Source organism: Vulpes lagopus, chromosome 2, assembly GCF_018345385.1.
Source record: "Vulpes lagopus strain Blue_001 chromosome 2, ASM1834538v1, whole genome shotgun sequence".
Lineage (NCBI taxonomy): Eukaryota > Metazoa > Chordata > Mammalia > Carnivora > Canidae > Vulpes > Vulpes lagopus.
The window spans coordinates 167,741,519-167,885,697 of record NC_054825.1 but is presented as its reverse complement, the minus strand read 5'-3'; the positions used below and the strand labels follow the sequence as shown (position 1 = coordinate 167,885,697).

Here is a 144,179-nt window from a genome sequence, read left to right as displayed (position 1 = left end):
TTTTCCTTCTGAGGCTGTCATTTATTTCCCTTAACCTTTCCTCATGATCTTTTGTTTTTCTCATTTTTCCTCAGCTTCCTTCCTTGCCATCAACTTGTCTTCTATGTCACTCACTCGTTCTTCTACTTCATTAACCTTCATCGTTAGGACCTCCAGTTTGGATTGCATCTCATTTGATTGATTTTTAGTTTCAGCCTGATTAGATCTAAATTCTGCAGTCATGAGGTCTCTTGAATCCTTTATGCTTTTTCCCAGAGCCACCAGGCTTTATAATTGTGCTTCTGAATTGGCTTTCTGACATCAAATTGTAATCCAAATTCTGTAATTCTGTGGCAGAGTACTATTTCTGATTCTTTCTTTTGTGGTGAGTTCTTCCTTCTAGTCATTTTGTTCAGTGCAGAGTGGCTAAAAACAAGTTGTACTGGAAAAATGAAGGAAAAGGGGAAGAAATAAAGGGGGGGGAACAAACAAACAAAAACAAAAAAACAGGAGGGGTATCCCCTGATTCTATATACTGTAAGTCCCTCGACTTCCCCTGGAGCTTTCCAGTGCTGTGTGGTCACGAACTTGCTCTTCCCCTGTCCTTCCAGCTGGTCTTCTGGCGGAGGGGCCTGCTGTGCTGATTCTCAGGTGTGTGCACGTGGGGGAGCTGTCCCACCCCATGCCAGGTGCATGGTTCAGTGGGAGATGTTTATCCTGTGTGGCTTCTGCTCCCTGGCAGCCCCGCTCCATCCCAGGCACAGGGTGACACCAGGAGGAACAACAACAGTGGCCGCAGACAGCTCTCCAGCCCTGGAGTCAGCTCCAGCAGTAACTAACGCAGTCTCCCAATCTGCAGGGGCCTGGATGCTCTGGTGGGCGGGGGGCGCTGACCTGCAGAGCTCAGGGCGCCCGGCAGCAGGAGCATCCTCGCTGTCCTGTGTCCTCCTGGCCTCTGCCTGTCCCAGGGGAGCGCCAGATCTTGGGCTGTGTGCCCAGGCGCCTTGGGTTCCGGGGCCTGCGCTGCTGGAATTGCACTCCCGGGGAGCCCCAGCACTTTACTGAGCTCACCCTGCAGTGTGTGGTGCACTCTCCCCTGGGGGTGCACTGCCTCTGTTAGTGACCCTGGGGACCTGGGGGTTCCACTGCCCCTTCTGGGATCCTACCCTAGTTCCCTGCAAGCACCTTTCCGTCCAGGAAGATTGGTACACTCCTGCTTCTCCGGGACTGGGGTTTCCTGTCCTGGATGCTCTTGCCACCTGGCCTTAGCCCAGCAACTCGTGGGGACTCCTCCCCCTTGGATGCTTGTTTGTTTGTTTATTTGTTTATTTATTTATTTCTGTCTTTCTACCTTGATAGAAGCACGAACTCTTCTCACTGTAGCATTCCAGCTGTTCTCTCTTTAAATCTCAGGCCAAATTCATAGGTTTTCAGGATGATTTGAGAGTTATCTAGGTAAGTTGGTGGGGACACATGACTTGGGGACCCTGCTCCTCCACCATTTTGCCCTGCCCTTCGCGTATATCTTTTTGAATTAGTGTTTTCATATTCTTTGGGTAAATACCCAGTAGTGGAATTACTGGATCATATGGCAATTCTATTTTTAATTTTTTGAGGAAACTCCATACTGCTTTCCACAATGGTTGCATCAGTGTGCATTCTCACCAACAGTGTATAAGCGTCCCTTTTCCTCCACATCCTCATCAACATGTGTTGTTTCTTGTATTTTTTATTTTAGCCATCTGACAGGTGTGAAGTGATATCTCATTGTGGTTTTGATTTGCATAGCTCTGATGATGAGTGATGTTGAGCATCTTTTCATGTGTTTGTCGTTCATCTGTATTTCTTCTTTGGAGAAATGTCTGTTCATGTCTTCTGCCCATTTTTAATTGGTTATTTGGTTTTTTGATGTTGAGGTGTATAAATTCCTTATGTACTTTGAATACTAACCCTTTATTGGGTATGTCATTTGCAAACATCTTCTCCCATTCAGTAGGTTGTCTCTTAGTTGTTTTTGATGATTTCTTCTGCTGTGCAGAAACTTTTAATTTTGATATAGTCCAAATAGTCTACTTTTGCTTTTGTGTCCCTTGCTTCAGGAGACATATCTAGAAAAATGTTGCTATGACTGATGTCAGATTATGCTCTCTTCTGGGATTTTAATGGTTTCAGATCTCACGATTATATATTTAATCCCTTTTGAGGTTTTTTTTTTTTGTGTGTGTGTGTGTGGTGTAAAAAAGTGGTCTAGTTTCATTGTTTTGCGTGTAGCTGTCTGGTTTTCCCAAGGCTGTTTTTTTTAAAGACTTTATTTATTCACGAGAGACAGAGAGAGAAAGAGAGGCAGAGACACAGGAAGAGAGAGAAACAGGCTCCATGCAGGGAGCTCAATGTGGAACTGAATCCCGGGATTCCAGGATCATGCCCTGGGCCAAAGGGAAGCCCTCAACAACTGAGCCACCCAGGCATCCCCTAAGGCCATTTGTTGAAGAGACTTTTCCCTATTGCATATTCTCGCCTCCTTTGTCAGAGATTAATTGACCATATAATCATGGTTGTATTATGAGGCTCTCTGGTCTCTTCCTTTAATTTATGTGTCTCTTTTTGTGCCAGTACCACAGTGTTTTTTTTTTTAATTTTTAAAATTTAAATTTAATTTGCCAATGTATAGTATAACACCCAGTGCTTATAGTGTTTTGATTACTACAGCTTTTTTTTTTATGATAGTCACACACACACACAGAGAGAGAGGCAGAGACACAGGCAGAGGGAAAAGCAGGCTCCATACAAGGAGCCTGATGTGGGACTCCATCCCAGGTCTCCAGGATCACACCCTGGGCTGAAGGCAGTGCTAAACCGCTGAGCCACCTGGGCTGCCCTATATATAACATGCATAAAACAGTCTATATTAAGTTGATGGTTGCTTAAGTTTGAATCCATTCCTTACTCCATACCCTCCCCCATTTTAGGTATATGGTGTCATACCTTACATCCTTTTATTTTGTGAATCCCTTCACTGATATAGATAAACTTAATTTTACTGCTTTTGTGCTTTCCACTTTTCTTACTCCTGCTTATTGTCTTTTCTTTCCACTCAAAAAGTCTCCTTTAGTATTTCTTGTAGGGCTGGTTTAGTTGTCATGAATTCCTTTGACTTTTTACTTTTTCTTTCTGAACGACAGCCTTGCTGGATAGAATATTTTTGGTTGAAGGTTTATTTTCTTTCAGTATTTTAATGTATTCTTTGAATACATTACACCACTCTCTTCTAGGCTGCAAAGTTTCTGCTGAAAACCAGCTGACCACCTTCTTGGGTTTCCCTTGTATGTAACTGTTTTCTCTTGCTGCTTTAAAAATTATCTATTACTACTTTAAAAAAAAAGATTTTATTTATTTATCATGAAAGGCACACAGAGAGAGGTAGAGACACAGGCAGAGAGAGAAGCAGGCTCCCTGCAGGGAGCCCAATGTGGGACTTGATCCCAGGACCCTGGGATCACGCCCTGAGCTGAAGGCAGATGCTCAACCACTGAACCACCCAGGCATCTCAGCTTTTTTTTTTTTTAAACAAGGTTTTATTTTCTCCTTTGAGATTATAATGAACAAGGTCATACCACAAGTAAAGTCAGAAGTAGGGCACAGAATGCTCACAAGGCTGGTTTGGTTATCTGAGATCATTAAAAATGAATGACTCCTAACAACATATACAAAAAATAAGAAATATAAAATACAAATTTCCCTTTAAAAATACTTTTAAGAAAAAAAGCAGGGCCTTGGAAGTTTTGCTTCTTTTCTCCTCCTTTGTTGCAGATTCCTGCTGTGGCTTTGGTGGGTGGTGGAGCGAGGGTGTCATCTGTAGGTGGTGCTGCCCATGTGGGGTATGGGCAGATGGAACTCCCCACTTGAAGGAGACTATGTTTAGATTCTGAGATGGGAAGTGCAAGGTAAATAGTTCATGTAGCCTTTGTTGTTGTTAGATTTAAGTTTTCCTTTTTTGCTGTCCAGTCATCCTCATAGGTCTTCTGTTTCTTGGTGTCCACATTGCCATCCTCATCATCTTCACCTGCCTGTGTGTTCAAAGCTGCCTAAGCCTCCCCATCTTCCTCTCCATTCTCTTCCTCACCATCACCTTCCTCTTCCTCCTCTTCTTCCCCTCCCATTTTACCTCTTCTTCATCTACCTTGTCGGCCTCCTGCTCTCCATCTTTCTCATGAGCTTTCCTATTAGCAGGTGTGCCTCATCCATTCTCTGCCTCCTCCACAACTCCCTTCTCCTGTAAGTCCTTGGTGGTGATCTCAGAGCTGGTGTCCATGGGTCTCTAACATGACCTGGCACACCAGTGATCATCAGATGCAGTCGATTAAAAAGAAAGCAAGAGTTGGAGGATTCTGGTGGTAAGTCTACCATAGTCTGTGGTGGTGGAGGAGGTCTACCGTTGAGCTGGTTAGGGCAAACCCCGAGCTGAACACAGAAACAATGCCAAGATGGCTTTTCAGAGCAGCCAGTGGGGCTATGAAATAACTTTGAATCCCTTTGCAAACATATCTTTCCATATTTCCTCCTCTCTGAATTTACCACATTCCTGAATTTTATTGGCTGTATCCTTGTTTTCCATTATCTTCCACTTAAGCACAAAATATCACTTATTTTCCTTCTTTTTAAATTTTTATTAAAGGAACACACTCTATGTATATTTCTATGGCTCGCTGCTCATCATATATTAGGCTCAGTAATTTTCACTCCTGTGTTCTATTCTAATGTAAAGGTACTTCACACCTAATTATCATCCTACTTTTTTTTTTTTTAAAGAGGGTGTTCAAAATTTTTTTAGTTTTAATTTATTTATGATAGACATAGAGAGAGAGAGAGAGAGAGAGAGAGAGAGAGATAGGCAGAGGGAGAAGCAGGCTCCATGCCGGGAGCCCGACGTGGGACTCGATCCCGGGACTCCAGGATCGCGCCCTGGGCCAAAGGCAGGCGCCAAACCACTGAGCCACCCAGGGATCCCCTCCGTCCTACTTTTGATAGACATGTTTCATTTCCAGATTTGTTACTGCAATGATGTTAGTGAAACTAATGTAACAGTGTTTGATAACACGGAAAGCATTTCAAGGATTTTTAGCTGTGATAAAACCATTTAGGAGGAAGCAAAAGAGAGACTTCTGGAGGAGAAACAACAACAAAAAGGTCAGAAAAAAAAAACATTTTCACCCCAGGGACATTTAGGAGTTTCCTCTGAAATTGTAATAGAAAAGGAATTTTATCTTCTTCCCTAATACTACATCCATTATCTCTTCATCTGTTTTTATCTACCATTTCAGATCTGGAGAAATAGTGTCAGAAATGTCAGAAGAAATACAAATATTTAAGTTCAAATTGGGCACAGAGCAATCAGGCACTGTTCAGGAAATGGTAGTCTGTTTTTTTTTTTTTTTGTATACTCAGAATATAACAAAATATTAAAAAAAAATCACTTTTTGAATAAGACAAGTAGTGCTCTGATGGACTAATTATACAGTCTCAAACAGGTTCTCTGCCTTGTATGACCTATGAACTAGGACCTCTGAATCCCTAATTCTGGGCTCTGCTCTAATCTACATGCTTCCACCAGTTGGAAATTATTTCCTTACTCTAGGGTTTTCAAAATTCTCTAAGTACTCTTGATATTACAGAAGATTGGAAACCTACAGCAGCCACTCCATGACTGGATGTTACTTGGATTTCTTCTTTCTTCTAAAATGTTGATTGCTTTCTTTCCCATAAAACAGCATTGACTCGTTATAAAATCACGAGGCAGATAAATTGCAAAAATTTTTCTGCATCTTAAATTTGATGCTCCAAGAAGATGTAATAACACTACTCTATTTTATAGATAATGAAACTATGTAAATAATGAAACTCACTATCCGAACACAGTCACAATTATTGGGGCACATATAGTGCTTGGCAGCCAGATAATCAAACTAACACATACTAAGCCAGATAACACTGCACTGTTTTGTTTTTATTTCAGGTGGCCGGTGATCCAGTTTTATAATCACCATAGTATGCACACAAAAGAAAAGTCTATCCAAAAAAAATCTCACAAATATTAAGCCATCCTTGGTGACTAATATTAACACAGAATGTCACATATCTCATCTTCCAGTCCAAAGAGGCCTTTGCATACGATCACAATATCAGTTCACGACCACGTATTGTTGCTTTTCAACAGTGGCATATCATCCCTAACACAAACCGCCTTACGCCTAAGGGAACAAAGATTCACAGTAGCACGAACTGTCCCATGGATATAAACAATTTGAGGTCCCAGTCACCGAATGGGACCCACGAACTCACCCGGAGGAAGACGCACCCATCTATTCAACTGGCAGACCCTGCTCCAGTCTCTCGTAAACTAGGGAAGCTCAGGGTTGTTCCCGTGGACCTTACTTGAGATGTTCCCGTGCACCGAAGCCTAAATCCCCGGTCACACCCCTGTCACCTTTCCCATCTTCACCTTCTCTGGAGTCCAGAATGTGTTCCTCAGCCTTCCTCGAGAACCATTCATCAAAGACCACAACCATTTGTCAAAGATATAAAAGACAACTGAGCCGCGGCGCTCGCCGAGCCTGGACCAGCTCCCCGCAGCAGAGGCTAGAACTCCGGATTGATTTTGGCAAAAGCGCCTTTGCTACACGTAGCGGAGTCGCACGACTACTGAGGGTCCAGGATCTCCTCTGCTGGGGATTTGCCCGCCGCGGACTACATTTCCCAGAAGTCTCCGGGCACAGGTCTTTCTTCCGGGCGGGGCGAGCTTGCCCGCGGAGAGCTCTTTGGAGGGCCAGGTTCCCAGCCTCCGAAGACTTTCCGGCTTATTTCCCATAAGTCTGTGGGGCCATTTCCGGCGTCCTGAAGGTGCTTGGGCTCTGCGCGGTGAGTTTCTCGCGTCGGAGGAAGTAATCAGCGCCGGGTGAGAACCCGCAGCGAGCGTAGGGGTGACCCCCCCGGAGGCGCCCGAGGTGAGGAGGCCCGGGTCGCCGACAGGGCGTGTCGCGTTCGGAGCCTCCAGCCTGTGTGTGCGCGAGCGGCTGAGAAGGATGGTGTGTGACAGATGGCGTGGCAGGGCCGGCGTGTGCCTCCGTGATGGTGTGTGCGACTGGGAATGGGTGACGGGGTGACGGGGTGCTTTGGCTGTGTGCTGGTTCCCTCTAGACTTTCTTCGGGCCTGCCAAAGTTTAATGACCTCAGGAGAAGGAGTCCTACACTAAGCGCTGGAGTGAACGTTTCACACAAGAAGGCATAGGCCCCGCCCCGTCTTGGGATGAGCAGTGCACGTCTGGAAGTGTCCTCGTGACATGCTGCGAGGAAGACGTGATGGGGAGGTCCCAGAGGTAAGATTCCCACAAGGGCGCGTCCAGGAGCTCCTTGGGAGCCAGCTACGTGTTTCATAAGCACTGCAACCAGACCTCTGTCCCCAACAATTGCTGTCAACTCAAAGACAGATTCCAGCCTTCCTTTCAGTTCCATTTGGTTTTGTGTGGTTGAAGGCAGACATGGCTCTAGACGGCGTTGTGGTTTTTTCTTTTTTTAAAAACAATTTTTTAAAATTTTAAATTTTTTTTAGTTAGGTGTGTGCTCCAAGAAATGCTGGTGTCTCATGATTCTTTTTTTCCCCCTGCTGCTGCCGGGTTTCTAAGAAGGACCCTGAGGAGGAAGGAAGAATTGTATTATTTTGAAATCAAGGTTAAGGTGAGTTTGTGTTTCTTCTTTATTCACACACTTATATTTGTTTTTAGATCATGAGAATATCTGCTTTCCCTGGCCTGCAGTGTCACTGGTAGTGTCCATCCTGGGTTTTCCTTGTGGTCAGTGACCCCCCCACACACACACCCCCAGGCGCTGCTGTGTCCCTTTTCTTAGTGACACCCTATTGTCCTTATTCTCAATAGCTAGCTGTTCAGAGGGCAAATCATTTAAATCCTTCAGTGCATTCCTCCTTTCTAAGTATGCTGATGGTGTAGAAATAACACCTCCTAGAGATTAGTGTCAGAGTTTTATTTTAGACTATGATTACTTGAGATTGGTATTTAGGTGGTATCATGTGCAAACTATTTTGTCTTCTCCACAGCCATGATTTTTTAATCAAGGCAAGGTAGAAGGAGTATTTCAGTTAATAAATGATAATATTTTAAGGCTTTTAGGGATTGGGCTTTGAGCATAAGGGTTTGCAGTTTGCACCAACAAGGACAGAGAGTTTCAGATAATCTTTAGGTAGAAATCTGAAACAGGGGCACCTGGGTGGCTCAGTGGTTAAGCATCTACCTTTGGGATCAAGTCCCTCATCAGGCTCCCTGCAGGGAGCCTGTTGCTCCCTCTGCCTATGTCTTTGCCTCTCTCTGTGAGTCTCTCATGAATAAATAAATAAAATCTTTAAAAAAATATATAATTTGAAACATTGCTAAACATGAGTTATTTCAGGTCCAATTTTGTGAGTGTTGTAGAAGTGGTACTGTGTTATGGTTAAGGGTAAGGCTCTGGATCAGAGCATCTATATTCAAATCCTGGCTCTGTTACTAGTGGTGTGAGCTTAGGTGACTCAGGTTCTCTGTGTCACATCTACAAAATTAAGACAAAATAATGCCTACCTAATGGGGGTTATAGAAATCGTAAAATGAGTCAGAGTATTTAAAGCTCCTTAGAACAGAGTCTGCCCCATGATACAGACTTAGAGAATATTAAGATTTGCTGTTATGTGGTGATTCTTGATTTTCACATCAGCTTTTTATGATTGAAATTTGAAGAGAAATACAAAGATGATTGTGATGGGTGCTTGCAGGTTTAAAAGTGACCAGATGCTCTAGTGGTCTAGTATAGGGAATCTTAACCTGTGGTCTTATTCCATTTATGAGCTGCCAGGTGATTGCAGACTCCTTGAAATTGAGGCATAATTTATGTAAATATTTGTAAATTTATTTATTTGTTTATTTTAAGATTTTATTTATTTATGAGAGACACAGAGAGGGAGAGAGAGGCAGAGACACAGGCAGAGGGAGAAGCAGGCTCCATGCAAGGAGCCCGACGTGGGACTCGATCCTTGGTCTCCAGGATCACACCCTGGGCTGAAGGTGGTGCTAAACCGCTGAGCCAGCCTGGCTATCCCTGTAAATTTATTTTTTTAAGTGGGCAAAATTTCTATAATTTCATGAGATTGTCAAGTGTACATGACCCAGAAAAGATCTAACTCCATTGGTTTGGAATTAAGATTTAATAGCTGGGATGGAGCTTTTACAAAATTAGGGTCCAGTGATAGAGAAACAGTTAAGTTAATTGCAGTATATCCTGTAATGGAATAATGTGTACCTAATAAAAATTGAGTTTATAATGAATCAAAAGAAGGAAAAATGAAAATAGTAAAATATTAAGTAATAGTTGTAGTTTTGAACAAAAGTCCTCAAGAATATTATGGGTTATATAAAGAATCCCATTCAGTAGGAGAAGGTTTTTTTTTTTTTTTTTTTTTTTCATGGTAAAGACTGCTTTACTGGTGGCAGTTAGTATTAAGTAAATAAATATTGAATTTATCGATTACTGGTCCATAGAGAGCTGAATGAAACAACCAACTGCCTGCTGAGATGAATTGAAGTTAATCCTGCGTCTTGGGAAAAGAAGCCACAGCTAGCTGATACATGGCATATGCTGTTCCACCAACTGTAAGCATCATAGTGGCTCTATACAGGAGGGCATCAGCTGCTCCACCCTTTAGATGCACTGGAATTCCATTATCCTCCTGAAATAGCTTTTGTTTCTCTGGCACTTTATTGACTGCGTGAAGCAGTACTTATGGTCCTCTGGGCAATCTGGCGAAGAGCCAGCAGATTCCGCAGCATCTTGGCTCAGTTACTACCCACCCAACTGCGGAGAAGGTTTTGAAAGACATTTTCAAGGATTATATCCAAAATTTTTCTTAATGGACTATTAAGTGTAGCTACACTTGTTGAGCATCCTTTCTGTACCAAATATTTTTCTATTTATGTACATATATTTCCTTTCTCAGACTTTGAAGGTAACTTATATAATTGATATTCATTACTGAGGAATCTTGATAGTGAAAGTGTCTCAGTGTAGTGGTGAGCCATTAGCTATAGGATGTTCAACAGCTGGTAGGTGTACTTTGTTTCTGACCCACTGATTTTCAGTGTTGGATCTGTTTTTTCAGTTTTCTTCATGATTGAAATATGTTCCTTCCCTATTATTCAATTTTGTACATTTGGAAATATCTTTATATTTCTTATGGAATTAATACAGGCTGTGTGGCAAAAAATTTAACAATCCAGAAAACATATAGAGAAGGAAGTTAAAATTACATTCTCTAGAGTTAATCATTCTTAATATTTTGGTGTGTTTCTGTTTAAATTTTTTTCCCTGTGAGCCTATGTCTCTGGTTTTGTTTCTGCAGAATAAGAATTGGTGATACAGTTGAGTTAAAGACTCTCTAGCTCTTATTTTGAAGGAGAAGTCCAATCCAGATGTGGGTTTTATTTTAATCTTGAATACATAGAAAGAAGAGAGAAGTGTCAGTGATTTCTTTTTTAAAAATCTGAAGTATTCACAACTTTTAAGAATATAGAAACACCATTTTAAGAATTAGTTATAAGAGCCACAAAGACATTCAAAATTAGATTATTTTAAAGGTTACTTCCATAGAAAATAGTGATAATTTCCAATGTGTATATTCTGTCTTGTGAAAATCTATTTACAAATAATATTTCCAAGGACAGATACTAATATCAGAAGGTAGAATAAGAAGGTTATAGTTATCAATATTCAGATAAGCCACCAATTTGCACAGAACAAGATCAAGCCTCTGGTTAATGTTCTGTTCTTGACACCTAATTGGGTTGTATTTTCTGAGCCATCTTTATGATGCTGAGTCCTATCTGCAGCTACTGGGAGGAGAGGATAACTCCTGTATATCTTTCTGAGAACCTCTTTAAAAAAAATTTTTTAAAGTAATCTCTACATCCAGTGTGGGGCTCAAAAAGTCACAATCCTGGGATCAAAAGTCACATGCCTCTCCAACTGAGCCAGCCCGGCACCTCTATTGTATACCAATATTTTATCTGGATTTGCTTACATAATCTTCAGTGCAGCCATCTGTCATAGTTGATGTTCCGATTCTTCTTTTGTGGGCAGGGACATAGAAGTGTTGAGAAATTGGTCACCATCATGCCTGGATTCACGTCCTGAAAGTCCAACACAAGAGCTTTATCTTAATTTCAGATACACTTCCCACATTGTGTATCCTTTACAAATCTGCCCACCTCACTAAGAAATTGATTATGTGTGTTTTTCTTCATCAATTAATATGGTCTGATAACCATCATACTAATGAGAACATAGCAGGTTACAATCAAGCAAACCATTTACTTACTGTTATGTAGTTGCTAATTCTTTGTTGTCATAAATGATTTTTGGTTGATTATTTTTTAAAGATTTATTTATTTATTTGAGAGAGAGAACGCATGAGGAGGGGGGAGAGGGAGAGAGAACTCAAGCAGACTCTTGATATACTCTTGCTGAGTATAGAGCCTGAGGCAAGGCTCGACCCCAGGACCATGAGATCACAACCTGAGCTCAAAGAAAGAGTCATATGATTTAACCAACTGCACCACTCAGGTGTGCCCATGCATAAATATTTGCATGTATATGTTTATACTTCTCTAGGCTGTTTTAAGGATACATTTCCATCAGGGAATTTTGGGTAAAAATTTGCCCCAAATTTAAGAGCCTGACATAGTACTTGGAAGGTAATAAAATAATTGAGAAACATGGTTGTTACCTTTAAGACAAGGAAGGCCAAATAAAATACATAGGAGTAACTAAGGCTAACAGCAACAGAGGCCAATAAGCAATCAGGCTGCCTGTCTTAGGAACTTGTTGGAAGGGAATTATGGCAGAACTATTGGGTCATGACCAGCTTTGTGGAGGCATATGGAATTTGTTCTGAGTTTTATACTGTACGATTTTTATCCTACTAATGCTAGTTGCTAGGTGAGACTAACAGGATCAGGTGATTCATCAGTTATCAGGAGAGTATCCTGTCTAAAAAGACATATCAGATACAAAATAAACCCATATGTTAGAAGGTGTGAAGAGAAGCAGGATTGCAATCTCATCCATATATCCATGACATTTCTTGGGGGAATTTCAGCCATTTCTTTTTCCCTAGGCAGGACATAACTATTTAGAAATTATATAGTAGTATAATGAATGGCCATGATTACAAAAACTGTGCAGAGTACTTAAACAAAAAGAGTATTATGACCACAATAAAAAGAAAAACTTTATTGTCTATGGATATATAACTTTCTAAGCCATTTTTTCCACTATTGACATCTGATTATTGGTCTTTTCTATATTGATAAACACATATAATTTATAAATATCATACTGTACATTCTGTAAGCTATTTTTTTTATTGATGATATATCTTGATTATTTTCCCCAACTTAGCATGGTTTTATAGCATTCCACTGCATGGATGTTCTGAGTGCATTAAGAGATCAGCTTTTTGGGCTTAGGCAATTGTACATCCTGTCCACTCCTATGTCTTGACTAACTCTCTTCAGCCCTGAGCCCATGAAGAATGTTCTGGCTTGGATCATGTGGCTGTTTCTTAGTCCTGAGAGATGGGAATGGTGGGAGGAAGATCCAGTCTGGGCAGGACTTAGTAGTCTAACCTCTGGCCCATATCAGCATTCCCCAGAAGCAGGCACTGCCAGAACCCTTCCTACTGAAGAACATTTGGGTTTTATTTATTTTATTATTATTATTTTTAACATTTGGGTTTCAGGTGAGAGTTTAGATACCACAAATGCTTGTGGGGGTGTGGAGTAAAAGCAGAAATGGAAGAGATGGAAGCTTATATTAGCTTAAGTCAGGATGGGATGGATCATTTAAGCACACCCGGTCTAAAGCTTTTTTTTTTTTTTTTCCCTCCCCAGCTCTGGCTTTTCTGGATTCTCTGCTTCACCAATAGAGGAACCCCATGGATTATTAACTAGTTCTTGCAATTCTAGAACCATGACTGATGTAAGTTGGTATTTCTCTGTCCTTGAAATATTGTGGTTTTTAGGTCATATGAATCTTTAATTGTCCTAAAGCTTTCTACAGAACAGAACCCCAATCCTAACCCTACTTCTCAGTTCCTATTTCAGTAAAGGATAATGCCAAATAGCCCAATCAGTGTCATCATATTTATGGTACACATTATCTAACATCTGTGTGCCAGTCTTCTATCAAAAGCAGTGAAGGGATAGAAGTCTTTTGAGGGAAATACTTGAGCTTCCATCAAAGAATAACTCAAAGAAATACAGTTAACAATGAACACATTTTTACTTGTGTATAAGGAAAACCAATAGCAGATTTAGCAGATTGATGTCATCTATCAGCACAGAATTTCTGTAAGGGAAGGAGAAAAGAGAGAATGGGAAGACTGTAGACATTTTGAAAACAACAGTTACTCCTTTTTCAGGTTAAGGTGCTGATTGCCAGGCATCTAAGAAGGAAGCCAGTCAGGATACAATGCCCTTAGACAGTCGGGTGGTCACCCAAGAGAACATTTTCAGTTGCTTCTCTGAAAGCAGAGAAAGAGCTGTCTTCTTTCCCTTCTCTGAAAGAGCTTTGGTATTTACCTAGTGATGAGGGTCTCATTTGACCACACAGGCAAACTTGGCACTTCACAGATCTGAGTTTCCCAGAGAGATGATGAAATTTGGGGTTTCTTGGTCTTGGCCCCAGTTTCAGTAAGGCTTTGCAAGGCTCTTTCTAGGGAAAGTGGTTCCCTAATTGATGAACACTGGCATCAGAGTCCATTTGGTTATTGACCAGGATGCGCAGATCTTGCGTGGCATCTGTGTCATATATGATGTGCCCTTTTGGTGTCCTCCAGCTTGGGAATGAGGATGGTGTTGGGTGAGTGGTGGTTGGTGGTAAGCAAGAAGGTGATCCAGATTTCTAAATACTAGATGATGAGAGATTCCTAGAATTAAGATCTTTAGAAGTTTTGTTCAGCCTAAATGTATAAATATAATAGAGATATTAATTTCACATCTATATGATGAACTGAACTGCAGCTAATAAAGACATCTTATGTATTCATCAATATAAGAAAAAAGGCTTATGATGTAATCTAACAGTTATTTACTTGAGGCTTAACGATTATCCTTAATTTAATGGAAATTTTCTAAAATAGAGATTTCATAGTACATTTAGAAAAAAGAGTTTTCTTATTTGTTTTTTGTATTCCTTAAAGGGAAAAGCTAAAGAGCAGTTCATGTTAATAAAGAATTTGCGAAGCAGGCACATAGCGGGTTGTGTGTATGTATACATATTCACCTCACCCCTCTTCAACACACACTATTTTTATTAAATGGAAGAGAAACTGGGATTATTTTATATATTATCAGGTCTAGTTATTTCACAATATCCAAGTTTTTCTGCTGTAACAGGATTTTTCTAGAATATGTAGATACTTTGCTTTGGTCATATTAATTTCTTTACTTTTCCCTACCTCTATATATCATAGGCTTCCAACCTGCTTGATTGTTATATTTTCCTCTTCTTGCAGTTTATCCTTCACAATCCTTTTTTTCCCCTCTTGGAAATATTTTCTTCAATTCTTAAATCTCTTCAATTTCACAAGTAATATATGGGTTTTTGGTTTTAGGGCTTGGTGACTTTCAGGGATGTGGCCATCGACTTCTCTCAGGAGGAGTGGGAGTGCCTGGACCCTGCTCAGAGGGACTTGTACGTGGATGTGATGTTGGAGAACTATAGTAACTTGGTCTCATTGGGTAAGGTCATCTGCCTGAAATACTTTAGAATCTTTTCTCTGCACCATTGGCTTTTGCTATGGGAATTATAAGGCTGTCTTGAAGAAACCAAGTGAATGTCTTCTCCCTGTTCTCAAAGGGATGTTTTGATATTTGTTGGGTTAGAAATGGGGTTCATTGAGTTCCTTCCTCTTCCCATACCTTCACACTTTCCTTTGGTTTTTCCTGCAGTGACCTCTCTTCTTTGTTACCAAGGAGCTGGATTTGCATTATGGGGTATTAATTCATAACCATTGTCAAAGAAACCAGGAGTCATACTGTATTTAACTTTAGCATGTCTATAGATGATCTGTGTCCTTGCTACTCAAGGTGTGACTATTTTGTTTGAGGAACCATAGGAAGACCAGAGCAGAGTGAGCGAAGGAGAGATACCAAGGAGTTAGTGAAGGAGATAGGCAAGGCCCAGATGATAGGCAGTTTTGTTGGTTTGAGGAAGGAATGTGGATTGTGTTCTCAGTGATTAGAAGCTTTGGTTTATGTGGGGTTTTAGCTTTTTTTTTTTTTTTTTTTTTAAGATTTTATTTATTTATTCCTGAGAGACACAGAGAGAGAAGCAAAGACATAGACAGAGGGAGAAGTAGGCTCCTCACAGGGAGCCTGCTGTGGGACTCAACCCCCAGACCCAGGATCATGCCCTGAGCCAAAGGCAGATGCTCAACTGCTGAGCCACTCAGGCATCCCAGCTTTTTTTATTGGTATGTATTATATACCTAACATCAGCTTCTTCTGGGGCTTGTTAGGTCCTACCTAGACCTGCTGAACAGAATCTGAATTTATACAGGATCCCCAGGTGATTTTTTTTTTATTGGAGTTCAGTTTGCCAACATATATATAACACCCAGTGCTCATCCCGCCAAGTGCCCCCATCAGTGTCCATCACTCAGTCACCCAAATCCCCTGCCCACCTCCCCCTCCACCACCGCTTGTTCGTTTCCCAGTTAGGTGTCTCTCATATTTTGTCACCCTCATTGATATGTTCACTCATTTTCTCTCCTTTCCCTTTATTCCCTTTCATTAATTTTTATGTTCCCTAAATAAATGAGACCATATAATGCTTGTTCTTCTCCGATTGACCTATCTCAGCATAATACCCTCCAGTTCCATCCACGTCAAAGCAAATGGTGGGTACAGGTGATTTTATACACATTGAAGAAGCACTGCTCATTGTTATTTTTTTTGACCCACATGCAAGGAGTATAGTTAGAAACAGGGTCCTGATGTACTCGGACTTTCAAAAGAGCCTTCTACTTTATAGAGAGGAGGATTGGCTAAACAGATTTATTTCATAATAAGTGAACACATTCCTTTCAACATAGTTGAGGTTGAAAGTTGCAATCTATGAACTTTGCATTTTACAGTTAAATTTGACACTGAATTAAATCCTAAAAATGTCTCATGAAACTTCTTTTCTTGTTAGCAAAATAACAGTAGTAACTATAATAATATTCATACTTCACACTGTGCTTACTATAAACCAGGCTCTGTTCTAAGAAGAACAAATACTTTAGCATTTTAACTTTCACAACATCCCCATGAGGCAGGTAATGTTTTTATTCCCTTTTTATAGATGAGAACCTACAGTGTGGGTCACGCAGCTAGTGGGAGGAAGTAGCAGCAATTGAGCCTGTAAGGAAGTCTGGCTCATGAGTCTGTGTTCTGAACCACTGCTTTCTGTTTGCTCCAGAGAGATGGAGCCTGAATGAATCTGAAACAAGATCATTTTCCTACTGATGTGATCTCATGTTTTTCATTTCTGTCATCCTTCTCTTCTGTGAAGTCTTTATCAATATTATTTTTAGTTTTTACTGCAAATTTAACATGTTTTGATCTCATCATTTAAAAAAGGTCTATACCGTTTAGCATTTCTTTTCTTGTAAGCAGACACTCCCATTTCTCAGTTGGATGTGACATTATGGGAGCAAGGACAAGAGTCCTGGATGGTTGTGAGGAGAGGGCCAAGAAGTTGGAACCCAGGAAGTCAAAGGCAGGAAGGAACTATCATTGCAGGGAACCAACCTCATGGGTCACACAGGAGGAAGAGAATAGCTGGGATAGTGTTTCGAAAGCTCCCTACAAAGGACCAAGGCCTGTGGAGGAAAGAAATTGAGATCCCACTTTGGGCTACCAAACGAACTTCCATTTGATCTCATTTCTTACTCTTTGTTTTTCTTCTCGTATTTCCCTCCCATTTCAGCAAGGAAGGCTTTTGTTTCTGGTGCAACCATTCTACTTATATGTTTGATCAGCTGCTTTCTAGCCCTTTTGCATTTCTGCATGTGTATGAATGAATGCATTCACTCATAAGTTCTGCAAATATTTTGACTGCTTTCTCCTAGCTAGGCATTGAACTGGGCACTACCAATACAGTCATGAATAAGATTGATAACTTGCCCATTCTCAAATAGAGTTTTATGTAGTCAGGAAGAAACCAAATATAAGTAAATAAATAGGTAAATAATGTTATGTAATGAAACGTGGTCAGGGAGGTAAAGATCACAAGAAAATAGAAAATGATAGAAATTGACAGGGCTAATTTTGATAAGATAGTCAGGGAAAGCTTTCTTGAAAACATGAAGGAAGACTGGGATCAAATTATATGAATATCTGGGGGAGGAATATATCAGTCACAGTGAACAGTAAATGCAAAGGCTCTGTGTTTGCAAAGAAACTGTCGGAGGAATTGTAAGAAGGCCAGGGCAGAGTTAGTAAAGGAGAGTAAAGAAATTAGGTTGGTGAGATAGGCGAGGACCTGATAATACAGTTTTGTTGTTTTTGTTTTGGAGGTTTGATTATGTAGCCTTTCAGTCTGAAACAGTCCATACATCTTTCCTTAACCTGCATTCCTGGTGGTTTTTGAAGACTATAGGCCAGTTATTTTGTAGAGTGTCCTTCAGTTTGTGTTTGTACTTTTCTTTATGATTAGATTTAGATTATGCACCTGTGGCAGCAGGATCACAAAATTGATGCTGTGTTCTTACATTCTGTCAGGTAATACAAATGGTTTGTCATTACTGATAATACCTAGAGCACTTGATTAGGTTAGTGTCTGCTGGCTTCCTCCCTGTAAAATTAATAATTTTTCCTTTAATGTGTATTTTGTGAAGAAGACTTGGAGACTTTTAAATATGGTCCTCTTCAAATTTTCAATGTATTCATATATTGGATCTTTAGTTGGTGGTTTGTGATCTGTTCTTTTTGTTATTCATTTTGAAGTTAAAAATATTTGAACTTGTCCCAGATTTGATCTGTGAGAACCTCTAATGAGGCTTCTATGTCCTTTGGCATGTCTCTATCACTGATGGAGCATCTCCTTATTTTCTGACACAAAACATGTTGTGGGGGCAGCCCAGGTGACTCAGTGGTTTAGCCCGCCTTCCGCCCAGGGCATGATTCTGGAGACCCAGGATAGAGTCCCACATTGGGCTCTCTGCATGGAGCCTGCTTCTCCCTCTGCCTGTGTCTCTGCGTCTTTCTCTCTCTCTCTGTGTGTCTCTCATAAATGAATAAAATCTCTAAAAAAAAAAAAAAAAAACATGTTGTGTCAGGCTCATCTTCTACTTCCCTGCTACAGTCCTAACGTCAACCATTTCTTCAAGGTGCTCTGGTTCCTTCTTGTGGAGAATGGTAGTTAGAAGCCAAAATCTGTGTATTAGGGTTACTCATTGCTTCTGGGAGATGGCTGGCCCCTCCCAGGTCTCTGAGTGGTCAGAGATAGGGAATATACTTATATACATACATTTGTACACACACATTTACATCTGTATATTAAAAACCATGAGATGACACCCACCTCCCCTCCAGCAACCCTTTTATTTCCTCTAATTAAGCATCTCTTATGGGTGCCTCCCTCTGTTTTTATTTTTCTTCCCTTCCCCTATGTTTATTTTTTTGTATCTTAAATTCCACACATGAGTGAAATCATATGATATTTGTTCTTCTCTATTTCACTTAGCATAATACTCTCTAGTTCCATCCATGTCATTGCAAGCATGGCAAGATTTCATTCTTTTTTTTTTAAGATTTTATTTATTTATTCATGAGAGACACAGAGAGAGAGAGAGAGAGAGATAGGCAGAGAAATAGGCTGAGGGAAAAGCAGGCTCCCTGCAAGGATCCCGATGCATGACTTGATCCCAGATCCCGGGATCACACCCTGGGCCAAAGGCAACCACTCAACTGCTGAGCCACCCAGGCATCCCAAGATTTCATTCTTTTTGATGGCTGAGTAATGTTCCATTTCTTAAACACACACACACACACACACCGCATATTCTTTATTTATTCATATGTCAATGGACATCTAGGCTCTTTCCATATTTTGGCTGCTGTGGACATTGCTGCTATAAACATTGGGGTCCATGTGCCCCTTCAAATCACTATGTTTGTTTTCTTTGGATAAATACCTAATAGTGCAATCGCTGGGTCATACGGTAGTGCTATTTTTAACTTTTTGGGGAACTTCCAAAATCTTTGTAGTTTTGGAAAATATAATTTTCATAAGTTTATTATTTGTATTAACAGACAATGGTTTACTATTTTCAAGTGAATTAATATCTTTAATTTCTCAGTTTTAATTTCTAATATGGTAAGTATCAAAAAGTATAAATCACACAAACAAAAGCTCTTTGAGTCCTCAACAATTTTTTTAACATTTAAAAAGAAGTTAAACCTATATTCATTTACTAACATTGTTAAGCCTTACTTACCAAGTAATTGTAATACAAATTCTTGATGGCAATTCAGATTGGTTGAACTAAATTCAACGTTACTGAACTATTTGTTGATGTTAAACTGTACAAAAGTGCATTTCTTTTAGTTTGTATTTGACCATCTTAGAGTAGTTGTAACATTGGGTTGGTCAGTTTAAATATCTTGGCTTCCTTTTGAGTGTATACATAATCCTTATACCCAAATGTTGATGTATATAAAGCAATAAGATACTGTTAAGTTAAACAGTAGTTACTGCGGTTTGTCTGTGACCAACTGGTCATGACTAAAATCACTCCCCACAAACACATCCACAGTACTTCCCTACTCTTTAGTAAATCAACTAAAATATTATAAAATCACATTAGACAAGTACACTTATACATGAACAAGCAAAGAATTCAATAATTTTTAAGAATATAAAGGATTCTAAAAAAAAAAGAATATAAGGGATTCTGAGGCAAGTAATTTTGAAAACTACTGTCCCAGATGATGAGTCTTTCAATATATGGTCTTTGTGAGGCCTCAGATGGATGCCTCTTTCCACTTGGGCTGTGTTAGCACTCCAACCGCCTTGTGGAGAGGCACCATATGGATACATAAATTAATATCATGTTACAGATCCATGGGGGGTAATCCCTGCATAGACTTCTGGGACTGTGTTGAATGCTCTTTTATTATTAAACCTTGAATTGCAAATTCCAGCTGCCTCAGCATCCCTAAACTCAGATCCCAGTGTCTTTGACCAGTGAGACCACTGTACTCTATTTAGAGAGCATTTTACTGTATCTTGTTTTGAAGGATACAGCCAGCCATAAAGGGTCAATATGAAGTTTTTATAATCTTCTCTAAAAGTTTCTCAGCCCTGTGTCTAGTATCCTGTTTTATAGCTTTTGGTTGTTTGCAATATGAGAGTTAAGTCTAATACCAGATTTTTCTTTATAACTGAGACTGGAAATCTCTCCCCTTCATTTTGAAGAATATTTTTTGCTTTATATAAAACTCTAGGTTGAAAGCTTTCTTCTTTCAGCCATTAAAGGTTCCATTCCAGGGGTGCCTGGGTGGCTCAGTTGGTTAAGCATCTGCCTTTGGCTTGGGTCATGATCTCAGAGTCCTGGGATCGAGCTTCACATCAGGCTCCCTGCTCAGTAGGAGCCTGCTTCTCCCTCTCTTGCTCCTGTTGCCTGTGTGCTCTCTGTGTCAAAAAAATAAATAAATCTTTAAAAAAAAAAAAAGGATATTGTCTTGTAGCTTCTATTATTACAGATGTGAAATCAGTCATAATTCATAGTTGTTACTCTAACTGTAATGCTCCTGCTTGCATCTTTTACTTTATCTTCAGTTTTCAACTGTTTGCTTCTGTTCTCAGTTGTTGCTTTTCTTTGTATTTATCCTGCTCAAAGTAGGTTGATTATTCATACATTTTATACATTTTGAGAACATTTCAACAATCTTTTCAAGTACTTACTTGGTTTTGTCCTTTTTCTGGAATGCTGTTCCCTGATGGGTTGTTTGATATTGTTGCACAGATCTGACACTGTTCTCTTTTCCCCCCTTCTTTTTTCTCTGTGCTTCAGTTTTATAGTTTTACAGTTTTAGAGTTTCCATTTCTTTGCTGAAATTTCCCATCTGTTCACTGTCCATCTTTTCTTCCAGAATCTATAAAATTTAATTGAATGGTCTTGCCTGCTGATTCTAATTTTTGTGTCATCTGTTCCTTGTCTCTTTTCTGTTTTTTTTTTTTTGGGGGGGGTGTTATTATATGTTGTACTTTGCCCTTTCCTCGACTACCTCATAATTGTTTATTGTGTGCTATACATTTTGAAGAATACTAAAGAATGGATGGTTCCCTGCCCCTAGAAGTATATGCTCCTTTCTGAGTTATTTAGGGTGAGGAGCTGATAACTCAGATCCCACGGAGCATGGAGCTGAGCTGGGACTGGTCATAGCTTTCATTAGTGTCACTTTATTTCTGGTTTCAAATTAGATTTAAAAATCTTTCTTTGCCATAAACTTCCCAAGTGATCATTGACACATCTATCTCTTTGATTGTATCAGGATTTGAGCTAAGCAGAGATTGTGTTACAGTTTTAGTTAGTTTTGTTTCATATGTTTCATTTCCAGTAGAGCCTTGGAACTTAGTAACTGCTTGGTTTGCAGAATTTTGTTTGCTTTCTAGCCCAACACCAGTTACTCAGAAAAATTTCTGTGAAGGAGCATTATGTAGCTTAATGTTTTGTTTTTTAAGTATAGTTGACTTATAATAATAGTTTTAGGTGTGCCTGGTTTTGTTTTTGAGTTTGGGGATATTCTAGATTCTAGTTTATCATGCCAGCCTACACAGTCATTAAAAGTTTAGCTGAACTACACCTGGACACATAAGGGCTTGATTGAGGAAGGGCACATTTGGTTTAGGAGGTCATTCACATGGGAAGATGAGGAACTTGTTAAAATGATCTTTGTGGAATCTCCCAGAAAACTATCAGATCAGAATATTAAGATCATAAAAGCTGAAAAGTCAAAGCTGAGATTGTTGTTCAACAGGGTAGAGATGTGATACTTAGCAGTTAGTTCACTAAGTCTCCCAGCCCACTTATGGGTATTATTTCCCATTTGTTTTGCATTTCTACTATTAAGGGTACCCCGCCCCTGCTCCCACCCTGCCACCCAGTAAAGGAAATAAAATATGTGGTTTTCTTGTTTTGTTTTGTTTTGTTTTTTCCAGATTTGGAGTCAACATATGAGACCAAAAATACAAATTCAGAAAAAGACATTTTTGAAATAAATTTTTCCCAATGGGAGGTGAAGGAAAGAAGTAAAACTCTTGGCCTTGAGGCATCCATTTTCAAAAATAACTCTAAGTGCAAAAGCAGATTTGAGGGACTACAGGAACATCAAGAGGGATACTTTGGTCAAATGATAATTAGCTATGGAAAAATGCCCACTTACAGAAAAATTAAATATTTTAGTGCACATCAAAGAATTCATAATAGAGAGAAACGTTATGTTTGTAAGGAATGTGGGAAGGCTTGTAGTCATGGCTCAAAACTTGTTCAACATGAGAGAACTCATACGGCTGAAAAACATTTTGAATGTAAAGAATGTGGGAAAGACTTTTTTAGTGCCTATCAACTCACTGTGCATCAGAGATTTCATACTGGTGAGAAACCCTATGAATGTAAGGAATGTGGGAAGACCTTTAGTTGGGGATCTAGTCTTGTTAAACATGAAAGAATCCATACTGGGGAGAAACCCTACAAATGTAAAGAATGTGGGAAGGCCTTCAGTCGTGGCTATCACCTCACTCAACATCAGAAAATTCATATTGGTGTGAAATCATACAAATGTAAGGAATGTGGGAAGGCCTTTTTTTGGGGTTCAAGCCTTGCTAAACATGAGATAATTCATACAGGTGAGAAACCTTATAAATGTAAAGAATGTGGGAAGGCCTTCAGTCGTGGCTATCAACTCACTCAGCATCAGAAGATCCATACTGGTAAGAAGCCTTATGAATGTAAAGTATGTGGAAAGGCTTTTTGTTGGGGCTATCAGCTTACTCGACATCAGATATTTCATACTGGCAAGAAACCCTATGAATGTAAGGAATGTGGAAAGACCTTTAATTGTGGCTCAAGTCTTGTTCAACATGAGAGAATCCATACTGGTGAGAAACCCTACGAATGTAAAGAATGTGGGAAGGCCTTCAGTCGTGGCTATCACCTCACTCAGCATCAGAAAATCCATACTGGTGAGAAACCTTTTGAATGTAAAGAATGTGGGAAGGCCTTTAGTTGGGGTTCAAGCCTTGTTAAACATGAGAGAGTCCATACTGGTGAGAAATCTTATGAATGTAAAGAATGTGGGAAGGCCTTTGGTAGTGGCTATCAACTTACTCGACATCAGATATTTCATACTGGAGAGAAACCCTATGAATGTAAGGAATGTGGGAAGACCTTTAATTGTGGCTCAAGTCTTGTTCAACATGAGAGAATCCATACTGGTGAGAAACCCTACGAATGTAAAGAATGTGGGAAGGCCTTCAGTCGTGGCTATCACCTCACTCAACATCAGAAAATCCATACTGGTGAGAAACCTTTTAAATGTAAAGAATGTGGGAAGGCCTTTAGTTGGGGTTCAAGCCTTGTTAAACATGAGAGAATCCATACTGATGGGAAATCCTATGAACGTAAAGAATGTGGGAAGGCCTTTGGTAGTGGCTATCAACTTAGTGTTCATCAGAGATTTCATACTGGTGAGAACCCTTATCATTGTACGGAGTTTGGGAAGACCTTTGTTAATGGCTCAGACCTTGTTCAACATAAGAGAACTCATAGTAATGATAAACCTTATGAACATAAAGGTTGCAAGGAAGCCTTTATATGGACAACTTACTCAAATGAGACAGTTGATACTGGTGATACTTTATGATTAAAGAGATATGAAAGAACATTTTTTTTACGTGTATGGACAACTTATCATGAGGTGAATCTTAATCTTGAGAAAGCTATGAATGTAGGGAATGTGCAAAAGCCTTACCTGTGTGTGGACTATTTACTTGATATTAGAAAATTCATACTAGTGAGAAACACTTTGAATATAAGGAATATGAAAAAGCCTTTATAATTTTATATAGTCTTATTGAATATTGGTTTATACTGATGTGAAACCATTTAAATATAAGTAATGTGTGAAGATCTTTATTCATGGCACAGAACTCTGGTAAACATTGGGGAATTTATACTTGCTAGAAACACTTTAAGTAATATAGGAAGAACCTAAACCCAATTCAGTTTTTGCCGTGCACATTAGAGAACTCATACTGCTGTGAAACTGAATATAAGGAATGTGGGAAGGCTCACAGATGTGATAAATATCTTAGGGTACATCATAGAATGCATCCAAATGAGTGGCCCTTTAAACTGGGATATAGGGCGCCTGGGTGGCTCACTGTTTGAGTGTCTTCCTTTGGCTCAGGTCATGATCCCAGGGTCCTGGGATTGAGTCCTGCATCAGGCTCCCTGCAGGGAGCCTGCTTCTTCCTCTGCCTATGTCTCTGCCTCTCTCTGTGCCTCTGATGAATGAATACACAAAATCTTAAAAAAAAAAAAAAAACCTGAGATGTAGGAAGGCCTTTATATAAATACTACTAAAACTATTGTTTAGGGACTAGTGCCAGTCCACAAAATTGTTAACAGTCCATCATGAGATGGATGTGAAAAATAAGAGTATATGTTGGAAACTTACAGAAATTTCATATTGCCATAACATTATCACTGTATTTTGTAATAAAAGTACCAATTCGCTCATGAATTATTAGAAGTTAAAAAGTTTACCCTTTCCCAGAAATAATTTGAGAGACAACAGTCACGATTTTAAAAACATGGGACAAGTCACAATATAATTTATTTAGAATAAGAAATACTTCATTTGTCACCTTTTTGATTAGAATAGCAGAATATTCACACTATAGGAAGATTTGACTAACATATGAGTTACAACTTTGTTATGTCTGTAAAAGCATAATTTATAACAAATGTGTTCATTTAATGAAGGTATAGAAGCCTTCCAACACTATTCAATCTTTGTTAAACTTAAGCAAATTTATTCTAGAGAATAACCTTATCAAGGTATCAAATACAGGGAATCTCTCTTATATGGCACAAACCGTACTTACTATCCTCACCATTTCCACCTCTTTACTACTCATGGGATGTTGGGGAAAATGCTTATCTCCTCTGGGCATCATCTTTAAAATGTTGGTGATGGTAACTGTTGCAGAGATTGCATGGATTTAGTATGCATCAGATCCTTGGAAGAGTATCTCAAATGTAGCCTATAGTCAATACATGTTTGCTGTTGTTCTTATTATTCTCAGCCTTAGTATTACTACTAGTAAATTCTTATGAAAAGAATGCTCTTTGGTGTAATGAATTGGGAAAAGCTTCCGTAACCACCCATCCATTTCTCATTGGTGTAATGAATTTAGGAAAGCTTCTATAACCATTCATCCATTTGAATTTAGGTAGTTCATTATGGGTAAAATATAGAAAACAAAAAACTTGAGAGGATTTTTTTGAGAGGATTTTAATTCAAAGTTTATACTTTAAGCTGCATTAAAAAATGAAGGCTGAAAAGAAATGTGGATTTAGTAAGTGGTAAGATGTTGGGAATACACCTATTGAAAAACTAGGTAAAGGTGTGAAGCAATTTGCCTGTAATGAATTCAAGCAGAGAAGTAGCTAGTGATTAAAATTCTCTGCTCACATTTTGAGATAAATTACAAATTGAAAAGAAACAAAAAGTTGTCCAGTTGGAATTCTTTCCCCAAATTTTATTATGACAAATTTCAGACTCAGAAATTTAAAGAACAGTGTAATAATAAACATTCATATACTCTATTAACATTTGGTCATACTTGCTTTCTCTCTATGTATGTATGTATGTATGTATGATGTGTATGTACACCCACATACTTTCATCTTATGTTGTAGAAGTGATACTTCATTCATCTTGAATATATTAGCATGCATCTTTTAAGAATTAGAACAGCCTTAAGTACCATGATCTCACAAGAAAATTATCTGTAATTCTGTAATATTCTTTCACATTCACTTCCTATGTCTCAGTACTCCCAAGGTATCCTATGCTATTTATTTTCTAGCCAGCATTTTTCTATATTCATGCATTGCATTGGTTATTATGTCTCTAGATTTTAATCTTGAAAAGACTTAACTGTTAAGGAAAGCTGTTTTATAGAGTGCCATGCATTCTAGATTTGTTTCTTCCCTCAAGGTGAGATTTAATTTGTATGTCTATCCTTTGTATCTATCATAAAGGCAAGTTAGAGTCAGAAGCTTAAACATTTTTGGCCAGAATACACTATAGTTGGTGATACACATTTCATATTGCAACACACCAAGAACACATAATACCCAGTTTTCTTGCTATTGGTAAATTTGGTCATTTGATTAAGACAGTGACTGCTAGAGCTCTCCATTAGCTAGTTAAGGTTGATGAACCTTTCAACTACTTTTGAGAATGTAGTCATATCATATGTATAAGTTCTGAATTAAAGAGATAACTGAAATGATTATAGATTGTTCAAAAAAAGAATGATAATTGTGTATCAGAGGTTGTAGAATGTGTCTGAAGCTCTATTGAGTGGAAAATACCTTTTAATGTGTTTGGAGGAAACCAAGATACATCTGGTCAGATGGAAGACCAGAACTATGCCTTGTTTCCCGCAGTATCCTACATGGTCCCTGTCATACCAAAGTAAGCTAGAAAAATGACAAATCCTAAATCAATACACAGAAGCAACTTATACAACTAAAATTGTCACAGAACTTCTGCAATTATGTCTTGAAAGTTACCAGTACTGAATAGTGCTTGAGAAACAGTGGGATTCTCTGGTTAAAGAAGCTTATGAAGCAGAACCTACAAAATCCCCTCTCAAGGAAAATCAAAAGCACCTTGTCAACTTATCAGAAAACTAAAGAATGTTCTAGGGAATAAAATTGTTTAACTTTGTGGTACCGGTGTATCTCAAACTTTATCATGGAAATACTGATTCCCATTACCTATTTCCATCTTAGGGATATGAAACTGCATTGGGAAATGCTGCCATAACTAGGAGACCATAAAGCTGGACATTTCAATCTCTAAGTCTGCTTGTTAGTTATGATGGAATGGCACTTAGCATCATGCTCTCAAATGATTGCCTTCTAATGTTTTGTTTTATTCATGAGTAAATCTTTGTTGTATCTAAGTTGAAAGGGCTCCTGGGTTATAAAATGTCATTTTATGATCTCTTCCTGCAATTGTATAGTATTTAATTTGTTAATATGATAATTTATGTTGACAGGTTGTTGGATTTTTTCTTCCATTTCTGGATATATACCCAGGTTAATTATTGGTATATGTATGTATTCTGATGCACTGCTAGATTTCATTTGCTACTATTTAGAATTTTTACATCTCATGAATGAAATTATATAAAAGTTTTATTTTTGAAGTATTTTTGTGTTTTTGTATTGCACCTTTAAAACTATATGACTATATTGGGCTGTTTTGAATTGGAGATCTTTCATCACTTTTCTAGTTGCATCTGTTGATTTTCTTGTCTTTAAAATTCTACTTTGGATACAACTAATTCAGAGTGCCTAGCATAATTATTTTAAGGAGCCTTTGCAGCCCAGCCCTGTAGTACCAGCCAAGATACACATAAAAGGGAATATTCTGACATAGCCCTTCATTGAAAATCCTTCATTATGTGTTCTTGGGAATACTTTGTTGGGAAATCAGAGCTCCTTATGAGACTGCTATGACCATACTCGTGCAGGTCTTTCTCCAAATACTGGAAGTGGAGTCGCTTGGATTTGGTCATGCGTGGTATACCTGTGTTCAAGTTTAGTTAAGTTTAATTTTTCTTTCTTTTTTTTTTTTTAATTTTTTATTTATTTATGATAGTCACAGAGAGAGAGAGAGAGGGGCAGAGACACAGGCGGAGGGAGAAGCAGGCTCCATGCACTGGGAGCCCGATGTGGGATTCGATCCTGGGTCTCCAGGATCGCGCCCTGGGCCAAAGGCAGGCGCCAAACCACTGCGCCACCCAGGGATCCCAAGTTTAATTTTTCTAAATAGGTTTCCAAAAATACCTGGCAGTCCCACCAACAGTGTATGAATGTTATGCTTTTCTATATCCTTGACAATATTTAGCATCCTCAGCTTTAAAAAAATATTTGCCACTCTGGTAGGTACCTTGTTTTACATTTCCATTTTTCTGATTATTTATTAGCTATTTAGATATTTTTGCAATATCTATTTCTTCCTCCTGATACTGGATATATTGGGTATCTCTGGTTTCACAAAGCATCTGTAAAACTTGTAAGCTTTTAACACCTACACAGTGACTGTGTGTGTGTGTTCATCTCCCACCAGACATGAGCTGGTTGATGGCTGTGATGAAATCAGTTTTATCTCTGCATCTGTAGCTCCCAATAGGAACCATGACCCTTAGTTATTTTATGTAGTTAGGATACACTCAGCAAAAATTGAAATAGCAAACTAGCCAAAGCAATAAGGAAGTATATTGAGTCATATAACGGGGGAAAGGAGGTTCCAGAGATTTTTGATTCATCAGCAAAATTAAATATTTAGAGACTCAAATTCTCTTCTGTTTTTTTTTTTTTTTTTTTTTTTTTTTTTTGCTATGTATTCCTCAGTGTTGGCTGGGGTACGAAGATGGCTGACAGATTTCAAGACGTCATATACAGGTGTGACAATATTCAGGGAAAGAGTAGGCGTGATCATTTTCTGCGACTCTTAGGAGCAAGGAACATGTCCCATTAGTTAACAGTATGCTCTTTACTCTAATTGTTAACTTGGGTCATAGGTAATTTCTGAAATAATAACTGATGTACTTTACATTAATCAGAGACTCCTGAAGGTATTATTTAAATAAATGTAGCAGGTGCATAAATTTTATTACCTTTTTATGCGTGAATGAAGAAAGAACCAGTGATCCTTTAAGAAAACAAAAAGTTTTGCAACAAAAACTTTTACATGTATACATTTCACAAAACAGATGACAATTTAAATGTATATATTAAGACCATTATGCTTAATTACAGACTAATCAGAGGTTAGTGTTTACTTCAAAAAGAAAAAAATTCTGAAGTATTAAATTCAGTATTATTTGTAAGAACATTTACTAGGAATTTTTTATCTTTTTTTTTTTTTTTTTTGTAGCTATGATGGACAGGGAAAATATTAAGAGTTTAGCCTTGTAAAAATTTTTGTTCTCCCAGAATCAGAGAAACCTATTCTTTTAATTCCTGGAATTCTGTTAGCTTCAAGGATGAGAAGGCCAAAATTAACAATGTGGAAATGAAACAAAGGCATGATTAGAATTGGGGGGAATGTATTTACTAAGCTCATTTTTATATCACAAGCATAGTACAAAACTCAAATGAATGTTAATATCTCCCCTTTTCTCAAGCTATTCAATGACTCCTTAGGGACAACTATGTTTTTCATCATCTTCTGTGTTCTTAGGCAGATAGTCTGTGAATTAGCAGAATTTGTCTCAGAGTTGAGATTCAAAACTTGAGAATATTCCATCAATGCCTCATAATTCAGTGACATCCATATACAATTATTATGGGTTTTACCAATAAAAATTTTGATTCAGTTTACTTTTATGCTATTCCAGAGTGTTTACTATGGAGAAGAGGGTCTGCATTATCATTGGCCATAGTATTTTAATATGATCCATCCTAAACTGGTTGCCTTCTATGCCTGGTGCTCAAGAGATGTGGTCTCTTCTATCACCACCTCTTTGGGGATTTTTTTTTTTTTCGTTTCTCTCCTATATTGAATTTTTAATTTTATGTTCATTTAGTTGGTGGAAAACTTCTAATTGTTTTCTTAGAAGGGGTGATTTTGAAATAATTCATGTGGTTGAAAAAATTACCCTTCTGTTTCTAGTGTCTCCTTATCTGGACCATATTGTATTAAATTTATGCCTAAGTATAAGTGATTGATTTTTTTTTTAATTTTTAAAGATGTTATTTGTTTTAGAGAGACAGCAAGAGCAGGGAGGAGGGGCAGAGGGAGAAGAAGAAGGAGAGAAAGAGTCTTTTTTTTTTTTTTTTTTTTTTTTTTTTGAGAAAGAGTCTTAAGCAGACTCCATGCTCAGTATGGAGCCTGAAGCCCAATGCAGGGCTTCATCTTAAGACCCTGAGATCATGACCTGCACCAAAACCAAGAGTCAGATTCTTTTTTTTTTTTTTTTCTTTATGATAGTCACACACACAGAGAGAGAGAGAGGCAGAGACACAGGCAGAGGGAGAAGCAGTCTCCATGCACCGGGAGCCTGACGTGGGATTCGATCCCGGGTCTCCAGGATCGCGCCCTGGGCCAAAGGCAGGCGCCAAACCGCTGCGCCACCCAGGGATCCCCAAAGTCAGATTCTTAACTGACTCCACCACCCAGGCACCTCAAAGTGATTGCTTTTAAAAGATCAACCCTTGAGGTAAATGCTTAGGGAGGAAGACGGAGAGAAAAAATCTTAAGCAGGCTTCATTCCTGTCATGGAGCCTGACATGGGTCTGATCTCACACCTGAGATCATGACCTGAACCAAAATCAAAGAGTAAGATGCTTAACTGACTGAGCCTCCTAGGTGCCCCCATAATTAACCAATTTAAAGCTAACAATAAAACTCTGCGTGTGTGGTAATAATGTTGCCATTATAACAATGAGGAAAAATAGAGCTTATGAACATTAAGCAACTTGCCCAAGGCACACCAATTTCCAAGTGGGATGATATGGATTTGAACTGTATTGTTTTTCAGGGCCTTTATGGCTGAATCAGTCTTTATTATAGAAATATTAAAGAAGGAATGATCTTAAGGATGAAGAAACTTGAATTTCATATTTTTATCAACTAGTTAGAATTAGCCAGTGTCTAATATCAATGTGCCTTTAAAGATACTGTGTTAAGGGGCAGCCCGGGTGACTCAGTGGGTTAGCGCTGCCTTTGGGCCAGGGCCTGATTCTGGAGACCTGGGATCGAGTCCCACGTCTGGCACCCTGCATGGAGCCTGCTTCTCCCTCTGCTTGTGTCTCTGCCTGCCTCTCTCTCTCTCTCCCTCTGTGTGTGTGTGTGTGTCTCTCATGAATAATAAAAAATTTTTTTTAAAAAAATACTGTGTTAAGGGGATCCCTGGGTGGCTCAGCGGTTTAGCGCCTGCCTTTGACCCAGGGCCTGGTCCTGGAGTCCCAGGATCCCACATCAGGCTCCCTGCATGGGGCCTGCTTCTCCCTCTGCCTGAATCTCTGTCTCTCTCTCTCTCTCTCTCTCTCTCTCTCTCTCTCATGAATAAATAAAATCTTTTAAAAATAAAAATACTGTATTAAACATATAAACATTTATCTACACATTTATATTTTATGGCACATCTGTATCTTTACAAAGTTGGGGAGACCTGTTTTTGTATGTAACACATTTCTTATTTCTTGAGATCTTGTATCAGTCATTATACCTCTACATATATATTATTAACACCTGTCCAGATTTCCAGTTGTTGGAATAGAATATTCTATTTGCATATTCATAAATGTTGATTATTCTCAAACCTTGCTAATAAAAATAATCGTATGGAAAGTATAGTTTTTCACTTTAGTTTAACCATTAGTATGAAGTACGTTCTTTTAAATTGGTTGCATTTGGGACACTTGGGTGGCTCAGTAGTTGAGCATCTGCCCTTGGCTCAGGGTGTGATACTGGGGTCTTGGGATCGAGTCCTGCATCAGGTTCCTCACAGGGAGTCTGCTTCTTCCTATGTCTATATCTCTGCCTCTCTGTGTGTGTCTCATGAATAAATAAATAAAATCTTTTTAAAAAATTGCTTGCACTCAAGACCATGCTTATTTTTAAAAAGGGCATAAAATACCCTTTTAGAAAGCTGTATATGAATTATCTTACACCAAATTATTTTGGAATTAGTGCATAAAATTTTGGTACAATGGATATTATTTTTGTAAAGATTTGCTAGTTTTTAGGCCAATATGGAATATTTAATAACACTATTATATGTCATATAAATTTAGGTATATTTTCATGTACACATTTTTTAAATTAAATCTATTTATATTCTTAGCTCAATCTTTTTCACATCAGTGTGTTCATCTGTGTATTGATATATAAAAACTGCTTATTAGGGTGCCTGGTTGGCTCTGTCAGTAAAGCACATGACTCTTGGTCTTAGGGTTGTGAGTTTGAGCCCCATGTTGGGTGTAGAGATTACTTAAAAATGAAATCTTTAAAAAACTGCTTATTAATTCAGTCCAAATATATTTTGTTTCTTACATGTGGAAAAAAGATTTTCTCCTTAATTTGCTTTTAACTTTGTTCAAGGGGGTGTTGAAACAGGAGTGTTATTTTCACAGACAAATCTGTTAACTATTTATTTCATGATTTCACTGGGATGTCATGCTCTCAACATTAAGAATTGTAATAGCCTTAATTTCTATTTAAAAATACCTTGGTAGTCTATGTTTTCTTCATTATGTTTCTTGTGATAAAATATGTAACATAATGTTTACCATTTTGACAGTTTTTAAGTGCATAATTCAGTAGCACTAGTACATTTACACTGTGCAAGCACTATCACTCTCCATCTCCAGAACTTTTCACCATCCCAAACCAAAACTCTGTACTTATTAAATATATAATTCCCCATTGCTACAGCCTCTGCTCCCTCAAACTCCTGGTAACTACTACTCTACTTTCTGTCTCTATGGATTTGATTATTCTAGGTACCTTATATAAGTGGAATCATGTAATATTGTCATTTTATGTCTGGATTATTTCACTTAGTGTAATGTTTTCAAGGTTCATCCATGTTGTAGCATTTATCAAATTTTCCTTAAGGCTGAATAATATTCTACTATATGAAGTAGATATATATAGTGTATATCTATATGATAGATAACACATTTTGTTTAACCATCTATTGTGGCTATTTTTTTTCTACCTTTGGCTTTTGTGGTATAATGTGAACACTGGAGTACAAATACCTGTTGAAATCCCTGCTTTCAGTTTTTTGGGTATATACGTAGAATTGTTGGATTAAATGGTAAGTCTATATTTTAAATGTTGAGGAATCACTATACTGTTTTCCACAGCAACTGTGCCATTTTACATTTCTACTAGTTGCACAAAGATTGCAGTTTCTCCGCATCTTCAACCAACATTTGTTCTCTCTTTCTTTTTGTAAAATAGCCATCCTACTATGTTTGAAGTGGTATCTATTTGTGGTTTTGATTTGCCTAATTTCCCTAATAATATTGATCATCTTTTCATGTGCTTATTGGCCATTTGCATATATTCAGAGAAATGTTCAATTCATTTGTTCATATTTTTAAAAAAGATTATTTGAGAGAGAGAGAGAGAGAGAGGGCAGGGAGGGGAAGAGGGAGAAGAGAGAGTCTCAAGCAGACTCTGGGCTGAGCACAGAGCCTGACATGGGGTCCAATCTCACAACCCTGAGATCACTACCTGAGCTAAAACCACGAGTCAGATGTTCAACCAACTGTACCATCCAAGTGCTCATATCTGCTCATTTTTTCATTGGGTTGTTTCTTGTTTTGTTGCTGAGTTGTAGGAATTTTTTTAATATATTCTGGATATTAATCTCTTGTCACATAGATAATTTGAAATATTTCCTCCATTTCTGAGGGCCACATTTTCACTTTGTTTATAGTGGCTGCTGATGTACAAAGTTTTTTTAATTTTGATAAAGTCCAACTCATCTATTCTTTGTTTCCTGTGCTTTAGTGTTATATGTGAGAAATCGCTATGAAATCGAGTTTCATATGTTTTCTCCCATGTTTTCTTCTAAGAGTTCTATAAGCTCTTCCCTTTAGGTCTTTGATCCATTTTGACTTAATTTTTGTTTATTATCTGATTTAAGGACTTCATTCTTTTGCATGTGGATATTCAGTTTTGTCAGCACCATTTGTTGAAGAAATTATTCTTTCCCCATCAAATGGTCTTGGCCTCCTTGTCAAAATCAATTGACAATATACTGTATGAGTTTAGTTATGGTCTCTCAATTTTATTCTATTGATTTGTGTATCTATCCCTTATGTCAGTAACAGTTTTGATTATGATAGCTTTGTAATAAGTTGTGAAATCAGGATATTTGAATTCTCTAACTTGGTCAAGTTTTTTTTTTTTTCGGTCAAGTTTTTAAAATAACCCATATGCACTACAGCATGTATTCAGTGTATGTTAAGTGCATGGCTTTTATAATATGCTCATAAGATCAGTATATTCATCATGCAGTTTTTATCTATTTGAAGTATCATTTACTGAGAGATGTGTTAAAATCTCCTATTATGTGTATTTGAATTTGTCTGTTGCTCCTTGTAGCTTCTCACATCAATTTCATCTCCCAGTCAGTTCATTTTGTAACATCTCAGGTAGCCTCAGCATTATTGATTTTCAGTTTCTGTTTTCACTTTTGCACCAATGCAGATTTATTTAATATTTGTAGATACTCAGCTATATAAGCATTTGATAGAATATCATTCAACAGGGGATCCCTGGGTGGCGCAGTGGTTTGGCACTTGCCTTTGGCCCAGGGCGCGATCCTGGAGACCCGGGATCGAGTCCCACATCGGGCTCCCGCTGCATGGAGCCTGTTTATCCCTCTGCCTGTGTCTCTGCCTCTCTGTCTGTCTGTGACTATCATAAATAAATAAAAAAGTTTAAAAAATAATAAAAATAAATAAACCATATAAAAAAAAAGAATATCATTCAACATTTGAGATAGTTTTCCTCTTTTACTGAGCATTTCTAGTAATTTGTAGGATTTTTCACTATCTGCTCCAAACAGAAGTCTTATTATTTTATGAAGTCTTGCCAGATTCTGTTTGTTTTCAGTGTCTACCTACCTCAGTCCCCTTTACTATTATTTCATAGCTCTTACTTGTATTGCATTATAAGTATCCTATTAACTGGTCTACCTTTAACTCAACAGGCAGATCTTTGAAGGGACATATATTTCAAATTCATCTCTATGTCCTCAGTAGAAGGGCTATCTGTAGGTTAAAATAAGGTTCTTGGTCTATCATTCTGATGGGAAATTAAATCATAAAGTGTCAGAGGTCATGACTGGAACTTATACAAATTTAGTAAATAGTAGGCTGGTGGAAGAAAGACTTGAAATAATTTGTTTCTGGGCTACAAAAGAGAAAGGTCAATCACATGTCTACAGGGATAATTTGGATCTGAGAATTCATAGGAGTACTTACTTATTCCAGGTCTCAGGGCAAAAACTTTGATTCTTGGGGCACCTGGGTGGCTCAATGTTTGAGCATCTGCCTTCAGCTCAGCTTGTGATCCCGTGGTCCTGGGATTGGGTCCTGCATCGGCCTCCCTGCAGGGAACCTGCTTCTCCCTTTGCCTATGTATGTCTCTGCCTCTCTCTCTGTGTTTCATGAATAAATAAAATGTTTAAAAAAACCAAAAACACTTTCATTCTTATAGTGCCAAGGACATAAATTGTGTATTTGGTTCTTTCTGTCAGGAATTAAGCTCAGGACAGATTAAGGATAGATATCCTAGCCTAGACCTTAATTCCCAGACTCCTCTCTGTAGGCCTAGTTTCAATTCTACCCTTTTTTAAAAAAAGAGATTTTATTTATTTATTCATGAGAGACACAGAGAGAGGCAGAGTCATAGGCAGAGGGAGAAACAGGTTCCTGCAGGGAGCCTGATGTGGGACTCAATCTCTGAATCCCAGTATCATGCCCTGAGCCAAAGGCAGATGCTCAACCACTGTGCCACCCTGAGCCAAGGGCCGATGCTCAACCACTGAGCCACCCAGGCGTCCCTCAATTCTACCCTTTGTGAGCAAAATTGTAATCCCCCCTCTGCAAACTTTGAATGGATCAATATATGGCATTTAATAGGCTGGAGTTCTGTCTCCACTCTTGAGAGAACCTAGGGTTCCCACGGTTTGAGGTAGCACTTTAGATTTATTAAATCCAAGCTTAAGAATGGAATTACTGTAAATTGGCTATTTAGGAAACGCAAAACATGACTGTTCATTCATGGATTGTAGCCCCTCTTTCTCTACCTGACTCAAAGCAGTTTTCTATGTCAACTTCCCAAGGTTAGGCATGGGGGAACCATCAGTTTAAAAGCCAAGTATATCAGGCTTTGATAATTCCACTATCATAAGCTAATGCTCACTGCTTATGTTTCCCAAGTTTAGAAGCATTTATTTTACTTAAGCTCCTGTCTTACAATATTCTATAAATTAACTTGGCTCCTCTTCCCCAAGGGATGGTCTCAATAGCCTCTCATGCCTTTTCTTCCAAAGCTCATGTAGTCTTTCAAAATGTCATTTGGCACTATTTGAATTCTGCTAGAAAAGCAAAAAACATACCCTAGAGGGGAAATATATCTCCACCTTGCACTCTGAATTTTTGATGAGGTGATGAATACTTACATGGGAATGTTCATATAAAATCTGTTTTTGATTGAGATGAGATAGGAACATGTGATAACTGTTCTTAGTTTACAATAATCTGGGTGAATCAGTAAAGTTTATGTTGGCTGTAAGACCCAGAATGACTGGTTCAACCAGGAAAATTTTTCTGTCACATGAAATTCTGGAGGTGGCAGTCTAAGCCTGGTGTTGTGGCTCTGCTCCAAAGTCCTCCACGTCATCTTATTCAAATCCAGGCAGCAGAATGGAGGAGGCATGGAAGAGGGAACAAAGGGTGATAACAAGGTGTGTTTAAGGTAGGTTCCCTCAGGGCAGCCCCGGTGTTGCAGCGGTTTAGTGCCGCCTGCAGCCCTGGGCGTGATCCTGGAGACCCTGGATTGAGTCCCACGTCAGGCTCTCTGCATGCCTGCTTCTCCCTCTGCCTGTGTCTGCCTCTCATTCTCTCTGTCTCTATGAATAAATAAATAAAATCTTAAAAAAAGGTAGGTTCCCTCAAACTGCCTCATAATTTCAGTTATCTCCAGTTGGCCATAATAGAAGATCCATGGACAAATAAGGTGGGAGAATCCTCATCCTTAGTGGTATACACAAGCAAATAAATAAGTGATTATTCTTTTTGTTTGTTTGTTTTTTATTCTTTTATTATGGGAGAAAAGGAGATCAATGGTGTGGGGGTAATTATCAGACTTGGCCCTAATTCAAATACCAACTATGGAATCGGACTTCCTGGATACCAGTATTGAACAAAAGATGGAGTAGGCTAGAATTAAATAATTGAAATGAGGGATTACTGGTACACTTGCAGTATTTGAGAATCTTTCTGGAATTTGTGGTCTCTCACATCCCATCAAGTCCTGCTGATTCTACTTAATATATGAAAAATATTTAGCTTTTTTCTACCATAATAGCTGTAGTGAATCTTCCTTATGTCCAATCTGCATTATTGTAATACCTAGTAATATTGGACAGATACTTTGTTGTCATTTTTTTATGCTCATCTCATTCCCAAACGTCTAATATATTTTATATGGCCATAAAATTGAACTTTCTAAGACACAAAGCTAGTGTGACTGAGAAATTGATTTAAATTTCATCTCATTCTAATTAGTTAAATATAAAAACAAAAGCAGTATAAAAAATTTTACCATTACTGGCAACTTTATTGTTTTGGTAAGACTACATTTCACTTCATTGCATTGCATAGATGTAATATAGTGTTCATTTCACATGTATATGTTGTTTCTAGTGTTACACATAAACACATCACTGATCTCGCTGATGTCAAGCAATTGATGTGTTTATTTGGATATTTTATGAAGACATGATTTACAGTGATATGAAGGAAATAATTGGTAATTAGATATAAGTACTTATTTAGTTATGATTAAATTATTATTCTAGGTTAGATAAGTATGTACAGATTTTAAAACTTAAAATGAAAGCTTACTAATGATGCATAGTCAAGTAGAGACCTGTACTATGGCCAGAAGAGTAAAAAATAAGAGACTGGACGAAGTACTATAAATTTCACAACAAATGCCAGTTGCAATTTGCTATGAACAAAGCAAACAAAACCTGTTCGATAATGTAAAAAAAATTAAGTAAATAAAGTAGAGAATATTGTGAGACATTTGCAGCAAATACATACATTTGATGAAAGTTTTTCTTTTGATAACCAAAAAGGAATGGATAAAATTAGTTGCCTGAAATCAGAATTAAATGGAAAACCAAAATTTTAAATAACGTTGAAACACAATCTGAACTTATAACTGTATATCTATAAAATGGCTCTGTGTCTTACATATACAATCAAATTTTAGGTGGAAGTACAGGAAGACAAATTATTGTAGTTATGGAAGTTTTGTTAGGATATTATGAAAAAGACTAAAAATATACATATTTTTAAAGATTTTATTTATTTATTCATGAGAAACACAAAGAGAGGCAGAGACATAGGCAGAGGGAGAAGCAGGCTTTTGGGACTTGATTCCAGGACCCTGGAAATATTTTATTGAACCAAAGGCATATGCTCAACCACTGAGCCACCCAAGTGTCCCTAAAAATATTTTATAAAAAGTAAAAAGAACTTGAAGCCACCAGTCAGCTACCCATAAAAGATCTTTCTAACAATATCAAAAATTCAAAATTAATAAAGCTACATGTATTCTCCTCTAGCTTTAGATGAGTTGTACGATATGAAATATTGCCTAGTTAATACTCTGGGTAAATTTTGCCTCAAAAGACTTCCAAATCAAATAGAAATGTTGTCAACTTGCAGCCTACAAAATCAGATTCATAGCATAGATATTTATTTTTTAAGAAAGATTTTATTTATTCATGAAAGACACACAGAGAGAGGCAGAGACCCAGGCAGAGGGAGGAGCAGGCTCCCTGCAAGGAGCCCTATGTGGGACTCAATCCCAGATCCCGGGATCATGCCCTGAGCTGAAGGTAGATGCTCAACTGCTGAGCCACCCAGGTGTCCCCATAGCATAGATTATTTAAAAATATTTTATATATGTAAAAAAAGAATTTCCACTAGATATGAAAAAATAATTTCTCTTATAATTAACCAGTTATATGAGGTTAAAAATGTGAATTCCTTGGAATTTTAAAGAGCTTGGTGTCTCCCTAATTGAGTGTTCCACAGTATGAGAAGTATGATGATTTAATATATGCATGTAAATATTATGAATCATTGTCACTTTATGGAACTGTTGAAACAGAAAACAATGAATTTGTTTATCTTATGTTCTTTGCCAGTGCTCATTGGTTGAATGGTTGATGTTTTACAAAGATTTACTGTATTTTGAACTCCAAGGTTTTCCTTAAAAAAAAATACTTGGTAAATATTTCATAATCGGGACCCCCCAAAATGACAGTGTGATTTTTTCACCAGTATCACACTGCATATGAACACAAAAATCTGAAACTCCAAGGAAAGGAAACCTGTTTTTGTGACCTAGCTAAAAAGGTAGGAATATTTCTTGAAATTGATACTTTTCACAAGTGAATAATAATTTTACTTATTTTTTTATCGTGAATCAATATATGAACGATTTTCACTGGACTCAAAAGCATTGCCAAAATATACAATGAAGAAACAGGAAATCTTAGTAAAGAAACAAACTATAAAAAAAAGCACCAAATGAAGATAATAGAACTGAAAAGTACAGTATCAAACATTTGATAGATAAGCTTAACAGCATAATTGAGCTGACAAGAAAAAGAATAAACTTGAAGATAGAGCAATAGATATTATCCATATGAAAAAGAGTAAAAACGTTGAAGATAACAGCCAGTGACCTGTGGGATAATATCAAAAGATTTAACATGAGTACTTGGAATCCCAGAAGAAGCAAGGGCAGAAAATAAATCTGGATGTGGACAAAAGTTTCTGAAATTTGGGGAAAAGCATGTGTGTACATATTTCAGAGACTCAGAGAACTCCAAAAAGAGTAACATAAACCATACTTAGACCAGCATACTCAAATAGATGAAAACCAAAGATAATGAAAAATCTTGAAAGCATGCAGAGATAAATGATACATACAGGGGAAAAATAAGTCAAATGACTTCTCATCACAACCTACAGAGGACAGAAGTCAGTGATACAATATATTTTTTTAAAAAAACTACACAACAAACTCCATAATTCTATAGCAAGAAAGACAATCCTTTAAGAACAAAGATATTCAGTAAAGGTAACTGAAAATTCACTACTAGTAGATATGCACTCCAAGAAATGCTAAATTGTTCTTCAAGCTGAAGGAAGATGATACCAGATGGAAATTTAGACCATTGGGAATTGGAAGTGGGAAATCATGAAGAGCATGGGAAAGGGTAAATATAAAATGAGTTTTGGCAGGTTTTTTAAAAAATTTCTTTAAAATAATAGCCTGTTTAAATTTCTCAGTTGGAGTGCCAATGTGACTTTACAGGAATTACTAATTGCAAAGAAAAAATGTACCAATACAATGGAGAGAACTTGTGGTCAATATATGAGTGAAGAGATCAAACAATGTTTCACTTGTATCACTTGTATTTGATATTTTATATCAAATACACTTATCTATGAAGCAGTCTTGTAAAAAATGTTTAATCTGAAACTTAATCAAACCTCTAGACATAAGCTTCAGTTCACAATAAATACAAGGGATAGAGGAACAAGTTAAGCCCACTTTGAGAAAAAGAAGGACAAATATGGAATTATATTATATAGCTTACTTCTTTTGAGTCTTCAAAAAATGTAAGGAGGTGGAGAGTAAATTCTTGATCAATTCTTACTGGACCCAATAAGCCATAGTCATATAAAATATATGAGCTTGGTTTGGTTTTTGGTGTTTTAAAAAGCCAGCACTCCTAGAATACATTGTTTAACCAATCAGAGAAATTTGTAAATGGGCTGAATATTATAGAACAATATAAGGTTATTATTAGTGCTTTTTAGGTAATAATGGTTTAATCATCATCTAGAATATTATCCTTAATTTTTATTTTATTTTTTTATCCTTAATTTTTTAAAAAGATTTTATTTATTTATTCATGAGAGACACAGAGAGAAAGGCAGAGATATAGGCAGGGGGAGAAGCAGGCTCCCTGCAGGGAGCCTGTTGTAGGACCTGATCCCAGGACCCTGGGGCCACAACCTGACCCAAAGGCAGATGCTCAACCACTGAGCCACCCAGGTGCCCTATCCTTAATTCTAAGAGTTGTATGTTGGCTTTTTATTAGAGGTGAAGTGATATCTAAAACGTTCACTGAAAAAACACAGCAAAATGACATATGTAAATATACTCAATATGTAATAAGAAGGGACACCTGGGTGGCTCAACGGTTGGGGTGCCTGCCTTTGGCTCAGGTCATGATCCCGGGATCCAGGATTGAGTCCCACATCAGACTCCCTGCAAGGTGTCTGGTTCTCCCTCTGCCTGTATCTCTGCCTCTCTCTCTGTGTCATGAATAAATAAATAAATCTTTGAAAAAAACAATATGTAATGAGAATGATATATGGTATATGTGCATCTGTATATATACATGTTCATATTTATGTGAGAGATATACATTGAATTTAGGTGGAGGCAAACAAATTTCACTATGACACTATTGTACCTTTTACATAAATTTGAAAACTTTCAAAAACTTGAAGAAAAACTTTTCCAAGTCAACCTAGGTCTTTGGCTACCAAATTGTTCTTTTTTAATTTCTTTCCATTGTAGGGCATGTGGATTGTGTGTTATCTGTATTGTAGAACTTATTGTAAGAAAGTTTCTTCAAACTACTCTCCAATTTTTCAACAGCTGAACTCTCAATATTCAATAAAGGCACAGGGTTTCTTATTATTAGTCTTCAGGATGTTGAGCTTTGAATAAAAAAAGTCTTAATATATTCTATGGAATTTTGTCCAGAATGAATTATCTGAAGAAAATATGGATGAACCTTGATACATTAAAAAAAATGCTTATAGTGTCTTCTTTCTACATGAATTTATGTATAGCATTAATAGTGATTATCGGGGATCTGTGGGTGGCTCAGCAGTTTAGCGCCTGCCTTCGGCCCAGGGCATGATCCTGGAGACCCAGATCGAGTCCCGCGTCGGGCTCCCTGCATAGAGCCTGCTTCTCCCTCTGCCTGTGTCTCTGCCTCTCTCTGTGTGTGTCTCTCATGAATAAATAAATAAATAAAACCTTTTAAAAAATAGTGATTATCATTAAAAACCACAATACTTACTAAGCAAATATTATGTGCAAAATGCCCCTCTAAGTATTTAAATTTTATCTTAAATAATTTTATCTTTACCATAACATCATTAGGTGGTAGAACAGTGATAATGGTAAAAGATGTGCCAAAGCTAAGTGCTTTTTTATTATTACATCAAGAGTTTCTCACTATTATGAAATCTTTGATGTTGAGTAAGTTGATAGCAACGAGTAAAGGCCTTTCCACATTCCTTACATTTGTGTGGTTTCACACCAGTATGAATTCTCTGATGTTGAGTAAGTCGATCACTACGATTAAAGGCTTTGCCACATTCTTTACATTCATAAGGTTTTTCACCAGTATGAATTCTCTTATGTTGAGAAAGACCTGAGATAGAACGAAAGGCCTTCTTACATTCTTTACATATATATGGTTTTAAACCTGTATGAATTGTCTGATGATAAACCAGTTGAGAATTAAGTCTAAAGGTTTTCCCACATTCCTTACATTCAAAGGGTTTGTCCCCTGCATGAATTGACTGATGTGTTTTAAGGTCTCCAACACGACTGAAGGCTTTCCCACATTGTTTACATTCATATGGTTTCAAATCAGTATGAATTATCTGATGTTGAATAAGGTATGAATGAAGCTTAAATGTCTTCCCACATTCTTTGCATTCATGTGGCTTCTCACCAGTATGAATTCTTTGATGTTGTGTAAGTTGAGAGCCTCTGCAAAAGGCCTTCCCGCATTCCTTACAATCATAGAGTTTCTCACTACTATGAATTCTCTTATGTTTAAGGAGGCTTGAGCCCCTACTAAAGGCCTTTCCACATTCCTTACATTCATGAGGTTTCTCGCCAGTATGACTTCTTTGATGTTCAATAAGTAGATAGCTGCGAACGAAGGCCTTTCCACATTGTTTACATCTATATGGTTTCTCACCAGAATGAATTTTCTTATGTTGATAAAGACTTGAACGATGACCAAAGGCCTTCCCACATTCCTTGCATATATAGGGTTTCACACCATGATGAATTTTCTGATGTAGGCACATATGTCGATACAATCTAAAAGTTTCCCCACATTCCTTACATTTATAGGGTTTCAAACCAATATGAATTTTCTGATGTTCAGTAAGGTGAGAATAACGTCTAAAAGACTTCCCACATTGCCTACATTCATAGGGTTTTACACCAGTATGAATGATCTGATGTTGAATAAGCTGTGAATAAAACCTAAAGGCCTTCTCACATCCATTACATTCATAGGGTTTCAAATCAGTGTGAATTTTTTTATGTCTAATAAAATGCTGGAGAACTATAAAGGCCTTTCCACATTCCTTACATTCATAGGGTCTCACACCATTATGGTCTCTCAAATGTTCAGTAAGGCATGAATATTTTCTAAAGCCCTTCCTACATTCCTTACATTCATAGGATTTCTCACTAGTGTGAATTCTCTGATGTAGAGGAAGAGATATATGTTTTATAAGTGTCATTTGACTATAACATCCTATGTTAGGCCCCTGTTCTCTCCCAAATTCAATTCTGCACTGTGGGTCATTTCTGAGAATAAACCTCATGAGGTTGAAGGTTTTACTCCTTTTCATTGTCTCCCGATGGTATGAATTTACTTCATAACTGCTTTCTCCTGAAGATAACTTGTTGGTTTCAGTTGCAAAATCAATGTCTGAAAGAAAACAAGAAAATAAACAAATGCTATTTTCCTGTACAGGGGATGAGTAGGGGGCCTTCTAGAGTAAAAATAGTGATAAATTGAGAAGTATGTGCACAACAAGTAAAAAGGTCATAAAATCCTGAGAAGCTGTCATGAAAATTTTAAAAGGCAAGAAGGCCTCAGAAAATTATGAAAGTTCATATTGAGAACTATAAAGTGTGAGTAGGCAAAGAGAAAAAGTCAGTAGTTCTCATATTAGTTGGATCAAAATTATAGAGGGAGCTTCTTATATACACTACCTTTTACATATCCACTTGAGACTGAGTGAATCAGAATTTAGAAGAGTAGGTTCTAGTCATCTACATTTCTAACATTATCAGATGGCTCTATGTAATTTTTTCAATGTTTTTTTAAAAATCTTAGAATAAAACCCTAAGTACATAACCATGAATAAAAAGGATCTATGTTATTTACACAAATTTATCTCAAGCCTTTGGCATCTTTTGTTCCCTATATATTATCCCAGTGCATTTCTTCAGCTACTAAAACATGCCATAACCTTTCCCATTTCCTGGGGCTTCATACAGGTGCTCCACCTTTCAGAAATCCTCTTATATAGATCCTTTAAATTACTATCTTCAGGTGTTGTAGATTAGAAATCACTTATTCAGAAAGGCTGCCTCTGCTAACTCTAAGTATATTCATATCCTTTATTCTGTGTTCCAACAGCTAATTTTTGCCTTCAAAATTCTTTTCTCTATTACATATTTATTTTCTCATTTGTTTTACCACTTACTTTCTTATTCTAAAACTCAAAACTTCTTCCAACTTCTACTACAAAACAAGTTCTTACCACAAGGTAAATACTAATTGTAGGATAAAATACCAAATTTTAAAAATTAATTTGGATAAAAGTAAAGGTAAATAAGAATGAAAATTAAGTTTAAATCATTAAGCTGAGTAAAATATCCATTTAGTTTCTGAAAATTATGCAACAGTTATCAACCATGTCTCCCTGACTAATCTTTCATACCTTATTACAGTAAAATATGCTTTCCTCTATCATTTACCTTACAGGTGAGAAATATGCTCACCCAAACTAGCTCAGTCAAAAATATAAATGGGAACATTTGATATGTGATCATTCTCCAATTGCTTATCATCTTAAATTGATAACACATCTTTATCACTATTGTTCCATCTTTCCTGTGCCTAGTCATGATTGTTTTTCTGCTTTATCTCAAGATAACCAGATGGTGTATTACCTTCATTAGTAGAATTTTAATATTATTCATTCATCCTACGGATGCCTACTGTTTTGTTTCTCTAATGACTTTCCCAAATTCTCCCTTCCATTTCTTTATAGCCAAAGCCAATCCCTCTTGAATTTTACAGAAATGTATTTCAGGAGGGAGAGAGAACATGAGAGACTCCTAACTCTGGGAAACGAACAAGGGGTGGTGGAAAGGGAGGTGGGTGGGGGATGAGGGTGACTGGGTGACAGGCACTGAGGGGGGCACTTGATGGCATGAGCACTGGGTGTTATGCTATATGTTAGCAAATTGAACTCCGATAAAAAATAACTAACTAACTAACTAAATAAATAAATAAAATAAATGTATTTCAGGGATTGCAATAGTTAATATTATTTTAAAAGGCTTATGAAAGTCTAAGAAATTAAACTTGAGGATGTTGAGTAAAAATAAAGTAACTAAATGCAATGGGAGTAGACTTTGGGAAACCAAATGCCTGGGACTCTGCAGCAAAGGTTATGTTGAATGTTAGCTAAAAATTGGCCTGTAGAGCAGCAGCCTGAAGAACTCCATAATGTGCTAAATGGGTCAAGTATGAGTTGAAGGCAAGTGGGATTCTTCTATGAAGTACAATATGTTCAAAAATTTGAAGTAAAGCAATATCTCTGAACCAATGAGAAACGAGTAGCAATCTCAAAAAGCCAAAACACTTTCTATTGATAAATAAAAATCAACAACTACTGTTTGAGAATGATAAATACAAATTGAAGCCACAGTACTTCTTGAAAACAATAATAAAATTATGATAGATTAGAATCTATGGCCTTTAACTGTAGTGCTACAAACTCATAGACTAAAAAAGGCTTATATCTAATGAAAAATTAAAGAATTAAAATAAATGAATTAATTATTAAATCCAAATTAAGAAGAGAAAAAAATTAGAAAAAGAATGATAAAGTCTACTGAAAGAAAACAGAAAAGGGAAATCAATATAATAAAAACAAATTTTAAATAAAATTGAACAATTAACACCTAGACTACCTATTCAAGGAACAAAAGATAGGAGGAAAATCTAAACACAATGCCAGTAGGGAAACAGTCATCAATTAGGAAATAGAGAATGTTTAAGAAACCTGTACAAGGCAACAATGCAAATAAATTTGAGATGTACATGAAATGATTTTTTTTGAAAACATAATTTATATAAACTGATCTCAGTTAAGTTTACTAGCTTCTAACAAAATATGAAAAGGAAAAAAATAATAACTTTTCAGTGAAGAAAAGTGACAGAAACCACTTTATTCAAGTTTTTAAGGTTAGCACCCCACTGGTAAATCATGTTGATCTCACATGCCCCTAACATGTAATAAGAAGGGTACTTCTCTGGTATTCTTCCCCCAAATACATAGTCTCAGTTTAATAATAAGAAAACACCAAACTCACCAAAATTTGGAGGCACTCTACTAAATACCTGACCAAACAGTATCTTCAAAAGTATCAAGGTCAAGAAAGAGAAGGAAAAACTGAGAAACTGTCACATTTAGAAGAAAGTGAGGACACAGGATGACTAAAAATAATGTAATATCCTGGATTGGATCCTAAAACAGAAAAAAGACATTAGTGCATAAACTAGTGAAATCTAAATAAAATATTTAAGGTATTGTAAAATGTTACTTTGATAGTTTTCACAAATGTACCATGGTTATGTAAGATGTTATCATTATGGGAATGATATATTGGAACTCTTTGTACCACATTTGTAACTTCTGTGAATCTAAAATTATTTCAAAATAAAAGTAAGACAATCACAGAAACAGATTCCAGAAGAAATGGAAAATCTAAACAAACCAATTTCCACAGAATAATTTAAAAATTGTGTATTTATCCCAACAAAGAGATGATTACAATTAGCTTCTCTGTTGTCCAAGTTTCAGTCTCTGTAAACTATTTCCAACTGATGTTAATGAGGGTGCCTTGGAGAAACAGCTAATTCCTAGTCCAGGGCAGGGAAGATACAAGGTGAATCTAAGATTTATTGTACTAAAGTGCAAAGAAGCTTTCAAAGATAGAATTAATAACTTGTGCTTTTAGTTATACATCATTAAAAGGGATTAAATTTGCCCTCCTACCTTAAAAACTAGAAAACCAAACAAAATGTATGAAACGGCATCTTTCAAATATTGGAAAATAGATAGTACAGGGTAGAAATCTCCTGAGGGAAGGGAAACAAATGAAGTGTGCCCCACAAGTACCATTGCTGACCATCTAAAGAGAATTTCTAGAACAGAGCACAGGGAGGGGAAACTAAAATAGTGCAACTGTATCCCTGAGTTGAAAATACAGAGTAGGGAATTAAGGGAAAGAATGAGATGCAGACTGCTGGGGATTTACCCCAAAGATACAGATGCAATGAAACGCCGGGACACCTGCACCCCGATGTTTCTAGCAGCAATGTCCACAATGGCCCAACTATGGAAGGAGCCTCAGTGTCCATTGAAAGATGAATGGATAAAGAAGATGTGGTTTATGTATACAATGGAATATTACTCAGCCATTAGAAATGACAAATACCCACCATTTGCTTCAACGTGGATGGAACTGGAGGGTATTATGCTGAGTGAAATAAGTCAATCGGAGAAGGACAAACATTATATGGTCTCATTAATTTGGGGAATATAAAAAATAGTGAAAGGGAATAAAGGGAGAAAAAATGAGTGGGAAATATCAGAAAGGGAGACAGAACATGAAAGACTCCTCTAACTCTGGGAAACGAACTAGGGGTGGTGGAAGGAGAGGTGGGCGGGGGGGGGTGTGACTGGGTGACGGGCACTGAGGTGGGCACTTGACGGGATGAGCACTGGGTGTTATTCTATATGTTGGCAAATTGAACACCAATAAAAAATACATTTATAAAAAAAGAACGAGATGCAGAATTTGCAATGTAGGGTACTAGAGGGGAGGGAGCTGCACAGAGAGATCTCTAGAGAACTGTGGCTATATGTGAATCTGGACATCTGTGTGAAGAATGAGAACAAAGAATGTGCTACTGGGTATGAGTAGACAAAACAACCCCTGGAAGTCACAAAGGGCAGGGGATAAATTCTTGTTTCCACCAACCAGAGTGGAAAGACTCCATAATACATGAAGCATCAGAGTCCCCAGAAGGATAGTGCCCCAGTAGTGTGGCCAAATTAGCCCTAGATTAAAACCTGTTCTGTTCTAACAAAGCTAAGCCAACCATGAAAGGATCAACAGATTTCAAATTATATAACTACATCCCAAAACGAAGCCTCAAAATATGTAAAAGAATATTAGAATATTAGAAATCCAGCATCCCAACACAATGAACTTCAGAATGTCTGGCATCCAATAAAAAATTAGCAGGCATGTAAAATAGCAGGAAAATATGACTCTTACGAGGAGAAAATTAATCAAAATAAGCACACCAAGGAATGATACAGATAATATAATCAGTCGATAAGGATACTGAAAGAGCTATTATAAATGTACTTCATATTTTTAAAATTATAGTTACTTTTCTATTTATCTCTTAATTTTCTATATTCTTTGTTAGACTCTATACAAAAAGAGGTCATGAGGAAAATTTTCCCAAATTCTTACATGTTCAAACTGTTGCACATAGTTATACTTTAATTACAAACCATATGGGCCTGAATCTTCTAGTTTATGGGAAGACACCTAATGATGGATTCAGTTCCTTTAGGGCTTATGAGAATTTTCATGATTTTTTTTCTTGAGTGGAATTTTTTGTTGATTAAAAATTTCTAATTTATTTCATTTGATTTCTCAACGTGTTTGGCAAAATGTTTTTCAAAATATATTTTCAAGACTTCATGGTTTGTAATGTGATGCCTTTTTTCCTTTCATAGATATTTTTCTTAATTCATGTTGATAGAGTTGCACTATTTTTATTAATTCTTTGAGATAACCAAGTTTATAGTTGTGACTTGCTCTTTTATATATTTGGGGTTTTTTTCATTAATTTCTTTTTTTTCTTTATTATTTCCTTTCTTCTACTTTATTTAAGCCTGCTGTGCTCTTCTTTTCATGGTATATCAAATGGATGATCAGCTTATTAATTTTCAATACTTCTTCTAGAATCAAGAGACTCATTGGGAGAGGAAGCTTGAAATCAAAACAGGTAAACAAGAGCCATGAATTGGCCCTGAGGATCTACCACTTTGCCCCTGCCAGAAGCTTACTGATTCTGAGTACAGCTAGCAGCAAAGGCAAAGTAATTAAAAAAAAAAAAAAAAAGGTAGCCGAGAATTACCAAAACTGAAAACCAGCACTGACCCAGCTCAATCCCTGATTGTATTATAGTGACCAGTCTGCCACCGTATTGATTTATAGAGGAAAATGTAAATACTCTGGTGGGAGTATCATCTGGATACCATTCAGTTCTTTTTTAAAATAGGTATTTTATTATTTTATTTATTAGAGAGAGAGAAAGCATGCAGAGGGAGGAACAGGGAGAGATGGACAAGGAGACTTTGTTCCAAGCACAGAGCCCAATGCAGGGCTCAATCCCATAACCCTGAAATTACGACCTGAGCAGAAACCAAGAATCAGGTGCCCAACCAACTGGGCGACCCAGGTGCCCCCCCATTCAATTCTTTTGTACACGTGTCCAGCATACAATAACAATTATTCATTATCTTGAATAAGAATTACCATATAATGAATAACAAGATATAAGAATACACACATACGCACAGATGAAAAAACAGTAATGAAAAGAAAGTAAATAATGAATTTCAACAGATGGTTTGATGTTATAGGACAAATTGAATTTCTAGAACTGAAAAAGATAACATATGATATGAAAAACCCATCTTTAAGAGCAGACTTATTGTAGCAGAATACAGGATAAGTGAGCTGAAATACAGATCAACAGAAAGTAATGGAGATAAAAGGAGATATATACATGATAGAACTGTGAGATACACTCAAAAGATCTAACATTGGTATAACTGGAGTCCCAGAAGAGAGAAAGAATGGTCAAATATTTTCCAAAAACTGAACAAAGACTTTCATTTCTCAGTAGAATCTATAAAATCACTGCAAGCCAACATTTCCATGCCATAAGTATAAAAATAACACTAAAAATATAATGTACTTGATTCATTTTACACTGTAAAAATTACCAAGGTTCTTTTGTAGCAAGGAGAAAACCAGAACACTGTGTTACCCATTTTCCATGTAGGTGGATCAGCAATTAAAACAGAATATTTGTAGATATTCTGACCATATACATAATATGAAATTTCTTTCCTTTGCCATTGGTTATGCAGAAAAAGTTCTGGGATTCAAACCTTTATTTATTTAGAAAAAGAAGGAGGGGATCCCTCGGTGGCTCAGCGGTTTGGCGCCTGCCTTCAGCCCAAGGCGTGATCCTAGAGACCCGGGATCGAGTCCCACATCAGGCTTCCTGCATGGAACCTGCTTCTCCCTCTGCCTGTGTCTGCCTCTCTCTCTCTCAATCTCTCTCTCTCTCTCTCTCTCTCTCTCTCTGTGTGTCTCTCATGAATAAATAAATAAAATCTTTAAAAAAAAAAGAAAAAGAAGGAATTGCAGGATGGGACAGAGGGAGGTAGGAAAGTAAATGAAAGAAAGATTCAGATGCTGAATAGAAATGCTGTTTCTATCTCACAAAGGTTAAAGTAGACCTTTGAGAATATGGAGATTATGAATATGGAGAAATTCATCTGGTTTCTGGACATAGAGCATCAATAGAGCATAGTGGATAAAGCCTCTATTTCAGATAGCAGATTCTACATCACTTCAGGCAGATGTCCTTACCCAGTGAGACCAAGTTAGTATAATTCTCCAACATCACATCTCTGTACAAATCCCTCTGATCGGAATTTAGGCATTCCCACTCCTCCTGAGAAAAGTCTATGGCAACATCACTGAATGTCAATGGCACCTGAAACAACAAACCCATGTATTATTCATAACAGTAAAGAAAAAAATGTTCAAGATGAAATGATTGAATTGCAGTAAGGGGGCAATATAGAAAAACAAATAGACTGAAGTTATGAGATCATAACATGATTAGACAAGAATAAATACATTAACTTCCGAAGTAGCATGCCAACAGTCTAGAATTCTGTTGGAGTGCACACAATTTCTTTAAAAATAAAGGACAACTTAAATACCTAAATGTATGAAAATGAATAAAGTAAAAAGACTTTCACAGTTAAATGAAACAGTGTATATAAGCACATTACCTACTATGTACCTAAATCACATACTATTAGTAAATGCAAGTTTTTATATCTTTTCTCTTCAAGGAACAGGTAAGAATTGTTCATTTTCCCTCAAAATGAATTATAAAATCTCTTCCAGCTAAGATGAGTAACATGGATTAGACTTACCTTCCCATGTGAAATAACCAAAAACATGAACTAATTGTATTAAACAGTGGTTTTCGAGACAGAAAATATTGGGCAGTGATCCCTGAGAGACAAGTAACAAATGAAGTGAGCCTTATGATTGCCATGGCTTACTGCTAGGAGACAGTATTACTACACAATTACTAGAATGGCTAAAATTTAATAGACTCACCATTGTAAGTGTTGCTGGAGTTGTGAAAAAAAATGGAGCTCACACACTGATGGTGGGAATGTAAAGTGATAAATCACTTTGAAAAATAGTTTATTAATTTTGTAAAAAGTTAAACATTCCACTCCTAGTGTTTACTCAAAAGAAATGAAAGCATATGTCTACACAAAGATTTGTGCATGAAGGTCCATAGCAGCTTTACTTGTAATAGCCAAAAAGTGAAAAGAACTCAAATATCCATCAACAGAGGAATGGATAGACAAATTTTTATATATGCTGAGAACAGAATACTAATCAGCAATTAAATAGAATGCACTACTAATAAATGCAACAATATGGATGAATCTCAAAATAAATATGCTTAATGAAATAAGATTAAAAAGGGCATATTATGTATGATTCTATTTATATAAAATATTAGAAAATCTAAACCAACTTATAATGGCAGAAAGCAGAACAGTAGATGCCTGCGCATGAAGGGCAATGTTGGGGGCAGGTAGGAAGGGGCAATTATAAAGGGGCATGAGAAAAATTTTGGAATGATGGATATGCTTATTATCTTGGCCATAGTAATAGTTTCACAGGTATATACACAAGTCAAATTTATCAAATTCTATACTTTAAATATGAGTAATTCATTGTCAGTTGTATTTCAATAAACCTTTACAAAGACAAAATATTTAATTTTATGTTAATTATACTTCAAAAAGCTGATAAACTTTCTATCTTAGGAAATAGAGTTTGTGTAAAATTAAGTAATTTTATCAAGATACATGTCTGATTATGCATAAACATTTCCTTTATTCTCACAAATTAATGTTTTCATTTAGTCCCTAAGACATCAGATTTAATCTGTTTTAAAGTACTAAAGTAGTATTAATATTATTAAAGTAATATTAAATTTTAAAGTATTATACTATTATGATACTTAGGTTGAACACAAATCTTAACCTCTTCCTCACTGTTCAGTATCATCTACCACTTGTAGTTCTAGATGATCTTCCTTTCTACAATCTGTTACTGAACTCCTGTTCCTAGTTAGAATATAGGATATAGGATTATCAGAACAACTGATTTACTCAAGACCAGCAATTTCTCTTTCAATACAAAATAGACCTTACTACCTTATTAAATTCTCAGTGATTCCCATAGCCAGGGCTCTGATGTCTGTCTGTCTCTCTCAGCATGCACCAATACCATCTGGACCCAAATCTAAAAGCTTTTTAAATCTCATCTCACACGTGAGCCTGAGACCATAACCCAATTCTCCTTTGTCTTCCTGGAAAACTAAGGAGAAAGTTTTCCCTCTTGTGGCCAAATAGGTCAATTTCCTTTTCTTTCTTTCTTTCTTCTTTCTTTCTTTTCTTTCTTTCTTTCTTTCTTTCTTTCTTTCTTTCTTTCTTTCTTTCTTTCTTTCTTTCTTTTTCTTTCTTTCTTTCTTTCTTTCTTTCTTTCTTTCTTTCTTTCCTTTCTTTCTTTCTTTCTTTCTTTCTTTCTTTCTTTCTTTCTTTCTTTCTTTCTTTCTTTCTTTCTTTCTTTCTTTTTTTTGTGGGAGGAAGCAAAGGGAGAGAGAGACTCTTAAGCAGACTCCATGTCCAGCATGGAGCCCAACATGGGGCTCAATCTCACAACCCTGAGATCGTGACCTAAGCTGAAGTCAAGAGTTGGACACAACCAACTGAGCCACCCAGGTGCTCTAGGACCCTTCTTTCTTTTTTTTTTTAAATTTTTTTAAATTTTTATTTATTTATGATAGTCACAGAGAGAGAGAGAGGCAGAGACACAGGCAGAGGGAGAAGCAGGCTCCATGCACCGAGAGCCCGATGTGGGATTCGATCCTGGGTCTCCAGGATCGCGCCCTGGGCCAAAGGCAGGCGCCAAACCGCTGTGCCACCCAGGGATCCCTAGGACCCTTATTTCTATACCATAAACTACAAACCTGACAAGGTTAGCTCAAATATTTCCTTCAAGGTACTTCACTCTTGAACTGTGCCAGCACTGCTTTTTGACAGAAGGCTGAACACATAAAAGATGAATGGATTTTTTTAATGAATAATTTCAAATAAGTTATAAAGAAAGGGAGCAAATGAGGATGCCATCCTTTTCTGTAAGGGTAGAAACCATGAATCAGAGATACAGCTTTCATAGTTAGGAGGCATGGGGATAAAGAATGAAAGTTCACATGACTTAAAAATCATAGTATTTCAGGAGGGAGACACACAACCACTTACCCAGGCCATGGTTTTCAAACTGCTGATCTTCCTCAGGTTCTCTCTATTAGAGAAGCCAATTTCAAAGATGCCAGAGCTGGGAGAGGAAAAAGAGGCCTTGAGGTCTGGTGTATCTCAGAACACTAAAAATTATTTAAGGTAATATAGCTTTTCTTCTTTCTTCTTTATTCCTGCTTCCCACTGTCCTTGCTCACTCTCCACCCTCCCAAACACATGAACACGTGTCAGGGGATATAGAAATCCAGACAAACCCAGGGCCTTCCCTGTACCTACAGATATAAGCCATGCAAGAGTATATAAGAGCACAGGCACTCTTGCAGCAAAGCTAGATTCAGACACCCACACTGCCTTAATTCTCATAATTATCAAGCCAACTAAACCCAGCCTGGGTTGTTCAGTAATATTGAACAGATCCTCATCTAGGCCTATCTTTCAGGGTAAAGACCAAGCCACACAACGCAAACTACAACAATCTTCATTTGTCTGGGATGGACCTGGACATGAAATCTTTTACACCAGATAAAAGACAGAAGCAGTAGAAACCAACCTAAAACCTTGACCACTGTATAGCTATCTGCCCATGTGAAGCCTTTCCCCTAAGGTAGAGCTATGACTTTCAAGATTCTCTGGGCTAACCAACCTGGATTTCCCTACATCCCCAGTACCTACTAGAGAAGAGTGAATTCATGCTTACTGAAGCCATATAGCAATACATAGATTTTGGCAGCCCTCTATGTTTTGATAGTCTATACATATTAACATTTAATTCTGCAGTGCAGTTATTACCTCAGTTCAACAGATGAAAATATAAAAGTTCAAAGAATCTTGAAGACATTTTAAAAGAATTTTAAAGACATTTCTCCATATCACAAATAATAAGTAGAAGTGATGTGTTTTGAATCACATTTCTATACTTATAAGGCCAACTTATTTTTCCAACTATTGCCTTTGAACCCAGATTTTTTGTTTCCTTATGTGAAACCTAAGAATAGGTAATTAAGACATCACCTATCAAAAGATTTACTAAAGAGATGTTTTCAAGCAATAAGGTACTATCATTTATAGGTATTCATTTTTCAGACTTTAAGGGTTGATGATGCACCACATATAATATGGTTGAAGGGAAAAGAGCATTGTTATGATGTCCTGTAGACTTGTGAGAACCTAGTGAGGTTGAGACAGAATTCCGCATAAGAATTTAACCATGAAAGGTCATTTCTGAGTCTCTCTCCAAAGGAGATAACTGTAAAATGTGCCAGTTAAATTTTTTTTTAAACTGGAGAGAAATTTAAAGGTACGAAATCTAAAGGTACATAAATGGGTGGCTAATTAAATAAACTATAGTGCATTCATACAGTGGAAAATGAAGTAGACTTTGTAAATGATTGTGCATTCCATTGGTTCACAATGGGGAAACGTTCAGCAATGTCTGAAGACATATTTGGTTGTCAAAATGTGGGAAGGGGTACCATTGTTTCTTTTTTTAAAAGATTTTATTAAAAAAAAAGATTTTATTTATTTATTTGAGAGAGAGAGAGAGAGAGAGAGAGTAGGCAGAGGGAGAGGGAGAAGCAGACTCCCCGCTGAGTAGGGAGTCTGATGTAGGGCTCAATCCCAGGACTCCTGGATCATGACCTGAGCTGAAGGCAGATGCTTAATCAACTGAGCCACCCATGTGCCCCCAGTGCCATTGTATGTATTAGATAGAGAACCAGGGATCCTGCTAAGCATCCTATAATGCACAGGAAAGCCCCTCACAACCAAGAATTATCTAGCTAAAATTATCAACAGAACTGAGGCTGAAAAAGCCTGAAGTAAACTCACTAAAGCAAGATAACATAATCCAGAATCTGTATATTATCCACAGTGCCACCATACAATAACAATTATTAAACATGCAAATAAACAGGAAAAAGTTTACTAATAATCAAGAGAAAAAATCTCTGTAGAAACAGACCCAGAGATAACCTACACAGTGGAGCTAGTAGACAAGGATTTGAAAATATTATGATTAAGATGCCAAAAAAATAGAGGAAAAGTTGGATTGAAAATGGGCTCAGTTGGTAAAGTATGCAACTACTGATCTCATAGTTTTGAGTTAAAGCCCCAGGTTGGGTGTAGAGCTTACTTAAAAAGGGATGCAGGGCCACCTGGTTGGTTCAGTCAGAATGCAAAAGGAAGTATATCAATAGAGATTTAGAATCCTAAAGATTCACATGAACATTTTATAATTATAAAAATATAGTAGTGAAAATTAAGAATGCATTTGGTAGTCAGTGTAAACTCGAATGAACAATAATCTTATGCAGAGAGAAAAAAGAACAGAAAATTAAAGAAATACAGGAAAGTCAAAACATGAAATTGAACACCTAAAAAATAGGACAGAAAATTTATTTGAAGAAATAATGTACAAAAACATCACAAATCTCCATGAAATGTTTTGATGCATAAATTAAAAAATTCATCAAACCAAACCAGATAAAGTAAGGAAATCCATACCTAGGCACAGCATGGTCAAACTGTTGAAAAACAGAGTTTAAAAACATATCTTAATAGCATGTAGTTTTAAAAAAGATAACAGTTAAAAGAAAACAACAATAAGAAAGAGTTCATTTCTCAACAGAAACTATAGTGGCCTGATGAATGGAATTTTATCTTTAAAGTGTTGAAATAAAAAAAAATGACAACTGTGAAGTTTATACCCAGAGAAAATATCTTTCAGAAATGAAGGAAAGATCCTTTCCTAACAAAAGCTTAGAGAATTTCTTATTAACAAGAAATACTAAAGGACAACAGTCAGGCTAAAGGCAAATAATCCCGGGTGGAAGCATGGATGTGCAAAAAGCTATGGCATATTAAATATATGACTAATATAACTAAACAGATGGATTGTTTAAAGCAACAAAAATAATATTGCTTGTGGGGCTTGTAATACAGGAAGAAGAAATGACAATACTACCATAAATGGAGTTAGACTATTAAAATGTTTTTATATTATTTGATATGTAGTAAAAGCCCTAATTTAAGGGAGATTGTCTTAAAGATGCATTCTATAATAGCTCAATTAACTATTAAAAGAATTATACAAATATGTACAACCAGAAAATCCTAATAGAGATAAAATGAAATAATAAAAATACATGATTAATACAAAAGAAGACAGGTAAAGAGGAATAAAGAAATAAAAACGGAATAAGACAAAAAATATATTGCAAGATGACAGACTTAAGCCAAACTATGTCAGTAATTCTAGTAAAATGTAAATGTACCAAATATAGCAATTAAAATATAAGATCTTCAGATTAAAGAGAAAAACAGGATCAATTATGCTACCTATAAGAAATATACTTTAAATGTAAAGACACAAATATATTAGACAATAATTAGAAAAACACTAGTATTGGTATATTAATAACAGATACAATAAATATATGTCATACAATTTAAGAAGAATATGGTAGTCCTACATTTCTTATAACATAGCTTTAAAATATAGAAAGCAAAGGTCAACAGAATTAAAGGATAGACAAAGTTATAATTGAAGTTTGAGAGTTTAATACTCTCTATTGGTAACCAATAACAGGAAGAGAAAAAAAATCCAGAGGGCCATAGAAGTTTGAACAGAATTAATCAAATTGACCTAATTGAACATGCTTCTAAATTAAAGACTACACATTCTTTTCAAATGCTCAGAATATATTTATCAGAATGTTCTGAGCGATAAAACAAGCATCTATAAATTTCAAATGAATAATATCAAAAAAGATTGTATATATTTTTAAGCCTTTGGAATTAGAACTTAAAAACAGGTATTTCTCAGATGTTTCCAAATATAAAAAGTTCATCTTTAAATACGTATAGGTCAAAAACAAAATCATAAACTGGAAACCAGAAAATATTTTGAGCTGAATGTCATGAAAGTATAACATAAAAAAACTTGTGAGATGTGCTCCAACCAATGCTTACAAAGACATTTTTTAGCTTTAAGTATGTTGTTCTGTTTTTTATAAATGCCACTCATTGTTTAATCTCCATCATAGTTGTTAGGTGTACTACAGATATATTGGCACAGCAAGTATATTGGTAGTGAAATGATGGAAATCCTTTGTCAAATTACGTCAATGCTAAATAAATCTGGAATTTATTTTCTCCCAGTGGAGAGCATGAGCATTTGTAATAACTGTTCTCTTAGTTTTTTTCTTTCTATTCTTTGATCTCCTTCATCCAAACATAAATGTATGTATTATTTAAGTAGAAAGGTTAAAAATCAATGATTTATCTTTGGAAGCTAGAAAAGGAAAAGCAAATTTAGCCTATAGAAACTAGAGCATACTAAAAGAAACCAGTGACAAAACCTCACATATACAACAAAGAAAAATCAATAAAGCCAAAAACTACCTCACTGAAGAGATAAAGTTGATAAGCCTCTTACAAGTCAAGAAAATAAGTGTCAATATCAGGAATATGGAAGGAGATATCACTACATATATTACAGACATTAAACTGGTAACAATTTCATGAACAACTCTATTGTTGAAAATATATATGAAATTTTAAAATGCCTTGAAAATATAATTTAACTGAACTAATATAAGAAATGAAAAATCTGAATATTGTTATACTTACTAAAGAAATAAAATCTTTACTAAGGACCTTCTCATAAAAATGTCAGCCTGAGAGGCTTCAGTGGCAAATTCTCCCAAACATTTAAGGAATTTAAAATACCAGTCAAACACAGTATCTTCTAGAAAACAGGAAAAAATGGACCATGTCGTGAGGCATAACTATGGTATCAAAACCTGACAGGGACATTAATTACAAGAAAGGAAAATTACAGTACATCTCTCATGAACATAGATGTAAGCATATCAAACCAAATATTAGCAAGGATATTAAACCAAATAAGGAATCACAGGGTGGCTCAGTGGTTTAGTGCCTGCCTTTGGCCTAGGGCATGATCCTGGGGTCCCGGGATCAGATCCCGCATCGGGCTCCTTGCATGGAGCCTGCTTCTCTCTCTGTGTGTGTCTCTCATGAATGATTAAATACAATCTGTTAAAAAAAAAACAAATATTACCAGTGATATAGAGGGCAAGAGAGATTTAGTCTAGGAATATAAAAGTAACTTAATTTTCAAAAAAAAGTCAATCAACATAACCTTCCAACTTTAAATAATAAAGGAGAAAGCCATTTGTACATGTCATTATGTGCAGAAACTTTGATAATATTCAACCACTGTTCATAATAAAAATTCTTAGCAAACTAGGAAAAGAAGGGTACTTCTTTAATTTAATAAAGGGTATCTATAGAATTAAACTACAACTATCATGATATGAGAGGTGGAATATGGATCACTGTCCTGAGTTCAGGAACAAGGCAAACTGGTCCATTATTACTAGTTGTACTAAATTTTGTACTGTAAGACCTATCCAATGCCATATGGAGGGGAAAAAGTAAAATGAAAGGTATGAAGATTGGAAAAAAAGAAGTAAAATCATTTTTATTTGCAGATAATATGATTTTATACATAAAAATTTCAGTTCTACAAACTATTAGATTAAATGAATTTATTAGCAAGATTGTTGAATAAAAGGCCAAATTATAAAACAATTAATTGTATTAAAACAAAGTTATTGGAAAAGTAAAATTTAAAATCCCAACAGTTTATAAAAAACCTATAAAGTACAATACTTTGGAATAAATCTAACAAAAGAAGTAACAAGACTTTTAAACTGAAAACAACAAAACATTAAGGGACTGAAGAAGAATTAAATACATGGAAACATAGTCTGTGTTCATGCATTAGAAGACCCAATTTTAAATATCAATTCTCTCTAAGTATCTATTGATTTGATGCATCTCCAACAATGTCAGGAGGGTTTTTTTAAAGAAAATTATGAAATTGTTCTACAGTTATGAAAATGCAAAGAACCTAGAACAGTCAGGGCAATTCTGAAGAACAGAGTTGTCAAAATCATATTAGATATCAAGACATGATATAAAGCTACTGTAATTAAAACAGGGATACTGACACAGGATTGAAAAATAGACCAATAGAATAGAGAGTGCAGAAAGAGACTTGCACATATACAGTCACACTTTTCACAAATAAAGTCTGACTGCAATTTAGAGCAAAAAGGATAGTCTTTTTCTTTTTTTTTTTTTCTTTTTTTTTTTTAAGGATAGTCTTTTTCAACAAAAGGTGCCTGAGCAATTGGGGGTCTGTGTGCAAAACGTAATTTTGACATTGATCCCACTAAATACAGATATAAATCCAAGATGGATCATATGCCTGAATTTGAAAACTAACACAATAAATTTTCTGGAAGAAGAAACTGGAAGACATCATGATCATGGATATGAAAAAATTTCTTTTTTTGGTTTAATTTTTATTTTCACTTATTTTAGACTTAGAGAAAAGTTGCAAGATGAGTACAGAGTTCTTTTTGCCCCTCACCCAATGTTAACATCTTACATAGGACAATTATCAAACCAGGAAATTAACATTATTACAATACTACGGATGGCATATCTTTTTTTTTTTTTGATGGCATATCTTATTCAAATATCACCAGTTTTTCACACTAACGTCCTTTTCTTTTCCAGGATCCTATAAATGATCACACATTGCATTTAGCTGTTATTTCTCCTTAGTCTCTTCCAATCTCCACAGTCTTCTTATGGTAAGTAATAGTTTTCAACTGCTGTTATAAAAAACTACCACAAATTTAACTTAAAAACAACACATATTTATCATCTCACAATTTCTTTGAACCCAGAGTCTGCACACGGTTTAGTTGGATGCTCTCCTTAGGCTGAGCTCTCATAAACTGTAAACAAGGTGTTGGCTGGGTGTTTACATTTAGAGGTTCAACTGGGGAAGAATCTACTTCAGAGTTCATTCAGATTGTTGGCAGAATTCATTTCCTTGCAGCTATGGGGCTGAGGGCCCCTTTTGCTGGCTGTCCACTAGTGGACAACCTCAGGTCCTAGAGGCCACCTGCAGTTTCTGGCAACACCGGCTTCTCCAGCATTGCCACTTACTTCATCGAGCCCATGAAGAGAGTCTCTAGCTCTAGTCCACTATAATGGAGTATTACATGACATAACATAACCACAACAGTGACTTGCCATTTCTTTTCTTTTCTCTTACCATAAAAGCTAACCTTATCACAGGAGTGACATCCCCCTTACCTTTGCTATTTTCTATTGGTTAAAGCAAGTAACAGGTTCTGCTTGTACTCCAGGCATGAGGATTATGCAGTGGCACAGACAGGAGCGGGCAGCAATCAGGTGGTCACTCTAAAGTCTGTCCACCACAACTAATCTTCATGACCTTTTCATTTTGGAGGAGTACCAATCATTTTCTTTTTGTCAAATATCCTTCCACTTGGTTTTTCTAATATTTTGTAATTGGAATGAGTTTGTGCATTTTTGGCAGTATCACAGCGGTCTCGTGTCCTTCTCTTCACATAAGAAAGGGTTCATGACACTAATGCCTTATTACTGGTGATGTTAACCTTGATGGCTTTATTCAACTGCTTCTGCTGGGTTTCTCTACTGTAAAGTTATGACCTTTCCCTTTGTTGTTAAAAAGCATCTTGGGTAGTGGGAAATATTTTTGACACTCTGCAAATCCTTTTTCTCCCCAAATTTTCACCCACTAATTTTAGCATCTATCAATTGATTGCGTCTGAAACAACTATTACCGTGGTGTTTGCCTAAATGGTCATTTCCTATGTTCCTCTTTCCTTCTACACTTAACCAGAATTCTATCATAAGGAAGAGCTGTCCCTTGTTCCCCAGGAAAAGATGTTTAAAACAGAACAAATATGCAATAACCATACAAGAAAAATACTGGTAAATAGCTCTGTTAAAATCGGGGACTTCTGTTCTTTTTATCATGAAGAAAGTAAGAAAGCTAATGAAATATTTTTTTCTTTCTCTGTTTCTCTCTTTCCATATACACACACACATACACACACACAGAGGCATATGTATATGTTTATATATACTCGCAAAGGACTTGTATTCAAAACATACACAAAATTCCTACAAATCAATAGGAAAATGACTAAGAAAGATTAAAAATAGACAAAAGACTTGAAGAGACACTTCATAAAAGTATATCAAAATGGGCAGTATCATACAAAAAGATGCTTATATCATTACTTATCAGACAAATGCAAATTAAAATCACAATGAGATACTACTACACACACATCAGAATGACTAAAATTAAAACTATTAACAATAGCAAGTGATGGCCAGCTTGAGAAGTAACTGTATCCTGCAGTGGAGTGCAAATTAAGTCAACCACTTCCACCCCTAAGTAAATATCCAGGAAAAACAAAAACATATGCCCACAAAAGAACTTGTACAAGAGTGTTCATAGATGGTTTATTCATAATAGTCAAATATGAGAAACAACCCATCATCATGAGAATGAATAAAGTGTGGTGTGGTCACACAAGGGAGTTCTCATAATGTGATCATATTCTGGCAGGGCTGCTAGAGACAGAATGATATCTCCTCTTATGAACTCCCAAAGCAGGTCACCTGGATTTCTCTAGTAGCATCTCACATCTTCTTCTTTTATTTTTTTAAAGAATTTATTTATGAGAGACACACAGAGAGAGAGGCAGAGGAAGAAGCAGACCCCCTGTGGGGAGCCTGATGCAGGACTCAATCTAGGACCCCAGAATCACCACCTGAGCCAAAGGCAGACCCTCAAGCTGAGCCACCCAGGTTCCCCTTACATCTTCTATCTTACTTATTACTATTCTGATTTCATTTCCTTACTGGATAACAAGTCATTTGAGGAGAGCGACTATATCTTTCTGTCATTGTATTACACTGAGTACAAGTATATTGACATATTGTAAATATCTGGTATTTTACTTGAATTTCAAAACTAGAAATTTATCCTTAGGGACTGATTGTAAAAGGACATAAATATCCATGCACAATGATGTTCATTATAGACTAATTCTAGTTGGTAGTCAAAAATTAGAAACATAATAGCTAACAGTAGACAACAGGTTAAATAAATTATGGAGAGAAGGACTTGGGGGCTCTGAGAAGGGTGATCCATCTGCATGGCCTCACACACAATTCACGGATTTGCCACTATTAGGCAGGACATTTCAGCAGAAGGAAAAGAAAGGGGCTCATATCTTTACAATTCAAGTGTATTTAATAAATAATGTGGAAACACAAACTCACCTGAACTTTAATTTTTAGATGTCTAACAAAAATTCTTTCCTCTCAGTATCCCCCTCCCCCCTATTTTTAGAGACAGGTAGCACTGGGAAAAGACAAGGAAATTATGAAACATCAGGGTTTTCTTGGATAGCACAGCAACTTGGAAAACACCCTGCATGACTACACACTCTCACCTAGTCCCAAACACACACAGCCAGAACAGTAGAAACGATACTGGAATAGTGTTGACCTTGCAGTATAAGAGAGGCCAGGATCACTGACGTCTAGGGAGAAATCGGTCTCTAATTCACAGCAGGTTGCTGGGGCCAGAGTTCTGGAAATGCTGTGGTTACGAAACATGCAGCTGACGTTTAGCAGTTTCCAAGGGGGAACCTTCCAGGAGGGGCTCCTACTCTTGGGACCTCACCAGGTCTTCCCAGAAGCCTGCCGTGGGGCCAATTCCAGCTTCAAAATATCTCATCTCAAGATCAAGTCTGTGTCATCTTGCTGTGATTCTCCATTCTTCCATTCTAAGGCTCAGAATCTGGCTTCCCTCTTTTATCTGCGGCCGGCCCCAAGTGGCTGTGCGGAGACAGGGCAGAGGATCCGCGGAGCCTGGAGCCACAGTTCCAGTGACAACCCACACGGCCACGACCGTCGGTCACCCATCAGCCACGAAGTTAAATAAACACAATCAAGTATCTGTCACTGACACACAAGCGCGGACGCCGTCACGGAGACACTGTCACAGTGTCACACACACATAAACACACACACGCAGGCACACACGTCTCTTGTAAGCACACAAATCCCTGCTGCTCACGCAGACACAGGCCTGAGACTCCGGGGCTCCACACGCCCTGTCAGTTCCGACTGTCCTCGCCTGGAGAGCCTCTCACCCCCTCCAAGGGTTCCCATCCGGCTCTGGTCAGAAACTGTGGCTGCCTCCGCTGAATTTTACCTTTGGATAGGTCCTACTCACCACGTAGGGACCACGGCTGCTCCGACACCGGAAGAGGAGCCAAGGGCCGAGGGGGATGCGAGCCCGGTGGCTTCTGGGAAATGCAGTCCCGCCGGCCGGGAGCGGGAGGTGCGGGCGCCTGTGCTCGGAGTGCGCAGGCGCAGGCGTTTGCCGGCCGCTGGCGGGTGGGATGAGTCGACCTGTGGAGGATCGATCTTGATCTCCTGTGGTCCTGCGTGGGTGGGAGACAAGTGGAACTTGAGTCCAGGCTGTAGAAAACCGAGCAGGGGGGATCCCTGGGTGGCGCCGCGGTTTGGCGCCTGCCTTTGGCCCAGGGCGCGATCCTGGAGACCCGGGATCGAATCCCACGTCAGGCTCCCGGTGCATGGAGCCTGCTTCTCCCTCTGCCTGTGTCTCTGCCTCTCTCTCTCTGTGACTATCATAAATAAATAAAAATTAAAAAAAAAAAAAAAAAACGAGCAGGGGCAGCGGACTCCAGAAGCCTCGACCCTGCTTGCGGGGAAGTGGAGGTAGCGGGCTACTGGGGATGGTGGTACGGTAGGTGCGAGCTCTGTGAAGGACCGGGAGTAGGACCTATTATCCAAAGGTGAAATTCAGCGGAGGCGGCTGTCGTGATCCCAGGGTCCTCGGATGAAACCAACCATCGCACCCCCTGTTCAGCGAGGAGACCATTTCTCCTTCTCCCTCGGCCCCTCCTCCCGCTCATACTCGCTCTCTTCTCTCCCTCTCAAATAAATAAATAAAACCTTAAAATAATAATAATGAAACAAATGCATACTTGACCTTGCTGTGCTCCCGGCTCTACTCCGGGCGCTGCTGCTACCCTGGGGTCCTACTTGAGCCGAAGGCAGTTGCTTCACCAAACGAGCCACGCCGTTGCCCCTATACGTTTGTTTGTTTGTATGTATGTGTGTATGTTTGTATTATTCATTGAAGTTCAATTTGCCAACATATAGCATAACATCCACAATGATTTGGCAGGTGTGGATGTGTTTGGGTTTTCATTCTCTGTGACACTGTAGAACCCGTTGTGTGTCTGTGTGTGTGTCTGTGTGTGTGTGGTTGTGTTTCTGGTTGCGGTTTGTTTCAGAATTTGTTCTTTGAATATGAAAGTGGCTTGTATTTCAGATTTTGAGGTTATATAAAATCTACTAAGCCCTCTTCCTCCTCGCACCTACATCCCCATCACTCCTCATGCCCAGTAAGTTGTCTTTCCATTAACACTGAGTCTGAGTGACTTTTATCCAAGACACATCCTGGCAGGGCTGACTCATTCATGAGTCACAGTAGCAAAATGCTTAGCCCACAATACTTTTGGGGGCACACAAAAAGTCATGTATGTATGTTTATATGTATTTATTGTTATTTTTTATTTTATTTTTTAAGTCTTTTCAAAGTCAGACTTAAAAACGAACTTTCAGGTCGAAGCAAATGTTTGTTAAAGAAACAATATATTAATTTATTAGTAGTAGTATACCTGAACAGTCATAAAATATATTGTTTTCTCTTTTTTTATGGAAGAAGGACCCATGAAAGTCATAATGCAGCTCAGCATCTTAGCCAAATCAAATCAGATTTCTATCCATCCTAATACCTCTTCCAACTCCACACTGGGACTTGGGAATACAGCACCCCAACCTCCAACTTTAGGTGCAACTGCCTGTGAACTCTGAGCTCTCATGAGAGCCCGTCCATGGGTCCAGTAGGGAGTGCAGCATTTCCTTCCCCAGCTGTGAGCACCTTGAAAATGAAAAAATTTTTATTTCATTTTTATCTATTCATAGACACACACACACAGAGAGGCAGAGACACAGGCAGAGGAAGAAGCAGGCTCCATGCAGGGAGCCCGATGTGGGCACTCGATCCGGAGTCTCCAGGATCACACCCCAGGCTGCAGGCGGCGCCAAACCGCTGCGCCACCGGGGCTGCCCTGAAGATGAAATGTGAATGTGTGTTTCAGGCTCCTAAGGAAATTTTCCTTCCCAGACTTTCGGAATAAACAGCAAGTGTGAGTGCCATGATGTGATAAATATGAGAGGTTATATACAACTTATAAATTATTGAACATTACATCTGAAACTAACAATGTAATATATGTTGGCTAACTGAATTTAAATTTAAAAAGTTTTACTGAGGGGGGCACTTGACAGGATGAGCACTGGGTGTTATGCTATATGTTGGCAAATTGAACTCCCATAAAAAATATACTAAATAAATAAAAAAATAAAGTAAAAAATTTGAGTGCCTTTGTGACTATACATAGAATTATATAATATGCATTTTTGGAGGTCTTTGTGACTTTAGTTATAAGACTGTGTCTATCTGTAAGACTTAAAATTTATGTGGTATTTTGAAAGATATACTTTTCTTATATGTGCATTCTGTACATACTGTGAATGTGAATCCGTCTGTAAACAGGCTTGTGTGAGAAGCTGCATGAAATGTGTGATTTCAATTATATAAATATAAAACCCTGTGATATTAAGACTGTGTTCATTTGTAAGTGACCATAAACCTACTTACTCTTTTCAACAATGAAATAAAGAAAGGAATATGACATCTTTTTGGAGCAAGAACTTTAAGATTTGAGTAAAAGAGGATTTGTCATTTATATGTCAAATCATTTGGATATTTTATGTTTACATATTTTTTAAGGGGAAGAATACAAATCAGCATATCTTTCATGAAAGAAGGAATTCATAGTCCCATGTTCTGTATGCAGAAGGTTGCAGCTTTTGTGTCTACCTTCTGTCCCGAGGTAAGCTCCATTCTCCTAAGCTGTGAAGGAATTTTTATAGATAAGTTTGAAAAGCCCTGGACTAAAGACATAATTTACACATAGAGAAGCAATTTGGCTTAGGGCAGATAATTAGGAGTAGGACTAGGGAGTCATGACTGGAATTCTGTGTCAAGCATTGTTATTTCTATTTGCTGAAGAGTAAACTGGTTCAGAGAAGACAACTGTTTAAGATCATTCAGTTTGTCCATCAGAGAACTACTTGCCATATTTCAAATTATAGGTAATCAAAACATTGTTACTAGTAATCTAGTGAAAGATATATAAATAGAACACACTATATAAGGGAAAAATGATACAAATGATTGCTGACTTGTCATTAAAAAATGGAAAGACTGAAGACAATGGAGCAATATAATTAAAGGGCCAAAAGAAAAGAAATGAGAAAGAATAACCCCAAATTATTCATCCAGTAAAAATATCCATCAGTAATGAAAAGCAAAATGAAGATACTTTTGGATTAAAAAAAGAGAGAGAGAGAATTTATGATCAGAAGACCTTAACTACAGGGAATGCTAAAGGAATTTCTGCAGGCTGAAGGGAAAGATATCAAAGGAAAACAGACTGTTAGGAAGAAAAGAAGTGTACACAAAATAGTAAATATATGGGGTACCTTATTTCTCAGTGTCTTTAAAACTAACATTTTGTTGTGTGATTTAAGGCATATATAAATGTAACATATGTAATAAGTTCAATATAAAGCATAAAAGTAAATGGAACATTATAGATACAGCTGAGATGGACTAAGCCCACTACAGCCTATCTCCCCAATGGATTAAAACTAAAAACTCTGTACAAAATACAAAGAGCAACTACCTGAGGCCTTTGAAAAGCAAATAATATCAGGCAGATTAAGGAGAGAAATAAAAACTTGAAGATCGATTCATATGGCATGGTGAATTTCCTTTTATTATTCATTTTCCCTCTTCTTTTGTCTCCTGGCTTTGAACTGATGGTTGGCCAAACTGGGAAATAGCCTGGGAACAGAGAGGCAAAAATACTGAGAGAAATTTATCTTCTGACCAGAGCACTAGAAAAGAGGGCACTTGTGACTCTGAGAGGATTGGAGGGGAGCCCCCTTTTATTGTTTCCCCTCCCTCCCATTTCTTGGTGCCTTCTCAAGGACAGCACCAGAGGTGGAACTGCACTGATGTCAGTGCATATGAAATCCCAAGTTAAAACCCATTTCTCCAAATGCAGGAACTGAGAAAACAGCTTTTGTTATGTAGAGTGTGGGGAGGAATGGTCATTATATATCTAACTTACTTCTTTCATCACTGTAACCCAAGGGTGGCCTGGTTAGTACAGAAGTATGTGATAGAGTGGGAGGCTAAAACTATGAGAGAATCTCATCTTTTGCGTCAAAAAAAAAAAAACTTGGAAAGAGGGCCCTTAGGGTCTAAAGTGGGAGAGAAGATTCAGAAGAGGTCATCGCTAAAGAAGGAGATACACTGGTTCTGTGAATGAACTGATAGAATTTTCAGGCTCACCCCTAAGCTGCACATTCACAACATACATATCCAAAGAAATATAGAAAAGACATTGTTCAGCATTCAACTAATTTCTGGGGTGCCTGGGTGGTTTAGTCAGTCAATATGATTTCTACTCAGGTCATGCTCTCAGGGTCCTGGGTTCAAGACAGTGTCAGGCTCAGCACTCAGCAGAGAATCTGCTTATCCCACTTCCCCTCCTTCTGCAGCTCCCTCTGCTCATCTTCTCTCTGTCTCTCTCTCAAATAAATAAAATCTTAAAAACCTCAACTAATTTCTGAATGGCTCAATGAATGATAGACCCAAACAATATATCCAAGGATTTAGAAATAACACATACAAAAAATGAAGTATAATTTGTGATTTGAATCTAACCCAGTTGATTGCCTGCTAAAACAAACAAACAAAAAAAATCAACATACTCCAGAGATTGTAATAGGAACCACGGTTTCATACTGTTATATTAAAAATGTCCAGTATACAATCCAGAATTACTTGATACACAGAACCCAGAAATATCTGATCACCTTCAAGAGAAAAGATGCCAACCCCTAAATACTTCAGATATTTGAAATCCAAGGCAAAGATTATTTTGTTACAATAAAGCAGATATTATAACCATTCTCCATGAAGTATAGGTAAACACTCTTGAAATGAATGGAAATATAAACGGTCTCGAGAGAAGTAGAAACTATAAAAACAACCAAATTTTATTTTATTTGTTTTTTTAAATATTTTATTTATTTATTCATGAGAGGCAGAGAGAGAGAGAGAGGCAGAGACAGGCAGAGGGAGAAGCAGGCTCCATGCAGGGAGCCCGACATGGGACTTGATCCCAGAACTCCAGGACCACACCCTGGGCCAAAGGCAGGTGCCAAACCATTGAGCCACCCAGGGATCCCCAAATTGAAATTTTAGAACTTCAAAACTGCAATAACTTAAATTTAAAGATTCAACCAAGGGGTATAAAAGCAGAGTACAGAAGAAAAAGGCAGCTCAATAAACTTTAAAAGTGATCAGTAGGAAATATCCAGTCTGAAGTAGGGAAAGAAAAATGAGAAAAGACTCCACTAGCACCTGGGTGGCTCATTTGGTTAAGTGTCTGCCTTCAGCTCAAGTCATGATCCCAGGATCCTGGGATTGAGCCCTGGATCAGGCTTGCTGCTCAGCAGGGAGTCTGCTTCTCCCTTTCCCACTGCCCCTCCCTCCAGCTTGTACTCTCTCTTTCTCAAATAAATAAAATATTTTAAGAAAATAGAAAAACTCCACTGAGCCTCAGCAATCTTTGGGCCACTATCAAAAAGCCTAGTATTTGTGTCATGTCATTGGAATTCCAGAAGGAGAGAAGAAAGAGGAATAAGAAATTTTGGAGAAATAATAGTTGAAAACTCCAATTTGGTAAAAGACATGCATTTTTCAGATTAAAAAACCTCAATAAAACCCAAACATGTTGGAATGCCTGGGTGGCTCAATGGTTGAGCATCTGCCTTTGTTTGGTTCAGATCATGATCCTGGGGTCCTGGGATTGAGTCCCATATCAGGCTCCCCTTAGGAAGCCTGCTTCTCCCTCTGCCTGTGTCTCTGCCTCTCTCTGTGTGTCTCTCATGAATAAATAAATAAAATCTTTATTATTTTTTATTTTTTAAAAGATTTTATTTATTTATTCATCAGAGACACAGAGAGAGAAACAGAGACACAGAGACAGAGAGAAGCAGGCTCCATGCAAGAAGCCTGATATGGGACTTGATCCCAGAACTCTGGGATGACGCCCTGAGCCAAAGGCAGATGCTCAACTGCTGAGCCACCCAGGCGTCCCTAAATAAAATCTTTAAAAAAAAAAAGTGTTAAAAAACAAAGAAAATTACCAGACTTAACATAGTTAAACTATAAAAGACCAAGTAAAAATTTTAAATGCTTAAAAGTGTGTAGAAAAAAATTACGCTTTAAAAACCTTTGGAAAAATAAAAATAAAAAAATAAAACCTTTGGACAACAATGTTTCACATCACTGCATATTTCTGATTAGAAACCATGTATGTGAGAGGACAATGAAACAACATCTTAAATGTGCAGAAAGAGATGAATTGTCAATCCAGGAAAACAACTAAAAAATGAAGACAAAAATAGACATTTTCAGATGAAAACTAAGAGAATTTATCACAGCAGACCTACTCTAAAAGAAAGGTTGAGAAATGATCACAGATGAAAAATCTCAGGAAGAAAAGCAGAGCAATAGAAATGCTAAATATTTAACTATATATAATACAGTATTTCCCCTTTATTCCCCTTTTAAGTTCTTTAACATATGCATGATGGTTGAATAAAAGATCATAATGTTGTCTGGTATGATTTTTCAATGTATATAGATATAATACATATGACCATTATAACATAAAGGGGGATGACGAAAGGACCTAGATAGTTGTAAGGCTTCTGTGTTTTTATTGTTTGTTTGTTTTTTTTGTTTTTGTCTTAGTGCCAGGAATTTAAGCAGAGACCCAAGGTAAAATCAATTGATCTACACAGTAGTAAATATAAAGTAAAGCAATGATCTTGGCTTGAGCTATCTGGTTCAGTGGTCTGGCAAAATGTCACACACAAGCTTGGTTGCTGCAAACAATGGTTTTCTCACTGTCACTTGTAGCATTGTAGAATCATACTAGAGGGAATGGAAAAAGTGAGCACCACTTCTTACCATGTTCTCCCTCACCCTCCTGGTCTCCCTTGGCCTCTGTGTTGGATCCTGCAGAGATCACTCACCAATCAGGCCAGGAAAGACCCAGCAGGGAGAGGCCAATCTGTCCTCCAACTATGGCCACACTTGCCTCCACAGCAATATCTGTGGCTATAGCGTGGGCCCCTGTGCAGGAATCTGGCTCTGGCAATGGCAGCTGGAGAGGGTAATAGGACCTGTGGCTGGATGAAGGCAGTTGAGTGAATGAATGAATGGGTGAGCAGCAGGGGTCACTTGCAAAGAGACCAAGAATGATAAGTTAAACACTCATTCAGGCAGATGCTTTTGACATCTAACTCCCAAACCTGTCTGCTGCATGAGGGAGCCATCTCTCTTGGGTGAGAAGTCAGTGGGGTGGGAGGCTATATTCTCACTAAGTCTTTGCAGGAGCCAGGGCTTCTAGGCACAAGGCTCCAGATTTTTCCTTCTCTCAACTACCCCCTCTACTCTCACTCTCACTTCTTGTGCTCCTCCTGCGCCTCCTCCTCTCCTCTCCCTCTTCTTCTCCTCCACCCCCCTCCTTTGCTGCCTTGCTGTCTTTTGATGTGTGTTGACTGTGTCATTCTCATAGTCTTAGCTGCCAGAGTCAGATGACTTCCTTTTTCTGTGCTTCTTTTTCTTCTTTTCCTTCTTTTTCTAGAATCCCTCATGGGGTCAAGCTTCTCAAACTCTGCTGACTTTGCCTCTTCCTCTCTTCCTCATTAGATATCAGAGAATATCTGGTCCCTCCTGGTTGCATAAAATAATCCTTTTTATTTTTTACAGCCACACTTCTTGCAGGTAGTGTTCAGGAGAGCCTTGAGGGTGATCTGCCCAGTGTAATCCTGGAAGGACTGCCCCCACCTCTCTTCTTGCTTAGTGATAACATTGCTGGGGCTCAGGTTTTTTCTAGTCCCTTGATTGAGGATATCCTCTCATTTTTCATCCCTTGATAAATAAGCTTCACCCACACTTTGTCTCCAACATCTGCTATCTCAGAAGGCTTTTCCGTGTGACAGGATGACATGTGAGTTTGATGGCCCAGAGCTTGCTTTTGACAGTGTGGGATTTTTTTTTTTTTTTAATTTATGACAGTCACACACAGAGAGAGAGAGAGAGGCAGAGACACAGGCAGAGGGAGAAGCAGGCTCCATGCACCGGGAGCCCGATGTGGGATTCGATCCCGGGTCTCCAGGATCGCGCCCTGGGCCAAAGGCAGGCGCCAAACTGGTGCACCACCCAGGGATCCCCAGTGTGGGATTTTGATAAAGGCTCCATAGTCTGTCACCATAGCAACCTGTCCTTGGAAAATAGTGTAGAGAGCAGGCAAGTTCTCAATAGTCTTGGGTCTTCCTGAATTTATCCTTAATGTTCTATGGCTTCTATTTATCTTCTGCTAAAGGTAATTCAACCTTTCCTTTAAGGTTCCGGGTCAACTCCAGGTCTCCTAAGACTTCTGTGATTTTTGTCAATTCATAAAATATTAACTTGAAAAGTTACATACATGTATTTATCTGTACATATATATACATACATACATATGTATATAAAGTTTCCCAGAGCAACACTAAAACAAATAGAAAATAAAAAACCAAACCAAAATAGTAAAGCTAAAAAGACATATAAATAAAAATGAAACACTCAATGGGAATCCCTGGGTGGCTCAGCGGTTTAGCGCCTGCCTTTGGCCCAGGGCGCGATCCTGGAGTCCCGGGATCTAGTCCCATGTCGGGCTCCTGGCATGGAGCCTGCTTCTCCCTCTCCCTCTGCCTGTGTCTAGGCCTCTCTTTCTCTATGTCTATCATAAATAAATAAAATCTTTTAAAAAAATGAAACACTCAAAAGTATAGAAACAATTCAAAAGAAGACAGAAAATGTGAAACATAGGAACAGAAAAAAGCAAACAAAATAATAAAATGGTAACCTAAATCAAACCATATCAATAATTAAATGTAAACTCTAAACACACTGAATAAAGACAATGTTTATCATACTGTTTACAAAAACGTGACCCAACTATATACTATCTTCAGGAAAATCACTTTAAATATAATGATATAGAGAGATTGAAAATCAAATGATAAAAAACATGCACATAAAGACATGAATCAGAAAATAGCTGAAGCAAGTGTTGCCATGAATGTGGAAAAGTGGAACTTGGGCAGCCCGAGTGGCTCAGTGGCTTAGCGCACCTTCGGTCCCAGGTGTGGTCCTAGAGACCCGGGATCAAGTCCCATGTCAGGCTCCCTGCATGGTATGGAGCCTGCTTCTCCCTCTGCCTGTGTCTGTGCCTCTCTCTCTCTCTCTCTCTCTCTCTCTCTCTCTCTCTGTCTCATAAATAAATAAATATTTTTTTAAAGTGGAACTCTTGTGCATATAGAAATGGAAAATGGTACTGCTTCTGTGGAAAATGGGATGGCAATTCCTCAAAACTTAAACATAAACTTACAATTTGATCAATCAATTCCACTTCTGGGTATATAAACAAAAGAACTGAAAGCAGGGACTCAAACAGATATTTGTACACCAATGTTCATAGCAACATTATTCACAGCAGCCTATAAAGGTGGAAATAACCCCAAATGTCCATCAACGGATGAATGGATAAACAAATTGTGGTAAATACATACAATAGAATATTATTCAGCCTTTAAAAGGAATGAAATTCTGACACATGCTAAAATATAGATGAATCTTGAAGTCCTTATGCTAAATGAACTAGGCCAGACACAAAAGGACAGATGTTGTACGATGCCACTTATATGAGGTACTTAGAATAGTCAAATCAGTAGAGAATGCATAACAGTGTTTACCATGAGCTAGGGGGAGGGAGGATGGAAAGTTACTGTTGTTGTTGTTCTTAATATTTTATTTATTCATGAGAGATGCAGAGAGAGAGGCAGAGACACAAGCAGAGGGAGAAGCAGGCTTCCTGCAGGGAGCCAATGTGAGACTGGATCCCAGGACCCCGGGATCACAACCTGAGCCAAAGGCAGATGCTCAACCACTGAGCCACCTAGGTGCCCCGGAAAATTATTGTTTAATGAGTATAGGGTTTTTTTAAAATTTTTATTTATTTATGATAGTCACAGAGAGAGAGAGAGAGAGAGAGGCAGAGACACAGGCGGAGGAAGAAGCAGGCTCCATGCACCGGGAGCCCAATGTGGGATTCGATCCCGGGTCTCCAGGATCGCGCCCTGGGCCAAAGGCAGGCGCCAAACCTCTGCGCCACCCAGGGATCCCGAGTATAGGTTTTTTATGAGATGATAAAAAAGTTGAAGATCTATAGTAGTGCTGGTTGCACAACAGTGTGAATACACTTAAAACTATTGAATGGATGAATAGTAGGAACACTTGGGTGGCTCAGTTGGTTAAATGTCTGACTCTTAATTTCAGCCACGTTGGGCTCTGCACTGACTGTGGAGCCTGCTTAATATTCTCCTTCTCCCTCTCCCTCTTACCCATCCTGATCTCTTTCAAAAATAAAAAAAGTAAATAGTAAATTTTATGCTATATATATTTTACCACAATAAAAATATAAATGATGTGATTACATTAATATCAGACAATCTAGACTATAGAATGAGGAAAATTAGTAGGGATAAAGTTGGATATTATACAATTATAGAGTATCCACTAAGAAGACCTTACAATCCCAAATATGTTTTATTTAACAAAATAGCTACAAGATATATGAAGCAAAACTGATCAAAATTGAAAGGAGAAATAGATAAGTACATAATTAGAAACTGAAAGTAAAAGTAACACTAGCATTTTTAAAAATGAAATATTCCTAAAAGGCAGTCTCTTCAACAAATGGTGATGGGAAAATTGGACAGTCACATGTAGAAGAATGAAACTGGACCATTTTCTTACACTATACACAAAAAGAAACTAAAAATGGATGAAAGACCTAAATGTTACATAGGAATCTATCAAAATCCTAGAGGATTTTGACCTTTATGACCATGGCTGTAGCAACTTCTTGCTAGATATGACCCCAGAGGCAAGGGAAACAAAGCAAAAATGAACTATTGAGACTTCATCAGAATAAAAAGCTTTTGCACAGCAAAGGAAACAATCAACAAAACTAAAAGGCAACGTACAGAATAGGAGAAGACATTTGCAAATGGCATATCTAAAAAAGGGCTAGTATCCAAAATCTATAAAGAACTTATCAAACTCAACACCCAAAAAACAAATAATCCAGTCAAGAAATGGGCAGAAGACATGAACAGACATTTCTCCAAAGAAGACATACAAATGGCTAACAGACACATGAAAAAATGCTCAACATTACTCATCATCAGGGAAATACAAATCAAAACTACAATGAGAAGCCACCTCACACATGTCAGAATGGCTAAAATTAACAACACAGGAAACAACAGCTGTTGAAGAGGATGCAGAGAAAGGGGAACTCTCCTACACTGTTGGTGGGAATGCCAACTGCTGCAGCCACTATATAAAACAGTATGGAGGTTCCTCAAAGTTAAAAACAGAACTACCCTATGACCCAGCAATTACGCTACTAGGTATTTATCCAAAGGATACAAAAATTGTGAATTGAAAGGGTACATGCACCCCAATATCTATAGCAGCAATGTCCACAATAGCCAAAATATAGAAAAAGCCCAGATGTCCATTGACAGATGAATGGATAAAGAAGATGTGGTATACATGTATAATGGAATATTAGCCATAAAAAGAATGAAATCTTACCATTTGCCATGATGTCGATGGATCTAGAAGGTATTGTGCTAAGCAAGATAAATCAGTCAGAGAAAGACTATGATTCCACTCATAAGTAGAATTTAAAAAACAAAACAGATGAAAAAAAGGGAATGGAAGGAAAAAATAATACAAAAAAAAAGAGAGGGAGACAAACCATAAAAGACTCTTAACATAGGAAACAAATTGAAGGTTGTGGGAGGGGAGGTGGATGGTGGGATGGAGTAGGTGGATGATGGGCATTAAGGAGAGTACTTGATGTAATGAGCACCGGGTGTTAAATGGAACTGAAGAATCATTAAATTCTACCCCTGACACTAATACTCTGTATGTTACCTAAGTTGAATTTAAATAAAAATTTTAAATGAAATATTCATATGTAATTATGTAGCTACTCTGCCCATAAGGGGGGAGCATAACTCCTCATTTTCTCATTTTGGGGTACACAGTGACTTCCCTTCCAAGCAGTGCAATATGGAATGGGAGAAAGAAGAGAAACTTTATAATGGAGAAACCTGACAAACCCTACCTCATCTGGATGATCAAGGTCAACATCAATAGTCACAAATCATATTGATCGTGCATCTTTACTATGATGTGATAATGAGGCATTTTCTTCTGTGATAGGCTGAAATAAAAAAAACCTGCCAACCAAGACAAGGATATCCTTCAGAAATGAAAGAGAAATGACTTTCCCTCACAAGTGAAAACTGAAGAACTTCATCACCAGTAGAACTGCCTTACAAAATGATAAAAAGAGTTCTTCAAGCTGAAATAAAATGATGCTAACTAGTAACATACGAAAACATATGACAATATACAACATACTGGTAAAGGTAAATGTACAGTCAAATTAAGAATATTCTAATACTTTAGCATGGTGGTGTGTTAACCACTTAACTATTGTATAAAGATTAAAAAACAACATAAAAATAAGTGTAGCTACTATAATTTGTTAATACAAAATGCAAGAAGAGCTAAATTGTGACATTAAAACACAAAAGTGGGGGGGTGGTTTTGAGTTTTTGGATGTGATCAAAGCTAAGTTGTTATCAGCCTAAAATAGACTGTTCTAAGATGTTTTATGTAAGCCTGCTAATAACCACAAAGCAAAAGTCTATAGTTGGTTCTCAGAAGATAAATGGAAAGGAATCAGAACATACCACTATAGAAAATCACCAATTCTCTAAATAATGTAGCAAGAAAGGAATGGCACACTACAAAATATCCAGAAAAAAAAATAAAATGGCATAGTAAGTCCTTATTCTATCAATAATTATCTGAATTATATAATCAGAAAGCTTAGAGAGGCCAAATGGATTTTTTAAATGACCAAGCAATATGCTGTGTAGGAGACTCACTTTAGCTTTAAGAACACATGTAGGATCAAAATGAATGGCTGGAAAAAGATATTCCATTCAAGTGGAATCCAAAAGAGCAGGGATAGCTATACTTATATGAGACAAAATAGACTTTAAGCCAAAATGGGAACAAGAGATAAACAAGGTCTTTATATAATGAAAAAGGGGCCAATTAAAGAAGATATCAGAATTATATACAGACCAAACATTGGAGCACTATACTATACTATAACTATACTAGGCAAATACAGATCTAGAGAGAGAAATAGGTAACAATGCAATAATAGTAGGGGATGTCAATACCCCACTTTCAACAATAGATAGATTATCCTGACAGAATATCAACAAAGAAATGTTGGACTTGGAGTCATATTTTAGACCAAATGGACTTAACATAAATATATAGAACATTCAATTTAACCATAGTAGAATACACATTCTTCTCGGGAGTCATATTTTAGACCAAATGGACTTAACATAAATATATAGAACATTCAATTTAACCATAGTAGAATACACATTCTTCTCGGGCACACATAGAACATTCTCCAATAGGTCAGATGATAGATCACAAAATAAGTCTTTGCAAGTTCAGTAAGAGTGAAATCATATCAAGTGTCTCTTCTGACCACAATAGTATGAAACTAGAGATCAGTAACAGGTGGAAATCTGGGAGATCTTTTTTTTTTAAGATTTTATTTATTCATGAGAGACACAGAGAGAGAGAGAGAGAGAGGCCGAGACACAGACAGAGGAGAAGCAGGCTCCATGCAGGAAGCCTGATGTGGGACTCGATCCTGGGACTCCAGGATCACACCCTGGGCCGAAGGCAGGTGCCAAACTGCTGAGCCACCCAGGGATCCCCAGAAAGCTGGAAGATCTAAAAATATGTAGAAATTAAACAGCATACTCTTGAACAACCAATGGGTCAGAGAAGAAATAAATCAAAAGGGAAATCAAAATACATATTGAAATAAGTGAAAGTAGAAACACAACATACCAAACCTATGGGATGCTACTAAAGCAGTTCAAAGAGGGAAACTTATAGAAACAAACCTCTAGATTAGGAAAATATAAAAGATCTCACACAACCTAACTTCACACCTGTAGGAACTAGAAAAAGAACAAACTAAGCCCAAAGTTAGAAAAACAGAGGAGAAAACAGACTAGAGCATAAATAAGTGAAATAGAGACCAAAACAAGAGAAAATATCAAACTAAGGGCTATTTTTTTAAAAAAGATAAGATTGACAAATCTCTAGCTACATTAAAAAAGTACTGATACAAAGTCTCAAAGGAAAGAGGACATATTATAACTGATACCACAGAAATTCATAGAATCATAAGTAAGAATATGACCAATTATATGCAAACAAATTAGATAACCCAAGAAGAAAAGGAAAAATTTCTAGAAACATACAACCTACCAAGACCAAATAAGAAAGAAATAGAAAATCTGGGCAAACCAATATTGAATAAGGAAAAACAACAACAACAACAACAACAACAACAACAACAACAACAACACCTCCTCCCCAAATCCAACATAGCTCAGGACTAAATGGTTTCACTAGTAAAGTATACCAAACTTTTAATGAAAAATTAACACCAATCCTTCTTAAAGCCAGATAGGGACACTACAGTCTCAGGAAACTGCAGACAAATGCTATTAATGATTATGGATGTAAAAAATCTCAACAAAATATCAGCAGACCAAATTCAACAGCACTTTATAAAAATCATACACCACCACTAAGTGGGATTTATCCCTGAGATGCATGGATAGCTCAACACATGCCAATCAATAAATGTGATATACCACAGTTGCAGAATGAAAGATAAAAATCACATGATAATCTGAACAGAGGATCAAAAAGTGTTAGAAAAAATACAACACCCTTTCACGATAAAAGCTCTCAACAAATCACATGTAGATGAAATGTACTTTGACAGAATAGAGGCCATATACATCAAATCCTCATACTCAATGGTGAAAGGTTGTAAGCCTTTCTTCTAGGATCAGGAATAAAATAGTGTACCCACTCTCATCATTCCTATTCAACACAATGCAGGAAGTCCTAGCAGAACAATAAGGCAAGATAAAGAAATAAAAGACACCAACTCAGAGAGGACGAAGTAAAATGATCTTTGTTTGCAGATGATATGATCTTATATATACAGAAAATCTGAAGACCCCTCTCAATCAGTGAATTCAGTAAAGCAGCATGGTAAAGAATCAACATATAGATATCAATTGGGTTTCTATACACTAACAATGGGATATATAAAAAAGAAAGAGAGAAAACTATTCCATTAATAACAGTATCAAGGGATCCCTGGGTGGCGCAGCGGTTTGGCACCTGCCTTTGGCCCAGGGCGCGATCCTGGAGACCCGGGATCGAATCCCACGTCGGGCTCCCGGTGCATGGAGCCTGCTTCTCCCTCTGCCTGTGTCTCTGCCTCTCTCTCTCTCTCTCTCTCTCTCTGTCTGACTATCATGAATAAAAAAAAAAAAAAAAAAAAAAAAAAAAACAGTATCAAAAATAAAAATACTTAGGAATAAATTTAAACAAGGAAGTAAAATACCTGTATACTAAAAATGATAAAACTTTGATGAAAGAAATTGAAGACAGAAATAAATGGAAAGAGATCTTGTATACATGAAGTAGAATTAATATTGGTTTTTTTTGTTTTTTTTGTTTTTGTTTTTTTAGAATTAATATTGTTAAAATGTTCCTACAACCCAGTCAAAATTCTAGTGGCGTATTTCACAGAAATAGAAATAAATTATCCTAAATTTTTTAAAAGATTTTTTATCTTATTTATTCATAGAGACACACACAGAGAGAGAGGCAGAGACACAGGCAGAGGGAGAAGCAAGCTCCATGCAGGGAGCCCGACGTGGGATTCAATCCATGGTCTCCAGGATCACGCCCTGGGCTGCAGGCGGCGCTAAACCGCTGTGCCACCGGGGCTGCCGGTAATCATAAAATTTTAAATTGAAAGCATAAAAGATGCCTAATAGCCAGCCTTTATTAGGATAAAGAAGAATAAATCTGGAGGTATCACACTTCCTAATTTCAAACTGTCCTACAAAGCTATAGTAATTAAGACAGCATGGTCCTGACATAAAAGTAGATACAATGGAACAAAATTGAGAACTCAGAAATAAACCCTGCATAAATAGTCAACTAATATTTAACAAAGGATCAAAGAGCACTCAAAAGAGAGAGGATAGTCTCTTCAAAAAATGGTGTTGGGAAAACTGGATAACCACATGCAGAAAAATGAAATTGGACCTCTGTTATACACTACTCACAAAAATTAACTCAAAATGGAATAAAACCTTGAACATAAAACCTGATACCATAAAACTCCCAGGGAAAAACATTGGGAAGAAACTCCTTGACATTGGAATAGGCAATGATTTTTTGGATATGACACCAAGAGCACAGGCAACAAAAGCAAAAATCAACAAGTGGGGTTATGTCAATCTAAAAAGCTTCTACACATCAGCAAAAGACAAGTACCATATGATTTCACTAATAAGTGGAATTTAAGAAGCAAAACAAATGAACATGGTGGGGCAAGAGGCAAGCCAAGAAATAGAATCTTAACTATAGAAAACAAATTGTAGGTTACTGGAGGGGAATGGGCTTGGGGGATGGGTTAAATAGGTGATGGGTATTAAGGAGGGCACTTGTGATGAGCACAAAGTGTTGTATCCAAGTGATGAATCACTGAATTCTACACTTGAAACTAACATTATACAGTATGTTACCTGGAAGTTAAATAAAAGCTTGAGAAGAAATTTAAAACTAGAAAGCCTCTGCACAGCAAAAGAAATAATTTTAGAGATTGTTTTTATTTATTTGAGATAGAAAGAGATACTGAGAGAGAACAAGCCAGGAGGAGGGGGAGAAGCAGGCTCCCCACTGAACAGGGAGCCCAACGCAGGGGTTGATCCCAGGATCAAGGGATCATGACCTGGGTTGAAGGCAGATGCTTAACCGACTGAGCCACCCAGGTGCCCCAAGAAATAATTTTTTTAAAAGATGAAAAGGAAATTTATGGAATGGGAGAAAATATTTGGAAATCCTACATCAGATAAGAAGTTAATATATAACAATAGCCAAACTGTGGAAGGAGCCTCGGTGTCCATCGAAAGATGAATGGATAAAGAAGATGTGGTTTATGTATACAATGGAATATTACTCAGCAATTAGAAACAACAAATACCCACCATTTGCTTCAACGTGGATGGAACTGGAGGGTATTATGCTGAGTGAAATAAGTCAATCGGAGAAGGACAAGCAGTGTATGTTCTCATTCATTTGGGGAATATAAATAATAGTGAAAGGGAATATAAAGGAAGGGAGAAGAAATGTTGGGAAATATCAGGAAGGGAGACAGAACATAAAGACTCCTAACTCGGGGAAACGAACTAGGGGTGGTGGAAGGGGGGAGGAGGGCGGGTGTTGGAGGGGAATGGGTGACGGGCACTGAAGTGGACACTTGACGGGATGAGCACTGGGTGTTTTTCTGTATGTTGGTAAATTGAACACCAATAAAAATTAATTAAAAAAAAGAAGTTAATATATATATATATATTAAAATATAAAAACTCATACAACTCAATAACAACAAAAACCAAATAATACAATTTTTAAAAATGGGCAGAGGAACGGACATACATTTTTTCGAAGAAGTGATCTAAATGGCCAACGTACATAAAAAGGTTCTCAACATTGCTAATTATCAGGCAAATACAAATCAAAACCACAGTGACATATCACCTCACACCTGTTAGAATGGCTACCACAAAGAGACGATAATGAGTGTTGGTGAAGATCTGGAGGTAAGAGAACCCTTGAACACTGCTGGTGAGAATTTAAACTGGTTCAGCCATTGTGGAAATCAGTATAGAGGTCTCTAAAAAATTTAAAAATAGAATTACCATATGATAAAGCAGTTCTACTATATCTGGAGATAGAATCAAAGGAAATGAAAATGGGAGTTTGAAGAAATACATGCACTTACTCCCATGTTTACTGCAGCATTATTTAAAATAGCCAAAATATGGAAACAACCTAAATGTCAATGAATGGATAAATGAAGAATTTGTAGTATACATACAGTGGAAAGGCATTATGCTCAGTGAGATAGGTCAAAGAAAGACAAATACTGTATGCTATCTCATGTGGAATCTAAAAAGGGCAAACTTGTAAAAGCAGAGACTAGAATGATGGTTACCACAGCATGGGGAGGAGCAATTGGGGATAGGCTGTTTAAGGGTACAAATTTGGAAATAGAATAAATCCTATGGAGCTAATGCATAGCATATTGTAATCAACAATACTGTATTATAAACTTAAAACTTGCTAAGAGACTAGATCTTGTTTTCACCACAACAAAGAAATGATTAAGGGAGGTGGTACTAGTGTTACCTGAAGCTAAGGTACTAATCAGATTGCAATATGTAAATGTATCAAATCAACATATCAAACTTATGCAATGTATAAGTCAATTATATTTCAATTAAAAAGAGCAAAAAATATGATTCCCTAATTTGAACTCAAAGAGATTTTTTCATTTTTATTTATTTATTTTTGTGTATATTTTTTATTGGAGTTCTATTTGCCAACATATAACACCCAGTGCTCATCCCGTCAAGTGCCCCTCTCAGTGCCCGTCACCCAGTCACCCCATACCCCCCCACCTCCCCTTCCACCACCCCTTGTTCGTTTCCCAGAGTTAGGAGTCTCTCATGTTCTGTCACCCTCTCTGATATTTCCCACTCATTTTCTTTCCTTTCCCCTTTAATCCCTTTCACTATTTTTTATATTCCTCCAATGAATGAAGCCATATAATGTTCATTGTCCTTCTTCGATTGACTGACTTCATTCAGCATAATACCCTCCAGTTCTATCTACGAAGAAGCAAATGGTGAGTATTCATCCTTTCTAATGGCTGAGTAATATTCCCAAAGAAGATTTTTTAAAAAGATTTTATTATTTGAGCCAAGGTGGGAGGGCAGGGGGGCTGGACCAAGAAAGGAGAGAAGCCAACTCCCTTCTGAGCAGGGAGCCTAAGGCGGGGCTTAATCTCAGGACCCTGAGAGACTTGAGCCAAAGGCAAACACTTAACTAAGCCACTTGGGTGCCCCTCAAAGATTTTTTAAAAAAATATTGTATAGGGTGGACCCTATTCTATATTTTCTCCAATCCCATGTCAATGCAAGAAAAAAATTTCTATAGCCAAGGAAAAGCAGAGAATTTTGCTCCTTCTGTTTTATATCCTGCTGGGTGGTTGCATATCCTTTTTTTAAAAAAAAAAAAACTATATTGTTTTAATTTTTTTAGAGTAAGTGCATGAGCAGGGGAAGGAGAAGAATTAAAGGAAGAGAGAGGATCTCAAGCTGACTCCATGCTGAGCACACAGCCTGGTCCCAAGACTCCAAGACAATGATCTGAATCCTAACCAAGAGTGAGATGCTCGACTGACTGAGCTACCCAGGCGTCCCTTGTTATATCTCCTTTTTAATGGGTTCTTGGTCATAAGTGAAGTCAGGTCCATGTAATAAAGTAGGCTTGTTCAGTGCAGCTCAGCCTGCCCCTTTTATGGTATCTCTCTCTCTCTCTCTTTTTTTTTTACCTAACACATAGCAGCCTTTGTAATTATTTTCCTTTTATTTTTGTTTCCAACCTTGTTGCATGTGAAAGGCAGCCGTGAGAAAAAAGAAGAAAAGAAAGAAAAGAAAGAAAGAAAGAAAAGAAAAGAAAAGAAAAGAAAAGAAAAAAAAAAAAGACAAGTCCAGTTCCACAGCACCCAAGAGCTTATTTAGACTCCACCTGCTAATTCAAAAGGCAAATTGCAGGTAGGCAGGAAGCTCACGCATACAGAGGATTCTGGGACATGTAGTCCAGTCGCTTTCAGGCATTGGGGCACTTCCGCTACCGGAGAGCGCAAATCTATTTGCTGTGCTGAAGAAATAGAATATAATACAGTGCTCTGCGTGTTCGGAGGCATTTCGGCCCCCGGACGACAAGAATGCAAACCCCTTTCCTTTCGTGGACTCCAGGAAATTGGATTCAGGCCGTCTCGAGGTGCGGGACAGCGACTCGGGGTCCTCTGGGGGATGCTGGGAAATGTAGTCCAGGAGCCCCGCGTAGTCGGAGGTATTTCCGCTGCGGAAGGTTAAGATCGCGGCCTTCGGTCTCTTTCTGGGAGGTGAGTGATCCCCGGGACCCCGCGACCTCTTTTAAGTTTTTGGTCTGGCCGTGGGATCCGGCGCGCCGGGCCCTGGGTGACAGGGAGGGAAAGTCTCGGCCGGTGGCAGCGAGATTGAGGGACGGGGCGGCCGCTTGCCTTCCCCTCGCCCGAGTCCTTCGGAGCGGTTCGGGAGGCGGACCCGGCTCCGCGGAGGTCGAGGGTCTCGGGGCTCTTGCTGCCCAGCTTGCCGTCCCCTCACCTTCCACACGCGCCGTCACTTCTGCAACTTAATCTTTCTGTGCCTCAGTTCCTTTTTCTGGAAAGGGATATTACCTACCGCATACATTTGCCTTGGGAATTAACGGTATAGGACAAGTGAAATGTTGAGGACAGTTGAGACGTGTGTCATCATCAGAAAAGTTACCTCTCTGCAGCCTCTTCCAAGTACCGCTGGCTATTCTCAGTGCAGAAAGGGGCTGTGCCTGGACTACTTCTGGTTCTTTTTTTAGAGAAAGAGAGCATCAGCCATAGATACCTTCTGTGGTTTTTCTAGGGCCACAGACAGGATTGTAGTATCTCAGACTCCTTTCTTCCTCCTGTCCTGATTCCTTTTTTTTTTTTTTTAAGATTTTATTTATTTATTCATAAGAGACACAGAGAGAGAGGCAGAGACACAGGCAGAGGGAGAAGCAGGCTCCCCATAGGGAGCCCGATGTGGGACTAATCCCAGGACCCTGGGATCAGGACCTGAGCTGAAAGAAGATGCTCAACCACTGAGCCGCCTGGGCGCCCCCTGTCCTGACTTCTGAAAGAGGGCTCCTGGCAGCAGAGCCCCACTGTGACTGTACTTAGGCTTTTGTCTTCCTTTTCTGCGGTGGTAGAGGTATTTCATTCATTAGCAAATGTTAAATAATTGGGGAAATATGTAGAATAGGTACAGGGCAGGAGTGATAGTCGTAATGTTTACAACCTTGAGTGCTAAGCATCGTCCTGAGGGTTTTATAACAATGAACATTTCTAGTCTTCACAAAGCCCTGTGAGGTGAATACTGTTACCGCCTCTGTTTTACAGGTGGAGGCAAAGGAGCAAAAGTTACATGTTCTATGTTACAGTGCTAGTGGATGAAGTGGATTTGAGTCCAGGGTGTGTGTTCTTTATGTGTGTGCGTATCCCTGGTCCCAAAGTTTAAAGTCCCCAAATTGGAATTAGGAAACATAATAGAAAAATAAACTGTATAAATATTTAACCATAGGAAACTGGCTGCAGAGGAGTGATTTGGGATCAAATTATGGAGGTAGGTTGGAATTTTTATTGTAGAGTAGTTTGTTTTTTTAAAGATTTTATTAATTTATTCATGAGAGACACAGAGAGAGAGGCAGAGACATATACAGAGGGAGAAGCAGACTCCCCATGGAGAGCTTGATGCGGGGCTCCATCCCAGGACCCTGGGATCACAATCTGAGCCAAAGGCAGATGCTCAACCACTGAACCACCCAGGTGCCCCTATTGTAGAATATTTTGAAAGCAGGATTCATGAGTCTGGAGTTCTTTATACAATTTTGGAAGCATTCTCTTTATTTTATTTCAGATAATATAATTCTCTTCCCATTATGGAAGATATACACACTCATTGTAGAGAATTCAGAAAATACAGAAATATATATAAAAAAAAGCATTCAGAATAACTGCTAATACTAGAATATAGATGGTTTAAATGTGTATTTATTTATTTTATGACATTCTTCTCTCAATATTCATAGTTCCTCCCTAAATTCTTTGCTGTAGAAGTTTCCATACGTATCTAAAATAAAATGTAATGAACTCCTTTGTAACAATCACCCTGATTTAATCATTGCTAATTTTGTTGCTTCTCTACTCTCCATATATTTATTTCTCCTATTTTAAAAGCTTTTATTTATTTATTATTTATTTTAGAGAGAGGGAGTGAGAACCAGCAGGGGGCAGAGTAGAGGGAGGGAGAGATTCTCTAGCAGATGCTATGCTAAGTGCAGATCTGATATGGGACTCGATCCCAGGACCCTGAGATTGTGACCTGAGCAGAAACCGAGAGTTGAACACTTAAACAGACTGAGCCATCCAAGCGCCCCTATCCTTGAGTATTTTTATTTTATTTTAATTTATTTGAGAGAGCATGTGAGAGCACATGAGAGAGCAGGAATAAATGAGAGGGAGGGGCAGAGGGAGAGGGAGAAGGAAGGGCAGGCAGCCCATGTGGAGCTCTATCCCAGGATCATGACTTGAGCCAATGGCAGACACTTAGCTAACTTAGCCATGCAGGTGCCCTTCTCCTTGACTATTTTAAAGCAAACCCAAGATGTTGAGTTGGTGGGACTGAAAAACTATCACAAGTTGTTTATCTGTGAAAACCAGTGGAAAGGAGATTGTGTTAATATGTCAGGACTAGTGTAACAAAATACCCTAATCCTTGGGTGTCTAGATTTCCTCTCGCTAGACATCAATCAGATTGGCTTAGGGCCCACCCTAAAGAACTTATTTTAAGTTAATCACCTCTTTAAATGCCCTGTGTCCAAATATAATCACAGTCGAGGAACTGGGGTTTAGAACTTCAACATAAAAGTTTTAGGGGGGTCATAATTCAGTCCATCACAGAGATGTTGGCAGCAACTCTAAGGTTTTCACTCTTGGGAACTAGAAGAATGTTACTCATAGGAGAAAGTTAGAAAGAGTTGCAATTAGGCAAGATGATGGATTGTCTTTCCTCCTTTGGAGTTGCTCTTGCCACTGGCATATAACTGATTTCTTTTGTCTCTCCTGTTGGCTGCAGGGACCACTGTTTCCTGGACCTCATCATATTCTTTTTAGAGTGCCTAGCAGCAACCAAGGGGTTGGCCAAGAAGAGTTATTCAGTAAGTGGGATTCGTGTAGCTCTCCAAAAGGGAGCCACAGCCTGGGATGAGGGAGCAAAATAGATAATTCTAATAGAAGATAACATCTAGGGCAGCCCCAGTGGCGCAGCGGTTTAGCGCCGCCTGCAGCCCAGGGCGTGATCCTGGAGACCCTGGATCGAGTCCCATGTCGGGCTCTCTGCATGGAGCCTGCTTCTCCCTCTGCCTGTGTCTCTGCCTCTCATTCTCTCTCTGTGTTTCTATGAATAAATAAAATCTTAAAAAAAAAAAAAAAGAAGATAACATCTACATTCATTGTCTTTTATCTCACATGTGGTGGACTGCAGATTATACCAATGTTTTCAGAGTATTCAGAGGTTGATGTACAATTACGCATAATATGTCATGATCTAAAACAAATCTCCATAAAAACAAGTTGATGCTGATGTTTCATTTTTTTGCTTATTGCATGGAGGTCATAATGGGAATGATGAGAAGAGCTAACTTGTTGGGCACCTCTAACAACCTGGAGAAGTTCCAATGCTTTACATGTACTCATATATTTATTTTTCATAACAATGCTATTATTGTTCGCCTTTTAAAAAGGAAGAGATAGGGGTGCCTGGGTGTCTCTGTGGTTGAGCATCTGCCTTTGGCTTAGGTCTGATCCCAGGATCCAATCCCTGCATTAGGCTCCCCACAGGGAGTCTGCTTCTCCCTCGCATGTGTCTCTGCCTCTCTCTGTGTGTCTCTTATGAATAAATAAATAAAATATTTTTAAAAATAAAATAAAATAAAAATAAGGAAGAGACAGGGGCGCCTGGGTGGCTCTGTGGTTGAACATCTGCCTTTGGCTCAGGTCTGATCCCAGGGTCCTAGGATCCAATCCCCGTATCAGGCTCCCCACAGGAGCCTGCTTCTTCCTCTGCCTATGTCTCTGCCTCTCTCTCTTCTTTTCTTTAAAAGAAAAAAAAAGAAAGACCGGCAGAGACAAATGACTGTTGGCACAGTTAGCGGGGTGCAGAACAGGATTGAACTTGAGCATTTGAAACCTGGCTCTAGCACTCTTCCACTGGATGACCTTGGGCAAATTATTTAACTTGTCTGTTCTTCAGTTTTCCTACCTGTCCAGGTAGGGCTCTCAGTACCTACCTCCTAAAATTTTTATGAAGATTAAAAGATGTGCTATGGGGCAGCCCAGGTGGCTCAGCGGTTTAGCGCCGCCTTTGGCCCAGGGTGTGATCCTGGAGATCCAGAATCAAGTCCCACGTCGGGGTCCCTGCGTGGACCCTGCTTCTTCCTCTGCCGGTGTCTCTGCCTTTCTCTCTGCCTCTGTCTCTCATGAATAAATAAATAAAATCTTTTTTTTTTTTTTTAAGAGATATGCTATATAAAGTGCTTGAAGTAGGGCTGCCTGGGTGACTCAGTCTGTTAAGCCTTTGCCTTCAGCTTGCGTGATAATCCTGGGGTCCTGGGATCGGGCCCTGAGTTGGGCTTCCTACTCAGTGGGGAACCTGCTTCTCCCTCTGCCCCTCACCCCTCTCGTGTTCTCTCTCTCACTCTGTCTCAAATAAATAAATAAAATCTTTTTTAAAAATAGAGTGCATGAGATAGTGCCTGGCACGTTGTTAATCATCTATGTATTATAGACTAAAGTTGTCCTTTTCCTGTTATGGGTGGCTATGAGACAGGAAAAATGTAGCAAGTTATTAAAACAGCAGAAGATTTTAAGGTATTCTTTTTTGTTTCACCTGCCTGCTGTTTTCACTGCTTCAATTCTATCATTCAGTTGAAAAATTAATAGTTTCAGTAATAGCCATTGGTTAAATGTAGAACTAAGGCTGATTTGCTGTCCTTTGAACCCAGAGAGTCTCTGAGGTGTGGTTGTATGGTCTCTATTGCTTTAAAAAGGTTCAAGTCATCACTATCCAATATGGTAGCCATCAGGCACATGTGACAAATGAGCACTTGAAATATGGCTAGTGCTAATTGAGATGTACTGTGAGTGTAAGACACACAATGGATTTCAAAGACTAGTATGACAAAAAGGAATGTAACATCTCTCAGTAATTTTTATGTTGATTGCAGGTTGAATTGGTATTATTTTGGATATATGGGGTTAAATAAGAAATATATATATTTTAAAGATTTTATTTATTTATTCATGAATGACTCAGAGAGGCAGAGACATAGCCAGAGGAAGAAGCAAGCTCCCTGTGGGGAGCCTGATGCAGGGATTTGATCCTAGGACCCCGGGATCGCAACCTGAGCCAAAGGCAGACTCTCAACCGCTGAGCCACCCAGGTGCCTGAAAACCTCAAGTTTTTAGTCTGTCTGAAAATATCTGCAGGGTAGGTTAATTCATCAAGACACTGACACTGCTTGGGTGTCTCCTGAGCAGTTTCTGTTACACAACATACTGTTTCAGGTGCTTGAGATATAAAGCTGAGTAGTATTAATTACAAGATTGATTTACCAATTATCCCCCCTTTCTCCAGAGGTGATGAAGAGCTCTCCCTGCAGAACACTCTTACTGAGCAGAAATCATAGGATAAATAAGAGTCAGAAAAAAATGAATCATAAATCCCAAAAGAGTATTTCTTCCAAGATTGGGAAGCTTTCCATTGCCCTTTTCAATATGAGGGTTCTTTTATCTAAAGATGGAGAAATAACTAATAGTAATGAACTAATAAGTAATAAATTAACCAACAATTAACCAACAATAATCCCTTAGCCTGAGTATTGTATTGTTTCTACCCTCCTGAGAATCAGAATCCTAGTATGAGAGCAACAAGGAGAACATGTATTCAGGCCACCAGTGTGGTTGGGCAGGTCGCTCACTGCCCAGGGCTTTCAGCTGGAGGGAGTGTGGTCTCTGGAATCTTGCCCACACTCAACTTGTCAAGCAATATGCAGCTGCAGCCACCCCGAGGAAAGGGTTCCTTGGCTATTCCTTGTAAAGCAGCCATACAGGTAACTTGTATTGAATATTTAAGCTGCTGGACATTGTCCTACATGTTTGACATACAGTCACTTAGACCTACTACCCTTCCCCTGAGGTTGGTAATATTATTGTTGTCATTCTCATTATTATCTCCCAATTTATATATTGGAATTAGACACAAAGTATTAGCAAGTTGGGAATGCCAGGATTCACAACCTGGTGGTCTGATTCCAGAGCCTACACCCTTCACAATTCTATTCTTTTCTCCCTGAAGCAGATCCTTTGGCTTTAGAGTTCTCTCCCTGGTTCTGTGTCTATCATTCCTGGTCCTCAGCTCTTGTTTCTCCTTCTCTGAGACCCCAGAGTCCCATCTGCATATTTGTGTCTTTAGAAGCAACAGAGAGGCAAGATCTAGAATACCGATTCCAGTGTGAGAGCTGGATTCCAATTCCACCCATGTGTCGTGACCTCACCAAGTCCCAGCTTCCTCATCTCTTAAATAGGAACAACAGTCCTCATCATCATTGATTGAGAACTTCCTACAAATGCCAGGTATAGTGCCGGGGCATTGCATGGATTAGCTCATTTATTCCCCCACAGTAATCCTATGACTGAAATTCTGTCATTATCTCCTTGTTATAGCTGAGAACAGAGGTGTAGGTGATTGGATCAGAGTCACACAACTAATACCACAGTAGCTTCTTCACAAGTAAGTGGGCAGGACCTTCTGGAAACTGTGTGCCCTGTGCTTTGTGAGGCCCCTGACACATACTTGGTGCTCACTGAATGCCAACTGTGTTGCTGTTTTTGTTGTTTTTAATCACTTCCTATGATTACTGTAGCTTGTTAGTCTGAATGAAAAACTGATTACCCAACTTACGGGTAAATAAATCTGGCCGCATCACAGGTTTTTATTAATTTTTCTTCATCTTCATGATAGAGTCTTTTCAATGCCCTGCTGTTAACAGAGTAGTTTGGGCAAGATTATATATCTTTTAAAAAAACAGTTGCCTGTGAAAAACAACAACAATGACAAAACCCACAGTTGTCCGTATAGTTAAATTGACAGAGAGAGAAAGTAGAATATTGACTATTGGGGGCTGAGGAGAAGAGTTATGGGGAGCTGTTGTTTTATGGGTATAGAGTTTTAGTTGGGGATGGCGAAAAAGTTCTGGAGATGGATGGTAGTGATGATCGCACAGCAGTAGGAATGCACTTAAGTGTAATGAACTGTACACTTACAAATGGTTAAAAGGGTAAATTTTATGTTTATTTTACACATGAAAACAAGTCATCCTTGTAACCTTAAATATTACTGCAAAGGCATCACGTTCAGTATGACAGACCAGAGAGAATAACATATTTCAGAAGTTAAAGGTGATTTTCATATGATGGAGTGATGGTCTCTAAAGCCTTCATAGATAAAAACCATTTTATGAAAAAAAAACATTTATGAGGACAGGTTTTATGTTAGTGAATATTATGTGCTTTTCTACAGCTACTAAGAAATAAGATATCCTGAAAGTGTTCTGTGTGCTCTCTGCCTTCTGATTTCATTCTGAAAACCATCCTATGAAGTAGACATTGCTAATCCCTCCATTTCTACAGATGAAAGAATTGAGGCATGGAGATTTTTAAAGATTTTATTTATTTATTCGTAAGAGACGCAGAGAAAGAGGCAGAGACATAGGTAGAGGGAGAAGCAGGCTCCCTGCAAGGAGCCCAGTGTGGGACTCAAACCTGGACCCTGGATTCACGCCCTGAGCCAAAAGCAGACACTCAACTGCTGCGCCACTTATGTGTCCCTGAGACACAGAAATATCAACAATTTGTCAGAAGATTTCACAACAAATAAGCAGCAGTACCATAGACCTAAAACATTTGGCCCTAGAGATTACTCTTTCAACCCGGGTACTTTGTATGTTAACCCTCCCTAGAATCAGATTCCTACCCTAAAAGCAACAAGGAGAACTTGAGTTAGAACCACCATATGTAGTTGGGCAGGTCGTTCACTGTGTAGAGGCTCTCCGCTGAAGGGGTCAGTGGTCTCAGGAATCCACCCCATGCTCTGCTCATCAAGCCCCATGAAAAGGGCACCATTGATATTTTGTGTAAAGCATGAAATACGGGTAATGAGTATACGTTAGCCATAACGGGTTAACAACAGTCTTGGCTCTACTCTGATCGCTTTCTTTTCTCCTTCCCCTTTCGTACCTTCTCAGGACTCAGCCCTTCCCTGGAAGGAGAAGAACAGAATGACCAAATTCAAGGTGAGTTGGGCTTCCTTTCCAGATTTTAAACCGTTGTTTCATTTCTCAGTGACTAGATGCATTCTTGAAAATGATTAAACAGAATAGTAAGCATTTCAAAACTCTTCTGTTACCAGAGGATCACGACTTTTTATTTTAGTGTAGTTTAATTATTGTTATTTTATTTTATCACCTTTTATAGTTTCATAAATAAAATAGAGGAGAAAAGTGAATAGCAGTTACGACAAACCTCCTCCCACTTTACTATTGTTTTCCTTATTATAAAAAGTTTTCATTTTCCCACATTCTTTCCTTCATATGCATTCATAACTATATATTTGTAATAGTTCTATAGTTAAAATTTTCAGGGGATCCCTGGGTGGCTCAGCGATTTAGCTCCTGCCTTTGGCCCAGGGCGTGATCCTGGAGACCTGGGATCGAGTCCCGCGTCGGGCTCCCTGCATGGAGCCTGCTTCTCCCTCTGCCTGTGTCTCTGCCTCTCTCTCCCTCTCTCTGTGTATCTCATGAATAAATAAATAAAGAACATTAAAAAAATAAAATCTGGTTAAAATTTTCAAATTATGCCTTTCCTAATTAATTGATATTCTATTCCCTACATATTTAATGGCTACATCATATTCCCTTGAATTGATGTACTCTATGGATGTGTCTAACTTTTGCCCCATTCGTAGACATTTAGGTAATTTAGAATTTTTACTGTGTTGAACATTGTTGTAACAAGCACCAGGTGTTGCAAGGAAATGTTGAATCACTATATAGTACACTTGAAATTAATATTACACTGTATTTTAACTAACTGGAGTTTAAATAAAAGCTTAAAAAATAATAAAACCCAGGATGCCTGGGTGGCTCAGTGGTTGAGGGTCTCCCTTTGGCTCAGGTCATGATCCTGGGGTCCTGGGATCAAGTGCTACATCGGGCTCCCCATAGGGAGCCTGCTTCTCCCTCTGCTTGGTTCTTGCCTCTCTCTCTGTGTCTCTCACGAATAAATATTATCTTAAAAAAACAAATAATAAAACCATCACTCATCACATCATGTGCCCTCCTTAATGGCTAGTAAGCACTGGGTATTATACGCAACTGATAAATTATTTAACACTGCATCTGAACCTAATGTTGTACTACCGTATGTTAGCTAATTGAATTTAAATTAAAAAATAGTGAAGAAAAAAATAAAACCAGGAAAGTGAAATAGTAACAAATTCTGTTTTTGACATAATTTTAAAAATATATTTTACTAACAGTTTTCCTAACAACCATTTTCCTTAAAAAGGAATTTGGAGGAGTTTGCTATTCTTTGTTCTTAATGTTTTAGGAATCGAAATAAAAAAAGTACACTTGATATGCAGTATCTTGGGGATTTTGTACATAGAACACTCTGATATGGCATAATGCCATCAGGTATAGTAGATGTATCACAGAGAGAGAATATTCGTTCATATTTTCCCATAAGAAAACTAGAGTCTTTTAAAAAAATATTTATTTATTTTAGAAAGAGCAGGAGGGGCAGAGGAAGAGGGAGAAAGAGAATCTCAAGCAGATGCTACAGTGAGTGGGGAGCCAGACACAGGGCTCAATCTCACGACCCTGAGATCATGATCTGAGCCACAGCCAAGAGTCAGATGCTTAATTGACTGAGCCACCCAGGCACCCCCAAAGCTAGATTCTTTCTAACCTATGTCTCAGTCCTATCATGTGTGTGTTATTTACGGATATTTATTTATTTATTTAAAGATTTTATTTATTGGAGGGAGCAAGAGGGAGAGAGCAAGAGAGTGAACATGAGAGGCAGAGGGAGAGGAAGAAGCAGACTCCCCACTGAGCAGGGAGCCCGATGTGGGACTGGATCCCAGGACACTGAAATCATGACCTGAGTGAAAGGCAGACACTTAACCGGCTGAACCGCCCAGGCGCCCCTGATTTATATTTTTAATTTACATATTGATTTATTTTTATCAAAGTAATAATGTTCTTAATTTTAAAAGCCTAGTAGTTCAGGAAGACATACTGATGCTTTTCTTACTGCCTTTGGTTTCCCATCAACCTTAAGAGGCAGTCCTTGGTCATCCCTGCATGTTAACTACAAAGAAACAGGATTATAGCATGTTAGAAAACTCCAAAGGGTAAACTGATCCAAAAAGTCTCCTAGGAGTTTTACTTAGATAAAGAGGGAGGTGAGGGAAAATAATTTTTCTCAGGGACTTAGCCCTTTCTCTGTGCTTGGCTGCTATAGTACATGGAAGACATCGCAGACTACACTTCCTCTTGTTGGTCGCCCTTCAGTAACACCTTCTTTATGATCTCTGTTGCTCATTTAGGGCACCTGGCTGTGCAGGGCTCCAGTGAGGAACACACAATTTCCATATGAAAAATTATGACTGTATTGTACACCAGCAATTATTTTTTTAAAGACTTTGTTTATTCATGAGAGACACAGACAGAGGGAAGAGAAATAGGCAGAGGGAGAAGCAGGCTCCCTCTAGGGAGCTCAGTGTGGGACTTGATCCCAGGACTCTGGGATCACACCCTGAGTCGAAGACAGATATTCAACCTTTGAGCCACACAGGTCCCCCGTACATCAGCAATTCTTAAGCATGGGCAAATTTTGTCCCTAGGTAATGTCTGGAAACCTTTCTGGTGTCACAACTTGAGGGAGGCTTCAGCATCTAGCACATAGAAGCCGCGGATACTGCTAAACATCCTACAGTGCATGGGACAGCCCTTACCCCCCCCTACCCCCCCCCACAAAACAGTTAACCTCCATGTGAGTAGTGTCAAGGTTGAGAAACCATGATGTACACAAAGCTATATAAGAACAATAGCAAAATGTAGGTGGCAACACTTAAATAATATTTTAAAAAACAGCTCAAAGTCTCTAACAGAATTTTTAGAGTCATAAAATAAACCCCCAAGTAGAATATAAGCAAAGAATATTGACTGGCAACATACAAAAGAAATAAAGATGGCGAGTAGATAATATGATATATGAAAATATGATAGCTTGTTAATTATCAAGCAAGTACAAAATGAAAAATAAGTTGCTTTTTCAGATTACCTAGGACTTAAAACCACTGGTTATATTCAGTGTTGTATATGGTGTAGAGAATCAGGGCTACTCCTTATATTCTCTTGGGGGAGGGATAAAATATAGAAAAAGTTGAAAAGGAAACCTGCCATTCTACATAGTAATTTTGAAGTGGCATATTTGATATTGCCATTTTTCCTTCTTGGAAGTTATTCTAAGAAAATAATTAAGACAGGAAACTAATATTTATTTAAAAGTTGTTCTTTTTGGTATTTATTTTGGAAAGAAAAAATCTAACGTGATATGGTATGTATTATTTGAAATGTTTATTTTTATTGTAGTAAAATTGACTTTGGTCTCTTAGACTCAGGAACTACTTCCTATATACATCCTTTTCAGTTTTCTCGGTGCTCTTTCTCCCAGTGGCCACCAGGTACAAGACTGAGGTTGCATGTTCTTGGTGTTACAGGAGATGGTGACGTTCAAGGACGTGGCCGTGATCTTCACGGAGGAGGAGCTGGGGCTGCTGGACCCTGCCCAGAGGAAGCTGTATGGAGATGTGATGCTTGAGAACTTCAGGAACCTGCTCTCTGTGGGTGAGGACAGGCGCTCTGTGAACTTTACCCTGTGGTGTTTATTGTATCTTTGGATGTGTGGGGCTTTGGAGCTCTTGAATTGGATGGCATTTTTTCTGGTCTTTCTCTCTTCGTTAGTGTGTTTTGTAAATGAGCCATAAATTGACACTATGACCACCTCTGTATGCATTTTTGGCCTTTCTCTCTCTCTCTTTTAAAAAAATTTATTTATTTATTTGAGACAGAGGGGGAGAGAGAGAAGCACAAATCGGGAGGAGCAGAGGCAGGAGAGAAGTAGGCATACTCCTCACTGAGCACAGAGCCTAATACAGGGCTCCATCCCAGGACCCTGAGATTATGATCTGAACTGAGAACAGATGCCTAACCAACTGAGCCACCCAGGTGCCCTTTTTGGCCTTTCTTAAGTTGTGGTCATCTCTAATTAGTGGGTAATGACACACATTTAGAGCATTACACCAACATTTTATTTTTTATTTTTGAGAGAGAATGAGAACTCACAAGCGGGGAAAGGAGCAGAGGGAGAGGCAGAGAGAGAATCCCAAGCAGACTCCATGCTCAGCACACAGGGCTCAATCTCATGACCCTGAGATCATAACCTGAGCTGAAATCAAGAGTTGGGTGCTTAAATGATTGAGCCACCCAGGTGCTCCTTGTACCAGCTTTGTGTAATGAAATAAAATAGAGTAGAAAATAATCAGAGCCCTTGGCAATAACTGCACATTGTGGCAGAAACTACAGCCTGTTGCTAAAAATCATGTGGGAAATAGTAGAAAGAGTCTGAAAGAAACAGACCTTTTTTTTTTTTCAATGATTTTTTTTTTCCAATGATTTACACTTATGTCTCTATATCCTGGATTTTTGCATAAAACGTAGTCCTCTGATGGGCTATTTGGAAGTCACTAGTTTTGATGTCCTAAAGATGCTGTGGTGAGAACCACATTTTTAGGTTAGTTATTTTAGTAATTTTTAGTAATTTTAAATGTGTGTCCTTGCCTTTTGACAGGGCATCAGCCCTTCACGCCAGATGTAATGCTCCAGTTAGAGAGGGGAGAAAAGCTTCGGATGGTGAAGACGGCAGCCTGGGGTCCCAGCGCCTCAGGTGAGAGCCAGGCGGCTGCATCGGCCATGCTTCTGGTTCCTCCATCACTCTGCCTCGCCACTCAGTGTCTCACCTGTGAATCCTGCAGCACTTTTCCACCCTCTCCCTCTCTGCATTTGCTACTTTTACAGTTGTTCTCCATTCAAAGTGATTCTTTTTTATGTGTGTTAGATCTTGTCCTCTGTTTCCATCTCCGGTAGCTTCTTATCTGCCTGAGAGTAAAAGCCACATACTTCAAGTGGCTCCTGATGTCCCACCTGCCTGCTCCTTGCTATTTCTCCACCCTTCTGCACATGTGACTTGTCACTTGCCCCCATGTCAGTCTGTCCCATCCAGTTTTGCCACTCTGCTTGCCACCCATGGCCCTGCCTCATCACCCTCTACTTGTTCTTCCTTCTGTCATGAGTGCTCTTTCTCTCTGTCATCCTCTCGGCCCCTCCTTTACTTCATGTAGGTTTCTTCTCAAATCATAACATCATAAGAAAGACCTCCCATGACCACTCTGTTCATGACCCCTTTTCTTCTTCCCCCGTTCTCCTTTCCTTACCCTGCCCAAGTGGTGTCTAGGCATTCATCACTACTTGGTGTCTAGGCATTCATCACTACTTAACCATGTTAACATATATTTTTGTTTATCTCACTATATTCCCACTAGAATATAATTATCAAGGGGGAAGAAGTTGTTTTCATTTTCTTTTTCTTTTTTTTAAAGATTTTTATTTATTCATGAGACACACAGAGACAGGCAGAGACATAGGCAGAGGGAGAAGCAGACTCCCTGCAGGAAGCCCACTGTGGAGCTTGATCCTGGGACCCTGGTATCACAACCTGACCCAAAGGCAGACGTTCAACTATTGAGCCACTCAGGTGCCCCAAAATTCTGTTTTTTTTATTGCTTTATCTTTAGTGTATAGAATAGACTTGGCAGAGGACAGACATGCTGTAAATACTTGTTGGCTGACTGAATGAGATAATCATGGTTTACATGGACTTTTTTTTTTTTTTTTTTTTTTAAGGAATTTTTTTTTTTTTTAATTTTATTTATTTATGATAGTCATACAGAGAGAAAGAGAGAGAGGCAGAGACACAGGCAGAGGGAGAAGCAGGCTCCATGCACCGGGAGCCTGATGTGGGACTCGATCCCGGGTCTCCAGGATCGCGCCCTGGGCCAAAGGCAGGCGCCAAACCGCTGCGCCACCCAGGGATCCCCATGGACTTTTTTCCATTAGTTATGGACATATTTAATGAGTGATAAACAGAAGTGTGATGAAGGCATAGACTAGAACAGCACCCGCTCCTCATGATTCTCTAATCTAATTCTAATTTATTAGGTGCTTTTGGATAAATGTAGGTATGTATCCAGAAAAAAAAAAAACACATCTAGGGCACATCTGGTTCCACCTGGGTGGAACTTTATTGCTGTGAGGTTTTAGAATAATTTATTGTACTATAAACCTTTTCTGACATTGCCATCCTGAAGACTATTTCCCAGTAAGAGGTGAAAGACCACTCCCTGCTTATACTCTGAATTTTAGGCACCTAGGTGATATGATGTGTTCTCCCAAAAACATGTCTCTTTCCAGCCAACCTAGTTCTTCAAGGCTTCTAACATGGAATAAACTTCCAATGAAATAGTTTCAAACAAAGGTTTTCAGCATTGCCTGGGGACACCTTCTGATCATCTGTCTATAAGGGTCTTACTAGACATTTTGAGCATTGGGTCAGATGTGCATCCAATAGGCAGAATTGTGGAAAGTATTTATCAGACACCTGCTTAGCAAAGAAGACAAGGCTTTTAGTAGGGGCAGCTTCTTCTTGGTAAAGACTCCCTAGGAAGTATTTTTCTTGATCTGCACCCACCTGCTCCTCACATGTAAAATTTAGTATGATTCTAAATGGATCTCATTAACATGTAGTGAATGGGAGCTGGGTGGACTGCCTCTTGGTTTTTGATGATGGAGTAAAATGGAATCTTCTCCTGATTCAAGATAAACCTTAGGGTCTGGGCCTAAGTTTCTAGCCTTAACATCTCTAAACAAAGTGTTTACATGCCTTATCTCTAAATTCTCTTTATCATTTTAGGAGACAAAAATCTAAATGACACGGAGACTCTTCAGGAAATTGGATTAAAGTACCTGCCACATGAAGAGCTGTTTTGCTCCCAAATCTGGCAACAGGTTACAAAGGAGTTAACCCTGTGCCAAGATCCCATGGTAAATATTCAAGGAAATGGCTGTCAGTTGGAGAAACAAGGTGATGCCCTCTATAAAGATGAGGAGTTGGGTAAAGGCTTTAATCAGAATTTACATCTTCAAGTTCACAAAGACCACAGGGGAGGAAAACCTTACCAGGGGGAGGAGTGTGAGAAAGGTTTCATTCATCACTCTCGTCTTCAAACTAACCAGACAGCCCATGTAGGAGAGAAGCCCTATAAATGTGAAAAATGTGAAAACACCTTCCGTCGGCTTTCAAGCCTCCAAGCCCATCAGAAGGTCCATAGCAGAGAGAAATCATATAAGTATGATATATCGTGTAAGGGTTTCAGACAGCGGTTGTATCTTCACCATCATCAGAGAGTCCCCACTGGAGAGAATCCACAGAAATATGAGGAATGTGGGAAGAACGTCAGGAAAAGCTCACATTGTCAAGCTTCTCCAATAGTCCACACATTAGAGAAACCTTATAAATGTGAGGAGTGTGGACTGAGCTTCAGTCAGAGTTCATATCTTCAAGTCCACCAGAGAGTCCACATGGGAAAGAAGCCTTATAGATGTGAAGAGTGTGGGAAGGGCTTCAGTTGGCGTTCACGACTGCAGGCTCATCAGCGAATCCACACTGGAGAGAAACCATACAAATGTGAGGCATGTGGCAAGGGCTTTAGTTATAGCTCACACCTTAACATTCATTGTAGAATCCACACAGGAGAGAAACCCTATAAATGTGAAGAGTGTGGAAAAGGCTTCAGTGTAGGTTCACACCTTCAGGCACATCAGGTAAGCCACACTGGAGAGAAACCTTACAAATGTGAGGAGTGTGGGAAGGGCTTCTGTCGGGCCTCAAATCTTCTGGACCATCAGAGAGGCCACACTGGAGAGAAACCATATCAGTGTGATGCATGTGGAAAGGGCTTTAGTCGTAGCTCAGATTTTAACATTCATTTTAGAGTCCACACAGGAGAGAAACCCTATAAATGTGAGGAATGTGGGAAAGGCTTCAGTCAAGCCTCAAATCTTCTGGCCCATCAAAGAGGCCACACCGGAGAAAAACCATACAAATGTGGTACATGTGGGAAGGGCTTCAGCCGGAGTTCAGACCTCAACGTTCATTGTAGAATCCACACCGGAGAGAAACCCTATAAATGCGAGAAGTGTGGTAAGGCCTTCAGTCAGTTCTCGAGTCTTCAGGTGCATCAGAGAGTCCACACAGGAGAGAAACCATATCAGTGTGCAGAGTGTGGGAAGGGCTTCAGTGTGGGTTCACAGCTTCAAGCCCATCAGAGGTGCCACACTGGGGAGAAACCATACCAATGTGAGGAGTGTGGGAAAGGATTCTGTCGGGCTTCAAATTTTCTGGCTCATCGTGGAGTCCACACAGGAGAGAAGCCATACCGGTGTGATGTGTGTGGTAAGCGTTTCAGACAGAGATCCTATCTTCAGGCCCACCAGAGGGTCCACACTGGAGAGAAACCGTACAAATGTGAGGAGTGTGGGAAGGTCTTCAGTTGGAGCTCCTACCTTCAAGCCCATCAGAGAGTTCACACTGGAGAAAAACCATACAAATGTGAGGAGTGTGGGAAGGGCTTCAGTTGGAGCTCAAGTCTTATAATTCACCAGCGAGTACATGCCGATGATGAGGGTGATAAGGACTTTCTCTCCCTGGAGAATTCACATAGGAAAGAAGCTCCATAAAATTATATGTTCTAATACCTCAAATGGGTGCTGAAACAGCCCAATGATCAGACCTGTCCTAGAAGACAAAGCATTGGCTTATAAAAGAGTCAGTATTTAGCCAGGGCTTGACATGTCAACAGTGGTTGAGTGGCCACACAGCAGGGAAGCCTCATGAGAGTGGCGACATAAGGACTTCATTCAGAACCTTGACATTTAGCAGATACTACACAAGAGGAGAGGCTTAGGAAGGACAGATCTGATCTGAAATTCACTGAAGGGCTGAGCTGGAAGTGCCAGGATTTCTTCCGTTAGAATACAAGCTCCAAGAGAATAGAGATTTGTTAACTGCCATATCTATTCAGTCTTCTTAGTGCCTAACACATGATAGGTATTTAATAATGTTAAATGAATGAAAAGGAGAACGGTCATGTTTGAAATTTTTATTCAGTTCTCTAAGAACTTCTATGAAATGTACTTAAACGACGAATTCTGCAAGGCTTGGAGGACATTTAAGTTAGACACATAGACTCATTTTCCCAACCCTGCAGGTCTGTGAACAAGTGTTTATCAACCTGCCAGTAGGTCCAAAAATCACTTCAGGGGGTTGCGACCAGCACTTTTGTATGCTAATACTTTATTGAGGTATAATTTGCAGACAGTAACACATGTAAATCTCAAGCTTATAGCTTCATGAATTTTGACAAATGTATACACTTATGTAATCATCACCAAGATCGATATATACAATATTTCTATTAAACCAGAATGTTTCCTTGTGTACATTTCTAGTTATTCCCACCTCCAGTGGCAACAAGTATGATTGCTATACCTCATATTAGTTAAGTCTGTTTTCTTGAGCTTCATGTGGGTTCAGTATGCGTTCTTTTATGTCTGGATTCTTTTGATCAAAATATATGATCATTTTAGTAGGTTGAGGGAAAGTAAAACACAAAATTCAGTATCCATTCATGCTAAAAATTCCTCAGTGAGATACAAGGCATCTATGCAAAGTCTACAATCTACCGTTCTTTGTAAAAGTATTATTAAGGAATAGTTTGTATACACTAAAATCGACTCGTATCATTCTGTGTTTTGGCAAATGCTTACTATTGTATTATTACCACCATAATCAAGACGTTTTACACTTCCAGGATCCCTTGCCTTGAAATTCCTTCCTAGTCTCATAGTCAACCCCTCTCCTTGTCACCTCTCCCTGCCTTTGGCAACCATCTACCTGTTTTCTGTCTGCATAGTTGTCCAGAATGTCCTAAAATGGAATCACACAGTGTATAATCCTTGGAGCCTGGCTTCTTTCACTTTATGCTTCTGAGATTCATCAGTCTTGATGTGTAGATCATAGTCATTTTATTGCTGATTGGTATTCTAGTATGGACATACTAAGTTTGGTTTATTTATTTATGAATTCAAGGATATTTGAGTTTCCAGTTGTTAGTGATCATGAAGAAAACAGTGATAAATATTTACATACAGGTCTGTGTGCCAACACAAGTTTCTTTGTCTTGGTAAACACTGAAGAGTAGGATTGTATAGTATGTTTAACTGTATGGAAAGCTAACAACCCTAAAAGGTTATACCAGTTTGCATTCCCACCATCAATGCATGTCAGGGTTTTGTTTTGTTTTTACCATTTTAGTAGGTATATAGTGGCACCTCACTTTGGTTTTAATTTGCATGTCCCTAAAACTATGTAGAGTATCTTTTATATTCTTTTATATCTGAATGTGTCTTAAGTGTATATCTGTTTTCTTTGGGGAACTGTTGTCTTGTTCTTGTTTTTTGGGAGTTTATATGTTCTGGACATATGTCCTTTGTCAGTTACATGTTTTGCAAATATTTTATCTCTGTGTATTTTGTATTTTTAATCCCATTCTCAGTATTTTTCATAGAGCAGAAATTTTGTTTTTGACAAAGTTCAGTTTTCATTTTCCATGGATTGTGCTTTTGGTTTCGTATCTAAGAACTCTACCTAATCCAAGGTCACAAAGATTTTTCCCCTCCTTTTTTATCTGAAAGTTTTATGGTTTCAGGCTTTACATTTAGATCTATGATCCATGTGAGTTTGTCTTCTAAAGTGTAAGGTCAAAGGCCATTTCTTTTGGCCTGTAAGCATCCAGTGAATTATCCTTTTCACATCAAATTTCTGTTGGCCCTTATGGAAAATCTATTGATCATATATGTGTTGGTCTTTCTCTGGCCTCTGCGTAGTTCCATTAATCTGTGTGTCTATCATTTTACCAATATGTAGCCTTGTATAATACGTTTTGAGATGAGATGGTATGAGTTTTCCAATTCCACTCTTTTCAAAATATTTTGGCTACCTTAATTTGTTTACTTTTTTCATAATTTTTAGAATAAGCTTTGTGATTTTTAAAAATAAACTAATTGCTGGAAATTTTATTGGGTTTGCATTGAAAAATATATATAGATGACTTTAGGGAGACTTAGCTTCTTAGCAATATTGAATATTCTAAGTCACAGACACATAGTATCTATTTGTGTAGGACCCTTCTAATTTCTTTTATCAGCAATTTGTAGTTTTCAGCACATAGATCCTGCACATATTTTATTAGCTTTATACCTAAGTACTCTGCGTTTTTTGGTATTAAATTAAATACTCTTTTTCAAATTTCAACTTCCAATTGTTTATTGCTAGTATATAAAAATGCAGTTGATTGTTTTATGTATCCTATAATCTTGCCAAACTTGCATATTAGTTAAAGTAGCTGTTCTATATAGATTCTTTGGGATTTTCTGTGTAGATAATCATGTCATTGCAGAAAGTTTTATTTTTCTATGACAGTTGATGTACATATTACAACAACTTCACTGTGATGTAAGGAAGCAGCCCCACCAATGTTAGATTTGGGTGACAAAACTCATGATGGTAGTCCTTTGGGATGATCAGAGGTGGAGGAGGTAGCTGTCCAGGAGAAGGTCCAGAACAGAAAGAATGGTCAATGTTCAGATGTTTTATACAGTGGAAGTCCTCCCTGAACAAAGTTTAAAAAATGGTGGGAGGTTGTACTTTGGAAGTGATAGGTGAACCTTATCAGAATTGTGAAGAGACAGTGGACATGGATAGGTGATGAAGCTTTTAAGTTGCTGACATTAAATCAGATGTCCAGGTTTCTTTCTTTCTTCTTCACAATCCACTCCTGACATTTGGTCTAGCAGGGCAACCTTCCAGGTATTCCTGTAAATAAACTGGTACTCGAGAGGGCACATTTGCAAAGTTGACCCAAAATAATTAGGTTTACAGTTATTATTATAGCTTTATGAAAGATAATGTGGGGCCAGATAATAAAAATCCAGGTAGAATAAGGATCCAAGAGAAGAAATCAATGGGGATTCAAGAAATCTCATGAAGTATTTTAGTAACTTGGCAAAATCATTGACTATTTTGGTTTGTTGTTTTATCTATTGAACTGTTACAGACTTTTCCTATATTATTGACCTATATACAGCCAGAGGTTCCCTACAAGGATCTACTTTGAGATGCCAATGGAATATGTTGTAAACTCCTACAGAACTTTCTCTCATATTAAAGGTTTCTAAATCTTGGGTTTTTTGATATATGTGGTCTGCCAGGAGTTGTGACATTGTCTGGCTGGCTTTTAGGTACTAAGGCTGTGCTACAGAACTGAAAAGACCTAGACTTGTACCTATTATACCAAAAATTATGAGTGAGGCCTAATTTATAAGAGATTTGGGCGTGCCTGGGTGGCTCAGTTGGTTGAGTATCTGCCTTCGGTTCAGGTCATGATCCCAGGACCCTGGGAGTTCCTGGGATTAAGTCCCACATTGGGCTCCTTACTCAGTGGAGAGCCTGCTCTCCCTCTCTCTCTGCAGCTCCCCTTGCTTGTCTGTCTGTGTCTTGTCTGTCAAATAAATAAACTCTTTTTAGAAATTTATAATAGATTTAAAGGATAGCCTATGTGTACCCTGTTGTGAGTGTATCAGTGTATACATATGGGGGTCATATACTTTCAGTAGCTATATATAACAGCAATTGTTGGTAGAGGCTACGTAGGGCATGAGATTTGTGAAAGGAAAGATAATGAGGAAGACCCTGGTGAGGTTTAGGAAGTGCTGGGGAAAGTAAAGGAACTGGAGGGTGACCAGAGAGGATAGTGAGTGGTTAATACGGATAGCAAAGCCCACCAAGGGGGTGGGAATTAGTTGTATAAGTGGTTACCCAAGCTGGTATGCCTGGTCCATCATTGGAGTTTTATCTTTTGGGTAGCATGTTAACTGTTTTATAGATAATCTCCAGCAAGTGGAGGAAAGTAGGAAGCGGTCTGGTGATGTGGGAATAGTGGAGAGTGTAGCATGGATTGTTGAATGAAAGGATTGGTGCTGTTGTGATTATGAGGGTCATAGTGGAGAGTGGTGTATGGGCAGTTACCATTTCAAGGTCCCAACTGTTAAGCATGGAAGGAGGTGGGGTTTTAGATTTGTGTGGGGCTACTTTCACCCAAAGGTGAAATTAAATGGTGAGGCAGCAGTGTATATAAATTGGCTATTTTGCAGAGTACTAGCTTGCAACAAAGGGGCAACACAGGAAGAGGGAAAAGAATAATTCAAGCACAAATTTAAATAATTTACTTGGGTTCTTTGATGCATTGGAGCAGGTAATAGGCAATGGTAGGTACTCATGTGCCTCATTAGGACCTGGGTTATGTTTAGGTAAGTAAGGGCCTGGCAATAAGCTTTAGTGTCTTGCATTGTGCTTACATTCTGTAAGGGAGGAGAATATAGAGGTTGCAGAGATATACATAAGCAGAGAAAGTGGGAGCTTCACTTAAGTTGTCTATGATAATATTGTCATTGGCTAGATTGGGAACAGAGTGTAAGAAAGGCTGCGTAGATTGAAACTTTGGAGATAAGGCAGAAGGTGAGTGATTTAAAAAAGGGACCATTGGGCAGTTAGAGTGGCCACAAAAGGGCGTACAAGTTGGTTGGGAAAACTATATTGGAACAGAGGGGTTGTCAGAATTTTTATTTGATGGGCTATGGAATGAAATTGTGATAGAATATTTTGAGTCAGCATCAAGGTTGGAACTGTTGGTTATGTTGAAATTATCATTTGGGATGCTTTGGTCTCTTGGGTTGAGATCTTCATCCCTGAGTTGATGGTTGTACTATTGTCTGTGATTGACTTGTGGATAATACCTGTAAGGACCATTGTGTAGTAGTAGATAATGGGAACTCCTAATATGAGCCCTGGGCCAATTCCCAAGACCTTAAGGCAAAGTTCTAATTTGAGAAACTACTGCAAGAGTGATCAAAGACCAAGGAATGCTCTGGGACACATTGGATATGTCAGGTGACCACATTGCATCATATGTAGAATATAAGTAGCCTAAGAGCACTACCTATGCAGATACACATTTTTGTCTTCTGTCACTTTTGCCTCCATTTGTTATCAAGTAAAGCTGTGAAGTAATTGAATGCCCCAAACAGATGGAGATGCCAAAGGAGTTAGGCACTGAACTGGAATAAGTGAGGACAAAAGGAAGCCCAAGGAGCTTGGCATTGAGCTGAAATGGGAGAATCCCAGGCCCAGATGATGAGCCAAATGAGCCAAAGTTCAGGCCAAGTAGAGCCATAATATCCCACAATGACATATTTTTGTCTCGGATGTGTGGGCCTCAGCATGCTGGGGGTGCCTGTTTATTATGATAGGTGTCATGGGTATTGTCATCCCAGATCCTATAGTGGTTCCTCCATTAAGTATTTCCATAATGGGCTGACGCCAGAGCTGGTGTCCTATTTAAGATTGTTGGTGCTGGGCACTCAATAGGCTGAGTGTCCGACTCTTGATTTTGACTCAGGTCATGGTCTTGTGGTCATGAGATCAAGCCCCGTGTTGGGCTCCATTCTCAGTGTGGGTTTCTCTCTCTCCCTCTGTCCTTACCCCTCCCCTGCTCACATGCATATGTGTGTTCATGTGCATTTTCTCTCTCTCAAAAAAAAAAAATGCTGGTGCTGGAAACTAAGATCTTCTTGTTTGAAAAGCTACACAATTACTTAGGTATGGAACTAGGTACCAAGACACATTTCCTGTAAAGAAAGACCTTGCATTAGCCAACTTTTATACTACTGGGGAAGGGTAGCAAGTTTGGCAGAGACCTTTCTTGTGGTCTATAGAATAATCTTTTCAGGTGTCATGGGCCCTCATTTCTCAGGGGATCTCATTCTATTATCTGCCCTAAAACTGGATGCCAATCCAGCACATGTTGTACCAGAATTGAAAAGAGGCAGGACAATGGGGGGGGGGTCAGTAAATGAAAAAGAGAGTTTTATCTGGGTATTGTAGAGATTGGAAAGAAGAGGAACAGTCCCCTGATGGCAATTTTGACAGAGTCTTGGGACCTAAAGATTGAAAATTCAGGACAACTAAAGTAACGTGCAAAAGAGAGAGCCATTTGGAAGCCATTATCCATTTTGTGATTTTAATAGGATATCCTTCAGTAGACCATCATTTCTCTATCTTTAGATGATAGGACAAATGAATGTTGCAAATGATGCTTTCTTGTAAGGTCTGTGCCTGAACTGAGCATTAAAGTGTGTATCCTGATCAGAGTCAATGATATCTGGGGCCCAGAAGAAATGAATCAGGTTAAAATGAGGCCTATTATGGATGATGTTGGCAGAAGCACACCAGGAAGAATAATTCAGAAAATCAGTTTACTTAATCTTACATGATATTATAAAGGATATGCGTCAAGAACAGCCAAATGGGGATCCCTGGATGGTTGCAGCGGTTTGGCGCCTGCCTTTGGCCCAGGGCGCGATCCTGGAGACCCGGGATCGAGTCCCGCGTCGGGCTCCCGGTGCATGGAGCCTGCTTCTCCCTCTGCCTATGTCTCTGCCTCTCTCTCTCTGTGACTATCATAAATAAATAAAAATTTAAAAAAAAGAATAGCCAAATGGAAAACATGCATAAAGAAAAGTATGAGTGAAGGGCTTGAAGCCTCCATGCCCTCTCCAAGTGCACCACCCGCCTAGCACTTAGATGTGTTTACTAAGTCAGAAGTTCTCCAAACCCCATCGTTTGGGGAGTTCTATGGAAGCTTCCTTATGTGGGCATGATTGATTAAATCACTGATCATTAGTGATTGCACTCAATCTCCATCCCCTTTCCCCTCCTCCGATGTTGGGGATATTGGACTTGGACTAAAAGTCCCAACCCTTGAATCATACCTTGGTCTTTCTCGTGCCCCCATCCTGAAGCTATTAAGGAGCACATCAAGAATTGCCTCATTAGAACAAAAGAGGCACCTATTACACTGGATATTCCAAGGGATTTAGGAACTCTGCCAGGAACTGGGGATGAAGACCAAATATGTATTTCTTATTATATAACAATATCACAGGGCTTAAATTAATATAAACATCCATTGGTTAAAGCATCTAACCTAATACTGAGTTTGGCAATTTCATAGGGACCACAAGTTTATTAGTGCCTATGATAAGAGAGGTTTTGAATTCCATGGATATCCAGTGACATTCCTAATAGTGAGTGATTTTCCCTTTTTAAACTCTGAAGGGTCACCAGGCACCAATGTGATAAAATAAAATTTACAATATATAACTTTTAATAAAATTTGATATTTTGTGGGGACCAAAATACCACCCAACAATGAAATATATCAGCATGTATTTCCAGGAGGTGATCAGAGCACAGAAGACTTCTAGTCCCTAACCAGGGTAAGAGGCAAGGAATTGCCATTGATGGAGGTTGGTAAAGGGATTTGTTGTGGTTCTAAGGCTCATTGAGGCTATGGAAGGAGACCTCATGCATGTCGATGAGTGGCATGGTGGCTGGGGCATCTGTAAGGATATTAGGAGCAGTGGAAGAAGTGAAGTTTATACTTAATAATTGAATGGCCTGTCGGGAATAAGCCTTGCATTTTTAAGTTGGACTTTTCTGTGATTCAGATGATTGAGGAGTCTCTGAATCTCTAGTAAATAACAACAAAAATAAATAATTCCCCCTCCCATTTTTTAATTAGTCCTGATGAGGAAGCTTGTTTGGTGGACTCTGTTTTATTTTTGTAACCATCACAATAATGTAAAGGTTTATATAAACCACTCTAGGATTAATATAGTACATGGTGGCATCCAACTGATGCATTTGTTGCTATAGTTCTTTTTTTTTTAAGAGTTTATTTATTTATTCATGAGAGACACAGAGAGAGAGAGAGAGGCACAGACACAGGCAGAGGGAGAAGCAGGCTCCATGCAGGGAGACTGATGTGGGACTCGATCCCAGGTCTCCAGGATCACACCCTGGGCTGAAGGTGGCACTAAACCACTGAGCCACCCGGGCTGCCCTATTAGTTCTAATTAATTAAGGGCTTCCCTAGTATTGGTATGGCCTATTAATGAATAATGAGGCTGGTTAATTGGTAGGAGCTTCCTCATCCTTTCCATATCTTTGGGGCCTGTAGTGCTGTTCCTTCTTCCATTCGTGATGTGGGTAATATTGTATCTCTTCTTTTTCTTGGTTATTGTCATTTGAAGTTTATCAATTTTATTGGTCTTAACTAGCTCTTGGTTTTGTTGATTTTCTCTGCTATTTTTTCAATTTTATTGATTTTTTAAATTTTTACTATGTTCTGCTTGCCTTTCTTTTTTTTACTTCACTCTTCTATTTTCTTAAGGTAGAAGTTTAGTTCAATGATTGGAAACCTTTTCTGATATAATCCTTTAATTGTATTTATTTTTCTCTTTAGCTATATGGCACAAACTTTATATTGTGCTTTCACTTCCTTTTTTTTTAATAATTTTTTTAAATTTTTTTTATTTATTTATGATAGTCACACACAGAGAGAGAGAGAGAGAGAGAGAGAGGCAGAGACACAGGCAGAGGGAGAAGCAGGCTCCATGCACCGGGAGCCCAACGTGGGATTCGATCCCGGGTCTCCAGGATCGCGCCCTGAGCCAAAGGCAGGCGCCAAACCGCCGCGCCACCCAGGGATCCCTGTGCTTTCACTTCCATTCAATACAAATATGTTTTAATTTCTCTTGTGATTTCTTCTTTGACTCATGGATTGTTTAGAATTGTGTTTTTAAATTTCCATATATTTGGGCATTATCCAGATATGTGATCCTGATTTCTATTTTAACTTAATTGTGATCAGAGCAAATATTTTATATGATTTCTGTTTTTTTTTTTTCAATTTGTTGAGGTTTGTTTTATCACCCAGAATATGGTTTCTTTTGGTAAATATTCCATGTGCACTTGAAAACAATGTGTATTCTGCTGTTGGGTAAAGTAGTCTATAAATGTCAGATTAATTAGATCAAGTTTTTTTTTTTTAAGATTTTATTTATTTACTCATGAGAGAACCCAGAGAAAGAGTCAGAGACACAGGCAGAGGGAGAAGCAGACCCCATGCAGGGAGCCTGATGTGGGACTAGATCCCGGGTCTCCAGGATCACACCCTGGGCTGAAGGTGGCGCTAAACTGCTGAGCCACCAGGGCTGCCCAGATCAAGTTTATTGATAATGTTGTTCAAGTCTCCTATAACTTCACTAATTTTCTGTTCTATCAGTTGCTGAGAGAGGAGTATTTAAGCTACATGTCATTGTGAATTTGTCTATTTCTGTGTTCAATTCTGTTATTTTTTGCTCTGGGTACTTTGGAACTCTTAAATCTATAAACTAAGATAGTTAAGGTTATTTTTTTAAAGATTTTATTTATTGGAGGTATCCCTAGGTGGCTCAGTGGTTTAGCGCCTGTCTTCATGCTCAGGGTGTGATCCTGGAGTCCCAGGATCAAGTCCCACATCGGGCTCCCTCGTGGAGCCTGCTTCTCCCTCTGCCTGTGTCTCTGCCTCTCTCTCTGTGTGTGTCTCTCATAAATAAATGAATAAAATCTTTTTCTAAAAAAAGAAGTATATTGTCAAATTCTCCTAGTGGTGTATCAATTCCTTAATTCTAACATAAAGTTTAAAAGAAAAAGGCATTAAAAATAATTATAGGTTCCTCAAAAAGGACCTTTTTTTAAAAAAAAAGATTTATTTATTTATTCATAATAGACAGAGAGAGACACAGAGATACAGGCAGAGGGAGAAGCAGGCTCCATGCTGGGAGCCTGACGTGGGACTCGATCCCAGGACTCCAGGATTGCGCCCTGGGCCAAAGGCAGGCGCTAAACCGCTGAGCCACCCAGGGATCCCCAAAAAAGGACCTTTTTTTAAAAAAAAAAAAGATTTTATTTATTGGAGAGAGAGCAGCGGGGGCAGGTAGGGGAAGAGGGAGAGGGAGAAGCAAACTCCCTGCTGAGTGGGGAGTTTGGCTGAAGGCCCGATACTAGGACCCCAAGATCATGACCTGAGTCAAAGGCAGACACTGAACTGACTGAGCCACTCAGCCACCCAGAGTAGTTCTATTTTTAACTTTTTGAGGAACCTATAATTATTTTTAATGCTTTTTTCTTTTAAACTTTAATATATTAGAGTTAAGGAATTGATACACCACTAGGAGAATTTGACAATATACTTCTCTTTCTTTACTTGTGAGGGTCATACTTAACATGTTTGTTTTACTAATTAGCATATTTTCTTTTCAGCTTGAAGAATGCCCTTTAGCATTTTTTGTAAGGCAGGTCTAGGGCTGGTGAACTCCCTCAGCTTTTGTTTGTCTGGGAAAGTCTTTATTTCTGAAGGACAGCTTTGCTGGGTAATATTCGTTGCCAGTTTGTTTGTTTTTTGCTTTCAGCACTTTGAATTTATCATCTCTCTCCTAGCCTGCAAGGTTTCTGATGATATATTCTATGGTGTTAAGTTTCTTTTCCTGTGCTGCTTTCAAAATTCTGTTTAATTTTTTAACAGATGTATTATAATGTGTGTCAGTGAAGTCCTTTTTCCGTGGACAATATTTCAGGATCTATGAGATTCATGTACCTAGGTGTGCATATCTCTCCCCAGATTTGGAGATTTTCTTTTTAGCCATTATGTATATATTTTAATATATATAAAATATATATTTCTTCTCCTTTCTTTCTTCTTCTAGGACTACTATAATATGTATGTTGTTTTCTTATAGCTCATAATTCACAGGGGCTTTCTTCACTCTTTTTCATTTTCTTCTCCTTTGATTGAAAATTTCTAATAACCCGTCTTTGAATTAATACATTTTTTATTCTGTATGATCAAGTATAATATTCATGCTCTCTGTTACACTTTTCATTTCATTCGTTGTATTTTGGAGCTCCAGAATTTCAGTTTGGTTCTTTTCTTCTAACTTCTACCTCTCTGTTGACCTTCCTGTTTTGTTGATGTATTATTTTCCTAATTTTGTTGGGTTGTCTCAGCGTTCTCCTCACTAAGCTTCCTTAAAAGTTATTTTGAATTCCTTATCAGGCAGTTCTTCACTCTCCATTTCTTTGAGGTCACTTACTGGAAAAATATTGTTCCTTTGGTGGTGTCATGTTTCCTTGATTTTTCATATTCCTTGAAGTCTTGTGTTGCTGTCTTCTTATTTGAAGAAGCACTCTCCTCCTCTAGTCTCTACCAACTGGCTTCAGGAGAGAAATACTATCACTAGTCTGCTGTCTAGGGATTCTGAGGCTTTCTCAGAACTTTTCTATGGAGGTATCCACACCACACTTTACCTTTCCTCTTGATGGGGGACATCTATAAGATTGTATGCCTTTTCTCTATACCACAAAGCTAGACTTGGTGTTGAGAACCTCCCTTTTTCCCCCTTATGTTGTTTCTCTGAAGTGCTTATGTTTGCATTCCTTTTCCAAATCCTGCAGAATTGGGCAGTCTTTCTATGTGTTTGCTAGAGGTCTGCAAAGGCTCATGCTTATCTGCTGGGGTGGGTTTAGGGAGCCAGTCACAAGGTAGAAGAAATTAGGCACATGAAGTGTTGGGGGTGCCAATAGGCAGTTTGAGGAGACTGCAGGAGAGGCATCCCCGGCAGCTTGTGGGCAGGCTTCCTGACAGTCTGAGAAGTATTTAGTAGAATCTGTGTACCTTTGATGAGTTCCAAGCTGTGATTGTTGTGCTCCCACCCTCTCCCAACCCTTCAGCCATGTAGGTCACCTCAGTATTCTGGGTAGAACAGGAAAGAAGTGGGCCTGTTGAGCAGCATTCCACACAGCTGGGGAAGCCAAGAATACTCACTCACATGATCTTATTTTCCCACATGGAAGAAATTGCAGGCCGGTGGAAACTCTTGCCAGGGAGCTCTGCTGGCTTGGAGGAGAGATGACACAGGTAAAGTGAAATTGTTCTTATCCTCTTCAGTCCATCTATTCTCAAATGCGTTGCTCCTACACTGCTGAAACTTTTCTGTTGGAATACAGAATGCCTACAAATGCCCTCTTGTCCATGAGTGATTGCTCCCAGCCTCTGAATTTTGTAGTCGTCCTTGCCACTAGAAGCAGCCATTCCACTACTGCCTAAGGAAATTGACCCTTTTATGCCTGAAGAACATGCAGTAGTTTCCACTGAGATAGATACCTTGAAAGACACTACTGATTCTTCTCAGGACCAAATCTTGCCATACTTCTTTGCTTCCACATCTGTACTTAGATTCAAGTCACGCCAGGTACCAGAGACTTAGGTACACATCGGACATTGAAGTGGTACTCCACACATCAAAAGAATTTCATGATTTTTCAATTTATATATACAAATCTTAGAACATGTTTGGGAATGGATCTTAGGGACATGGGATCATGGTACAAGAAGTATAAAATTGGATGAGATGTATATATTGAAATAAATTTACTGAACAGAGATTCTGGATTCAAAATTTTAGCTCCATAAGTTATAAAGGGGTATTTTTTGTTGTTGGTTGGTAGGTTGTAAAATGGAAGGAAATGTAGTTACACTAAGTTGAATTGAAATTCCAGAATTTCTTTGGTACAGTGTAGAGGGAAATGTTCAAAGTCTTAGGGAGATTTGAATGTTGGAGCAGATTTATCATGTCAGACATGCTCATTCACCTTGGAGGACTAAAGGAATCATAATTCACCATGAGAAATAATTTGTGAGAGGAATCTCAGCATCTTTGAAGAGCTCAAGGTTTGTTCTTCTCTGTAGATGAGGTATTACAATGGGAACACCATTGAACTGGGATCCTTAAGTGAAATTAAATGATGGGATCCTAGTGTGGATCGGAGTGGTGGCATTTAATCCCCAGACAAGTTGGGCAAGGATACTCTATAAAGGACAGCAGAGCCAACATAGGTTCAAAATAGCCTGATATATGACATTGGCTATTGACTTTAATGTCCCTAAAACAAATGGATGTTTAGAGTACTAAATTCTTATTTGATATGTATAAATAGAATAGTTTCAGGTCAAATGAACAGAAGTCCAACTGCATCCACCAAAAACAGATTGACTACCTCTTATACGCACCCAGACATGAGCCAATTTTTACATCCATAATTTATTGAATTAAGGAAAGGCTGCATCTTCCTGAGTAAGTACCCTGCTACCCTGCCAAATACTGCAGTTTTAATCTTTTCCTAGGCTTCCCCAAAGGGACCATTTACCTGGGATTGCTGGATCCTGTCTCTGAACTGGCACATTGATTGATGCTGATTGGCCCTGATGAGTAGGAAGTCACTGTTATCGTAGGCATATTGGTAAGACTGCATGCCAGAGGGTGGGAAATAAATTCCCTAAAAATCTAGGTGCCTTCCACTTCAGTAAAACTTCTAGGGGGTCATTGGTGTTGGCATGTCAAAATACCACATCTAAAGTAAAGGACAGGTTGCATCTGGCCCCTCCTGCAACCAAAAGAGTCATCATGCCTAGTATGCTCCTCGGATTTTTGAACAAGTGTATTCCTCATTTGGGGAGGGGGGTGACCCTGCTCCTTTTTTTGTGTGACCTGAAAACTTTCTGACTGGAGCCCAGAGAAGTAGGCTCTCAACAACTCTAGACTGCCATATATAAGCTGCTCTGCCATTTGGGCTATATGATCCAGCAGATTCAAAGGTTCTTGAAATGTCAGTGACAGAATGGTGTTTGGAATGTTTGGCCAGCTCCTATAGATGATGCATAGCACAGACTCTTAGAATTTTGGCACAAACCCCTGCATCTTCTCCAGACACCTACCTTCTCTTTAAGAAACAGCTTTGGTTTTACTATTGCACTTTAGCAGTGGCTGAAGAGTTAGCCATAGGCTACCAAATTACCATATACTCTGACCTTGTCTTCATGGACTAGTTGTCATCTTACCAATGTGGGCTTAGATTTGGGTATTTACAGAAGCACTCCATTATCAAATGAAAGATATATATGAGAAGTAAATGGAAGTATATATGAGGCATTGAAAGCATCAGTACATGGCCTAAATGCCCATGGTCTATACTTGTGCTACATTACTTTCTCCCAGTATGTCCCTGTGGTTTTACAGAAAATTCCTTATGACTAGTTTCCTTAGTGAGGTAGGGAAAACTCACTCTTGACCAATCTTCTGATAGTTCTGTGTGATCTACAGCAGTGACCTGAAGTTGTTCAACTGAAACATAACACTTTCTAGGACATCCTGGAGGACAGTTGTGAAGAGAAATTCCCCCAGTGGGTAGAACTTTGAGCAGTACACCTTGGTTGCTCATTTGGCCTGAAGGAACACATGGCTAGACTTAAGGGTCTATATAGTTTCAGGGGTTATGGCCAAGGGTTTGGCCCGATTTTCAGGCTCTTCAAAGGTACATGATTGGAAAATTGGTCGCAAAGCTTGCTAAGGGAGAGGTATTTTGGATAGACTACTTAGTGGGGAGAGAATGTGAAGATAAGTGTGCTCCATGTAAATGACCACCATAGGGTACTTTCAGTAGTGGAAGGTTTTAATAAAGAAGTAGTTTGACCTAGTGTGTTGATAACTTTTAGCTTTTGTCAAAGCCCACTTCTGTCATTGCCCAGTGGACTCTTGAGCCAAGTGACCACAGTGGCAGGAATGGAGGTTATCCACAGTTTCAACAATTTAAACTTCCATGTACAAAGGCAATCCTGGCTATTGTCATTGCTGAGTGCCCAGGAACCAACACTGGTTCCTTTATATAGCCCCTTTTTCCAGGATATTTTTGCGACTACCTGTGGGAGTTTGATTCCATTAGATCATTTCCGTCATGGAAGGGGCAGTACCTTGTTTTTAATTGAATAGACACTCTGGACATGGATTTGCCATCCATGCCTGCAGTGCTTTGCCCAAGCTACCAATTGTGTACTCTGATAGTTCTTTTCCACCATTTTAGTATTCATACAGCATTGACTCTCTTTTTTAAAAATTTATTTTAATTTCAATTCCAGTATAATTAACAGTGTTATATTGGTTTCAGAAGTACAATATAGTGATGCAGTACCATATATTACTCAATGCTCATCAAGATAAGTGTACTCTTAATCTCCTTTACCTATTTCAACCATCCCCCCTCATCTCTTTGGTAACAATCAGTTTGTTCTCTATAGTTAAGAGTGTTTTTTGGCTCGTCTCTTTTATCCTCCTTTGTTTGTTTGTTTTGTTTCTTAAATTCCACATATGAGTAAAAGCATAGAGCATTTGTCTTTCTGACTGGCTTATTTTGCTTAGCATTATACTCTCTAGATCCATCCACATTGTTGCAAATGGCAAGATTTCATTTTTAATGGCTGAATAATATTCCACTCTGGATATGGATATATATATATTCTATATATTCTATATATATATTCTATATATATATTCTATATATATTCTATATATATATTCTATATATTATATATATATATATATATATATATATATATATATATCTCCATATCCATTCATCTATTGATGGACACTTGGGCTGCTTCCATAATTTAGCTGTTGTAAATAATGCTGCAGTAAACATGGGGCTGCATATATCTCCCTGAATTAGGGTTTTCATATTCTTTGGATAAATACCCTAATCTAGTGCAACTACTAGATTATATGGTAGTTATATTTTTAATTTTTTAAGGAACCTGCACATAGCATTGTTTCTGATAAAGGAATTCACTTCATAGCAAATGAAGTGGGGCAATGAGCCTGTCCTCATGGAATGCATTGTTTCTATTATGTTCCCCATCACCATGAAATAGGTGAATTGATAGAAAGTGGACTAGCCTTTTGAAAACTAACTTACATTACCAGGTAGGTGGCAGTATCTTGTTGGGCTAAGACAATGTCCTCATATATGCTGTATATGATTTAAATAAGTGCCCAGAATATGGTGCTCTTTCACCCATAACCAAGTTTCACAAGATCAGGAATCCAGGGGTAGAAATTTGAGTGATTTCACTCACTATTACTTCAAGTGATCCAATAGCAAATATTTTGCTTCCTGTCTTCATGAACAGTCTCCATAGAATCTTAGTTCCAAGGGGTTGAATGATTCCATCAGAAGACAAAATAATAATTCCATTGAACTTGAACTTGGTACTTCCAGTTGGGTATTTGATGTCTCTTACTTCTGAATGAATAGTCAAAGAAGGGAGTTCTTTTACTGGCTGGGGTAATTGATCCTGACAACAATGAGAGAATTGAGTTGCTGCAACACAGTGGAGGTAATCAAGACTATGTCTGAAATGCAAAAAATCACTGTGCTCTTAAAAGCGCATCTTATGATGTAAAACCAATGGAGAACATACAACAGCACAATTCAGGCAGGACTGTTAATGTCTCAAAACCTTGAAGAACAAAAATTTGCTTCATCCTGCTAGGAAAAGAACCACAATGAACTGAGGTGTTCGCTAAGAGTAAGGGGGATATGGAATGAGTAATGAAAGATGATAGTTGTAGATAATAACACTATTACATCAGTTCCAACAATGATGGCTCTAGTAGTTATAGATATTCATTATTCTGTTATAAATATTCTCACATGTCAACCAAATATTTATTTTTTATCCCCAATTTTATTGAGAAATGATTGACATACATCACTGTATAAGTTTAAGGTATACAGTGTGATGGTTTGATTTACATATACTGTGAAATGATTACCACAATAGGATTAGCTAACATCCATCTTCTCATATAAAGAAAAAGGAAAAAAGCATTTTCTCCTTGTGATGAATACTCTTAGGATTTACTGTCATAAGAAGTTTCCTATATATCATATGATAGTGTTGGTTATAGTCATTTTGTACATTACATCCCTAGTACTTATTTATCTTATAATTGGAAATTTATACCTTTGACTACTTTCCCTCAATTCCCCCTCCCCCCACCCCTTCCTTTGGTAACGACAAATATGTTCCCTTTTTCTATTAATTTGTTTTTTGTTTTAGGTTCCACATATAAGTGAAATCATGCAATAATTGTATTTCTCTGCCTTATTTCACTTAACAGAATGTCTTCAAAGTCTTTCCATTTTGTTGCAAATGGTAGAATTTCATCATTTCTTTTTTTTTATTTTTATTTATTTATGATAGTCACAGAGAGAGAGAGAGAGAGAGAGGCAGAGACACAGGCAGAGGGAGAAGCAGGCTCCATGCACCGGGAGCCCGACGTGGGATTCGATCCTGGGTCTCCAGGATCGCGCCCTGGGCCAAAGGCAGGCGCCAAACCGCTGCGCCACCCAGGGATCCCTCATCATTGCTTTTTATGGCTCAGTAATATATACCAAAACTTCTTTATCCATTCACTCATTGATTAAAACTTAAGTTGTTTCCTTGTGTTGGCTCTTGTGAATATGCTGCTTCCAACATGGGGGTTCAGATGTCTTTGCAAATTGGTGTTTTCATTTCCTTTGGATATATTCCCAGAAGTGTAATTGCTGAATTATATAGTAGTTATATTTAAAAAAAATTTTTTTGAGATCCTCCATACTGTTTTCCACAGTGGCTGTATTAATTTACAGTCTAACGAACAGGGCAGAAGTGTTTCCTTTTTCTTATCCATGCCAGCATTTGTTACCTTTCTGATGATGGCTATTCTAACAGGCATGATATGATATTTCATTGTGATTTAATTTGGGTGTAACTAATGACTAGTGAAATTGAGCATTTTTTCATGTACGTGTTGGTTTTTTGTGTATCTTCTTTGGAGAAGTGTCTGTTTAGGTCCTATGCTCATTTTTAGTTAGGTTATTTGGGAGGGGGGTTGCTTGTTTGTTTTGTTATTGGATTGTATGAGTTCTTATATATTTTGGATATTATCTTCTTATCAGATATATGGCTTGCAGATTTTTTTCCCCATTGCATAGGTTGTCATTTCATTTTGTTCATGGTTTCTTTTGCTGTGCAGAAGCTTCTTTGTCTGATAAGTCTCACTTGTTTATTTTTTTATTTTGTTTGTGCTTTAGGTGTCATATCCAAAAAATTTTAACCAATATCCATGTTAAGGAGATTTATTCCTATTTCCTTTTAGGAGTTTCTAACATTTAAGTCTTTAACTCATTTTGAGTTAATTTTTGTGAGTGGTATAAGTTATGGGTCCAGTTTTATTCCTTTACATGTGAATATCTAATTATCTCAGCACCATTTATTGAAAATATGGTCTTTTCTCCACTGAGTGTTCTTGACTCCCTTGTCAAATATTAGTTTACCATATATGCTCAGGTTTATTTCAGGGCTATCAGTTCTGTACCATTGATCTATTTGTTTTTTTATGCCAGCACCATACTGTTTTGATGACTATAACTTCATAGTATAGCTTGAAATCAGAAAGTGTGATGCTTCCTGATTTGTTCTTTCTCAGGCTATAGGGGTCTTTTTTGGTGCCATATAAATTTTAGGAGTTTTTTCTACTTAGGTAAAAAAATAATAATTGCCATTATAATCTTGACAGGATTGAATTTATAGATGGCTTTTGGAAGTATTAATATTTTAACAGTATCAATTCTTCCAATCCATGAACATGAATACTTTTCCACTTGTTTGTATCCTATCAGATGAGGGCCCATGATAATGACCTATTTAATCTTAATTGCCTTCTTAAAGACCCTATCTCCAAATACAGTCACATTGGTGTTTAGGGCATCAACATATGTATGGCAGGGGGCACAATTCAGTCCATAATTGTGAGTGAGAAATAGTTTCAAACAGGCCAATCTCTTTTTTTAAAAAAAATTGAGATATAATTCACAGACTTTAATATTCACACTTGTAAGGTGTAGGATTGCGTGATTTTTGGTATATTCACAAAGATATAAACTATCATCACTATCTCATTCCAGAGGTTTTTCATCAGCTCACCAACCCCTGCCCCCTTGCCACCACCTACCCATTAGCAGCCATTCTCCACTCCCAATGGACAAGTCCCTGATAACAACAAATCAGATTTCTTTGATCAATGCAGATTTATGTATTCTGTGCATTTCATATAAACAGGATCATAAAACACATTCTTTATTGTGTCTAGCTTCTTTCACTAAGCATGATTTCAAGGCTAATCCTTGAATGAATCAGTACTCCATCTTTTAATTGCAAAATCTTATTTATTTACTAGGTAAATTTTCTTTACCTAGTTATTAGTAATTGGACATTTGGATTGTTTCTACAATTTAGCTATTATAAATAATGCTGCTATGAACATTTTTGTACAAGTGTGGACATATGTTTTAATTTATCTTGGGTATATACCTAGGAGTGGAATTTCTCTGTCATCAGTCTGATATTTTTAAAGGCCAGTTTTGGTGATGTCAGGCTAGGGCTGACATCATAGATAAAGATACTCAAGGCTGTGCAACTTATAAGACTATGTGTGCTTAAAGAGGTACATGCACCTTGATGTTTATAGCAGCATTATCAACAATAGCAAAATTATGGAAAGACCCCAAATGTCCATTGACTGATGAATGGATAAAGATGTGGTATATATATAAACAATGGAATATTACTCAACCATCAAAAAGAATAAATCTTACCATTTGCAATGACATGGATGGAGCTAGAGTGTATTCTGCTAAGTGAAATGGTCAGAGAAAGACAAATACCATATGGTTTCACTCACATGTGGAGTTTGAGAAACAAAACATTAACATATGGGAGGGGAGAAAAAAGAGAAAGGGAAACAAACCATAAGAGACTCCTAAGGACAGAAAACAAACAGAAGAGTGAAGGAGGGAGGTGGGGTGGGAGATGGGTTAGATGGGTGATGGGTATTAAGGAGGGCACTTGTGATGAGCACTGGGTGTTGCATGTAAGTGATGAATCACTGACTTCTCCTGAAACCAATATTACACTGTATGTTAACTAGAATTTAAATAAAAATAAAAGACTATATATGTTTAAAGAGGTGAGATTGTCAGAATAAAAGAGACTCTATAGCTCTTAGATCCAAGTAGTTGCGATCTGGTCCTGTGCCTCAGGAGGACCCATGCTATGCAACGCCAGTATTTTCTATGTTGCCCTCTGCAGCCTGATTCTGGTCATTACTGATAGTGAATGTCCTGTTGGGGTGCCTAGAACCCAGATTTGGACCTGTGTGTGTCCAATCTTTTTCCTCCTCCTGAGGTTGTCTCTGGCCTTTATCCCATGTGAGTGGTCTACCAAATACCCCAGGAAACTCCAAGACTTATGCCCATGAGGTTCTGTTGAGGTGCCTTGGCTATTCCTGTTATTTTAATTTTTAAAAAAGATTTTATTTATGTATTTGATAGAGTGAGCACAAGCAGGGAGAGTGGCAGGTAGGGGAGAGGGAGAAGCAGGATCCTTGAGAAGCAGGGAGCCTCATGCTGGACTTGATCCCAGGACCGTGAAGGCAGACACCTGACTGAGCCACTCAGGCGCCTTTGGCTATTCCCATTAAAGGCTCTTCTTGGTGGTATAACAATTTTTTAGGCCATCACATAATAGTGTACAGAGAATGGAGGTGACTCACGGATTTGGGGTGTTCAGACTAAGGTGGAAGAGGTGTAATAACGAATCAGCTAAATTACCGTATCTCTCTTGGGCCCACGAATTTTGTAATATAGTTTTCTAAACTAGTGTAATATAGTTTCTAAACTAGTGTTTCAGGTTGTGTGTGTGTGTGTGTGCGTGTGTGTGTGTGTGTGTTTTAATCAACAGTTCTGCTGTGTAGATTTCCAAATGTACAGCTTCTGACACCCTCACCTAGTGCCTTGTTCTGAGGCTCTGAAGTTCCTTGCCGCAGTTTAAACTTTCCAACGATATATTAGCTAGGTTTGCTGTTACAGTACAGAAGAATTAATAGCAGCTTAAATAACATGAAATATTTCCTGCGGCCGGATTCCAGAGGGGCTAACCCTAGCCGCAGCGTAGGAACGCTCGTTGGCGCCCGAGCACCTGACCACACGAACTCCGCCCCCACGACCACGGTGGGAACTATAGAGCCGCGTCTCCCAGGAGTCGCAAGCACTTCCGGCCCAGGAGCGTGGGAATGGGGCTTTTTGGGAAGTGTAGTCCGCCAACCGGGGCCGTAGAGACTCGGACGCTTCCGCAAGGCCGCGGGGAAGGGGGGATTCTGGGTAGTCGAGCCCCCGCGCAGCCAGGGGCGGGGCGGCCCCCGGCACTTCCGCTCAGGGGGCCGGCTTGCGTGGGTTCTCCAGTCGCTGTGGTGAGTGGGTTGTGGTGTCGGGACCCTCGTGGTTCTTCTCTGGGCGCCGGTGCCACTGCCCATTGATTTGGGGGAAGTTGCTGCGTGAGAGAGACGTGGCTTGAGGGTCCAGGGACCCTCTTGGCGTCTGGGGCGGCGGAGCAGCGCTTGGCCTGCTGGAGGGTCTCCCGGGCCCTCCGCCTGCGGCGCTGCCTCCCCGGACCGCCCACACTCCCTCGCTCTGTCCTTTCGCGCGGGGGAACTTTGGGCCACCCACTTATCTTTCTCTGTCTCCACTGTTTCCTTTTTTTTTGGGGGGGGGTGTTTGTTTTTGGTAAAATGGTGATGGCATTCTTACCTTCCTATAAATACGGTGGTTCGAGAATCAAACGAGGTGGTGTAAATAACAGTCTCAGGACAGCTCCTGCCCCGTGGTGAATGGTGGTGGTCTCTTGGTATTTATCTTTAGAATTGTTAAATGCTTAGTAACCCGAAAGCCATGAATATCGGACGGGGTGAGAGCTCCAGCCCTTCTCTTTGATCCCTATAGGAAGATTGATAGTCCCCAACCCCTTCTGAGGAGTTACTCCTGTGAAAATTAGTAAAAGGAAACCTCCTTTGGAATGGAGTCAGAAGTGGCAGGGGAGAGCGCTCGCACCCTGCCTACCACTCTGGTCAGTTGCAGACTCACTTGGAGGAGACCACCTGATCCCATATTAACCATTAGTATCCCAGAGGGAAGAAGACGGGCTTTCCTCCCCCTGCCTCAGCCCAGCCAGTGAAAGGCCACTATACTTCCAAGCCCCGGGTTAGTCCCGTAGACTTGTTTATGACAGCATTCCCAAATTTTGTAAAATTTCCTCCGTAAAAGAGTGTCCTCTCCTTTGTTCTGTGGACTTGCCTGTGGTTTTCCCATATTTTACTCGTCCTGGACTGCATTTCTGCTATTCCAGTGGCAGTTCTTTTTTTTTTTTTTTTAAGACTTTATTTATTCATGAGCGACAGAAAGAGAGAGAGGTGGAGACACAGCCAGAGGGAGAAGCAGACTCCATGCAGGGAGCCCGATGAGGGACTCCATCCCGGGACTCCAGGATCACGCTCTGGGCCCAAGGCAGGCGCCAAACTGCTGAGCCACCCAGGGATCCCCGGGTTCTTTTCCGGCTGGAAAGAAGGAGCGGCGGGACGGATGACAGAATATCTCCCAATTTCTCAGGGACAAGGACATAATTGTGGTATTTCAGAGCCTCCTTTCTTTCCTTGGCCTTTGTCTCAAAAAAGACTGCATTTCTTTGTCATACCATTGTCTCTAATGAGTTAAGTCTGAAAATTGCTGATATTCTTGAAATTTTTTACAATGAGGTGAAAACACCAAGGCCTATCTGCTGCCAGCTGTCAACTATCCTTGCCTTTTTATCCTTCATGCATCTTTTTTTCCCAAAGATTTTGAGATTATGCCATAGACAATACCTCTTTGTCCCTAAATGTTTGTATTATTAACAAAAATTCAGCTGAGTAAATTTGAAGACTCAGTTGACCTTGTTAAATGATTCATAAACTGGGCAGCATTCCATAAAGCAAGTAGAAGGAAGCTTTCAGGAGTTGTACAAAATGGAAGGTTTTTGTAGGAAGGAGGGTGGGCCAAGGAAATTATTAGCAAGAGGAGAGAAACGATTGTTTCAGGCAAGGTCACTTTCCCTTTGAGGGAAGAGCAGGGGATCTTATGCAGATTACCTCATCTTGAAGGGATGGAGAGAGGGCTTCTGTGACAGATTAACTTCATTGGTGCTTATCAGAAAATTTCTGAGTGACTGGTTAAGACTGTTTCTGGGGAGGTTGAAACTGCAATTATAGAAGACATTACAGGCAACTGGATGGCTCAGTGGTTGAGTGTCTGCCTTTGGCCCAGGTGGTGAGGGTCCTGGGGTTGAGTACTGCATCAGGCTTGCAGGGAGCCTGCTTCTCCCTCTGCCGGTGTCTCTGCCTCTCTCCATGAGTCTCATGAATAAATAAATAAAATCTTAAAAAAAAAAAAAATTAGACATTAAGTCCCAGTTTGGTGACTTGGCCTAAGTGACACCATTTTAGGCCTGTATTTTTCTCTTAAATGGTGTTTATTTTCTAGGAACAAGGATATTCTCTTATATAACGACAGTATCTTGATCAAAATCAGAAAATTACATTGTTGATGTGCTATCTGACCCACAGTCCATATTTAAATTTGTTCTGTTTTTCATTTAAAATTATTATAAGTGTTTTCCCCTAATTAAAGTGAATTTCATGTACTGCCTTTTGCTGGCATGTTTCCCTTGTCTTCTTTAATGTGGAATGATCCTCATCCTTCATCATTTTGTTCATGATGTTTTTTGTTCATGATGTGTAGGCAGATTTATATCAGAAACGTCCAGCTTTTGAGGTTTATGTGATAAAGTTCATGGTTTGATTCAGATTACACGTTGTTGGCAGCGATTCCACAGAAATGGTGAGGTGGCCTTTTCAGTCACCATAAGGGGAGCTGAAGGATGCATTTTGGTTTTATATCTGTGATGTCAGTTTTGTTCACTTGGTGAAGGAGATGTCTTTGCCATTTTACCACTGGAGTTACTAGGTTTCTTTTTGTAATTAAAGTTTCCGGGATCCCTGGGTGGCTCGAGTGGTTTAGCGCCTGCCTTTGGCCCAGGGTGTGATCCTGGAGTCCCGAGATTGAGTCCCACGTTGGGCTCCCTCCATGGAGCCTGCTTCTCCCTCTGCCTGTGTCTCATATGTCCGGGGTCGATATCGAGGAGTACAATTGCTTGGCTGACTGGTAGCTTTTGGTTTAACTTTTTGATAAACTGCCAAAAACATTTTCCAGATTGGCTACATCATACTGTTTCCCTCCCCCCCAGCCTTGTGTGTGTGTGTGTGTGTGTGTGTGTGTGTGTTTTAAGATTTTATTTATTTATTCATGAGAGACACAGAGAGAGAGAGAGAGGCAGAGAACAGGCAGAGGGAGAAGCAGGCTCCATGCAGGGAGCGCGACATGGGACTCAATCCCGGGTCTCCAGGATCATGCCCTGGGCTGAAGGCAGGACTAAACCGTTGAGTCACCCAGGCTGCCCAAGTCTTGTGTTTTTAAATAGAGACTAGAAACCCATGTTGTTGTTGATTTAGAAAACAGTTGTCTACAAAAATTTAAAATTTATTGCTAAGGTAACACAATGTTAGGGAAAATAATGAGGCAAAGTTAACTGATTTTTCAGAGGTTATGAGTGACCTTCATGCAACGGAATAGTCAGTGTCAGAGGTTCAGGTATCCTACAATGTTTTTGGTAGAAATCACACCTATAAGAGCAATTTCATACTGTTATTTTTTTTTAACTATAGCTACAAAAATAAGAAACCCTGAATGTATTCAAAATGTCGTCCAGTTCTCAACAGTTCTGTGAGTTGGAAATACTATGTTTCGATTGTACAGAAGATAAAACTGAGGAAAAGAGATGTTACTAATTTGATTATACAGTAATTGAGAAGCTGAAGTAGGACTTGAGCCCAAATATTGTTGCCCCAGAGATGATTCTTGCTTGATGCATTATGTTGTCTCAGTTTCCATCATATCAGAATCTGCTATCTTGGGAGCCAGAAGATAGCACAAGGCAACATACAACAATCCGTATGTGTGTTATGTAGGAATGAAGTATCCATGCCAGGACCTGCTCCTCACGTTGTAGACAGCAGCAGCCACCCCAAGGAAGGGGCTCGTTGGCTAAGTCACAATAAGCATTCATGTAGACAAACATCACTAATCACCCTTTCATGTCCTTCTCTGCCTTTCCAGACACCACCAGACACAGGTCTGCCTTACCAGGACTCTGTATTCCGGGAATCTGTACATCTCCAGAAGTAGGAAGGAAAAATGACCACATTCAAGGTGCATATGGCTTACCTTTCTTGCTGTTAAAAGTCCATTTCACTACTCAAAATGTTAGTGTTGGGGCGTCTGGGTGGTTCAGTCAGTTAAGCGTCTGACTTGATTTTTGGCTCAGGTCATGATCTCAGGGTTGTAAGATTGAGCCCTGCCTTGGCTCTGCTTTGAGCAAGGAGCCTACTTTGGATTCTCTGTCTCCCTCTTCCCCTCTGCCCAGCTCACACTCTTATGTGTTTTTCTTCTTTTATTGAGATGACTCAAGAACACCAGGTTAAATGATCTCTGTATTTGTTTTTAGCATTTGTTTTGTCATTATTCATTTTATTTCAAAAACAAATGTGGACAAATTAATAAGAAAGACCAGTTCTGCTTGCTTTACCACTGACACATTAACTATTTTTATTTTCTCATACTCTTTTTCATGTATATTCATAGATTTATTAATATTCATGATATAATCTAATATTGACTTGTGCTTTTTTTGTTTAACGTTATAGAACATTACATATGGTTACATCATGTTCCTACTAAATTGATATGATTTTTAATTTTTAACTACCTACTGCTTCTAGACATTAAGGCGATTTAGGAGTTTGTTTTAAGCAATGCTGTAGTGATTGTTTTCCTACTTGCAATCTTTTCTCCAAGAAGTCACTTCTCTGAACAAGCTGCCTATTTTTTGTCCTCATTGTATTGAGGACTTAATAATGAAAAAGTGCATTTGATACATGCCACATTAGAGTTTTATAGATAGAATATTCAAATACAGCACAGTGCAATAGCTCTAACTTCTGCTTAATGCAAATATTGTTGGAGATTTTCACACAGGAAGAGCTAGAATTTGTCTGTCTTATGTCTGAGTCATTCCCTGCATGTCACTTACTGGTCTACTTTTATTCCTTCATATGTTTTTTCTTCATATATTTGTTTTTTTGAAGTAACCTTAGGTGTGTAAATACACATAGGCTTTATTTTTTAGAGCAGTTTAACATTCACAGTAAAATCCAGCAGAAAGTACAAAGATTTCCCACCCTGCCCTCATGTACCCACAGTCTCTCCCACTGTCAGCATCCACCACCAGAGTGGTACACTTGTTACAATCAATGGACCTGTATTGGCCAGGTTTCCAGAATCCATAGATTACCTTAGGATTGACTTTGATGTTCTTTCTGTTGGTTTGGACAAATTTGTAATGTGTCTCTGTTGATACAGTGTCCTACATAGTTTCACTGCCCTAAAAATCCTCTATGTTCCACCTATTTATCCTTCCCTTCCCCTAACCCCTGCCAACTATGGATCTTTTTATTGTCTCCATAGTATTACCTTTTCCAGGATGTCATATGGTTGGAATCATACAGTATGTCGCATTGGCTTCTCTAACTTAGCCATATGAATTTAAGGTAACTCCATGTCTTTTCATGGCTTGATAGCTTTTTTTTAATCCCTAAATTGTACTCTGGTCTGGATGTAGTATTTATCCGTTCACCACCCGGGACATCTTGGTTGCCTCTAGTTATAAATTGAGGTATAATCTTAGTTTAAAACATCCTGTCTTGCTGGATTTACCAGGCCCTTACTTCTGCTTCTGCATTGACTCCTTAGAGGTTCTATAGAAGGAGGTTTCTGATTTTATGTTCCACTGGCATATGTAAAATATAAGAAACCTTCTCAGGTTCACACAGGAAACCAAGGGTCAGGAATGTTAGCCATTCTGTTGAGTAAAAGTGACAGGTAAGAAAATAGTATCTCTCAGTGCTGTCCCTCCCAGTGAAGGTTGCTTGTAAGATTGAGATTACATGTGCTTGGTATCATAGGAAGCAGTGACATTCAAGGATGTGGCCGTGGTCTTCACAGAGGAGGAGCTGGGGCTGTTGGACCCTGCCCAGAGGAAGCTCTACCGAGATGTGATGCTAGAGAACTTCGGGAACCTGGTCTCTGTGGGTGAGGTCTTGAGCCCTCTGTAACTGAATGTTAGTCTCCAGGAGTGGCTTTGTATCCTTTGTGTCCTTTGAGGCCCTTGAAATGGTTCCCTGATTTGGGGCATCAGACTTCCCTAATATATGTGGGACACCCAGAGAGTGTTTTTTTGTTTTTTTTTTAATCAAATCAGGCAAATTTTTGTTTTGTTGAAGAACTATAGATGGATGGTATACAGCTAGCTGTGCTTGATGTATTTCTGACCCTATCGTGAATTATATAACACAAGTACAATGAATCCTATTGTCAACTTTTAATGAAATAAATAAATCAGATAATAGCAGTCCTTCTCACATTCTTCCAAAAAATTGAAGAATAAGTACTTCCTAACTCATACACTTCCTAACTCTATATATGTGTAGGAGACTTGGCAAATGATATTTCTTCAGATGAGTCATGAGAAAAGAATATTTGAAAAACGTTGCTTCTGATTGCTTGATGAGTATGTAATTGGGAACCTCATTTTCCAGTGAATTTTACCTAGAATCTGTTGACTTTAAGCATATGACTTTATGTTCACAGGGCATCAACCATTCAAACGAGATATGATCCACTTGGTAAGGGAAGAAAAGTTTTGGATGGTGAAGTTAGCAACCCAAAGAAAAGGCAATTCAGGTAAGAACCAAGTAAGTAAGGGTCTTGGAGGCAGTTCTCTTGTCTCTTTGATATTTCTCCATGCTTATTTCCATATTCTAAACTGCCAAGCCTCTTTCCTGGATTATTATAACAGCCTTTGTACAGGTTGCTGTGCTTCCACCTTCCCATCCTACATTCGTTTTCTATGAGCAAAGTAATTCCTAGGCAATGTAATTGAGATTGCCATTCCTTTATTCAAAATCCACTATGGCTGGGCACCTGGGAGATTTAGTGGGTTATGTGTCTGACTTTGGCTCGGGTCATGATCTCAGGGTCCTGCAATCGAGCCCTGCATCAGGGTCCCCACTCAGTGAGGAGCCTGGTTTTCCCTCTCTCTCTCTGCCCCTGCCCTAGCTTGTGTGTGTGCGCGCGCTCTCTCTCTCTCTCTCTCTCTCAAATAAATAAATAAATAAATAAATAAATAAATAAATAAATAAAATCTTTTTAAAAATTCATAATGGCTTCTTTTTTTTCACCTTAAATTTAAAACCACTTACAGTGACTCTTAGAGTCACTGTAAGTCACTCTAAGAGTCACTGACTCTTAGAGTCTGCTCTGTATCCCCAATTCCTCTCCTTTGAATGCATCTGTCCTCTCTCTATCTTGCTCTATTTTTATTTTTTTAAGGTTTGTTTTGTTTTTAAGTAATCTCTACACCCGACATGGGGCTTGAACTCACAGCCCTGAGATCAAGAGTCACAAGCTCTACAGATGGAGCCAGCCAGGTGCCCTCTCACTGCATTTTTCCACCCACGTTGTCCTCCGTGCGGTTAGACCTGCCAAGGATACTGTACATCGCCTATTGCTGCCTTATCAAATTACTATGAATGTAGCAGACTAAATGATAAACTTTTATTGTATTTTTGTTATTTAGGTATGATCTCTGACACATCTCATGGGGATAATATGTAAGGTGTCTACAAGGCTGCATTCCTGTCTGCTACCTTGTCAGGACCCTTCTGATGACATTGCTCCCTCCCAGATAATCCAGAATGATCTTCCTGTTTTTCTGATCAGCTGATTAGCATCTTTCATTGCATCCACAACCCAATTAACATAACATAGCATGCTCACAGGTTCTGGGGATTGGACATGGACATCTTTCAGGAACCATTAAGTCTGTTACAGAAACTTCTCCCTTTGGGACCTGTTACTTTTTCACTCTGCTTGGAATATTCTTTCACTGAAAATCCTACTGGTTCTTCTCTTCTTCAGTTAGGTCTCTGCTAGGTTTTAATACCATGACACAGGCCTTCTGACCATTCTGTGTAAAATACAATGCTGTCTTTACTCCTCTTGCTTTCTATTGTGTCTCATACATTTTTGTTTACCTCTTACTTCTCTCTCCCCAGTGGTTATAATCTGCAGGAGGAGAACTTAAATTGTTTTGATTATTGATGTGTCCTCCATTCCCAGACTAGTCCAGGGATAAGGCAGTATTTGCAAATATTTATTGACTTCATGAATGAATAAATGGATAGGAGAACTTAACTGTGTTAACTGTCATCGGTGATGCAGGATAGTTTATTTTTCTGAATGCTTATTACAGGCTTTTAAATTTATTTCACAGCTCAGTAAAGGTTTTTAGTTTGCAATTTGTGAAAAACTGATGCAAAATACCAATTTAACTTTATCCAAAATTATTCCACTCTATCTTCAAAGAACCTAGAAGCCTTGTAAGAAACCAGTGCATAGGCTTCCTTTTCACCAGTCACTCCATGACCCATGGAAGCAGTCAATAAGTGACCATAAACCAGTGGGTTTTTCGTATATAGCCTTTATGATGTTGAGGTATGTTTCCTTTAAACCTACTTTGTTGAGGGTTTTTACCATGAATAGATGTACTTTGTCAAATGCTTTTTCCACATCTATTCAAATAGTGATATGGTTCTTATCCTTTCTTTTATTGATGTGATGTATCACATTGATTTGCAAATATTGAACTACCCTTGCAACCCAGGAATAAATCTCACTTGATTGTGATGATTTATTTAATATATTGTTGGATTCAGTTTGCTAGTATTTTGTTGAAGATTTTTCCGTCTATGTTCATCAAAGGTATCAGCCTATGGTTCTCTTTTTTTGTGGTGCCTTCATCTAGTTTTGGTATCAACGTAATGCTGTCCTCATAGAATGAAGTTGGAAGTTTTCCTTCCTTTTCTATTTTTTGGAATAGTTTGATTTGACAGAATTCATCTGTGAAGCCATCTGGTGCTGGACTTTCATTTGTTGGGGCTCTTAGATCACTGATTCAGTTTCTATGCTGATAATTGGTCTGTTCTAATGTTCTATATCATCCTATCTTAGTTTTGTTAGGTTAAATGTTTCTAGGGATTTATCCATTTCTTCTAGGTTGTCCAGTTTGTTGGCATATAGTTTTTTGTAATCCTCTCTTGTAATTATTTGTATTGCTGTGGTTGGTTATTTCTCTTCTCTCATTTGTGATTGTATTTATTTGAGTTCTTTCTCCTTTTCTCTTGATAAATCTGGCTAGAGGTTTATTAATTTTATTTATTTTTTTCCAAAGAATTAGTTCCTAGTTTCTTTAATCTGTTCTATTGTTCTTTTAGTTTCTATATCATTTACTTCTGCTCTAGTATTTATTATTTCATTCCTTCTACTGGTAGATTTTGTGTGTTGTTCCTTTTCTAGCTCCTTTAGATGTAAAGTTAGGTTGTTTGAAATTTTTCCTGCTTATTGAGGTCAGCTTGTGGTGCTATAAACTTCCCTCTTAGAACCACTTTTTCAGCATCCCAAAGGTTTTGGACTGTTGTGTTCTCATTTATTTCCATGTACTTTTTATTTCTTGGTTGACCCATTCATTGTTTACTAGCATGTTATTTGACTTCCATGTATTTGTGGTCTTTCTAGATTTTTTCTTGTGACTGACTTTTAGTTTCATAGTGTTGTGGTCAGAAAAGATGTATGGTATATGATTTTGATCTTTTTGAATTTGTTGACACTTGTTTTGTGGCCTAATATATGATCTATCTTGGAGAATGTTCCATGTACACTTGAAAAGAATGTGTATTCTGTTTTAGGATGGAATGTTCTTAATATGTCTGTTAAATCCATCTGTTCCAATGAGTCATTCAAAGCCATTGTTTCCTTGTTGATTTTCTGTTTAGATAATCTGTCCATTGATGTAAGTGAGGTGTTAAAGTTCCCTAATGTTAATTTATTATTATGGATTAGTGCCCTTGTGTTTGTCATTAACTGTTTTATATACTAGGGTGCTCCCATGTTGGGTGCATATTTACAATTCTTGTATATTCTTGTGGGATTATCTCCTTTATTATTATTAGTGTTCTTTTTTTGTCTTTGGTTATAGTCTTTGTTTTAAAGTCTAGTTTATCTGATGTAAATATTGCTATTCTGGTTTTCCTTTCACAACCATTTGCATGATAGATATTTCTCCATCCCCTCACTTTCATTCTGCAGATGCTTTTAGGTCTAAAATGAGTTTTTTATAGGCAGCATATAGAAAAGTCTTGTTTATCCATTTTGTCACCCTATGTCTCTTGATTGAATCATTTAGTGTATTTACATTCAAAGTAATTTGTTGATAGATATTATGTATTGCCATTTTATTACTAGTTTTGCGTTTGTTTCTGAAGATTTTCTCTGATCCTTGTCTTTCTTTCATGGTTTGCTGATTTTTTTAATCAGTATATTTGGATTTCTTCCTCTTTATTCTTTCCATATTTATCAGTGGTTTTTCATTTGTGATTATTATTAGGTTTGTATGCAGCATCTGTATATAGCAGACTACATTAAGGTGATGGTCATTTACAATTGAACTCATTCTTTACTCCTCTCATCCCTATGTATTAGGTATATGGTATCATATTTTACATCCTTTTATTTTATGAGTTCCTTGACTGATTTTTTAATAGAAATATTCATTTTTATTGCTTTTGTGTTTCTACTTTTATACTGTCACTTCTGATCTTCCCAAAGAGTCCCCTTTTAATATTTATTGCAGGGCTGGTTTAGTGGTCATGAACTCCTCTGATTTTTGTTCATATGGGAAACTCTTTATCTCTCCTTATATTTTAATGGTAACCTTGCTGGATAGAGTATTATTGGTTCCAGATTTTTTTCTTTTAAGACTTTGAATATCATGCCATTTTCTTCTGGCCTGCATGGTTTCTTCTGAAAAATCAGCTAATATCCTTATGGGGTTTCCTTTGTATGTAACTGTCTTCTTTTTGCTTGCTATCTTAAAATTGTTTTCTTTATCACTACATTTTGCCATTTTAATTACAATATGCCTTGGTATTAATCTGCTTTTGAAAAAAAAAAAAATCTGCTTTTGTTGATTTTGTTGGGGGTTTTCTGTATCCTGGATCTGGATGTCTGTTTCCTTCCCTAGATTAGGGAAGTTTTTAGCTATTGTTTTCTCAAATTTTCTACTCCCTTTTTTCTCTGTTCTTCTTCTGGGATCCCTATAATACAAATGTTAAATGTTTTATGGTTCATTGAGTTCACTAAGTCTATTCTTGTTTTGCATAATTCTTTTTTCTCTTTTGTTCAGCTTGATTACTTTCTATTACTCTGTCTCCTAGGTCCTTAATTTGTTCCCCTGCTTCTTCCAGCCTGCTGTTCATGCCATCAAGTATGTTTCTCATTTCATTTATTGAACCTTTATCTTTGCTATGTTATTCCTTAACTCCGTGGTAAAGGCCTTACTGATTTCTTCTACTGTTTTTCTCAGGTTCAGTGAGTATCTTTATGATCATTGCTTTAAATTCTCTATCAAGCATATTAGTTGGATTTGTTCCACTTAGATCTCTGGCCATGGCCTTGTCCTGTTCTTTCATTTGGAAAAATTCCTTTGTCTTCTCCTTTTCTGTAAGTCTCTGTGCCTGTTACTGTGTGTTAGGAAAGCTAGCTATATCTCCTGTTCTTGAGGGTAATGGCCTTGTGAAGAAGAGATCTTGCAGTGTCCTCTGTTTCCCAGGGCCTGGTGCATCAGGGAGTATCTCTATCTCCTATGTATGCTGCATGCACTCTGCTGTTATGTCCTGGCCTCTTCATCCTTCAAGACAGTCATCTGCAGAGGCTCTCTTTGCCCACTGTGGGCAGTGTTTGATCCTGGCCTGAATATGGCAAGTTTTAACTAGGTGTGCTCAGGTCTGTTCGTGAAAAGAGACCTGTTGCCACTGCCGCCAGCACTGACGCGCTGCAAAACTCCTGAGTGGGAGACATGGTGTGGGCAGGGGTTTGGCCAATCTTCTAGGGGAGGAGGCCTGTCATGCTGGCACTATGGCAAGTATTATTGGGAAGGACAGTTCCAGTGGAGTGTGAAGGAGCATGGCATGGACCATGGCAGGTTAGGTAGCAAGTATTAGCATTGTACTGGTTACTGCAGGAGGCCCTGTGCTTGTGCTTAGGGCCTGGGGAGGGAAATGTCACCTGCCAGTTCCTTTGTTTCTGGAGGATCTCTCTGGGACATGCTCCAAGATGAACAAATAACCTCCCCACTGTGTGTCCCAGGTACTCTTCAAATTGCTGTTCCATGCTGTATGGCCATGGGCTGTTTGCCCTGCCTTCTCTCCAAGAGCAGCCCCAGTGGCTCCAGACTGTCCCCAGGGCAAGCCTGCTGACCTTTAAAACTCAAGGCTTCAAACACTGCTGTCTGCAAGAACTCATAAAATTTGGCCTCTCTTGCTTTTTGCTATGCGAATATATTTCCCTGTGCACTCTCCTGTGTGCTAGTCTGTGTCACTCCCTTCTTCATAACCATGGCTCCCTCTTCTCCACAGCAGCCACAATCTATTTCTCTCCCAAACCATGTTTCCATGCTTCCTAACTTCTTTGATGTAGCCTCTTCTCTACTTTTAGTCGTAGAGTTTGTTCTGCCAGGCTTTGGGTTGATACTGGGGTATTGAGGATGATTTTGTAGTTACCTAGTTGTATTTGTGGGGTAGGGGCAGCCTAGTATCCTCTTACTCCATTGCCATCTTCCTCTCTTCCTCAAAAAATACTTTTTTTTTAAAGGTTATTTATTTATTTATATATTTATTTATTTACAGTGTGAGTGGGGGGAAGGGTAGCAGGGGAAGGAGAGATAGAATCCTAAGTAGGCTCCATGACCAGTGTGGGGTCTGACATGGGGCTTGATCTCACCATCCTACAATCATGACCTGAGCTGAAATAGAGTTAGACACTTAACCAGCTGAGCCACAGGCACCCCAAAGGTTTAGTTTTTTTTATATAATCTCTGCTCCTAACGTGGGGCTCAAACTTACAATCCCAAGATCAATAGTCACATATTTTACTGACTAAGCTAGCCAGGTGCCCCAAAAAATCTTTAAAATGAGGATTCTGATGTCTGTTCCTGAACAGATCCCCCACAAATGGGGGGGAACCCTCAATTCCCTGATTTCTCAGATAGCAATCAGCTTGAAAGTTGTTTATCCTTTCCACAATTTGCCCTCCTCTAGCTCATTTGCTTCTTACAAAGCCTTTGTCCACATCATTATAGCCAGGCTTCCCCTTCATGTACCAGAAGTGGATATGATGAAAATAACACCACTCACACAGCTGAATATTGTCTATTCCTGATCATTTTTGTTCAAAAATATGGTATATATTTCTGCACCTTTATTTTTTACATAGGTAGCCATTAAATAAGCTTTAAAGAATAATGATTTCACATGATTTCCATATATTTATTATGAAATCTATTGTTTCATTTTCAATTGGTGAACATTATGAACATTATTATAACCTGGAAAATATCAGGAAATGGCCCACTCAAAATTGTCACATCCTCAGACTTTTTTTTCTCCTTCATCCAAAGAAAGCTATTTTCAAGGGACAATTTATTAAATATAACCAAGAGGTGCACACTCACCTATGGATATTTTTCAAAGTTTTTATACTTAGGACTTACTTTTCCATTTGAACCATTTTTTGAATGAGAGACTTGCTGAGTTCCTGAACTAAGTTCAAACTTTTTAGAACACAAGCCCTACTAGGAAACACATTTCCTACTAGGAAATGCATCTTTCAGTATATCCAAAAGAAATATTTTTTTTTCAAAAGAAACATTTTATGTGTACACAGATTTATATGAATGACTTTATAAGACAATTCATGCAGTCACCCCATTCCTGAATAACGATGTTCAGATAGTTTCTGTCCCTTTTTCCTAAATACTTATTGCATGGTTTAAAGTTTATTTTACAGATGACTAAAAGGCTGCAGTTTTCAACTGGAAAAACTGATGTGATAACCCAATTTATTTACATCCAAAGATTTTCCATACTTTGTTTTGAATTAGACAGTCCAGAAGCCTCAGAAGAAACCAGATGCATAAACCTTCATGTAGTCTTTTCACCCCTAGTGGTTTGCCACCTTTGATTCTTTTATCAGTAATACTACCCTTGTGGATATTCCTGTAAGATACAGACTTCTGATTTGACAGCAAAACTTCAGTTTCCTTTCCCTTTTTAATTTTAGATATCTTAAGTTACCATGTGTATGAACACAGTTAAATAAGAGGAACTACACACATTGTGTAGAATGCAGGAATACTTAAAATATATAGCTATAGTCAGTTCTGGCTGTTTGACAGAAAGATTGCAAAGAGTGTAAGCAACTACAAAGTTTAGAAGGACAGTTTACACAGACCTCCTGCACTTGACTTCAACTATAGGTTTGGGAGATTCCCAAAATTGCTTTCAGATTGAATCATTTTCTAAAAGGGACCGCATTCACTGAATGCGGTTATACTCAGAGTTAGTGTTTGTTACAGGGAAGGATACACCTTACAATCAAGCAAGAGAAAAAGCACAAGAGAGGGAGTTTAGGGAAGTACCAGATGCAGAGTTTCCATTGTCTTCTCTCCATGGAGTCAGAGATATGTTATTGTGTTACTTTCCCAAAATGAAGGTGTAGTTATACACAGGATATTGCCAATTAGGGAAACTCACCTGATCTGGTGTCCAGAGTAATTATTGGAGCTCTGTCATATGACCAATGTAGACTGAATGGGTTCATGTGGTCATGCTTGGACCACACCAGTAGGTGATTGAAAGCATCACCCCAAATAATTCTTGGTCTTTCTGGTATGGTCATATCATCCCTAAATCATATTATTAAACTTTCTAATGTGACCCAAGACGTTATAGCACTCCTTTCAGGCTTGACATTGCAAGGGCTTAGAACTGTCTCTCAGATATTGAGGACAAAGGCTGTCATTGTGTATATAATTTATTCGCTGCCTAATTTATTGTTTAAGAGTTTACTGGGAGCATCGTATGGCTCAGTCAGTTGTGTCCAATTCAGTCGCAGCTCAGGTCTTGATCTCAGGGTTGTGAGTTTAAGCTGGGTGTTGGGCTCCATGTTGGATGTAGAACTCTTTTTTTTCTTTTTTTTAAGTAAGAGTTTACACTGATTTTTGAAATTCAGTAGAAATAGCAAAATTAACATGTATCATCATTTTGGTATTCAGTCTTTGACTTCTAACTTGTATGTCACATATGAGACTAGTGGGATTCTAAATTTGTTTCATTAGTGCTTAGAGGATAGGGGCCTACTAGACTACCTCTTGGTTTATGTAGACATTTAAACTAGAGACCATGATAAACACTAGAAAGATGTAGGGAATATTCCCTTGATTCATTAAAGTCCCATGATCTTCCCTAACTGTTAAATCTTGAAGACATTGAACAAAGCCTTCATTTGTCCACATCACTGCATTCTGTCATTTTAGGAGACAAAGTCCAACATGAAATGGAGACTAGTCCTAAAGCAGAACCACATGAAGAACTTTCTTGCTGGCAAATCTGGCAACACATTGCAAATGACTTAACCCGATGTCAAAAATCCATGATAAAGAGTTCTCAATTGTACAAACAACGTGATTTACCCAGCCAGGTGGGAGCAGAACTGTCTATAATCCGCACAGGCCAGAAAACTTACCAGGGAAATGGGTATAAAGAATTCTTCAGTGATACCTCCAACTGTGATCTTCAGCAGTTAAACTCTGGAAAAAAGTCTCATACATGTCGTGAGTGTGGGAAATGCTTCTTTTATAGTTCAGCACTTCGTATTCATCAGAGAGTTCACCTGGGAGAGAAAAGGTATAGGTGTGATGAGTGTGGTAAAGAATTCAGTCAGAACTCACATCTGCAAACTCATCAGAAAGTCCACACTATAGGGAAGGCATTCAGATGTGAAGAATGTGGGAAAGGCTTCAGCCGTAGGTCAGAACTTAGTAATCATTGCAGGTTACACTCAGGAGAGAAACTTTATAAGTGTAAGGGATGTGGGAAGGCCTTCATTAATGCTTGCCATCTTCAGGACCATCAGAGAGTCCACACTGGGGAAAAGCCATTTAAATGTGATATCTGTGGCAAGAGCTTTCGTCGTAGGTCAGCACTTAATAGTCATTGTGTGGTCCACACAGGAGAAAAACCATACAAATGTGAGGAGTGCGGGAAGTCCTATACTTGGCGTTCACGTCTTCGTATCCATAAGAAAGTCCACATGGGACAGAAACCACACAAATGTGAAGAATGTGGAAAGAGCTTCTTTTCTAGGACACATCTTTATTACCATCGGAGGTTCCACACAGAGGAGAAACCCTATAATTGTAAGGAATGTGGGAAGAGCTTCCGATGGATCTCACCTCTTTTGACACATCAGCGAGTCCACAGTGGAGAAAAACCATTCAAATGTGAAGAGTGTGGGAAAGGATTTGGTCAGAAATCATGCCTGCAAGCTCATCAGAAAGTCCACACCAAAGAAAAACCATACAAATGTGAGGAGTGTGGTAAGGGCTACAAGACAAGCTTGGATCTTGATGTGCACCAGAGTGTTCATATGGGAGAGAACCCATATACATGTAGGGCATGTGGTAAGCACTTCACTAGGACCTCAAATCTTAAGGTTCATCAGAGAGTCCACACTGGAGAGAAACCATACAAATGTAATGTATGCAGTAAGGTCTTCAGTCAGTCTGGACATCTAAAATCTCATCAGAGAGTTCACACAGGAGAAAAGCCTTATAAGTGTAAGATATGTGGTAAGCAGTTCAGTTCAAGTTCATATGTTAAAATTCATCACAGAACCCATGTTGGTGATAAATTTCATCCAGTCTCATAGGAGAAAAAACTTTGTATCGGTAAAGTGAATATATCAGCCATAGCTGAACACAACCCAGTGATCCCAGGATCACACAAGTGGTGCAATAAGGGCTTTAGTTAGAACCTTTACAGTTACAGTTATCACTCAAGAAATAAGCTATTGAAATAAGAATTTCTTTAGGCACTTATCAAACTCTAATGGTGGATATTAAAATTGATGTCCCCTGGAATATAAACTCCATAAGGGCAAGGAGTTTGCTGCTGTATCTATATAATCAACATTGAGTAGCACTCAGTATATGCACTTAGTGTTTATTTGTAAAATGAATCAAAGGGAAGAGAGAGAATTAAGGAAGATGGCAGAGTAGGAGGACCCTAAGCTTGCTCCCTCTTATGGATACAACTAGACAACACTTATATCAGCATAAGTAACCCAGAAACTGACCTGAAGACATAAACTCATCACCTAAAGGTAGAGATGAGGCAATATTAAAAGAGGTAGGAAAGGCAAAGATGCAGTTTGAGAGTAAAACAGACTGGCAGTCAGTGGTGGGGACAAAGCCAGTGGTACAGAGAAGGCAAAAACCAGACTATCACACTGGGGAGCCCACACAGGGAAGACAAATCCCCATGACATCTGGCTTTGAAAGTGATGGGCCAAATCCCAAGAATTCTTAAAACCAGTGGGACTTAACTGGATTTTCAGTTTCTGTGGGCTGGGCTCTGGGAGAGCACGATAACCAACCAGTGGAAATAGAGCCAGGAATCAGCAGTTTGAAAAGTGCTAGGGGCAGATGAGAGGGAGAGTGACTTACTCATCTCAGAGCATGGCCTGGAGAGGCAGGGATTATGAGGACACCCCTCCAGGAACAAAGGAGTAGTAGGCACCATTTCTCTCCCCAGTCCCCCAGCATAAACATGGCCACTTGCTGGAACCAGTGCGGCACCAACACACCTTACCTAACTTGCTTACACCAAGCCCTACCCGTCTAGTCCAGTGGATCCCGTTCCCAGCCACTCTTGCTTCAGTGCTGGCACTGTGAGCCCCTTTCCCCAGGAGACCAGATAAAATCCCACCAACACCTCGTCTCCTGACCTGCATGTTTTATGAGAGATCATTTCCAGAGGTGGCAGTGACAGCAGGTCTCATTTCACAAGCAGACCAGCATATATTAGGCTGTGATCCACCCAGCTGAGGACCAAACCCTGTCCACAACAAGCAAAGAGAGCCTCTCCAGATGACTAGACTGAAGGAAAAAGGCTGGGACACAACAGCAGGCACAGGCAACACATAGGAGACACTGAAACGACAGATCCCAGAGAACAGGAGATGACGCACTGCAGGGCACTACAGGACCCCTTCATAAGGCTGTTACCTTCAAGAGGAAGAGACCTAGATGACTTTAATAATAAATAGAGAAAATGAGGAGAAGGACATATCTCCCAAATGAAAGAACAGGACCAAACCACAGCAAGAGACCTAAGCAAAAACAGATGTACGTAATATACCAGATAGAGAATTTAATGATCATAAAGATACTCCCTGGACTTGAGAAGAGTGAAGGACCTCGGTGAGACCCTTACCACTGAGGTTAGGAAGAACCAATCAGAGATGAAGAACAAAATAAATTAAAAATACATTGATGGAGGGGATTCCTGGGTGGCTCAGCGTTTTAGCACCTGCCTTCGGCCCAGGGACTGATCAAGGAGTCCCAGGATCAAGTCCCACGTCAGGCTCCCTGCACAGAGCCTGCTTCTCCCTCTGCCTGCGTCTCTGCCCCTCTCTCTCTCTGTCTTTCTGTCTCTCTCTCACTGTCATGAATAAATAAATAAAATCTTTTTAAAACTAAAATAAATACATTGATGGAATAAATAGGCTAGATGACACAGAGGAATGTATTAATGACCTGGAAGACAGTAATGGAAAGTAATTAGCTGAGCAAATGAGGTGAATTTTTATTTTTAAAGATTTTTATTTATTCATGAGAGAGAGAGAGAGAGAGGCAGAGACACAGGCAAAGGGAGAAGCAGGTTCCATGCAGGGAGCCCAAAGTGGGACTCGATCCCGGGTCTCCAGGATCAGGCCCTGGGCTGAAGGCGGCGCTAAAGCGCTGAGCTACCCGGGCTGCCCAAGAGGGGAAAATTATGTAAACTGAAGATAGGGAACTCTGACTCCATCAAGCATAATAACATTTGCATTAAGGAGATCCCAGAAGAGAGAAAAGGGGCAAAAAAAAAGTATTTGAAGAAATAATAGCTGAAAATTACCTTTTTTGTGGGAGAAGGAAACCAATCCAGAAGGCACAAGAGCACTCTAAAAATCAGCCCAAGGACATCTACACCAATATACATAGTTCTTAAGATGGTGGAAAGTAGTTATAAAATATTTTAAATGAATCTAAAAGAAAATGTATGATATTTGAAAATTGTATCTGGAAAAGGAAACTAGAAAAAAATTCAGAGAAACAGTTGAAATGCAGAAATATATATCACTACATTCCACAGCATTATTTTGGTAGTATCTTATTGCAGTTGGCTCCTGGCATACCCTCAGCCATCGATCTGAGTTTGGGTTGTTTTTGGGATCTTGATTTCATGTTCCATTGGTTTATATAGTAGAAACTCAATTCTATTTTGTGATTTTTCTCACATGGCAGACTGAAACAATTTTAATTTTGCAATAACTGGCTACTGCACACAGCTTAATTGAATTTTCTCAATGTTAAGGCAAGGGTTCAAAGTAACATTAAAAGAGATTTAGTAATGATAAAAATTTTCTTAGTTTTGAGTTCATCATTGATTTTTAAATTTCTGCATTTCCATGTAATCTTTGATATGATTGTTTTCCTAATTTGTAGCATTTTTTAAAAATCAAACTTCTCTGGTAGAAGCTATGCCAAATTTGAAGGACAGCTTCCCATATTCTTTCCTCATCCCCATGAAATAAATAGAAAAATCTGGGATTTGGTGGTTTCATCAAATATATTAAATACTACTGCAGAAATGGCAGTTATATGTTTTTCTTCTTGATGACAATATACATCTTTTGAAAAGCAATATATAACAATGTGAAATGTGTAACTCTGATCTGGAAAAAAACACTAGGAATATATGATAATGAAGTTCAAACAATGAAAAGATGAATACGCATCAATAAAGTTACAATTTCTAAAATGGAAATGATGAGTGTTCACCAATAAGGGTTTGTTTAAATTTCATATGTTCCCATAGTATCATGGGGCTGTTTAAGTAATGTCAGGGACATGTAATATCCCTGAGATATCCCTGTAATATCCCCGGAGAACATAATACAGGCTTTGTGAAATCACACCATAGCCTTCCTAGTATAATAAAATTCATAAATCTCTGTGTATATGTGTGTGTGTTCTGTGTATATCCATACGTAATATAGAATTGGATACTCCTAGTAATATTCTCTGGCAAGGAGTATTTGGTGGCATTTAAACTGTCACCAAATACTGGAATAAGTCATTGCCAAGCTAATTATTTGTAATAAATCTCATCAGATTAAGCCAAAAGTACTTAACTTCTAAAACTGAAAAGACCACAAGTAGGGCTTACACCTAATCTGCATCTCTGGGTAGCAACAGAGTAGTTGCTTAAAGTAGTTACAGGTAGTAGTTAAAGTACTTAAAGTAGTTACAGGTAGCAACAACACCTGAGACTGGCTGGCTTGTGTTCATGTTCATGTCTCAAAGTGCAGGAGGCCTAAAACCCCAACCACACTCAGTAGTAAATTCTTAGATAGTATCTAGTTCAGATCTTTAGTTGAGACCATTCAGTTTCAGTTCCCTCTTGTGACCATGGAATTCACTTGTTTTATGTGGTCCCTAGGGATTTCCCTATCTTAGCTTTGAACTTACCTACATTTGATAGAAATTGTTCGAGGTCATCTTTTCTCTGTTTCAAAAGAGGCTTCCCAAGTTATTAACATCTAACTAAATTGATGGGATATCCATTTGAAGATCTAAGTCTAGTACCACAATATTTCCTCTTAATTTGACAACACTATGACTGATTGTAAAGTTAGCAGTCTCAGAACCTCTGCTTTAACTCATCTGGAGATTGACATTTTGTTACATTTGCCATGTCTTAATACAAATATTTAATTCTTGAAAGGATTGTTTATACTTTCATATTCTTTTACTGATGAGAATAATACCTGGACATTGAAAAGTACATCAGTAGAGGAAAGTCAAAAGAAAGTGGGAGGTAGTAGGTAAATTCACCACTATTAATATTTTGATGAGCATGCAAAGTAAGAGTTGTATAGAATTTTATAAGGAACCTAAAACATACTATTTTCTAATTAGAGTTTTTTGCTAAATGGAAACAATTCTTTAAGGTCACTTCAATAAATTGACCTACAACCTCATTTCTAGTGTCTACACAGTATTCTGGTGTACCAAGTATCATTTTTTCCTTAATCAGTTTCCTGCTGATGAAGATCTGTGTGATGGTCAATTTTACGTGGCAACTCATCTAGACTATGGTCCCCAGTTATTCTGTCACAGACCTAGGTGTTAGGAAGGTATTTTGTAGAATATGTGATTAAAGTCCAGAATCAATTGACTTTGAGTAGGGTATAATATCCTAGATCCATTTGGGTTGGCCTGATATGACAAGTTAAAAGTCCTTAGAGGCAGAGCTGAAACTTCACTGAGAGAAAGCATTTTCCTGCCTGTTGATGGCATCTTCAGCTTGTGACAAAGAGGCCCATTTTGGTCTTCCTGATGTCCTCTTAGGGGTTTTGACTTTGCCAAGACAGCCCCACAATCTAGTAGGCCAGTTTCCTGGAATAAATATCATTATTTCCTA

At 38.4% G+C, this 144,179-nt stretch overlaps 4 protein-coding genes, 1 long non-coding RNA gene and 3 pseudogenes across 16 annotated transcripts; 4 read left to right on the top strand and 4 right to left on the bottom strand.

The window, feature by feature from the left end:
* Positions 1-3,731: 3,731 nt before the first annotated feature.
* LOC121485818 lies at positions 3,732-4,369 on the bottom strand (annotated as a pseudogene).
* Positions 4,370-6,742: 2,373 nt separating this feature from the next.
* On the top strand, positions 6,743-7,710 carry LOC121484544. Its single transcript, XR_005986062.1, has 3 exons — positions 6,743-6,980; positions 7,174-7,352; positions 7,662-7,710. It is a non-coding gene; the product is annotated as an uncharacterized LOC121484544 (long non-coding RNA).
* A 1,750-nt stretch (positions 7,711-9,460) lies between these two features.
* Positions 9,461-9,864, bottom strand: LOC121484543 (annotated as a pseudogene).
* Positions 9,865-12,918: 3,054 nt separating this feature from the next.
* On the top strand, positions 12,919-27,964 carry ZNF283 (zinc finger protein 283). The gene is made up of 3 exons (XM_041743932.1): positions 12,919-13,053; positions 14,690-14,816; positions 22,288-27,964. The coding sequence occupies exons 1-3, from the start codon at positions 13,045-13,047 to the stop codon at positions 23,988-23,990; spliced, it is 1,839 nt and encodes a 612-aa protein (XP_041599866.1). The 5' UTR covers positions 12,919-13,044; the 3' UTR covers positions 23,991-27,964.
* An 11,093-nt stretch (positions 27,965-39,057) lies between these two features.
* On the bottom strand, positions 39,058-64,246 carry ZNF404 (zinc finger protein 404). Of its 6 annotated transcripts, none has more exons than XM_041743935.1 (4): positions 64,227-64,246; positions 54,041-54,116; positions 51,045-51,171; positions 39,058-43,980 (listed from the first exon to the last, which is right to left on the bottom strand). In XM_041743935.1, the coding sequence occupies exons 2-4, from the start codon at positions 54,047-54,049 to the stop codon at positions 42,458-42,460; spliced, it is 1,659 nt and encodes a 552-aa protein (XP_041599869.1). In that variant the 5' UTR covers positions 54,050-54,116; positions 64,227-64,246; the 3' UTR covers positions 39,058-42,457. The 6 variants fall into 6 exon arrangements, with proteins under 6 accessions (XP_041599869.1, XP_041599873.1, XP_041599870.1 ...); XM_041743939.1 differs by having other exon boundaries at positions 64,206-64,241; XM_041743936.1 differs by lacking the exon at positions 64,227-64,246 and adding an exon at positions 63,439-64,217.
* On the bottom strand, positions 64,223-72,582 carry LOC121478996 (annotated as a pseudogene).
* Positions 72,583-84,362: 11,780 nt separating this feature from the next.
* On the top strand, positions 84,363-103,142 carry ZNF45 (zinc finger protein 45). 4 transcript variants are annotated; one of them, XM_041743929.1, is made up of 7 exons: positions 84,507-84,546; positions 85,781-85,822; positions 87,335-87,416; positions 92,562-92,609; positions 96,104-96,230; positions 97,234-97,329; positions 99,412-103,141. In XM_041743929.1, the coding sequence occupies exons 4-7, from the start codon at positions 92,595-92,597 to the stop codon at positions 101,235-101,237; spliced, it is 2,064 nt and encodes a 687-aa protein (XP_041599863.1). In that variant the 5' UTR covers positions 84,507-84,546; positions 85,781-85,822; positions 87,335-87,416; positions 92,562-92,594; the 3' UTR covers positions 101,238-103,141. The 4 variants fall into 4 exon arrangements, with proteins under 4 accessions (XP_041599862.1, XP_041599864.1, XP_041599863.1 ...); XM_041743928.1 differs by lacking the exon at positions 85,781-85,822 and having other exon boundaries at positions 84,363-84,546; XM_041743931.1 differs by lacking the exons at positions 84,507-84,546; positions 85,781-85,822; positions 87,335-87,416 and adding exons at positions 90,731-90,891; positions 90,982-91,048 and having other exon boundaries at positions 99,412-103,142.
* A 19,519-nt stretch (positions 103,143-122,661) lies between these two features.
* LOC121484541 (zinc finger protein-like) lies at positions 122,662-141,057 on the top strand. Of its 4 annotated transcripts, none has more exons than XM_041743941.1 (5): positions 122,662-122,744; positions 126,538-126,630; positions 128,442-128,568; positions 129,127-129,219; positions 137,966-141,057. In XM_041743941.1, the coding sequence occupies exons 2-5, from the start codon at positions 126,616-126,618 to the stop codon at positions 139,357-139,359; spliced, it is 1,629 nt and encodes a 542-aa protein (XP_041599875.1). In that variant the 5' UTR covers positions 122,662-122,744; positions 126,538-126,615; the 3' UTR covers positions 139,360-141,057. The 4 variants fall into 4 exon arrangements, with proteins under 4 accessions (XP_041599875.1, XP_041599878.1, XP_041599876.1 ...); XM_041743944.1 differs by having other exon boundaries at positions 122,668-122,744; positions 128,442-128,564; XM_041743942.1 differs by lacking the exon at positions 122,662-122,744 and adding an exon at positions 123,763-123,955.
* Positions 141,058-144,179: the final 3,122 nt, after the last annotated feature.

Coding starts and splice junctions, on each gene's coding strand:
- LOC121484541 (XM_041743941.1), top strand. Junction 128,569..129,126: donor CGGGAACCTGGTCTCTGTGG/GTGAGGTCTTGA, acceptor TTATGTTCACAG/GGCATCAACCATTCAAACGA. Junction 129,220..137,965: donor CCAAAGAAAAGGCAATTCAG/GTAAGAACCAAG, acceptor CTGTCATTTTAG/GAGACAAAGTCCAACATGAA.
- ZNF404 (XM_041743934.1), bottom strand. CDS start 58,701: ATGAGAAGGTCCTTAGTAAAGATTTTATTTCTTTA. Junction 54,117..58,666: donor GTAAAGATTTTATTTCTTTA/GTAAGTATAACA, acceptor TTCCTCTCCCAG/CTCTGGCATCTTTGAAATTG. Junction 43,981..51,044: donor TACTAACTTGGTCTCACTGG/GTAAGGACATCT, acceptor GTTTTCTTTCAG/ACATTGATTTTGCAACTGAA.
- ZNF45 (XM_041743931.1), top strand. Junction 96,231..97,233: donor CAGGAACCTGCTCTCTGTGG/GTGAGGACAGGC, acceptor GCCTTTTGACAG/GGCATCAGCCCTTCACGCCA. Junction 97,330..99,411: donor CTGGGGTCCCAGCGCCTCAG/GTGAGAGCCAGG, acceptor TTATCATTTTAG/GAGACAAAAATCTAAATGAC.
- ZNF283 (XM_041743932.1), top strand. Junction 14,817..22,287: donor TAGTAACTTGGTCTCATTGG/GTAAGGTCATCT, acceptor TGTTTTTTCCAG/ATTTGGAGTCAACATATGAG.